Consider the following 144,179-nt stretch of genomic DNA (forward strand, 5'->3'; position numbering starts at 1 on the left):
GACTAGAAGATTAAATACATTGAGGTCTGGCATAAAGGCATGAGAATGGGCATGTGAAAATGAGCATCAAGTATGAAGACACTCATGTTACTGTCCATCAGAGAGCATCCACTAAACAATCAAGTAAACAAAATGATCAACCAGATGACATCAGCCTGTCCCACTGCTGGCACAACGGACACATGGACATAATGACAGGAGTTGAGGACTTTTGTGGAGTAAACTCGGACCCCACTTACCAAATGTACCACATGCCAGCAAAAAACAAAAAAAACAAAAACTAAATCTGAGTCCCTGATATGGTACCATTTCTTGGCCATTCACTGGCAAGATGACCACAGTAGACCTTTTCAACCCTGGAAGAGATAGGAATTTATTTTAGTAGAAATAGATACGGCCAGTACCAAGCTTTACGCTATCCAAGTTCTGCAGCTCCTTTGATGAATAGCCCTCTGATTTCCTTAAGCAAACCCAGAAATTCCTCAACTGGGTTGTGTAAAAGCCATCAGGAAGAGGCACCCACGGACAAAATTGGAGGCATTTGAGGCAATGGAATAAATAATGGGAGTAATATAATTCCATTTTGATTTAAATAATTATAAAAGTAAACAAAAGGGAGTGTTTTGGGTGGCTCAGTCAGTTAAGCATCTGACTCTTGATTTCAGTTCAGACCACGATCTCATGGTTTGTGGGATTGAGCCCTGTGTTGTCAGCGCAGAGCCTGCTTGGGATTCTCTCTCTCTTACTCTCTGCCCCTTCCACACCCTCAAAATAAATCAATAAACTTTAAAATTAAATAAAATAAATACTGCATAACAAATTAACTAGAAAATTAATTGATTAAAATAGTACTTGATAAGATATGAGACATTTACATAGTCTAAGATATTAGACATCCCCCTAAAAAACACTTATTAATGACAAAATAGGAAAAAAAACTTTATGGTAGAGAAGGCTGGATGTCACTCTTTTTTTTTTAAATTTTTTTTTTCAACGTTTATTTATTTTTGGGACAGAGAGAGACAGAGCATGAACGGGCGAGGGGCAGAGAGAGAGGGAGACACAGAATCGGAAACAGGCTCCAGGCTCTGAGCCATCAGCCCAGAGCCCGACGCGGGGCTCGAACTCACGGACCGCGAGATCGCGACCTGGCTGAAGTCGGACGCTTAACCAACTGCGCCACCCAGGCGCCCCTGGATGTCACTCTTTTGATCACTTGAGTGACTAAAGTGAACATCATGAGTAATGGGACAAATTGAAATCACATGCCACTTGACAGGATACAATGAAGAGAGAACATCACTACCAAAGATGTATAAGCTGAATCCCATCATTAGGAAATATTAAACACACTCAAATTGACTGCTATTTCACAAAATAAGTATCCCATAATTCTGAAAGCGTCAAAGCCATTGTTATGAACTGAGTTGTGTCCCTCACGATTCATATGGATTTTGAATTGAAGCCCTAACCTGAGATGTGACTATACTTAGAGATAGAGTCTTTAAGGAGGTAATTAGGGTTTATGAGGTCATAAGAGTGGTATCCTAATCTGATAGTACTGTTGTCTTTATAAGAAAAGGAAGAGAGAGAGGGAGAGAGAAGGAGTGAAATAGAGAGAGACAGAAAGAGAGAGAAGAAGAGATTTCTTGGTGTCCATGCAAAGAGGAAAAGCCATATAAGGACACAATGAGAAAATGGCTGTCTATAACCCTAGAAGAGAAGTCTTATCAAAAACCAACACTGACATCACCTTGATCTTGAACTTCCAGTCTCCAGAGCTGTGAGAAAATAAATGGCTGCCATTTAAGCCACTCTATGGTATTTTGTATGGCAACCCTAATAGACTAATACAGCACTAAAGTCAAGAAAATTAAGGAACAGGCTTTGATTTTCTAATCTGTACACATGAATCTTTCTTAAGCAAAAGAAGTTTTAAAATTATACCTGCTATATAATTGTCTCAAATGTCTTTATTTGAGTCAACATGTAGTTGACTCTTCAAATCCAATTCTACCTTTCTGCCATTATGTAGCAACAATTGAGTGCCTGAGCTCCACAAATGATTTCTGATTAGTATTAAACAATCATTGCAATCACAAAACACTTCTTACAGAGTGGTTTCTAACTTCAAGCTTAAACCAATCACAGCATAGCAATCCCCGGCAACAGAGCTGGATTTCTAAACTATTGGCCAAATTGAGGAAGAACATTCTTTCAAAGGTTGATGAAGAGACATTCTTTTTATCCCACTAAACATGAATGAGGAAGTAGCCATCATTCTAAAACTCCAAGAGGAATCAGTCTGAAAAGGAAGCTTCTACTCTGTATACCAGAGCGGAGCAATAGTAAGAATACAAATCCTTGAAGACATTGTTGAATTGCTGGATCAACCAGCCTTGACCTTCATTCTACTTCTGGACTTCCTTATGTGAACCGTTTTCATTAATGACTTAAGTCAATTTGACTTGAGTCTTCTATGTCGCAGATGAAAGCATCCTAATTGAAGCAGTAAGCAAGTAATTATTTTTTCAGTAAGTACATAATTAATAGCTACTATGACCCAGGCACCCTCTCATAAGCAGAGAATAAAGCAGAAACAATTGCTTTTTCCTCACAGAGCTTATTCTAGCCAGTTATGTTTATTTTGATTCTCCATCCTCTCTGTCTACTTTATCTATCATCACTTTACACATTGCTCTAATCTTCCATATGCATGCTGGAAGACTTATTTCAGTTTGTCTGCTTGAGTACTTAACGGATTTTGTACACCACGAATTATGCTCTTTATCACTCTATGAAAGAAGTTTCCTTTTCTACGGTTTTTAGTTTCTTCACAATTTTCTCGCCATGTGAATCAATTTTGTGTCATCAATCTCCGCTTTCTTCCTCATCCATCAAAATTTTATCTCCTATTTTCTATCTTTATGGGTTTTTTGTAATAAAGGGAATTTCTTTTTTATACTACTGATGATGCAAACAATATCTTAACAATGTCTTAAGTTGACTTCCTACAGTGTTTTTCACTGGAAGCATATTGTCTTCCTTGTAACTTCAACTGTTCTCCCTAACTTTCAACAGCAACAAAAAATTAAACTCTCCATTTAACAAAAAAATTGAATTCTTTATATAAACTTCATTTGTTATATATATGTTGTATACAATATGAATATATTTTTCCACTTTGCATAAAATTTCTGCAAAAAAAAGATAAGCACCAATTTTTTTTCGATGACTAAAAGTATGCTTTCTATTATCAAGGAAAACAGTCTCAAAGAAGATTAAAAAGTCCAGCCTGGTTAAAAAATCATTATGTACTTCCCTGGCATACAGAAAAAAGGACAAATGTAAACTCTTATGATCTTTTAAAAATGGTAAGTACCTGCAAACAAACTCTGAAAGAGCATAATGGCAGATAGGAATAGAATATCAACAAAATACACCCAGAATATGCCTTTATTTGGTTTTGTTCCAAGAAAAGTGATATTCCCTACTCCCCACCACTCTAGCTAGAAGAGGAACCAGATCTGAAAATCAGATAATCTGACTTCCTAATTTAATCCCTAATGAAGACAGAATTATAATATGGTAAGATAATTCATGGAGAGCAGAGGATACCTATCATCTATTAATACAATTTAATTGAAATAACATTTGTACTATTCTGTACATGCCTTTGCCTCTAAACTTCTTCACTTGCTGTACTACAGTGACTATAGTCGTAGTTAAAAGTTAATCTTCTCAATCCCCATTTTGTAATGAAAAAGAACATATAATTTAGAGGGCCCTCGCTTAGTCTGGGATTTAACACTTACTTTCAGTGTAACTTTTTAAAATGTATCTGAATTGCAAATTGTGAAATAAAATGGATTGTTACAGAGTTATATAATAAAAATCAATGAGAATAAATTTGAAAATATGTATTTAAACCATAGCAATATGTTCATAAATAAGAAATACATATTTAAACTTCCACTAAAGGAAAATAATTTTAAGAACACCTGTTAGCTTATTAATATAACTATTTGTGTTAACTGTTTGATAATTGCATCATCTCACATATAGCCCCCAACTTGGGTTTTCCCTCCCGAATGGATTATATTTTATCTACTTTGAACTGAGTTTTCTGTCTGCTGACCTACTCATCTAGTGGATAGAAACGACTGTAAATATGTTTGCTTCCTTTGTTGATATTTATGTTGCCTACATTTTTAGTATTGCAAAGGAACTATCATTTTCAATTGCTTCTTCTCAGATCATCTCTATCAACAACTGCGGGACTAATTATTTTAGAAGCACCAGCCGTTTCTGAAATCACTGAGGAGAATTACAGAAGCTCTGTTGGTGAGTTCCCACTTCTTACGCCCACCTTCTGTGATCATGCCGTGACTTTGACAATCCCCCTTGAGGGAATAGTTTTGTCAGCCTACAGAGTTAATCGAAACGCAGAACTAGGAAAGGGGTAGAGCCCAGTACCTTCCACTAATTGTCATCTTTATTCCGGTACCTACTGGGTTACTGATTCCCAAGTGACCCTGCACAACTTGTTGCAACCTGAGAGGATCCCCACAGTGGTGTTATTTCTGGGAACACTTGAGTTAAAAGCGATCTCTTCACAGAGCTGTGACCAAGGTAATATTTAATAGCATCCATAAAAGAAAAAACATAAATAGGTATTGTCTTGCTCTTCTCGGTATTAAAAAAAACACGCGGGGCGCCTGGGTGGCTCAGTCGGTTGAGCGACCGACTTCGGCTCAGGTCATGATCTCGCGGTTCGCGGGTTCGAGCCCCGCGTCGAGCTCTGTGCGGACAGCTCAGACCCTGGAGCCTGCTTCTGATTCTGTGTCTCCCTCTCTCTCTGCCCCTCCCCCACTCAGGCTCTGTCTCTCTCTGTCTCAGAAAGAAATAAACATTAAAAAAAAATTTTTTTAATATAAAAAATAAAAAAAATGCAACATTTTTATAAATACAAAGGAGTGTTTTGAAAATCATAAAATGAAAATGAGAATTTGTGATGATTTAAAATATTAAAGCATATACTTGTCCTGTAGATATCAGAATATATCGCTGCCACAAATATTATTTTTGATTATGAATTGCTTTGTAAACAAAATAGCACACAAGTGCTCCCACAATTTCTGAAAGCATAATACACATTAGAAGAATACGGGCAATTTTATTCCACATGATCCTAATATAAAACCTTTTTAAAAAGAAAACCTTAAACCTAAGTTTCTTGGTGCCAAAGCAATGACAGAATCATCTAGAAAAGATGAGATGCTGGCTGATAGGTGCAACTATTCCAAAATGTTCTGTTTTGTTTTGTTTTGTTTTCCTTTTGCAATATTCAAACTATAATACAATGGCACCACCTATTGATGGAATGGCAGAATTTAAGTCCTAAATTTCCAAACAACACAGGATCAGATATTTATGGGAATTATTAACCAAGGTATAGAACATAGGTCATTAACCACTGATAAGATGACATATATCAGCAATATCACTTGCTTTTTTTTTTTTTTTTTTACTTTCTGGCATTCTTTGGAATGGCACAACAGTTTTTGAAGGGCTAATCATCGCTGAAACATAAGAAAATATATCATTAATGTTAGTTTTCTTACCTATATTTAAAAGTAAATCTTAGAAGAAAAATATTGTAAGAATGATTTATTTCATCTAACACATCGTCACATTGAGTTGAATATTAGGAATCTTCGGAATACATTTTGGAGAATCTAGACTTTGTTTTCTGGAAAGATGTTGGATTGAATAATATCTAGTAAACACATTCAAAAATAAACTTTGTAATATGGGAAACATACTCTCAGGTGCATACCGATACTTGCAAGAAAGTAAGAGATATCCCCAAAGACTGAACCTGAAGAAGACCCCCAAAAGAAAAGCCATAAGCCAGTGAACTAAATATCCACCAGCTGTCCTAGAGGAATGTGTATCTGTTTTGGAGGAGTGGGGATTGCTTTCGAAGTTCTTGGTTTTGGAGCGCCTGAGTGGCTCAGTTGGTTGAGTGTCTGACTTTGGCCCAGGTCATGATCTTAGTTCATGAGTTCGAGCCCCACATCGGGCTCTCTGCTGACAGCTCAGAGCCTGGAGCCTGCTTGGGATTCTGTGTCTCCCTCTCTCCTCTCTCTCAAAAATAAACATTGAAAGAAAATTAAGAAAAGACTTTCAAAGTTCTTGGGTTTTAAGGCATCAAATCAAAAGACAATAACTTAAACTTCTGTGATAATGTTAGATGAAACTGAATCTTTCAAATGTCACCGTAAGTAAAAGGGCAGAATAGGGAAAAAATACACCCACCAACTCAGGAAAAAACTAAGTTTGTGTTGACATGAAATCTAGATGGATCAATAAAAAGTTGGGCTTGAGAATTTCCGATATTGGAGTTTTCCTCTGACAGGATGATGTTCTTATTTCTACTATCTATACGATCGAGGAAAGTTGCAGCTGAGAAAGCAAGATAAAATTTGTCTATGGCTGCATTACTGTACAATATCACTGGAATATCTGTATGAATCAAATTCAAACCCTCTTTGAAGGACAAATACTCTAGACTATACAGCCATATAAGGTTCTCACAAATAAAGCTTCACGGAAATATGCTTACAATCCAAAATCATAAAAGAACAAGGAAACATGTCATCATAAGTGAGTCAGAAAACACGATTCTAGAAGTTCTAGCAAGTTAGCCAGTCTGAAAAATAATCAGACATCTTGATTTGTATAAACTGAAAACAGACCTTTATATTTAAAAGTAAAGAAGTTGGTTAAAAGCAGGTAAGACAAAGCTAAACAGAGTTAATAGAAGACTGTATTTCACATATAAAATGTTGCAGAGAATGACAAATGAAAAATATGGAAGACAAGTTGAGACATAGAACCATAGAAATGGTTAAACCTAATGTGTACTTCTTCAGATTTCCAGAGGTGGACAATAAATAAGCAGAATGACTGAGAGAAAATACTAAAAATTAAATGGCTGCCATATTTTCCAGGTTGATGAAAAACATAAATCTCCGGTTTGAAAATGTACAACAAACACCAAGAAGGGTAGATAGAAAAGAACCATGCCTATGTAACGCAATGAAACACAGAAAGCCAAAGGTGAAGTACCCTCATGTGCAAACAGAGAGACAAGACAGGTTTTCTAAAAGAAATGATAATTATGTCAACTACAGACATCCCCAAAGAAACAATAAGCAGTAGACAATGGTAGAATGTTATCTTGAAGGAATGGGAGAAAATAACTCTCACATTTTTCATGTATTTTATTTTTTTATTTTTTATGGAAGTAGGGCTGGCACACCATGTTACATTAGTTTCGGTTGTACAACAGAGTGATTCAACAAGTCGATATATTATGCTGTGCTCACCACCACTGTAGCTACCAACACAATTACAATATCATTGACTATATTCCCTATGCTGTACCTTTTATCCCCTCCATTTATTCATTCCATAACTAGAACTCTGTATCTCCCACTCCCCTTCACCCATTCTACCCATCCCTTTACCCCTCTTCATCTCTGGCAACCTTGAAATTATTCACCATATTTACGAGTCTGTTTCTACTTTCTGTTTGTTTGTTTTGTTTTTTGGATTCCCCACATAAATAAAGTCATATGGTATTTGTCTTTCTCTGTCTGGCTTATTTCACTTAACCTAACATCCTCTAGATCCCCCATGTTATTTCAAATGGCAAGATCTCATCCTTTTTTATGGCTGAGTAATATTCCATTGTATGTATACACCATTTCTTTTTTATCCATTCATCTGTAGGTGGACACTTGGGTTGCTTTTATATCTTGGCTATTGTAAATAATGCTGCAATAAACAAAAAGATGCATATATCTTTTCAATTTAGTGTATTCATTTTCCTCAGGTGAACATCCAGTAGTGGAATGACTGGATCATATAGTAATTCTAGTTTTAATTTTTTGAGGAAGCTCTATATTGTTTTCCACAGTGGCTGTTCCAATTTACATTCCCACCGACAGTGCACAAGAGTTCCTTTTTTCCCACATCCTCACCAATGCTTGTTTTTTCTTCTCTCTTTGATTGTAGCCATTCTGACACGCATAAGGTGACAGCTCATTATGGTTTTGATCTGCATTTCCCTGATGATTTGTGATGTTCAGCAGCTTTTCATGTGTCTGCTTGTCATTCGTATGTCTTCTTTGGGAAAATATGTCTCAGGTCCTCTGTCCGTTTTTTAATTGGATTATTTGTTTCTCAGGTGTTGGATTGTATGAGGTCTTTACATATTTTGGATGTTAATCCCTTCCCAAATATATAATTTGCAAATATCTTCTCCCATGTGGTAGGTTGCCTTTCTGTTTTGTTGGTGGTTTCCTTTACTGTGCAAAAGGTTTTGTTTTGTGTCCTCCCAATAATTTACTTTTGCTCTTGCTTTCTTGCCTGAGGAGTTATCTCTGGGAAAATGTTGCCATAGCTCAAGTCAAAGACGTGACTAGCCATGTTTTCTTTTAGAAGCTTTTTTTAAATTATTATTTTTAGTTAACATACAGTGCGATATTGGTTTCGGGAGCAGAATTCAGTGATTCATCTCTGGCATACAACACCCAGTGCTCATCACAACAAGTGCCGTCCTTAATACCTATCCCCTACTTCACCCATCCCCCCACCTCCCTTCTGTAAACCATCAGTTTGTTCTCTATAGTTAAGAGTCTGTTTCTTGACTCGTCTCTCTTTGTTTCCTTTGTTCATTTGTTTTGTTTCTTAAATTCCACATATGAGTGAAATCATATGGTATTTATCTTTCTCTGATTGACTGATAATAATACTCTCTAGCTCCACGTTGCTGCAAAAGGCAAGATTTCATTCTCTTTTATGGCTGAATAATATTTCATTGTCTATATGTCTATGTGCATACACACATACATATATGCATATACATACATACATATATACATATACATACATATATATATGAGTGTCTTTATCATTCATCAGTCAATGGACATTTGGGATCTTTCCATTTTGTTTATTTTTTCAAAGAGCCACTCTTGATTTTATTGGTTTTTTTATTGTTTTAGTCTCTGTGTCATTTATTTCTGCTCTGATCTTCATTATTTCCTTCCTTCTTGTAACCTTGGGCTTTGTTTGCTCTTCTTTTTCTAATTCTAATTCTGTTCAGGTTAAAGTATTTATTTGATATCTTTCTTCTTTTTTGAAGTAAACCTATTTACCGCTATAGATTTCTCCCTTAGAATGGCTTTCTCTGTGTACTAAAGATTATGGACTGTTGTGTTTTCATTTTCATTTGTCTCCATGTATTTTTTAAATTTCGTCTTTGTTCATTGCCCTCTTGAATGTTTAGTAGCATGTTGTTGAGCCTCTACATGTTTGTGCTTTCTCCAGTTTTTTCTTGGGATTGTTTTCTCAGGTTATACTGTTGTGATGGAAAAGATGCATGACATGATTTCAATTTTTTTAATTTATTGTGACTTTTTTTTTACCTAATATGGAGATATCCTGGAGAATATTCCATGTGTGCATGAAAGGAATGTCTTTCTGTTTTTGATTGGAATATTCTGTATATATTTGTTAAGTCCATCTGATGCAATATGTCATTCAAAGACACTATTTCCTTGTTAATTTTTGTACCTGGATGTAATTTGTACTGTCCATTGATCTAAGTGGGGTGTTAAAGTCACCTACTATTATTGTACTGCAGTCAATTTCTTCCTTTATGCCCGTTGGTATTTGCCTTATATATTTAGGGACTCCAATATTGGGTACACACGTATTTTCAATTGTTAAAAACTCTTGTTCAACTAACCCCTTTATCATCATGAAATATCCTTTTTTGTCTCTTGTTACAGTCTGTTTTAAAGTCTCTTTTATCTGATATAAGTATTGCTATCCTGGCTTTTTTTTTTTTTTCACTTCTAGCTGCATGGTACATCTTTTTCTATCCCTTTACTTTCAGTCTATATGTGTCTTTTGGTCTGAACTGAGTCTCTTGTAGGCAACTATAGCTAGTCTTATTTTCGTCTGTTGCATTTCGGTTTTTTATATGTTCTGCTACTCTATGTCTTTTGATTGTAGCATTTCAAACATTTACATTTAAAGTAATTATTGACAGATATGTAATTATTACTATGGAGACAAAGTATGAGCTAGGAAGTTCCTGAGCACCCCACACCAGGGGTGGCCTAACAAGCAGTCTGGATTTGAAGTGATACAGACCTGGAGCCTTCCCAGTGCAATGGCTAGAGTTGTAGAACCAGGGGTGTTCTAGTGTGTGCCATGTTGGGACCGTATAGGTAGAATGATGTGGTCGAGGTGCCTGGGACTCACTGAGGCAGTGGGCTGGCTATAGTGTCTAGAAGCCTGCTCTTGTCCAGTCTACCAAGGTGGAGGGGGAACATAAACTGTGACATTCACCAGCTCCTCCAACCCAGAGAGAGTTCCAGCAGCTCCCCCAACACTTGGCATAATTCTAGCCCTAGTTCCTTTATATTGCTCTTTTAAGATACAGATTTTTTTTCTGTGCCCCAAGGCATCGAGGGCTACTGTGGGCTAGGGACCAAGTGCTCACCAAGGCAGCAGGTACAGCTATGGCATCCAGAACCCTGCTTCAGTTTGCACTCTGAAGGTGGGAAGGGGAGGAGCATACACCATGGTGTTTGCCAGCCCTTCCAACCTGGAGAGAGTACCAGCAGCTCTCCCACCACTGGGTGGAGTTCTAAGAATGACTCTTTTAAATACTAGTTCCTCTTTTACTGTGGCTTTTTTTTTTTTTTCTGTGCAGAGACAGGGCCAGGGTGGGTGAATCTGCACAAAGTCCCTCAGTACTGTCCCTCCCCACTGCAAATCCAAGTGTTAGAGGTAGGGATTCCCTTCATTACCATGTCTTTGTCTCTCTCCATGTTCTCTATGTGATCTATCTTATGTTGTGCAGAAGCTGTTTGGCCAGCCCTCAGTTCTTCTTTAAGAGGAACTATTCTATAAATAGTGTGGATTTGGTGTGTCTGTAGAGAAGGTGAGTTCAGGGTCTTTCTATGTTGCCATCTTGGACTGGAAACACACCCTCACACCATGTATTTTATTTTTATTTAGCAACATTTACATGGCACTTACCATGAGCCACCATTATTTAGGTGCTTACAAAGGTTCACCCATTTACAATTGTGTTCACAATTTTAAACAACTTTAAACTCTCATTTTACTGATGAGAAAATTGAGAGACAGTGAGGTAAAGTAACATTCTCAAAGTCACATGGCAAGGGCGAACCTAAAACTTGGCATTTTATACCTAGCTAAATTAGCACTTACAATTAATGACAAAATAAAGACATTTTTGCAAATATTTAGTGTCCACAAAAATCCTCTCTTTGGAAGAATTCAGAAAAGATATGTGGTAGGAAGTAAGAAGTTAAATCCAAAAAGAAATGGTAAACAAAGAAAGTGGTAACCATGCAAGTAAATCTAAATAAACTTTAACTAAATAAACTTAAACTTTAACTTATAAGTTTTACTTTAATTTATTTAAAGAAATAAACATAATTTAGAGATTACATAAACAAGTGAGAACTAAATATCAGATACTACCACTACTTATATTAACTCAGATCATTACTTATAGCTAAAAGTATAATTTTCCAGATACATATAGCAATTCCAAATGTGTGAACACCTAATATATAATAATACATAAAGCATTATCTGTCACAACAAGAAAATATTGACAAATCCTCCTGAACAGTGGGAAATTTAACATTTTCTCTAAATGTTTGAACAACTAGATTTTTTAAAAAGTTGTTTAGACTATAGATGGATACAACAATTAATTAGTCCCTTAATCTATTACTAACACACAGTATGATATACTAAAAAATCAGGGAGCAGATACTCCTCTCGTTCATGGATGAAACTTTTTTAAAAGTTGACCATGAGGGACGCCTGGGTGCCTTGGTCGGTTGGGCGTCCGACTTCAGCTCAGGTCATGATCTCACGGTCCGTGAGTTCGAGCCCTGCGTCGGGCTCTGTGCTGACAGCTCAGAGCCTGGAGCCTGTTTCAGATTCTGTGTCTCCCTCTCTCTCTCTGCTTCTCCCCTGTTCATGCTCTGTCTCTCTTTGTCTCAAAAATAAATAAACGTTAAAAAAAAAAAGTTTAAAAAAAAAAAAAGTTGACCATGGACTGAGCCTAAAAGCAAGTGTTACCAAATGCTACAGTATCAGGATCACAATATGTTGTTCACTAAGAAAAAATATAATTAAACTTGAAATTAATAACAAATAGATTAAGAAATACTTGAAGATTTAAAATTTACTTAGAAATAATAAATTGAGGGAGATAAATGAGAATGTTAACATATTTGAATTGAATGACGATTATGAAAATACCAAATATCAAAGCTTGGTTAATTCTTAGGAATTTTGTAGTACTATATACTGTATTAGAATGCATCAGATAGATTAAAAATAATGAAACTAACCATGTAACTCAAAAAAATTAGAGGGGCACCTGGGTGGCTCAGTCAGTTAAGAGTCTGACTTTGACTCATGTCATGATCTCACAGTTCGTGGGTTCGAGCCCTGCATCAGGCTCTGTGCTGAAAGCTCAGAGCCTGGAGCCTGCTTCAGATTCTGTGTCTCCTTCTCTCTCTGCCCCTCCCCCACTCCTCCCTCTCTCTCTCTCTCTCTCTCTCTCTCTCTCTCAAAAATAAACAAAACATTTAAAAAGTTTAAAATAGAAAAAAAAGAACAAAAAATAAACAGAAGATAATCATTTTGCAAGTCCTAATGAAGTAATTGATTCAGGCAAAGATTTTTAGTGGATGCCAAACCATTAGGTAAAAAGTTGACAGAAAATGGAATTGATACAGAGCAAAAGTCGAGCCCACAGATTCCTTGCTGGTGACACCTTCCACCATTAGTCAATGTTAGCAAAATTCAAAATTAGACAGCCTTTTGATGTGATGTAATAAGCAGCACATAGTATTATTCTTAAAATATACTTGCAAAAAAGCATCTTGCCATCTAAATAACATATTCAGATTCAACCAAATAAAATCTTTACACCAAAACTTCCAAGTAATAGGCAATACCAAAACCTACAGTGATACCAAATACCAAATGCCAAAACTATAAGTCAAACAATCCCTGAAGGAAACATGACATACATTTTAAAAATCAAATGTTCTAAAGGAAAATTGATCCATTCTCTTCAAAAAGCTAGTGTCATGAAAAAGAAAAGAGGGGAATGTTCTATATTAAATTCTCCTTTAGAGAAATACCTTATATTAGCACTGATTGGATCATGGTCTGAAGAATCTAGGTTTCAAAGGCATTGTATGAACTACTGGAGACATATGGATAACATTAAATAATATTAAATTATTTTATGGAATTATTAATTATGTTAGGTGTGATAATACTGTCGTGTTTATGTAGAAAAGTATCTTCATTTTAGAGATGCATACTGAAATAATTAGGAGTATATTGTTATGATATCTTTAATTTATATTCAAAATGTACCAAAACAGATGAAACCAGTGATTTAATTGTTAAATCTAGGAGATAGGTGCTTATAATTCCTTCTTTTTGTGTGTGTTTGAAATTTTTTATCATAACAGATTTCAAAAATAAAAACCAAAGAAAACAGAAGCAGCCTCAGGGATCTGCTTTTCTTTGCTAATGTGAACCAGACCTCCCTTCTTCTAGGTCCCAGCCTCACCTAAAGCTGCCACACATTCATCCTTCAGCAAGCATGACATCCCGCTGAACAGAAGCCCCACGAGTGATCACGACACTAATTCAATCTGATCATACACCTCTTCCTGCTCTGGTTTTATAATCAGCATTTCAATATGAACTTTGAGTCAGGCAAATTTGGACAGCTCCTACTTGAGACAACCAAGAAAGATGGGGAGACATTCTGAGATTAAAAGCAGATGGAACCAATTTTCCTATCCAGTTTTACCATTGCTGACTTGGTTTAAAACCTACAGAACATTTCTTTTCTGGCTGTCTCATTCTATCCAGTTTATGAGCTTTACCCAACAGAAATTGCCATTCTTCTTCCAGAATAGAGAAAAAGAATTAGATTATTATGTTGGTAAAAATTAAGCAGCTCAATTTCATATTCATTTATTTGGCCTCAGTCTATCCAAAAGATATTCAGGAAATGCTGTGAGGGACTCATAGGCAGGTGAGACTTAGATGGAAGTGTAAGTGACTGTAGGAGGGAAAGGTCTTGAGCATTAAAGGCAAACCTTGCTACAGAAATCCAGAAAAAAAAAATGGCTATCTATAGAATGAAACATGGGACAGGCTATGAATAACAACAGCTTTGTTTCTATCTTATTCACCCTCTGATTTCTTTTTCTTGCCTTGCTGACTATGACCTCCTTTACTATGTTGAATAAAAGTGATGACAGAAGGCATTTTTTCTTGTTGCCAATCTAAAAGGGAAGCTTTTCTAGTTTCTCCACTAAGTAAGATGTTGCCAAAGGCTTTATTATATTTGGTTCCTATAATGGGTGCTATCAGTTTCAACCAAGATTCTTTTCATGCAGCCAGTCAATACAACCATCCTCTCACTTTTGGAAATTACAGACAGTTAAAGTTTGCAGCTGCCTTTTTCCACAAAGAATTATCCTTGATCAAATTGGAGCCACTGGGGCAACCAGTGTCTACTGACTGACGTCAGATTACAAAGACTGACCACTTTGTAAGTATCATTGAGACATTGAAGAAACAAAATGACAGGCTCATACTTATTAATTGGCAGTCTAAGACAAAGTATGAGACTCAAAATTCTCCTTGGCAACATTAAAAATAGTTTTGGGAGTAAGAGAGTAAATAAACCTAAAGGCCAAATATAAAATTTATTTGTGAAAGTATCAGAAATTCAGAGGAGGCCAAATTCTCCTTGCCTAGGTTGGGGATCTCATAATAAAGTGGGATCCCAAGACTTGGAATGGGGATATCCAGCCTCACGTCCTCTCTATACACGCCTATTCACAGACAGCTTGGATATCTTCCCATTATGGCAGTTGGCTTTCCACAAAGTGGAAGAAGAGATCATGCAAAAACCGTAATACCTTTCATGACCTAGTTTTGGAAAATAGATACCATCACTTCCACAATACTGTGTGGGTCACACAGTTCAGTTCCATTTAGTGTGGGAGGAAACTATTTAAGGGTATGAATATCAAGAGGCATGAATCATGGTTGCCATAATGTAGGCCGAGTCCCAAAGACTACCTTTTGGCTTTAATAATTCAAGTCTCTCCCACACATGAATTCTCATAAAGTCTCATACCCTTGCAGCATCAGCTTGAATCCTATGGGTCTCATCATCTAAATTAGGTAAAGTATGTATGAGCTTCCTTGAATGTAATTTCCAAAGACTGGTGAACTAAGAGACAGTTTATCTGGCCTGACACCCATCAGAATTGTGGGGCAGGGATAGGATAACCAGAGTAGACTCTTCCATCAGAAACTGGTAAAGGAGGTCCACAGGAGTTGTGGGTCCATAGCATTTCTAAAATCTAGAATGACACATCAGACACACGTTGATATTTCCTCAATTAGGATTTAAGTCTTGGGAAAGACTCATTGTAGTTCTGAGTCTGTTCTCTGACCTTTTGGTTCTACCCTTCCTTGACCATAAAAGATATCTCATGTTTGCAACCCCAGCTGGGTTGTGTTCTCAGCCTTCTTCCTATATAAATTTGAGGAGTCAAAGATCAATTCTTATTTTTTATTGTCTCTTTTCCTTTTAGTTCAAATTGGCACTGTTTCCATAAGTATATTATCTCTTAAATTAGACGTTAGTGTTTTGTGGGCTTTTTTTAGTTTTTTACTTAAATTCCAGTTAGCTAACACACAGTGTAGTATTAGTTTCAGACGTACACGACAGTCATTCAACACTTCCATACCAGAGATGAGTCCACAACTATATGGTCAATTAATTCTCAACAAAGCAGGAATGAATATCTAATGGGAAAAAGTCTCTTCAATAAATGGAGTCAGAAAACCTGGGTAGCAACACGCAAAAGAATGAAACTAAACCCCTTCTTTACACCATACGCAAAAACTCTTCTGCTGTGGTTGGCTCACGTTGCCCCTGGTTTTCTGGATCCAGCGTGTGAAAGACCACAGTTCTGTTGACTCTGATTTCTTCAGGCTGAACAGTATTGGGATGGGGCTGGGGGGTGGGGTGGGGGAGGGAAGTCAGGTGAATAAAAGAACAACATATCTGGTCAGCAGGGCATAGGTACAATGGCATCATCCATCCTAGCTCTGTGACTGGGAGTCAGTTTGCCCCCCACTGCCTCTCAAATTTCTCTACAATAAAAGAATGTGCATGAAGTACTCAGCACAATGCCTGGCATGTCCTAAGTGCTAAATTAAACTGGGGCTATCTCAGTATCAATGTCCCAACTGAAGTTCTCCTTCCATGGTGGACTGCTGTTGTTTATGCATTTCCAGAGCACATTCTCCTTTAAGCTGACATTAATGCATACATTTTCCTTTGGAGACAGAGTCTCCTCCATGGTGTGCTGGTAAATATTTGACATCCTGGTCTCTAGGAATAAAAGATCCTAATTTGTAGCACTGGCAATTTCCATCCTGCGAATATCCCTGCTATGGTAGATTTCAAGCTACCAGCATCAGACAGTGCAGAAATTGGAAATTGTGGACACACTGGCTCTGGGGAGCTGCGTCATGCATTCTCCAGGACCCTAGCGGGGCTTCTTCCCATTGGTGCCACCCTGACCCTGGTCCTGACTGGTGGTGGAGGTCCCACTTTCACACTGGCTCACCCATATGGCCCGGAACATGGTGCTGACTATAGAGAAGAAACCTTAGATCCACATGGATCTCTCTGTAGGGCTACTTGGGTATCCTCATAACACAGCAGGTAACATCCCCTAAGAAAGCAAGGAAGAACTTCCATGACCTTGCCTTGGAAAGATTTCTCTTGTCAATGTGATGGAAGTACAGAAATGCAGGAATAGCACAGGGGAGAGAATCACTGAGGACAGTCTTGGAATCTGGCTACTACACATGACGTCATGTTAATTGGACCTGATAACTAAGAAATGGCAAGTATAGTTGACCCTTGAACAACACAGGGTTTCAGAGGTGCCGACCTCTCATACAGTTGAAAATTTTCATATAACTTTCAACTCTTCAAAACCCCAACCACTAAGAGCCTACTGTGGGCTGGAAGACTTGCCAATAATATAAGCAGTCAATTACCACATGTTTTGTATGTTCTATGTATTATATACTATATTCTTATGATAAAGCCAGCTAGAGAAAAGAAAACGTTATTAAGAAAACCATAAGGGAAAATGTACAGTACTGTAGTATATCTTAAAAATCCACATATTTAAGTAGACCTGTGTGGTTCAAACCTATGTTGTTCAAGGGCCAACTGTACTCTAGATGCCTGGTAAGACACGTGCTCCAGAGGGTAAGAGAGAAACGCTACAAAGATTCAGGGGCCCAGCAAATCAGTGATACATTTCTGGGTTCAGTGTTTTGAGCATTTCTGGACTTGCCTCCAAAATAAAGGGCAAGTTATGTACCTTGTACCTCTAACCACTAAGAAAGAAGAGCAATGCTTAGTAGCCTTCTTTATGCTTCAGAGGCGGTACATTCCACACTTGAGCACAATATTCTGTCTCGCTTAGCACGTGCCGCATGAATTCTTGAGTGGGGTCAAATGCAAAAAGATACCTGACTGCAAGGTCAGACTGCAATGAAAGCAACTCTTTCCCTTCCTCTATACAATCCTACAGACCTGGGGGCTCCCAAGATACCCTTTGGAGAGAAAGAAGCTGGACAAACCCCTAACAATCCCCGATAAGAAAGTTGCAGCACAGAACAAAGGCTATTTCCTCATTTGCCCCCAATCTCAGTGTGCTCCCTGCGGTCTTGCCAACTTCCTGGTTAACTCTCAGTTTGTCTCTGCGGTTATTTCCTCTGCCTGAAACATTTTTGCATTGTATATATTGGCTCACTCTTTCATTTCTCTGCTTACAGGCCACTTTATCATGAGTTGGGGAAGGACTATATAAAACTGCAACCCCTACTCTTCACCCAGCCCTCTATCTCCCTTCTCTGCTTTATTTTCTCGGGAGGATTTAATGTATCGTACTATATACTTCCCTTATCTGGCTTTTTTTGTATGTGGTCCACATTAGAATGTAAATTTGATGAGGGTAAGAATATTTGTCAATTTTTTAACTGCTGGATCCCCAATATATAGAGAAAAGAGCCGGTATAGTAGACAGTAAGTACTTATTAGACGGATAAATGGTAGACCCCCCAGTTTTAGTGAACATCTAACGAACAGCTTCATTTTAATGCTGGAGAGACACCAAGCATTATCTGTCATTCACTACGATAGGCAGGAGACTACCTCCATCCGAAGATATTCATGTCTTAATCCCTGGAACTTGTGCAGATTACATGGAAATGGGGAATTAGGTTGCAGATGAAATTGAAGTTGCTGAGTAACTGACCTTAAACTAAGGAAATCGTTCCAGAGCAGCCGAGTGGGCTCAGTGTAATCACAAGAGTCCTTAAAACTGGAAGAGGGACAAGAGGAGGAGCTTAGAGTGGTGTGATGTTAGAAGAACTCAACTAGCTTTTGCTGGCTTGAAAGATAGAAGAAGGGGGTAACAAGCCATGGAATGTAGGCAGCTTCTAGAACCTGGAAGAGGCAAGGAAAGGAACCCTTCCCAAAGCCTACCGAAAGAACAGCCCTGCTAACGCCTTGGCTTTATCCTGGTGAGACTCTTGTTAGACTTAGGATCTTCAGAAGTAAGATGACACATTTGTGTTGTTTAAGCCAGTAAATTCTCTGGTAACTTGTTATGATTGCAGTGGAAAACTAATACACTTCCTTCCTCTTCTCTTTTGATCTGCGTATTCTCTTACACTCTATTACCAAAAACACAGTTTAATACAGTGGCCATAGCTTCCTTTCAGGAGCAGAGTCAGCATCCTCAACTCCAGTTTCTATACAGCGGCTTCAGGAAACTTCGGCATTCAGAAGACAAACTCTTCCTTCTTTATTCCTGTTTCCATATCTGGAAACAAGCACACCTATAGGTCTGACCCCCCTTTGTGTTTCTGTTCTGTTTCTGATCCCAACAGAGATGCTAATCTTGTATTTAAGCATAGTTAAGTTTCATTACATTTTGAATGTCACCTACCTTCCTTAGTAAATCGCCAAGTTTCATCCATTCTATTTCTAAAACGGCCATGGGATTTACTGCTCAGTGAAATTGCCAATGGCACCATTCCACTTTATGCCCTAAGCATCTCATCATGGATTATTGCAGTAACTTCCTAACTGGTTCAGCCATTTCTCACTTGTAATCATTGTCCTCACTGCATACTGCCAGTTATAATCATAAGATATAAAGATGATGTTAGCACCACACTGTTGAAAAATCTTAACTAGCTCTTGTTATATTTAAAGTTCATAGCATTGAGGACTGAGTAGTATTAAGGCCACAGATCTAGAATCAAATCACCTGTGCTCTGAAATGAGTTTGTGCACAGGTTCTGGGTCAGAAAAATCTGGGTGTCCATGCTAGTTTTTCCATTCACTTCATGATTCAGGGCAAGATTTTTATCCACCTAAGAGATCATAGTTCTTATTCCAGAGTCATGAGGGTTCTGTACTGTAACACATGTAAATTGCTTAGTATAGGGACTGCCATAAAATGTGATCAATAAATATTAGCTGCTTAACTATGTAAGACAGTATGTTAAGATTCTGGCCCTTTACACTAGTCTCCTCAGACTGCCATAACAAAATTCCAGAGATTGGCTGACTTAAATAACAGAAACTAATTTTCTCGAAATTTTTGGAGGCTGCAAGTACAAAGATCAAAGTTCCATCAGGGTTGGTTAATGGTGACACCTCTCTTTCTGGCTTACAGACAGCCACTTTCTTACTGTGTCATCACATAGCCTCTTGCCGGATGCATGTGGGATCTCTGGTGTCTTCCTGCTTTTATTAGGACACCAGTTCCATTGGGTTAGGGCCCCATCTTTATGACCTCATTTACCTTAATTATGTCTCCAACATATGGATTTGAAGGGGACGCAAGTCAGTCTATGGCACCCTCCTTTATCTGACATTCCTGACTCAACTCTCTCTAGGGATACAAATGCCAGGCTCCTGCCATCATAGCATTGCATGCCAAAAAGGCACATCCTCCCTTTTTTCTCTGGTCAAAATTATACCCAGTTCAAATGCGTAAGTAACTCATCTTCCATGTTTGCTCCTATGGTCTTTTGGTCAAACCATTAACGTAGCTAACATATGAATGGTATTTTTCAATTACATATTTCTTTCACATACAACGTTTTCTGTTAAATCTCATAATCATTGTATGATGTAATTACTGTTAATGACCTTCTTTTATGAATGTGGCAACTTAGCCTCAAGGATGTTGTTTATTCATCCTATAAAATTGAGAACATTAAAAAATGCGCTTGTTTGTAGAGGATGGTACTATTCGTTGACCATGAACCATTGAAAGAGGAGCTGATTTTATGGAAAAAGATGTTTTATTTGACACACAGTGAGTTTGAGGTGTCTATGACACATCCAAGTGTGCAAATATTATGTACTCATTTAACATAGCCAGTCTTGGACTGATATATATTTTGGAATTTGATCTTCTCATTTCATAATGTTAGCACAAATAAGTGGTAAGGGACAAATAACCTCTTTTATTCTATGTGTTAGTGGAGAATAATGCTAAGTCATTTGTTTATTCTATATACATGCTCAACATTCTTTTTCTTCTCACTTTTTCCATATATTTTAATTTCTAAACAGTGTTTTTTCTTAAATCATAGAAGGGGACAGGATCTGAAATAAATGGCATCCTAAGAGATGATCTAAAGTTAGTCCTTTTAATTTATTGATGAAGAAGCACAGTATGGTTTAAATGATTCATCCAAGGCCATAGTTAGTAGTCACATAAGTAACATTCATATTTCCTTTTTTAAAGTTTGTACCTCTTAATCATATTCATAATCATAACATTCATATTTTCTCATTCCAATCAGAAGCCCGTTCCATTATACCAGTGATTCTCAACCTAAACTATGTGAGAAGATCAGTGAATAAAGTCATTCAAATGTCTTTTAGCCCTGAATACAATCCTCTCTCTTGAAGAGTTGCGGTGAACAACTGTTTTATTTTTCTATTTTTCATTTATTAATGTTTATTTATTTAATTATTTTGAGAGGAGGAGAATCCAGATGGAGAGAGGGAGATAAAGTATCCCAGGCGGGCTCCATCATGTCAGCACAGAGCCCCATGCGGGACTGGAACTCAGGAACCATGAGACCATGGCCTGAGCCGAAATCAAGAGTCAGCTGTTTAACTAACCGAGCCACTCAAGCACCCCATAACTGTCTAACTTTCCTTAACCCAGATTTTAATCATAGAATCCCCTTTCCACCATGCATTAATGCCAGTAGAAAATGCTTTGGGAAATGATGCAGTATGCCATACTTGGGAATGACAATGGTGGGCTTAAATGCTTGGTAGGAAAATCACCCTGCCGAGACGAGGTCAGGCTAAAGGAAAGGAAAGAATTTCATTTGTTTGATAGATTTATGCTGTTACTGGAAGACATAGGGCCCATAAGTAAAATAGCTTTCGTAGTGAATAAGTATGGGATTCTTTGAGCAACTCGCCTGGAATGTATTAACCACATTATAGTGTAGGTTTTTTCAACCTATGATTTCTCTTAGATCACCGGAATGCAAATACACTAAATGACGACTAAGAGGGATTCCAGTTGGAGAAATATTCTTTCCGTGGTGATCGCTAGGAACAAGGTAACGAAGTCATTGTGCTTCGTTTGACAGGGAAATTTGGGGAAAGACAGGAAACTAAGCCCAGGGTTAGGGGTTTGATAGAGTAATTCTGCTGCTGTGAACTAGTAAAGACTGCTAACGGGAATTAATCATGATGGAAATCTCAGCCTAGTTTTATGGCTGTGCCCTGACTTGAATTTGAACGAAAGAGAAATATTACTAATAAAATTTACATACGAGCAGAATGTTTCTGATTTTTCAGGACTTTCTTTTAGGACTAAAGATCATTCATGCAACCTGTGTACATCTTAACGATACACATCACTTTCACCAAAACCATAGACGGTCCTAAGAAAAAATATGTGTGAAAATAGGGAGCAATATAAATACTTCAACGTAAATGTACATAATTTTCAAGTTATTATAATAAGAGAAACTCATTATTATCCTGTGCCAGCTCTAAATGCAACAAACTTGACTGCTTCCAAAATGTATTATGTTTATGTATAAGTACTGAATAAGAAAATTTGAAACGAATATTAATTTGCATTTCTATTGCAGTTTAAGTAAGTTCACATTTTAGATGTTATAACTAATGAATTAAGCAACATAAATAATTTAACATCAAATATTTCTTGTTAAAAAGATGTCCTGCTAATTTAAAATTTTTAAACGCTGCAAATGAAGAATATAACCTAAAAGTGGAAAGGCCATATCAATGTGCTGAAGATTTTGTCAGCTCGTCGTAGCTGTAAACTTAGAAAAATCACAGATCAAGAAATATTCTGTTTTTAAAATTATGTTTTGAAAGTACAGCCTTTACCCCATATGTATAGAGAGTTAATCAAATGTATAACTACTATCTGTATATTAATGGAAAGAAAACAATTGTGGCCAACACCTCTGAACTTAGAGGTCTGCCACTTACACACTCTATGAACATAGACTCTTCTATGTCTTTCAGGAAGTGAAATAATCCTGTAAATTGTAAACCACCAAGCAAATAATAGATGTTTAACTGGACTTAATACTACTTCTCCTGATCCCTAATGTGCTAAAAGATAACGAATTGTTAAATTCCAGTAAAGGCAAATATCATTCCTTCAACGAATACTTACTGATATCCAGCAATGTTCAATGCTCCATACTAGGTGCTATGAGTAAGACAAGTTCTTGACTTCCATAAACTTATATCCCAGGAGAGTAATCGTTGTTTTTTTTTTTTTTTAATTTTTTTAATATTTATTTATGTTTGACAGAGAGAGTGTGGGCAGGGGAGGGGCAGAGAGAGAGGGAGACACAGAAACTGAAGCAGGCTGGAGGCTCTGAGCGGTCAGCACAGAGCCCCACGTGGGGCTCTAACCCATGAAACTGGGAGATCATGACCTGAGCCAAAGTCAGAGGCTTAACCAACTGAGCTACCCAGGTGCCCCTCAGAAGAGTAATTCTTTGCAAATACAAGGATGACAGTAACTGTCATGAGCAAGTTACACATGAGTTACCATGAAATTGCAGAAGCTAAAATTTGTACTTCAGATTTTAATGACCGGAGTCAACTTTATTACAAAATGGCATTCATACTGTGTCTTGAAGAATGAGTGAGATTTGGTTTGCAAAAATAGGGTAAAGAGAGTTCCAAAGGGAATAAAAATTAGGAGGGCTATAGATATGGCTCAGGCACTACAGCAAAGATTGTTGCAGTTCGGAATGAAGGATAAATTAGCAATGCTCTCTTATTTGCAACCTGTAGGGAACCCATCAGATTGGGCCTTTTGTTTTAAATTCAAAGTTTGGTCAATATGTTCTCTCCTTTTTAGGCGTCCTAAATACAGGTTTTTACACAAACCAAATTCAACCGCATGTTTGTCAACGATTAAACCTGGACTTCAGTTCAGGTGTTGTCCACTCACCGAACACTCTCAAAAAACGAGATGAGAATGCTCTACCGAACAGGCTGCTTTGAATCTGTTTCCCAATAAATAGCTTTCTAAGTCTGCGTTACACCCAGTAGAGGCATTTCTAACGCACATTACACACCACACCCTTCGCTTATGCATTTAATAGGTGGTTGGACTTTATAGGATTTATCGAGGCACACAGGCCGACAGCCTTCAAATTAGTGGTGGCTCTCTGTGAAGTCATAGATGTTTCCTCACGGAGACTCAACCATCGTCTTAGAGTTGTAGCTCTGTGTAACTAATATTACATATTTTAGGGGCTAGTCTACATTCCAAGCCCTAAGGCGTGGGCCGCAGGGCCTGCGGTGCGCCGAGGGAGGAGGGGTTCCTGGATGGTGAAAACAGGCCAACGCCCAGGGAACGCGGCGTCCCCGCCAGTACAAAAGTTACCACCCCACCTAAAGCGGGGGGCGAAGCTCAGGAAAACCGGCGGCCACCAGAGCGTGCCTAAGCGCTTCCTACCCCCCCACTTCCGCTTCCGGGGAGGCGACTCCCGGGTCCACCGGGCGGGGGCGGGGGCGGTAGCGAAAGGGAAGCCGGAAGTGGCCCGGCACTTCCGGCACGGGAAACTCTTTGCTGCCGCTCGGGCTGGCTTGACAGGCGCGGTCTCGGCTAGTAGCTCTCTCTCCTTTCGCCTTCCGCCCTCCGCCCGTCCGCCCTCCCAGCTCTTTTGCCGCTGCCGTCCCACAACTCCTGTCCCTGAAGGCGCCCCTTCCCCATGTTCCGGGGCGGGAGTCCTGAAAGCGAAGACCCGCTCGCCGGTACCCCATCATGTCCGAACTGACTAAAGAGCTGATGGAGCTGGTGTGGGGCACCAAGAGCAGCCCCGGTCTCTCTGACACCATCTTCTGCCGCTGGACACAAGGTACCCTGACGGGGCTCTGACTTCCAGCCGCTTCCTTTGCCCTGCGAGAGTCTAGCTGCGACGCCGCCGGCGCCACAGCTCCCCTGGCTTGCCCGGCACTCTGTCCCGATTCCCGTGCTCAGCTCGGACACTGGACTTTCTAGAAACGCCCTGCCTGTCTCGGGGTGGGGGGAGGGGGGAGTGGTTGAGTAGGAGAACGGTTGCAGCTGTCCCCTAAGGACCCGAAGCGCCTCTGCCACTCCCTGGGCTGCCCTCCGGCAGGATGAGAGAAGGATGGTGGTTGGGCTGCAGTGTGTGACACTGAGGGTGTGCCCCGTGCCCCGGTGTCAGTTTCGCAGCCAGTGTTGCGGCTTCCCGAATCCGTACCCACTGTCAAGGCTTCGTGTTATTGGCGTGTGGTTTAATTTTGGCCAGAGGGGAGTCCACAGGAAAGTCAAAGTGGCCAATTCCAGAAGGCAGCTTTGTTGTTTGTGTTTTAACTGTGTGGTCGGACGTAGTCCTCGGCGTAAAAATACCAGTGTTGCCTGCTGTCAGGTGCTCTTTTGACCCAAAGTATCCCCAGTTTTGAGATGGTTTAGTTATCTGTTACAGTTCAAAGGAATGTGGATCACAGCACTTCCCGTGCTGGTCTAATTATCCAGACAGGATTTTGAGTTATGTAAGAAGTTTTATTATTACGAACCCTAAGGAAATAAAAATGACCATTTATTGTATTCCTCCGCCGTGCCAGGCTCTGCGTTTGGCACTTTGTACTAGTAATTACCTGTAATTCTTAAGTTTTAATGATAAAACACAACTTTGCACGTTACTTAAGGTGACTTAAGAAAGACTGAAGTTAAGTGAGGTTACAAGCATAGTCTTTGGAGTCAGGAGGATTCGTGATGTAAGTATGTAAAACATAGGCCAGTAAATGGTAGCTCTTCATTTCTATTGTTAAATCATTTATTTACAGAATCGTGTTCTCAAAGGATTTGGGGGAATTTTAGCATAGTAAATCTAAGTTCCTAGTTCGCAGTGTGTATTTTGTAAGAAGAATTCAGGGTTGAAGGAAATCGCTTTCTCTCTCTTAGATACGCCTCTTTTAAGAGCTGGTAAAATTAGAATCGTAATGTATTACAGGTTATTACAGGTTATTTAGTCCATCACTCTTATTTTGCAGATGAGGAAAATGAGTCATGAAGCTAAATGACCAGGCCAGAGTCACACAAATGGATAGAAAGGGAGTGAATTACAAGTCTCCTGATTCCTCACACAGATTTGTTTTCACTGATAAGTTTTCAAACCTTAACATGGAATTGCTTTTGTACTTTTTACACATTTGATTACGTCACTGGAGTAGCATTTTCTGAAATCTTGGACACCTGCATTTGCAGATTTTAAAGCTTGCTTTCTACGTTGACTTCGTTTTATCCTAATAGCGAATAGCCCTGAAGTCTACAAGGCTGTGAAGCATTAAGAAAACTTTTACTTGCCGTGTAATCACCGTTAATTAAGCATGTACAACGTAGAATAAGATCGTGTCCGGCCTTGTTTATATTAATACTGTGATGAAGTTTCAAGGAGGATTGAAAGGCACTTCTACTGGTTAAGAGAGGGCTTTGGAACAGGTGTAGTTTGGTTCCAGGTTAAAGTTATTTCACTTCCTCAGGCCTCAGTCTCCTTCTCTGTAAAATGCAGATAATAGTAGTGTCAACCTTACAGGGTTGTTGTGAGGATTAAAGGCATATAAATACATTGAGGCACTTAGCACAATATCTGACATAGAGTGAACGCTCACACAATGGAAGTCCATTAACACTTGATTTAAAAATTGTTTCATTGTAGGCTAAGCCAAAGATCACTCTCTGGCCGTGAGCTGACAGTTACAAGAAATTATTGTTTATTTGATGAATAATCATGTTGTTTTTACTCTTCTTTCTTTTTTATTGAAGGATAGTTCATACATGATAACCACTATTTAAACTATAACTTTATAATGATACGAGAACGCTCAGCCAGCTTGTAGTCCTGTAGGAGTTCCTTAACGAGAATCATTCAGTCAATACCGTTTACATTTTTTTTTCTTTTTAGAGTGTGTTTATATCGTGGATAGATAATTCTTCATGGTCTTACACTGATCAAGATTTTCAGGCAGCCAACTATGTATTTTTAAGTTACCACTTTCGAATCAGAGGGAGGTTGTTATTGGTTTTGCTTTGTTAACTGTTACATTCATTTATTCGTTTAGAGGCAGAAGTCATTGCTGAGGATCGCTTTGGCGGTCATTTGGGATTTGAGCATAGGCACAGGACGCGGCTCTGCTGCACTTGCCTTACAGCATTTGTAACGTGACACCAACTTTGGCTCTAGTTCACAGTCTGTCACTGTGTTTTGACAACTGGAATCGTAACGAGGTTTTTGGAAGCACGTTAAAAGGGTGAGATGTTTAGGTAAATATTTGTAAAATTATGTTTAGGGATATTCCATTTATGAGACCATATCGATTGGTCACATTAAACGTTTTTGATGCGTTTAAAACAAGCTGCAGGGGTTGGTGCAGCCCAGAGTTGCTTTTTTTCTCTTCATTGATCTGCCAGTTACAGACTGTACATGACAGCAGTGAGCCACAGAAGTGGCACACGGTCGTTGTTTTATTTCACTTGGCAGTTTTAGATAATTCTCTTCTGCAATTCCTTTTTCTTAAAAAAAAAAAAAAGGGTTTTGTGGGTTTGTTTGTTTTTGCCAGTTTTTCTTTCAAAGACGTACTTTTAAGGTTTGCAATTATTTTCTAACTAGGAAATTGAGTCTCTCCTGCCGCCTTCCTTCCTGCTCTCTTGCCTGTGATAGTTTTTTAAGAAAAGTGTGTATTTTCTACCTCTTATTCAAAAGCACTGTCTGTCCTCCTTGCCTTCTTCCCGAAACACACTACAACAGTGTTCCAGGCAGCAGTGTTGCAGGTTAGACTTGGTGGGATGGGAAGGACAGCAGATAATGCGCATAGCATAAATTGAGCATAAGTGATAGTTAGAAGGTAAAGAACTAGGGATTGTGCAGTGGGGTAGTGTGGCTAGGCCTCATTTTAAGATGAGATTTGAGCAAACCTTGAAGCAACTGAGTGAACTGTGCAGTTATCTGAAGAAAGGGTGTTCCAGGCAGGGAGGATAGCCACTATAAAAGACTTAATGCAGAATATTCCTTGCTTTTTTGTTCAAGGAACAGGAAGGAGACTAGTTCGGCTAGAGAAGGAATGAGGGAAGGGGAGAGTAATAAACGATGATGTAAGACCTCATTTTCATCCAGTGGCCTAGAAAGCCTTAGAGGCCATGGTCAGAACTTTGATGTTTCTTCTGAATGAAATGAAAGGCCATTGAGAGGTTCAGAGCAGAGAGAGACGACATGACAAGTTTTTAAAGGACTGATCTAACTGCTGTGTTTGAGGGTAGACTGTAGTGGCTTGAGTGAGACAGCAAGATGAAATGATAGACAAAGGCAGTAATGCAGCGGGGAGGAAGTGGTGACTTGGACCAATGACAGTAGCACTGGAGATGATGGCAGGTGGTCGCAGTGACCAGCTCCCAGCAGAACCTAAGTCATTTAGTCATTAGACTTATTGGGAATATTTGTGGGGTTTTTTTGTTTTTCAGTATTGATTGTCTAGTTCAGTGTTTGGCAAACTTTTTTCTGTAGAAGAGTCACTGGCATTTATTATTTTTGTCTTAAAACTCATCTCTGCCATTGCAGCAACTGCAGCCCTAGATAATATAGGTGTGGCTGTGTTCCAAAACTGCATTTACAGAAACAGGTCAACCCCTGATCTAGATTATAAACTGTGAGAAACCATTTTTTCTTTTTTCCCCCCCTTTCCTCTAAGCTTTATTTTATTATTTCATCTATAAGATTAGCCAGAAAGGGAGAAACACAATTGCCATTTATACCAGTGCCTTGTTTTGGGGGTGAGGTGGGGAATGGAGCTGTGGTTGGTTCAAATTAGAGTTTGGACTTTGGGTATAGGACAATTTTTGTTATGCAATATGAAGAAAAAATAAAACTTAACAAATAACTTAGGAAAAGTTACGTATTAGGAAAAGTGAGGGATCGTTTTATTTTAAAGTATTTAAATATAAAGTATTTAAGTATTTATTTGAAGTACTTAAGTGTAAAATGTATTTACAAGTTAATACGTTTGTTATAATGTGATTTAACATTTTACCAAAATAATAAAGTGATATGCCAGTGTTATTAATTTTTCTTCTAAAGTAAGAATAATACTGTGAGATCCTATCATTTCAGAGGTGTTTGTTGGTGGAAGCCTTTTATTTCTCTCAAGAATAGTTACTCCTTTCTCCAACCTACCTGAATCATGTCATCTACAATGCATTTCTTTCAAATTTAAAATTTGTGAGCTTATATGAAAAAGTTAATTTCTTGGTACTTTGAATACATGTTTTTCAGTTTAAAGTATCTGTCATAATATCTTAAATTGTATTATACTTTACAGTTTTTGAAAGTCTTATTTAATCCTTGCAACAACCCTGAGAGATAGCAAAGGATAATTGTAGTTTCCTGATTTACATAGATGAGGAAACTAAGGCCCAGTTCAGTTTTGGCTCAACCATTATCATCGAGTTTGTAATGACAAACCAAGTTTTTTTCCTCCAGGCTTTTGTTTACATGGGGATCCAGAATTATGGGGACAGAAGTTGTAAAACTGGTTTAAATAATGTATATATGCATAGTAAGTCACATGAAAGTGAAAGGTTAGAAAATTGCAAAGAAGTTCATGGCTCAGGTTTAAATTAGAAGCTATAAAACAGATTTCATGTCTGTAATACTGTGGAATGTGATACAAAATTATATATTTAGGATCAGATGCTTTAGATGGCTAATTCTGGATCTAATCAGGAAAAACAACCATTTTGTGAAAAGTTAATTCCTTTTAAAAGTAGGAAGTAATTTAAATATGAGAATACAAAAGAGAGAACTCTATATCCTAAAAAATTTGAATTCAAGCACAACCTTATTATGAAAGGAGAAGCCTATTTAGCATAGTCCTGTTTTAGAATAGAATACTTAATTTACTTTTAGTTGACTGTATTTCCTTTTGTGCACTAATGGCCTTTGTTCATTATCTCTTAACACAGTCAAACGCATATACTGTAATTAAACAGAATTTGGTGGGCAGCAGGTCTGCCAAGAATTCTCTCCATGGGGTCTTTATATCTAACATACCAAACAACTCACTGTAATGCTTTCAGCTATAAGCCCCACCCATAGATCTTGACAACTGCATTACATTCGTAGTAATTTTAAGGAAGGTAAGAATTCAATACTGATTCATGTTTATTACGTACCCTGAAAGTTTGACAGAGCCTGGTTTCACCTTTGCCCTTAGGCCCAAGGCCAGGGTCCCTTCCCCTATTTCCATCCAGTAGGAGCAGAGCTGGGCTGAGTGGGGGCCTCTTGGCTTCAGCTCTTGTTCCTGGGTTGACCTCAGATGTAGTTGTCTTGACGTGATAACCAGCACCCTTAGGTCTCATTGTCCTTACTGAATTTGTCCTGTGCGTCGCACCTGTTTCTCCCCTCCATTTAGCCTGTCATCTGTTCTGTTTTTCCCAGGCTGCTGTGTACTGATGGAGAAAATTGTTGTCACCATCAATACAAATGCAGCGATCAAACATTAGCTGAGCCCTCAGTGTTTCTCTTAGTTCTTTATCCTGTCAGCTTTTGTTATGTCTGTTAGAATTAACCTGCTTCTCAATTCTCTCCATTTCCCCTCATTCTTATTCAGTAATTGTGAATAATTAAACTTAAAAATTTTAAGTTTTAATATTTTAATTTTTAGTAATTAAAAATCACTCTTATTCTCCCTCTTTGCCTGAACCAGTTAATTTAGAAGCCTGTCAAGATTCACTTCTTATAGGCCAGCGACTCTCAAGTTTTTGTTTTTTGTTTTTTTTAACTCAGGGCCCTATTATAATCTTAAAAGTTATTAAGATTTCAATATGAAAAATAAAATTAATGAGACCTGAGGCATCGTTTTACATTTCTGTAAGTATCTTGAATGTCTGGCTCATTAGAAGACTGCTGGCTCCTTGCATTTGCTTCTCTGTTCAGTCTTTTACAGTGTGTTAGGATATTGTTAGGAAGTGTATGCAGAAACCCAGCCTCACAAAGACTGCGACTGGTAAGGTAGGAGTTATAGTGGCCTTTCAGACAATTAAGGATATTTTTCTTTAGTACTACACCCAAACTTGGCAAGTGGTAGTTTCTTACAGGTTATTAGTGATCTGGAATCAGAAGCCACATCAATGAATTTTTTGTACTCTCTTAAATTGAAATCCATTGGTTTGCCTTGTACTTTGAATGGATCTTTACCCATGCATTCATTTCTAACAGCATGCATCCGTCATCTGGAAGTTACAGGTCCAGTGGTTTATACAGAGATGTTAACACATTTCATTATACAATATCAGAAGTCATATTTATTACTATAATCTCTGATCTCATTAGAAAAATCTCTAAGAAGTGAGATGCTGTCAAGTTCACAGTGGTGCATGCAGGTTTTCCAAAAATTTTAGTTATTGCTTGAAAGCCTGAAAACTTACCACTGGCAAAATTGCAGTCTGTTATTTTCCTTGAAGTATTAGGCTTCCTTCATTCACTTCTGAGAAAGGTCTGCCACATACCCAGGTCTGAATAATCATAGTTTGTCGATAGCTCTTCAAAATAAAAACAGTGCTCTACAAAAAAAGCAGTTCCAGCTTGCAATTCAGAAAATTACACAAGTGCTTTTTCTTGAGACAACGGTCGTTATCAAGGTATGTAGCAGAGGTGCTTTAGTTTCCATTTTGTCATGCAGAATATTTTTTAAAAGGACATTTTATTCAAGGTCAAGATTTAATAAAATTAGCATCAGTAAGGGCATTCTTTAAGTTAAATTGGCTTTTTCTGTGTCAAAGAGGGTGGTTTTGTTTACTAGGATGACTGCTAGTACAGCTTAACCACACTGCCTTCATGTGTGCTGAGGCACCAGCGGTAAAACCCTCCATTACTTTTGTACCATCACTGTGAATGTCAACACAGCATAAAGGGCAAATGATGTCTTAGTACCATTATGAGAATTATTTTAACCTCTTCTAGATCCCCTGAAAGGGTCTCAGATTTCCAAAGTTCTGTAGACCACACTTTGAGAACCTCTCTGTATCCACTCTCGCCACCCCCACAGCATAGCTCTGTGAGGACTTGGTGTCTTTAAACTTCCTCTTTCCCATATAATCGCCCCTTTCCTGTTTTTAAACTCCTGTCCTTCAGCCTATATAAATAATAATAAATAATGATTCTTTATCCAGCTGCCCTTCAAGATATCATCCTTTTTCCTTTTCTCTTGTTTAACAAATTGTTTGTATTTACTCTTTCTCCTTGTATTCTGAATCATACTTCAACCCCTTAAAATTTGGTTACTCTCTCCAGCGCTCTAGATTTCTTTTGTATTCCCAGTGATGCGGTTAATCCATTGTTTGAATGTTATGTGTTTTCTCAGCAGCATTTGTAACAAGTAACTACTCTTTGCTTCCTGGAGGACTTCAATGTGTTTTTCTCTTACCTTTCTAATCTTTTTGTCCATCTTCGCTGACTCAGCCTCTGCTTATTTTTTAATGTTCCCAACTCCATTGTCTTTGTTTCCACGTTCTCATTTACTATGACTGTCGTGTTGAAGATAATTCAAATTGCTGTCTTTAATCCTAACCCCTGCTCTGAGCTCCAAACCCACATTTCCCCCTCTTCTAAATAATGCCAAATGGTTATCTCAAAACCGAACTTGGAATACCTAGAAGCAAATTCCCCATTTTCTTTCCTTGCAACAGTTCAAAAAGCATTTATGGAACATTAACTATACAACATACTAGGAAAACAGTGGGCAACAGAACACGCCAGACACGTGTAAGGCCAATAATAAACAAGTAAACAATAATATCGTAATCACAGATTATGAAAAGTACTGGTTGTTCTGGAGGATGGTAGGAGAGACCTACCGTCTTAGATATTTAGACACACCTACTTAGATAGGTGTATCAGGGAGTATCTCTGAGGAGTCGACACCAACATGAGTCCTTAAGAAGGAGAAGGATTCAGCTTTATGAAGAGAGAAGGGGACATGCATGTAGTAGAAACAGCAAGCCCTAGGTCTCAAGTCAAGATGTTGCCATGTTGTAAGATCACTGTGGATGATGAAAATGAGAGTGAACTGAGGGAAGGTGGGTTTAATAGAACATGGTGTCTTATAAGGCCAGGGAAAGGAGTTTGAATTTCATTCTAATTGCCCCTGAAATGTATTGAAGCAGGCTGGGACAAAATCTGATTTCCAAATCTAAAATATTCCTGTGGCAAGTCTGTGGTGAACAAATAAAGATAGAGGCAGGACAGGTGGGGAGGAGTGGAGACATCTAGTTGGAAACTCTTAACAGTCCTCGAGGTGAGAGACAATCATGGCTTGATCTGGTCTACCGAGAGGGGATAGAAATGGACAGATAGAAGTCATGTTTTGGGGCCTTGAAACAAGAGAATCTTGCCTTCAAGTGGCAGAGAAAGGGTTAGCAAATGTTTCCAGTGTAGGGAACAGTATGTTCAAAGGGTAAGAAACCGGAGAGAATAGGGATATTTGAGGACCTGGAAGAAGCTCAGCCTGCCTGAAATCTGAGAGGAAGAGTGGCAAAGGATGAGAGAGGAGATTCAGGTGGAAAGCAGATCAGACAGGACCGTGGTAAGGAAATGAGATTCTGTCTATGTCTGGAGTTCTAATCTGGGCTCTAATTGAAAATTCCCTGAATACTACCAGTAATGGAAATCTTGGGAGTAGATGAATTACCCAAGGAGGATGTCTGGAATGAAAAAAATAGAGCTCCTAACGCCAAGACATGAGGAACATTACCATTTAAGAGGAACTGACCAAGGAGACTGAGAAGAAACAAAAAAGAAAAATTGAAACAAAATTGGACCAGTAAAGCTAAGGGGCAAAGCTTTTTCAGAAGTTGTTGGTGAGCAATTCAGATGACTCGGGAGTAAATAAGAAGAGACTTGAGGAACAGCCTGTACCGGTCATTGATGAACTTGGTGAGAATGAATTTGGTGCAGTCATAGGTTGAAAACCAAATTTTTGTGGGTTGAATAAATTGTGAGGTAAAGAGAGTGAGACAGTGCACATAGACAACTGGGTGGGCTTGGAGAGAGTGGTGATTGGAGTTTTTGGTGGATTTTTTTACTGGTCCAATGCATATTTTAAATTTGGACTTTTTAAAAACTTTTTTTAACGTTTATTTACTTTTGAGAGACAGAGACGGAGCATGAGTGGGGGACAGGCAGAGAGATTGGGACACAGAATCCAAAGCAGGCTTCAGCCTTTGAGCTGTCAGCACAGAGCGCGATATGGGGCTCAGACTCACAAACTGTAAGATCATGACCTGAGCCGGGGTCAGATGATTAACCAACTGAGCCACCCAGGTGCCCCAAGACTTCACTTTTTAGAGCAGTGTTACAGCACAATGGGGAAGCTACAGAGATTTCTCATATACCTCCTGCTCCCACAACATGCATAGCCTCCCTATTATCATTACCCCCAACCACAGTAGAATATTTGTTCTAGTTGACAAACCTACACTGACATATCATTGTCATCCATGGTCCATAGTTTACAGATCACTCTTGATGTTGTACATTCTTTGGGTTTGGACAAACATATAATGATTTTTATCCATTATTATGGTTTCATAGTGTTTTCAGTGCCCTAAATTATAAAATACAACAAATACTTTGTTGTCTGGATGTATCACAGTTCATTTAGCCACCCATTCATTTACTGAAGGACAGCTTGGTTGCTTCCATTAGCAGTTGCGAATAAAGGAACCGTAAACATCTGTGTGCCAGTTTTTGTGTCGCTAGAAGTTTTCAACTCGAGTAAATAAGGAGCTTTTGGTGGATTCTTAAGGAGGATTTTTTTGTTTTTAAATATGTGAGATCCAGGTTTAAGTACTGTTTTAAAGAGAGGGATTGAAAGGTTCGAAGAGAGGAGGTGGATGAAATGGGATCCTCGACAGTATTTCTAATCTCACTTGCTATCACCTCATGTCTCAAGCTAGAAACTTCAGCATCTGGGGGCGCCTGGGTGGCGCAGTCGGTTAAGCGTCCGACTTCAGCCAGGTCACGATCTCGCGGTCCGGGAGTTCTAGCCCCGCGTAGGGCTCTGGGCTGATGGCTCAGAGCCTGGAGCCTGTTTCTGATTCTGTGTCTCCCTCTCTCTCTGCCCCTCCCCCGTTCATGCTCTGTCTCTCTCTGTCCCAAAAAAATAAATAAACGTTAAAAAAAAAAAAAAAGAAACTTCAGCATCTGCTCTAATGTCTTTGTCCCACTTGCACATACACATCAAATCTTAACTTTTACCTTGGAAATACTGTTTAGATATAGTTCCTCCTGTCCTTACTAATGTCAGTTTTATTAGGTCCACACCATCTCTGTATGGCTGTTGAAACAGTCTTATCCCCATTCTATTCTTTTTAAAAAGAAACAAATCCAGTATGATCATATTTAATCAGTACTTGTCATGGTCTCACCCTTCCCAGTATTAACCTCTTGTCAGATTTCCCTCCTCCCATTTACCATCTCCTTTACCTACCCCCATACTACCTTTAAGCTACACTAAATTTCCCCCTGACCCATAAACTTGCCCTGCTCTTATCAAACCTTTGTCCTTTAATAAAGGTGTTTTCTTTACCTCAGAGTCATTCTCCACCCTTGTGTCTTGCAAGTTCCTATTCAAGATCAGCCTCAAAGTCACCTGTTACAACTTGACTCAGGCATGTAAATCATTCCTCTCTATATCCACAATGCTATCTTCATACTTCTGTTGTAACATTCACTTGTTCTTTATTATTTATTTGCTCCTATGTCCGTATTCACCTGTACTGTAGGCTCCTCCAGACTGGGGACTTTGTCATTCATGCATACATCCTAGATGCTTAGTATAGTGTCTTACGTTCATCAAATGTTTGTTGGATGAATGACTGAACTACAGGTGAAACCTTACACATTCTTAGCATGTTGGAATTGGAAACAATCATTTTAAAGATAAGTACACAGAGATCTACAGAGGCAAAATGATTTCCTGAAGGTGATACAAATACAATCCTCCATACTTCTGGCCCTGTGCTCTCTGTAATGAACTTGTACTAGTTGTTCCCAGTCAGTCTTGGTTGGATAGCACTGAAATTGAGATAGACCTAGTGTGGACACATACACTGTCTATGATGCCATTTAATTTTTAGCTTATAGAATGTGATTCAAAGATTGGAATGAAAAAGATTCTGTACAGAAAGGTCCTAAAAATTGTTTGAATTGTAGATAGTGTATCTAGTCTTTCTTCAAGTAAATGACTTAATTTAGTGGTCTTTTACTGAGGTCCACACTTTATTCCTTTATTCTACTGAGAGGGTTCCCTGGGGCAAAATGTGTGTGTGTGTGTGTGTGTGTGTGTGTGTGTGTGTGTGTGTGTGTGTGTGTGTGTGCGCGCGTGCGCGCACGTGTGTGTGTGGCACAGGGGTGGGAACATAGGCTCTGTATCTTTTTTCAAAGGATTCCTTGATACCCCAAAAAGTTAAGAACCACTGTGCCTAACTTGCAGATATTTTGCTTTTGTAATAAGTGGTCTTTCTCAAAGCAAAGTACATTAAAAATTCTTTGGGCTGCTGTTTGAATTACATTTTTAATCTTTGCTACTTGCTTTCATTTTTAGGGTTTGTGTTTAGTGAATCAGAGGGATCTGCATTAGAACAGTTTGAAGGTGGCCCCTGTGCTGTTATTGCACCTGTTCAGGTAACATAGACTACTTTACCGACTCCTTAGAGGGACATGTTCAAACGTTTCATACTTTATTTTTTGTTTTCTAATATCTGTGTCACAAGACATGATCAGTTATCTCTTAACTTTTTATTCTTGTAAAGTGCTATGAATATCCAGAATAAAAATGAGTTCAGAACATCAGCAGGTTATGCAGCAATAGCCTTTTGACAATCTTACATCAAAAAAACCAGAATGGGTGTTCCCTGACCTTCAGAAAATTAGGAATTAATGATAATGACATCTTTCTAATACAATGATCCTGTTGAGTAATAGCATTCTATACTAGGGATAGCTACATCATAGCAATATATTATTTTCATTTGTTCTTTCTGTAGAAGTGATTTTCCTAAGAAGTTGACGACGAGTGAATATTTTCATTCTCTAAAACTGTATACATTTTAAAAATAAGTTGTCTTTACAATTTTAGGCTATGGCTTCAGCTTTTAAAATAAAATTAGTAATAACAGACTTCAAACAGAATTTCCAAAATTAAAAAAAAAAGGTTTTTCTTTGCACAAGGTAATGTTAATCTGAATATACGTATACGATTTTGAATCTTGATATGTTCTATTGTTTGAATTTCAAGGGCCAGTTTGCCACAATCATTACATTTTAAAACCACAAATTGAATTTTTGGTTTACTATAATACTTACAATGTCTGACCAGCAGTGTAACTTCACAACTATTATAAAAGAAACTGGAATTGATTCTGTTTTTTAATCAACACATTTTGAAAGTACATATTTAATGTGATATTTTTTCATTGGACATAAGGAACACATTCCTGAACTGTTAGCTGCGAAGTAAACTGGTCTCTCAAGCCTTATACTACATATTATTAAATTAAAAATTTTTTTCTCTGAAGGAGGAAAAAAATCCTTTCATGACTGATTCCAAATTATACCCTTTATAAGTCATTATTTTATTTCTTTAAGGGCTAAAATTGATTTTGTTTGCGTTAGTAAAATTATTTAAAAATTAAGAAAAATTTGAATGTTTGAACATTGTCTGGGAGTTACTGAATATAAAGAATAAAAATTAACTGTGAATTAGTATTGGAGTTATCATGCCGTTATGCTGGGGACGGATTTTGGTTGCTAGCAAAATCTTACCATCTGAATTTGAAGATTGCTTGTTCTGTCTGTATTTAAATTAGATTATATTAACCCAGGGCCTCCTGGGCCATATTAGCACCCAGGGTTTTTACTAAAAGTCTACGAATGTAGTTAAGTGTAAGGTGTACCACAGGAGTTTCCTGTTTTATAAAATTCAGTATATTTCCATAATGATAGCTGTTTCTGCAAGGGATAATTGTAGTGTTCAAAACCCTCCTGTATCTTTGAGGTCATAATTTAGTTTCATAGTCACATAAATCTTGTCAATCATGAAGAATTTTGGGTTTTTAAAATACTTTTAGTGTAAAAGTCGAAACTAAACCATTTAGCCTAATGAAGGGAAATGAGCAAGTCTAGATAGTAAAACTTCTTTAAACTATAAAAATTAGAACATGGTCCTGTTGCCAGAATAGGCTTATTGTGGAACCAGATGGCTAATACAGGCGTAGACCATGTTATAGATAGCAGTTTACCAAGAATTTATCACATACCGTGATAAAGAAGGAACTACAAATCACTGGTAGAATAAAATGAAATTTAGTAAATGTCACTGATAAGACTGGTTGCCAGTTTGAGGGGGAAAATGAAGTTAGATCATCTGATACCATATACTAAATATGTTCTTGACATAATACTGAACCACAGAAAAACTAATGTATTGCCAACACCAAGAGAAAGATGGAAAAGATTTGGACCAAAAAAAGATTTGCAACGAATATTAGCAATAAGTGGATATTGTCTTTCTTCTACAAAGAATGTGTACAAATCAGTTAGAAAACCACTCAGTCTCCAGTGGTGAAATGATGTGTGTGCAGGCATAACAGGTGGACTGATGATGGATAACCAAAGAATCAGGACGTTCAACCTCACTAGGAATCCAAAAAAGTACAAAGAAAACTACAACTAGATTCTATTGCTGACCCTTCCTAATTTTTAAATATAAAATAATTACCAGGGCCTAGAAGGGTAGGATGGCGCTGGCACACTCATATTGCTATGTGGTACATTTGTACTTTGATTCAGGGAGGGAAATTTACATTAGAACCAGAAGTGTAAGAATGCATATTTTTTGATGAAATCATTGCACTTCTGTGCGTCTTTCTTAAAGAAATAATCCTTAATATGGAAAAGATTGTATTCAATAAGAAGTTTTTGTATTTACAGTAGTAAACAATTATAAGGCTAGTGTACAATAATGTTTAAATGTGAAGTAATGTTTGAGTAAATTTCGACAGCTCGATAGGTATGTAGTGATTAAGAATTATAGTTAGGAATCCTGTTGGAAAACAGAAAAATGGGAAATATCACATACCCATTATGCTTCTCACTTGTAATAAAAATTAAGACAGTTATGAAAGAAAGACTGGAAGGAAGTATATAAAAATACTGACAGTGATCACATCAGTGGTAAAACAGTGGGTATCCCACCTCACTTTTCCCAACTTTTGTAATGTAGTTATAGTCCTCCATTTTATGGTTGTTGCCGTTTTGGGAAAAAGTCAGAAACACTTGATTGTAGTAGTTTTAGATTTTACTTCTTTAAGATACTGCAGAATATTACTTCATTTTTTGTTAAAATACTTTCAAATGATCGCTTATTAGGTGCCAGGTACTGTGCTAAGTGTATTACATAGATTATTCTATATAATCCTCACTGCAGCCTTTTAAAGTTTATGCTATTATTATTTTTAGTAAAGTAGTGGAACCAGGATTCAGACCCAGATGTGTCTGACTAAAAGCAGTCCTCTTACCAATACACTACCACTTTCAAACAGTAAGTGAGAAGCGTCCAACTAACCTTTTTCTTGGATCTGCCCCCTGGAGATTCAGATCCAATAGGTGGAGCCTAAGGGTCTTCATTTTAAGTAAACAGGTCAGGTGACTGGGATGGAAATGGTCCTTGAACTACACTTTGAGAAGGAAACATTACACTGATCTTCTTTCTATCAAGTCATCAGTGTAACAGAGTCAGCTCACTTAAGAAAAGGTCAAGAGGTCAACTTGTTTTTTTTCTTTTGAATCTTAAAGCTTTTTGAATTAAACCAGGAAGTTAGGAACTCCTTAAAATGATGAGTCTTGTAGTGATATTCTCATATCACAAATCAGAACTAATAGAGCAGAACCAGTTTTGTGTTATGACATCTTTTCCCCCAAGGTGTCTAAGAGAAATGTAGACTGGTTCCTGTTTCTGGGGTCTTTATTTTGTGAATGAGCAGTAAGTTTCTTTACTTTTCCAGTTATGTGTCTATTATTTTGAGTCAGTTGTTCTATTTGCCGGAAAGTACATATTATGAAAGAAGAATTTTAGGGATCTAGAATCAAGTTTATAGTGGTATATTCTGAATAGTATGCTCAATTACTGTTGAATGTGAAGGGAGACTATCTGAAAATTTTATAACACTGTTCAGTAGACCATAAAGGAGATATACATTAGGGTTTTTTTCCCATTAAAAAAAAAGAATAAGGCTTGTTTATAATGGATTCTAATAATTATTGCTTTAATTGTATAAAGGCCTTTCTTTTGAAGAAGCTCCTGTTTTCTTCTGAGAAGTCTTCTTGGAGGGATTGCCCAGGTATGATAGTGGCTTTCTATAAACTTTTCCATCACCTTCTAATTTAGAGATGATCTAGGCAGCTTCCATTGGCAGTACTTGAACTGAAACCATTTATCTTAAAAAAACTATAAATGGAGTATTTTTTTCCTGAGTTTTATTTTTTCAGTGTTTCAGAAAATTTCATGAACAGTGACCTCAAATTTTAATGTGTATATTCCCAAGTTTGGGTTACCTGAGAGGCATAAGACAGGATAATAGACCTAAGGGAAAATAAACCCTTGGCCTCTCGCTAAAAAGTGGTGCATTTCTCTCAACTGTTAAATGATAGCACCCTGTAAGGGATGGTCATTTGTGTTTGTTTTATCTCACTTAGCTCTGAGGAGGAACTCAGAGTTATCTTTGCATTCCCGCAGCTTTTAGTATAGTGCCTCACACAATGCAGATACTGCAAAGAACCAAATTAAATCGCAGATGAAGCTGTCATAGCTTCTGCAGTATGATTAGGTCAGAGAGCTGTATGGTGCTAGCTGATAATAATAAAACGTTTGCATTCTGCTTGACGGTTTACCGTCTTCCCTTTAATACGTGAACACTCTTATGTGAACCTCACAGTAACTTCTGAAGAATGTAGGATATATTATATAATCCTAGTTTTGTGTATAAGGGCAGAAAAGTTTCATTCCAAACTATCCCCATAGAATCTACTGAATTTAAGAGTTAAAGTGTCCCCCATGTATTTTTTTTTATATTTTTTACTAGCTGAAATGCAAAATAAATTGTAGAGAAGAAACCAAGAGATACTATTTAATATTAACATCACTGCTTTACTGGTAAAATTTGAAGTATTTCTTGTACAGAAATATATGCACATTGATAAAATATATAGCATTGTCATAAACGTAAAGATGGTGGTGGTTAGAAAGTGAATGACGTAGTTCCTCCTTTAAAGAACTACTAGTCTATTAGAAATCTCCCCATAGTATAAAATTTTGCATAGCTCCTATACCCATCTCCCCCTGCTGTTCCTGAAAGTTTCAGGAACAGCACTACTTTTGGGGAGTGATACTGCTTGAAAAGAGGAGGTGGCTAAGGTTCCGGAAGAAATTGAACATTTGTGCTCCTGTCTATAAAAGTCTAATGCTCCAATCACTGCAATACAGCATCGGGAGCCTCTATATTATACAACATGACCATGATGGCGTCTGCTAATGTAATGAATTTGGTATTGTGTGTGCTGATGGTGTGTTATCTCCTAAGCCTTACCCCTGTGGGACAAGGAGATCAAAGACATTAGACTAATTCAGAAATGAGGAAAAAACTAGAAGTCTCAGCAGGCCCTCACATTGTGCCTGGCTCTGCAGTAGAGGGACCCTCACGGCTTCAGTGCTCCCTTCACAGCCCAAGGAAGGGGAGCGATCAGTATCGGGTTAGTGCAGGGAACTTCTCTCTCCTAAGGTTTAGTTCTTACTTTTTCAGGATTCTTTTTCTAATTAATGGCAATATTTAATAGTAATGACACTTTAGCCCTCAAGCACATTGTTGTTCCAAAATGTAAGACTATTTATGCTGGGGGAGGAATCCTCCATCCACTTAAAATGGTTGGTTTTCATTATTAAATTAAAACATTCTTACTGTTGTTACCCATGACAGGATTTTTTTTCTTCTATTCAAAGAAAACCATCATAACTGGTACTTTGGTTATTTTTAGAGGAAGAGCGGAAGGAACTCCTTTGTCATACCTTATGTGATATTTTAGAAAGTGCCTGTTGTGACAACTCTGGAGCATTCTGCCTGGTTTCCTGGTTAAGAGGAAAGACAACTGAGGAGCAGACTGCGGGCATTTCTGGGAGTCCTGCAGAATCTAGTTGCCAAGTGGAGCATTCTGGTAAGATCTATTTTTTACTTCCCGAAGGAGTTTCTTGTACCTTTGTTTTAGTAAAATTGTTGAAGTTTTTGAAGGAAAAAAAAAGGTGTAAAATCTCCTAACACATCTCGTTTTTAGTCCCTGCTTAATTCAGGAGCCTTAGTATTTTTCATTTCCCTTTCAATTCTTTGAGCTACCAGAGGGCAATGGGGCCTGTTTCCCTTGTTGTCACTTTTGGAGAAAAGAAAGGAAATGCATCTCTTAAACTTTTTAAGAACGTTTTAGTTAATGTCTGCTTGATGAAATTTTGAGCTTTAGAACTGTCATTTAGAAAATTTAAGGAACATAATCCTACATACTTTAGTTTTAGATGCCTTAGCATTGTGGGGTTTTTTTGGTAATGGAAAAAAAGGGGTTTTAGGGACATCAGAAAATTTCTTAAATACCTTTAGTTGTTTCTTAGAGCAAAGGTGGGGACATTGTTCTTTGTTACATATTGTTTCTTTTCCTCCTGAACTTTTTGGATATTACTCGATATAGTCTATATACGCATTATTTTAAGGTAGTTTTAAGTAAGGGTTTTAATTATTCCTTCATTTAAATTTTTCATTATTGAAGATTTCTCTTTAAATAATAGCTATTCTTATTCATAAAAATATGTACCCTGTGGATTTTAGCCTTTGAAAATTCTTATTTAATTGACCTTAAAACTGCCAGAATGAACTAGTAAAGTGGAAACTTCTGATAGTACTGAAGCTAAATAAAGAATTGCTTTTCTGTTTTTCTTTTCAGGAATTCTCTTGCTAGTATGTGACTTTTGATAATTGGTAGCTCCACGTGTTTATATTGAATAAGTGACTTTTTCTTCCTATGATGCATTCCAATAACTATCATCTCTGCAGAAACTGTTTTTAAAGAAATTATAAACGTGATTTATAGAGAGTAAATTTTGATTACTTGTGATGTACATCTTCATTTCCATGTAGGATGATCCCTCAGGGACTATTGTCTCCATGGGCTGAAATGACTCTGATGTGTCAGCATCTTCTTTCTCCTACTTTTGCAGTTACAGTTGCAAATTCTAACAGTAGGACATTTGCCAGGAACAGTTTTTAAAAATTTGAACCTTTGAATGACTTTTCCTGTTCAGTTCTTTCAAACTTAGCCTTTCAAAAAGAATTCAACATACTTTTTGAATTGATGATGACCGTAGAAGAAAACAAGTAGAAAATGTTCACAAGGACGATAGTAAAAAAATCTTAAGATTGGTTTTAAGATATTTTCCAGGCTTTACTGGGTTGCATGGAAGCATGTTTAATAGTTGCATTTAGGACATTAAAATTTTGACAGAGGAATAGTTGAACTAATTAAAAGTTGTTTTAGAGAATATCTGCTTAAAGCCAATCTATATATTAATATGCAAGAAAACAGTAATGTCTTTTCTTGTAACGTTTCTCGTTAGTATTTTAGGGGTATGCGATGTGCTTTCTATGGGATATACTGTACATTTCTGTAGTTACAGGTTAAATTGCTCTAGGTTAAATAGCCTCATAACGTATTAACTTTGGTACTTCAGTAACTAATTTAGGTGGGCATATTAGATTTAATTCCTCTTCAAAAAACATATTTTAGTAGTTTTCCAATTTCCCTTGCTTCATTTTAAGAGTGGACATGAAATAAAACCTTGTGTTAAATCTGTTTTTAGTACTGTAAAAATATGACAAGTTTTTTTAACTGAAAATTTGAGAATTTGCCATAGATGTTGACAAATGCAAAAAAACTTAAAGTTTATATTTCATATAACAAACTGTTTTACCTGTTCTTTCCTTTATTCCCAGCTATGTTCTTTTTCTTGTGTTTTATATTTTTCCACCATCCTGCCTGCTAAGCTTTTTATTTTGCTTGCCTCTTTTCTCTAAATTACTATCTTTATGTCTACTTTCATAGTGTATATCCAGTAAAATTATTTAAGTGATCAAGCACTGCAGAACAGTTAGTACAATTTGGAAAAGATTAGGCCGAATTTTTGTTTTATCCTGAGATTTTACATGTGAACTGTTTTCCCTCTTGTCAATATTACATTCTGCACAAACATTAATTTCATTGGCTTGTGTGGTGTGTGTAGTTTTGGCTTTTGGTAACGCACACTTGTTTGCAGTAGTGAATGCTCAGGTTCAATTTCAGTTTGTTTCCCCCACAAATCAAAAAATCACTGAAATTAACCTATTTGGACTTGTGAAGATTTTTAAAAACTGTTGGAAACATTTGAAAATTAAAATGATTTTGAAAGGATGGCCTCATGAGACATTTTAAATTATAAATCAAAAATCCTAATTTTGAACTCCTAATAAATCCATTTCTCTCATTCTCTAGTAAGAATTAATATTTAAAAGTACTAATATTTGCTTTATAAAATTTTTGTAAAATAGTGCATTGTGATAGAGTAGGCGTTTTGATTCATGTAATGAAATTTTTAAAGAGAGTATCTTTGTAGAGGGAGCCAAGACTGGCTTGATTCAGATCTCAGCTCTGTTGTTTGTTACATTTTGCTCCAGGGAGGCTCCTTCTTTGTGCCTCAGTTCCTTTTCTGTGAAATGGGGATAACAGGGTTGTTAGAGGATTCAATGACGTAACACCCGTAGCGCTTTTGGAGAGGGGCCTGACACTTAAAGTGCTGCAGAGACATTACCTTGGATTTAAATGCTGTCTTTTATTTACTTTGGTTTTTTTTTTTTAATTTAATAATTGTGCTGTGTTAATAATGATCATAATCTAAATAAGTTACTGAAAACTTCTCAACAGTTGTACAAGTAAATGAGGAAACAAACTTAAAGCTGTCTTTGAACCTGTGTAGTTTCAAAGTGCTATGCCTTTTTATAACATTTGTTTAACAATTAAACATTTAACCTAAAGATCTGATATTATGAAGGAGGAAGATTAGCTATTTTTCTTGGATCTATGAATTGAATATTTAAAAGTGCAGGACACATTCCAGTGATGTGTGAAGCACTCTGTCAGTAATTTTTCATATATTATAAACTATCCTAGTGTAACTGAATCGAAAGTAAAGGTTTATTATTTAATCCCCCTTTCACATCCTCAGTATCATACCCATTTTAGTTAGAATCATGGTAACTAAGAAGTTGAAATATAAATTTGTGTTACAGTAAAGTTGAAAATAAACTGAGAATTTTAAGGGAGTAAGGAAACAGGAAAATTTTGATTGCTTGAAAGTATTTACAGCCTGCTGTGTGTATCTTGTGTCATTTATTTGCCATGTGGAGTGCTGAAAAGTGTCTTTTATGTATAGCTGCCTTGGCTGTCGAAGAGCTTGGCTTTGAGCGATTTCATGCATTAATTCAGTAAGTAACATTGGAACATTTAAAATACTTACCTTGTGGACACATTGCCATTTTAAGTCTGTTCATACCATGGAAAGGTACTTAGATTTGTATACTTGAGGATTCGTTTGTTACCAGTGTTTTTGAAATAATAAGTTATAAAAGTTTACTTAAATTACTCTGATTCCTAAATTAGCTAACTACCAAAATACACTTTTTCATAATGTGAAAATCTTCTCCATCGTTAGAATGAAAAAACAAAAAAATCATTGTAGCATAATGTTTCTCTGACCTGAATGAATGCAAAGATTTCTAATAGGATAAATATTTGAATTATTATTTCTTATTTGCCAGATTCCTTCTAGGATTTTTGTTAAAAGTGCTCGTATTTTCATTAGAGCATTAAACGTGTTAATGTGAAAGGTAAGGATGGCCGCATTGATAGAATTACTGGTGGCATTTGCAATATGACATTAATTTCTCTTAAAAGAGGCCACAAATGTTCACCTTATCTTTGGTATTGAGATATTTATTAAATCATCTTCAGCCTTTACAGAGTCAAGTTTTCTTTTTTCTTGAACGCCTTTTGGAGAGGGCCACTCCATTCTTTAAATATGTATAATTATTGTGGAATTTATTGATGCCAGATAGGTCACCCAGGTGATGAAGCGTTTCCTTGCCACATAGGCATTCTTTTTAATGGTATATATTTAGGGACGTTTGTCAGCAATAGCTTTTGCTTTTATGGCTAAATACGTATTTGAAAATTTGAGGCACTTACAGAAATCTCATTTGTATGTTCACAGTTTAATGTATAAGGCGATTTAAAAATTTTCCCGTTTGTGAATGTCCTCATTCTCATCATAGTACTAATACTTAATTCTTTTTTCCCCCCAGAAAAAGATCATTCAGAAGTTTACCTGAATTAAAGGATGCTGTCCTGGACCAGTATTCAATGTGGGGAAACAAATTTGGAGTATTGCTTTTTTTGTATTCTGTGTTACTGACCAAGGTTTGTTTAAGAAGTTACCTCTTCTGGCTTTTATTAGTTTGAGTTTAGGACTGTTTCTCCTGCTGTGATGAGTAATTTTACTCTTGATACTGTTTGTAAATCAGTACTTTTTCTAAATCTGAGTAAAAATCTCTTATGCTACTAATTATCAAGTTCTCTGTCTTCACCACTCAGTACCTACGCACTTTGATACTTATTTTTACCCCTGATCTTCTTTGGTACAGGGGTAATCAATAATTTTCTAATTATGAAATGGACTCAGTTCTGAATTTTGTTTTCTTTCATCCTAGTATCTGGCATTTGACCCCTTCCTGCCTTCTAGAAGCTCTTTCTGACCCTCAGTCCCTCTCCTAACTTACAGATAAATCACGGTGCTAGTTCTCTTTTTGTACTATTTCATGAGGCCTCCCCCCCTTTTTTTTTTGATAGCTTCATTTTCTTCTTTACCTGTTATCTCCTGCTCTTTTCTCTCCCCCTCTACATTTTTATATTCTAAAAATTTTCGGTCCTTGTCAGTAGACATCCTTTTTCTTTTATGGGCATTTTATTTTCTCAACTTACTTTTATGTGGTTAATTCTGGTGTATATACATCCTATCCTGACCTTTTTCCCCAAGTGCCAATCTCCTGTCTCCAGCAGCATGTTAGTTGAGTATCCTGCTAGATTTACCATGTCTGATAGCAGATTTCTTTCATTGGACAGATGTTTATTGGGCATTGACTCTATGCTAGGGACTGGAATTAGAATAAGAGACACATTTTTTTTAATGGTTCCTCTTCAGTACTGTAAAAATAAATTGACACTTTTAATAATTCCATTATGGCAGTGGTTTTTGGTGTTTGTTACATGTACAAGGCACGGGGGGAAAATAGAAATGTCTCAGAAAATGTCTCAGTTTGGGGGTTCTGTTTCGGTAAATTCAAGGACAGATTTTATATGGTAGGGACCATGTGGTGGTTATAGGGTCTTGATGGATAAGGAAAAGTTTTCTAGATGGAAAAGCTGTGGGAAGATTTTCTAAGCCATGGAAACAGCAAGTAAAGGCATGTGGGTTCGGGGTATGACACCCAGAGAACGATAAGGAATTCAGCGTAGCTTGCAGCATATTATACACCAGAAAGGCAACTGTGGACGATGAGACGGCGCATCTATATAAAAAAAGCTCAGAATGTGAAGGCCCTTGTATGTTCCGTGCAAAAAATAATTGTGATTTCATCTGGCCAAAATTAGAACAAAAATTTTGAATACAGGAATAACAAGATCTTTTTGTTGATAAGATTCCTTAACTGGAGCTAAGAGTTGTGTGGAGAGAGTCTGTATATGGCGTAGAAGGCTGGAGTCAGGAAGGTGAGAAAAGTGGGCACTGAATAGCCGAACGTAAGCTAGAGCAGACGTAAGCTAGACTGTGGAAATGGAAAAGACAAGGAGCATGTTGAGAAGCATGTTCTAAATTTGGAAATTTAAAAACATCTTAGGAGCATGTTTAAGAGAAAGAACCAAAAGTATCTCGTAGTTGGTGAGATGTGCCGAGTGGCCGTGAGGGTGGCACCTAAGATGCCTGGGCTCGTAGGAGTTGAGCTTTGACTGTTCGTTATTTCCCCGGTGTTTTATACTCAAAACTTTTGATACCTCCTCCTCTCTTGCCCTCTACAGCCAATAACCCATCATGTCTAATTGTTCTTCTTTGTGCTGGTCTTTGAAATGATGTCCCCTCCCTCACCAGTGATGATGTCACTTGTTCATAGTACTCATTTTGGCTTTATCATGGGCTGCTGTGTGTTTTTTAAAAGGAAGCAAGTGTAAGACCTCATACTTGTTTGTATTCTCCTACAATATTTAGGCCGTCATTCAGTATTTGGATCGTTGATGAATGTCTTTAATCCTTAGAAATAGCCTGTAATTTGATAGAACCAGTGGTTAGAGTTAGGTGAGTAGCACAATGAAGGGCAGTTTATCTTGGCCTTTTCCAAGTTGATGAGGCTAAAATGCCCAGGTCTTGGACTTATCCAGACCTTTGACGATCTGGATGCCCTTGTGAGGAATCAAAAAATATCAGAAAATTGGTTTTTAAGAAAATAAGAAAATTCCTGCCCTCCTAGTTTTACATTGTATTTTGTCAGTACATTTAAATTACTGATGTTTGTGGGGCGCCTGGGTGGCGCAGTCGGTTAAGCGTCCGACTTCAGCCAGGTCACGATCTCGTGGTCCGTGAGTTCGAGCCCCGCGTCAGGCTCTGGGCTGATGGCTCGGAGCCTGGAGCCTGTTTCCGATTCTGTGTCTCCCTCTCTCTCTGCCCCTCCCCCGTTCATGCTCTGTCTCTCTCTCTGTCCCAAAAATTAAAAAAAAAAAAAAAATTACTGATGTTTGTGAGAATGCAAAATCAGAATTCTATTTTCTTTTATGCCAGTTACACCTTTTGTATATTTAAATTTCCTATGTTTTTTAAATGGCCCAAGCAAACACATCAGATGCCTTAGCGGGTGTATTATTTAGCCTGGAATTAAGTGAATATTAACTTTTGGATTAAATAATTTTCTCCTCCTTCCTCCTGAAACTTAAACATTATCTCTCATCATGCTGACATGAGATCTGTTACCCATGAGTCCGTCAGCACTTTTGATATACAGCCCATGAAAGAAAAGATATTCTTGGAGGAGCTACTTCTTACCATTAGCATCTCAAATGTCCCCACCCCACATCAAATCTGAGTAACTTTGGGGGAGAAAAGTTACTTAAATAATTGTGCTTTATTCTTTTATAGTAAAAAAATGATCAGTTTTTAAATTACCGTAATATTCAATTTTAGTTTTTAAAATAAGCCAATGAATTTCTTGATTCCTTTAGGGCATTGAAAACATAAAAAATGAAATTGAAGATTCAAATGAACCTTTGATAGATCCTGTATATGGACATGGCAGGTAATTAACTAAAATCTGTTATCTCCCTACCTACACGGACTTAGGTTTTTAGGAACTTGACTTTAAGATAAAACGCTCCTGAGTCAGATAATTTTGTCTGTCAGTGTTGACAGCATAAAGTATAGAAACTTGAGCAACCTTGTACTTTACGCATTGTTTGCTTTATATATGAAATGTTATTTTCCACTTCAGGTTTATGTATGCATTGCATCTATTATGGCAAAAATTTTCTTTTAAGATGACAACAGGGGTGTTTTAACAAATTCTGCTGTTATGTTTCACTTATGAAATTTTTTAATGGATGGAATTTACTTAGAAATAAGTACATCCTTAACTATTTGTAAATGCTTTCCTGTTTGGGGGAAATATTTTCTCCTTATTTTTCTCTGAAACATCCTCCCCCAACACACACCCGAGTTCTTAATATTTCTACTAAAATCAATGAAACAATGATAGTTAACCCACTGTATTACATAAGTCTTTCTCTTTAGATCTTTGCCTCAGAAGTTAAAAAAAAATCAGCCATCAAACAAAAAATAATAATTATGTTTATATTTATAGAGTATTATAAATATCAAGCAAATTATTAGTCTCATCTTTTTTTGTCCACTAAAAGGTGATGTGTTGGATAAAGTTAAGTGTAGTTGAACGTATAGCACAATAGATACCCATGTGGTGATACACGTAGTGATACATTTAGCAAAGCTGTTGTTCAGTTGAGTGTATAAAATAAAAATGTAAGGTTTGCTCTAACTTTGTTTCTTAACCGACATAATGTAATGTAAGTAGACATTACTTTATGCCTTACCATAGGGATCGTTTGATTTGAAAACTAGTTTATTCATATTTTAATTACTTTTAAATTTTTATTAATAGCCAAAGTTTAATTAACCTCCTACTGACTGGACATGCTGTTTCTAATGTATGGGATGGTGATAGAGAATGCTCAGGAATGAGTAAGTATATTTTTTGCTGTGTTGATCTCTTTTATGACCGCTGTTTCACTAGAGTACAGTTGATTGTTACTCATGTATTTAATGGCTCTGCATTACTTAGAGGTAAGATAAGTGCTTTATACATAAGAATCCTTACCTGTTTTCAAGGCACTGTCACTTAAAGAGTATGGAGTTTGGAGACAGACATACCTGGATTCAAATTCCAAGTGTAAGACTTCAGTCAAATTACTTCTCAAGCCTTTAAGTTTTTTCTAGTATAAAATTGGGATTGTAAGACTCACTTCATTAGAAAAGTAAATCTCTTATTATCGATAAATCTGGTACATATTTATCCAGTGGTATCTATAAGCCTCAGACACTATTGGATTTTCGTAAAATTGAGGAGAATTATAAGTATTGCAATTTTGTGAGGGTAATGGTTTTTCCTGTATTACATGTAATGTCCATAATTTCCTTTAAAATGCTGGGTAGATGGAATGTTACCTGAGAATTTTAAACCACCACCCCATCCACCACACCTCCATTTCTGGTCTCACTTTTGCCTCTGCTGTAGCTTTATATGTTCCCAGGGACGTTTAAGTGAAGCCACATTATTGTCCAGTGCATCCAGTTAAGAGCTGATAAATAATTCTGAGTAAAATTCCTTTCAGCTGATTACTGAGTCATTCTAAATTCAGTTATTTCCTTATTCAACTTATATTAACTGCTATGTACCTCTTTTTGGAGTATGTAGCGTAGGACAGGAAGCTTCTGTAGTTTCTATACTTTACAAGGAATTTTATTTCTTTCTTCTATCATGGGATCAAACTGTCACCAAATGATAGAAGCAAATATTATGAATGAGAAAAAATTTCTTTGTTTTTTCTATAATGAGATGAAACTGTCACCAAATGACAGAAGCAAATATTTTGCTTTTTACTCCCATTTAAATGAACGAATTTTGTTCTTAAATTTGAATTTTTCTTAAGTTTTAGAAACAGGGTATTGTTATTTAACAGAAACACGAAAGGATACAATATTAACATGGGCAATGTTAGTAAAGATTATAGAATTTCAAGTTTAAAAGCACAGTCGCGCAATCCATCCCTTCGTTTTACCATTTAAGGAATATAAGAACCACCTTCCCTCCATACATTGTATAAAATATTGCAAAATTAGGATGCCTTGATGGCCCAGCTGTTACATATATGATTTCGGCTCAGGTCATGATCTCAGTTTGTGAGTTCGAGCCCCACATTGGGTGAGGATGAACCCCACATCGGGTGAGTCTGAGCCCTCTTTGGGTAAAACACAAACCCCGAGTGAGTCCCGCCTCTCTCTCTCTCTCTCTCTCTCTCTCTCTCTCTCTCTCTCTCCCTCTCCCTCTCCCTCTCCCTCTCCCTCTCCCTGCCCCTCACTCACTTGCCCCCCTCTCTTAAAAAAAAAAAAATACTGCAAAATTATTCATTTAATATTTAGTTAGAATGAGAACCTAGTCTTGCTGATTTCTGGTAAAGGACAAAAAATTTATGAACAAACAAACTACACGGGTTGCCTTGCTCTGTTGTTTGTAAGTGAGCCTGTCCTGTTCTTGAACCTGCACTTCTGATTCAACACTGAAGGCATTTAATCCTGCCAGTTAAAAGTATGTCATTCTTTCTTGAGTAATATGCACTCACCCACATGACTTCTCCACACCCCTCTTTTTCCCTTCCCCCTGCGGTTTCCGGGGCCTGAAGTATCTTCCATCATCTCAGATGATCAGAGAAGGAAGGTTCCTGCTCCCCTTTGGTTGAGGGGTCTCAGCCTCGCAGCCCCTGTCCTCGGTGCTCCTACTGGGCTGTGGCGCATAACTCTGTCACCTGGACTTGGGTGTGTTCCTCTGGATCTTGATACTGGTTATCTTGGTCCTCCTCTCTCCTTCTGCAAATTCTCCTGCGCCCCCTCCTACTCCCAGAGCCAGACTTTGCTTTCTGTCTCCCTAGGCCTTTCCTCACCTACCCTCCCATAGGCTTTTTTTCTTGCCATAAATTCATTACTTTCTTTATAGAATATTAGTCACTTACACAACTTTTGGTTCTTGATGTGTACAAATTCATTGTTTTCTGTTTCTTGAAATAGTAGTTTCCCTTGGGGCGCCTGGGTGGCGCAGTCGGTTGAGCGTCCGACTTCAGCCAGGTCACGATCTCGCGGTCCGTGAGTTCGAGCCCCGCGTCAGGCTCTGGGCTGATGGCTCAGAGCCTGGAGCCTGTTTCCGATTCTGTGTCTCCCTCTCTCTCTGCCCCTCCCCCGTTCATGCTGTGTCTCTCTCTGTCCCAAAAAATGAATAAACGTTGAAAAAAAAAATTTATTAAAGAAATAGTAGTTTCCCAAACTATTGTTTTGCTCTGAATTTTTTTCAGTATAGTTTAAGTATCAAAACTAAGCAATGACTTTGAAGTAATTATCTTGGAAAGGAAAATAGGTCATATTGTTTTCATTTTCCCTTAATTGTTAGCAGTACTGACTTGATCTGTTTTCAGTGACCAAACTTAAAAATCTATACATTATTCAGCATTTATTGGATGTTTTTCTGATGTGACAACCTGCAAGAAAGTTGCAATATAGGTAATATATGAAGAAAAATTGTAAGTTACTAGTTTTAAAATCCTTAGGCAAGCTACTTTACTTCTAGCTTCTGTTTCCTTGGTTATAAAATATGGAGGTTTAATGCCCTCCTCAAAGAGATGTTGTGACAATTAAGATCAAATTTCTAAATTGCCTTAACTGGCCCACGAGGAGAACTCAGCCTTCCCTCAAAAGCACACACACCTAGTTTGGGGAAACAAGAACGTGCATGTAAATGACTATAATGCAGTGTGAAATGAAGCATGTTGAAAGAAACTGTGGCACAGCTTCAGAGGAGGGAGAGAACTTTTCCTACCATGTTTACGTTCCTACCATGTTACACAGGGAGACTTTAAGTAGGAGGTAACATTTTCACGGTGGCAGCTGGAATGAGTGACAGGGCATTTTGAGGAAAATAGCAGGTTGTGTTTGGGGCCTGGGAGGCAGACAACACTGAGGAGACCCCAGGTTCTTAATCCTGACTACACATTACCACTTGAGGAACTTAAAAATAAGTCAGTGCCCAGGCCCCCGCCAAGAGTAAATAAATAAATTAGAGATTCTTCATGGTAGAGATGGGACATGGTACTTTTAAAATTACCCCAGAATCATTCTGATGTGCAGCCACATTTGAGGACCACTGGAGGAGAGCACGGCACCTGTGAGAGAGACCAGTATGAGGAATGATCGTAAACGTGGGGCTGAAGAAGACCTCAGGGTTCTTGATACTAAGAAGTTGACATTTTAGTCGGCAAGCATTAGGAAAAGAGTCATTGAAGGCATTTGGAAGGAAGAAAAAAAGAGCAACCAGTATTTGTGTGCTTTGTGCTAAGCAGTATGTTTTAGATATGTGTTTTCTTAACTTTGATGGAAAGATACAAAAATTGAACCTTAGATAATTTAGTAATTTGCCCGATGGCAAACAGCAGAGGCATCAGGTGCTTCTGACCACATCCACAGCCTGGGCTCATTCCACCATGTCACCTTCTGCTGTAACCCTGCGCCTCCGTGACAGAGACTATAGGCACGTAGAACCCACAGCATCCAACTGATTAGATGTGCGAGGGTAATGTACAAAGGACCGGTAGGTTTTCAAATAAAGCTTCTTGAAGAAATGAACACATGAAGGAACATCATGGCCAATTGACTTGAAAGTCACTTGGTGTATTTTGGTGTCAGAAAAAAATCTCTGGCCTCAAGTATTTGGCTTTCTTTGAAGAGCAGGTATAGCTATCGATAATTAAATGCTTATTAAGCAGCAGTGGGGAACGTTTATTTAACCGTGCTTAGTACTTAATGACTTCATTCTTGTAAGTGTTCTATGAAGATCATAGAGTACAGGAAACTATGGCCTAGAGTGGTTAAGAATCTTGCTTCGTTTCACACTAGCAGAGCTGAGATTTGAATGACAGTAGTCTGATTCCATGTAACCAGCATACATAATCATTACGATAAACCACCTCTTAAACTACATTTAACAGAATCTTCAGTGCGATAATAAGTATATAAGATGATGTGGTAGGAGTTCATCTTGTTACATTCATACCCTGAGAGGTAATTATTTGCCTTATTTATTGAAAGAAACAGATTTTGAGAATTTAATCCAAAGATTTTCTTTTTTTAATAAATGTTTTTAACATTTATTTGTTTTGACAGAGACAGAATGTGAGTGGGGGAAGGGCAGGGAGAGAGAGAGAGGGAGACACAGAATCTGAAGCAGGCTTCACGCTCTGAGCTGTCAGCACAGATCCCAATGTGAGAACCATGAGATCATGACCTGAGCCCAAGTCGGACGCTTAACTGACTGAGCCACCCTGGTGCCCTTAATCCAAAGATTCTTGTCCGTGATACAGAGTTAGTGAATGAGCCACATGCTATATTTCTCATTCAAGGAGAATGAGGACTAAGACCAGGCTATGAATTGAGCAATTAGCTAGGTCTTTGCTTTAAAAGAGCAATTGAGGGGCGCCTGGGTGGCGCAGTCGGTTGAGCGTCCGACTTCAGCCAGGTCACGATCTCGCGGTCCGTGAGTTCGAGCCCCGCGTCGGGCTCTGGGCTGATGGCTCAGAGCCTGGAGCCTGTTTCCGATTCTGTGTCTCCCTCTCTCTCTGCCCCTCCCCCGTTCATGCTCTGTCTCTCTCTGTCCCAAAAATAAATAAAAAACGTTGAAAAAATAAAAATAAAAAAAAAAATAAAAGAGCAATTGAAGGGGTGCCTGGGTGGCTCAGTCTTAACTGCGTATGCCTTCGGCTCAGGTCACGATCTCATGGTTTGTAGATTTGAGCCCCGCATCAGGCGCTTTGCTGTCAGTGCAGAGCCTGCTTCGGATCCTCTGTCCCCTTCTCTCTCTGCCCCTCCCCCTCTCATTCTCTCTCTGTCTCTCGCTCTCAAAAAATAAGTAAACATTGAAAAAAAAACTTGAGCTATCGAGCTAGAAACCAGATCATAGGGAGTACATATTTTAGCAACATAAGCAAGGTAGTTTTGCTGGCGAAAGAGGAAAAGAGAGGAATTGATTCCCATGTGGAGAGATGGTGCATTTAGGTTTTGTTTTAAGGAATGGAAGTCACTTAAGTTGTTCATTGGCCCAGGAAAGGGAACCACCTTTAATCAAAGTAAATGGGGTCAGGGACAACAGTAACATTGGAACGATACACAGTTCTTCTAAAGCAGAAAGAAAGAATGTGCTAAGAAAAGAAGGCGGCATTTGAGGTGTTAAAGATTTAAATTGGGAGAATTTTTGAGATTTTGAAGTCTGCTGAGAATGAGTGGACAGGGGTAAAGGTAGAGGTATATAAAGGAGAGAAAGGGTTTGAATCCACTGCTTTAAGAAGGAATAAAAAAAATGGATGATGGGAGAAATTTTTAAGTGTGGAGTCAGCAGTAAGAGTAGGGATGAGTTTACATAGAGGGAGTTAGAGTGGGTCCAACCAGTAAAGCTGATAGGCTTTTTTCCCCGCAGTAATCATCAATCCAGCAGTTGATGAGAAAATGAGTGTTCTGTATTATCCAGGAAAGGCCAAGAAGGCTCACTGAAAGATAAATAGGGCAGTTTTTTTGCCTTTATTTATTGAGGATATCAATGCTTGATCTGTCCTATATTATATAACATATAATAAACATTTTTGCCAGTTTGTCTTTTGCTTTAGTTTATGGTGAACATGTATATTGTTGTCATTTGTGGCTGTTACAAAGAAATACTGCAGTGAACAGGTTTGTATATAAATCTTTCTGTACAATCCTATTCCTATAGGATTTCTAAAAGTAGAACGTGTGCTAAAAATTTAGGCATCTTAATTTTTGTTAGCAATAGCTTTATCAAGATAGAATTCACATACCTGTGGTACTTTTTTTTTTTTTTAATGTTTATTTATTTTGAAAGAGCATGCATGAGCGTGAGCGGGGGAGGGGCAGAGAGAGATTGAGAATTCCAAGCAGGCTCCTCTCTGTCTGCAGAGCCCAATGCAGGGCTCCATCTCAGGAACCAAGAGATCATGACTTGAGCCAAAATCAAGGGTTCGATGCTTAACCAACTGAGCCATCCAGGCGCCCCATGTGATACTGTTTGTCCAGTTCCATGGTTTTTAATATGTTCTTAGAGTTATTCAGCCATCACCACATCAATTTTAGAACATTTTTATCAGCCCAAAAAGAACCCTTTTATCTTTTGCAGTCAGTTCCCATAATCCCTTTGCCACTCAGCTCCAGGCCTCCTTTAATTTATTTTCTGTCCACAAATTTGCTGAAACTGGGGATTTCTTATAAATAGAATAACCTATAGGGGCTCCTGGGTGGCTCATTCTGTTAAATGTCCGACTTCGGCTCAGGTCATGATCTCGCAGTTCATGAGTTCGAGCCCCACTGTGCTGACAGCTCGGAGCCTGGAGTCTGCTTTGGATTCCGTGTCTCCCTGTCTCTCGGCCCCTACCTCTCTCATGCTCTGTCTCTCTTTCAAAAAATAAATAAACATTTAAAAAATTAAAAATAGAATCCTACAGTATCTGATCATCTGTGACTGGCTTCTTTCACTTGGCATGTTTTCAAGTTTCATCCATGTTTTAGCCATATACCAGCTATTCATTCCTTTTTATTGGTGAATAATATTCCATTGTGTGGATAGGCCATATTTTATGTATTCATTTATCGATTGATGGACACCCAGCTTGTTTCCACTTGGCTGTCCTGAATAATGTGGTTAGGAGCATTTATGTACAAGTTTTTGTGTGGCTATATGTTTTTCTTTTTTCTTTGTTACATACCTAGGGTTAAAATCCTAGGTAATATGATAACTCATATACTTAATCTTAGAAGAACACCTGTTAAACTGATAGATAATGCCAAGTTACCTTGTACAGTCTGCTTTACTAACTGCTAATGTGTCCACTTTGCTTCTAATATTGTAGGGGAGTTCCTGTTTTTCTGCATCCTGGCCACCTCTCAGAACCATCCATCTTTAATATTATGTCATCTTACTGATAGTTGATAGCCTCTTTTAATTCACATTTGTCTCATTCCTCCTGAGCCTGTGCTTTATTGTCTTTTTGTGTGTTTGTTAGCTTTTAATATTTCCTCTTCTGGGAATTGCCTCTTTCTAGCTTTTGGAATTTTGTGGGGAAGGACTTATTTTCTTTTATTCACAATTTCTAGGAGCTCTATAAATTCTTTGTGTGTTAAAAATGTGTTGTAAATATTTTCTCTCAGCCTTTTCTGTCTTTTAATTTTGTTAGTGGTATCTTTTATCATACCCAAGGTTTTCATTCTTAGGAAGATAAATCATTTCATCTTTTCTGTTACGGCTTCTGTTTTGTTTTTTAATTTTTTTCTTGAATCAGTTTTGTATTTCTCCCATCCCAAGATTAAACTAATATTCCCTAGTATTTTCTTCAACTGCTTTTGTAGGCTTTTTTTCTTTTAATAATGTTTAGCTCTTTTGACTATTTGGATTATTTATTTATGAGTGGTGTGAGAGAGGGATCTGTTTTCTTTTTCCCAAAGAATTGCTTACTGTGCTTGCTAACTTGTCATTTCTCCACAGATGTGAAATACCCACTTGATCAAAGAACAGATTTTTCCATGTGTATGAGACTTTTTTTGTACTCCTCTATTCCACTAATCGGTTTGTGAGTTCTCTTGCCAAAACTACATTATTGCGTAGTTTTATAATGTTTTTGACATTTGTCAGCAAATGTTTCCTGCTGTTAAACTTTTTCAAAATGATTATAGCCATTTTTATGTTATCCAGTCCAACTGAACTTGTTTTCAGCTTTGTAAGTTTCAGTTTTTAAGAAATTTGTTAGAATTCGATTCAGGTTATATTAAATTTGTAGATTATTTTGAAGAAGTGACATCTTTACAATAGTAATCTTCCCATTTAGATTGTTATTTTTGTATCTTTAAATGACAGTGTATATTGTTGATCACAGTTCCCAAATCCAAGTACTTTATTCTACCTCAACCATTAAAACTATCTTTTGCTTCTGCAATAGAACACAGTAGCACTAGTCACCTAATATCACTTTTGCCCGCCCCCTTAGTCCTTCCCAGTGGCTGGTGTAGCATTTTACAAGCTAAATCAGATCATGATAGTTTCTCACAACCACTCAGTGACCAGCTTTCCCGTGCACTTAAACTCCTTAAGGAAGGCTATCAAATCCTTTTGTGGTCTGGCCCCTCTTGACCTGCCATCTTTCTTTAGCTTGCACTACTGCTTGTATTTTGAGCCGAGCTTCTCTTTGACTTGGTTTGCCTGTGTATCAGTTTTCTGGTGGTCTCTTTTCTGTCTTAAAGGCCTTCTGCTGTATTTGTGTACTGTTATTGAATGTATTGTACATTTATTATGTTCATTTGATAATTATTTTAATGTTTTCTTCATTTTATGGAATTGAGGTGGAGTCAGCTCTTATAAATCAGAAACACAGAGCTTGCTTGCTTGTTTTTTTTTTTTTTAATAGAAATCAATATCCCAGTCTATCCAGGCTATAATTAAATAGTTCGCTGAAAGTTGACGAACTCATGATACATAATCACTAAGAGAACCTGAAGATTAAGATCATTTTGAAATTTTAGTATTTTTTAAGTAATAAGAATTGTAATTAAGTGGCTAGGTGATATACAAATTTGAAGTGTCTGGTTTTTCAGAATTTGTGTAAGAAAAGAGCACAAGTGCTTATTTTCTCTAAATTTTTTTACTTGTAAAAATACATGTAATTTGTTGGAGCTAAGTTGCCAGGTAAAATACAGGACTCCCAGTTAAACTGGAATTTCAGACAAAGAGTAAACCGTTTTTAGTGTAAGTATGTGACATTCAATATTTGGAATATAGTTTTACCAAAGAAATTGTTTTTTTTTGTATGAAATTTAAATTTTAACTGAGCATCTTGTTTCTTGTTTTTTTTGGGTTTTTTGGGGTTTTTTTGCTAAATTTGGCAACCCTAGCTACGTGTGAACCTTGTAGCAACCTGACTTCTTAGGAATAAAACAAACAGTAACTGGGTTTGAAAAGCTCTTCACTTTCAAAAATAGATTTCACAAAGTTCATAGCTCAAATTGTGTATATGTGTGCAATTTATGTCTCAGTAGATAGCCAAGTCTTTCTCAGTATTTTATCACCTTTTAGTTTAGCTGTTCTAACATCCTTGGAAATAAATAATTTTTAATTTTTCTCACTGCAAACTTTTTTCTTTACTTAAGCACTCTGCATAACTTGATCCAAGCTTATTTTTCAACTGTCATGAACCTGTGCTTGAACAAAATTAATGCTACTTGTTTTTTATTTCTCTGTTCATACTATGCCTTTTGCCAAAGACTTATGTCCCTTCCACATGTGCCTGTCTAGTCCTTCACTGCCTACCTCAAGTGCTGTTGTCCCTCCAGGGGGAGCTCCCTGAGTCTCACAGTCCAGAGTGATCTGTCCTGGCCTCTGAGCATTTCGTTTTCATGGCACTTAACGCATTCTACTCTGTCACCTACTGTTTTGAGGGAGGGGGAGAGGATTTTTTTTAATTGTTGTAAGAACATTCAGCATGAGATCTACCTTCATAATGAATTTTTAACTTAAGATACCGTTTTAACTGTAAGTGTGAAGTTGCACAGCAGATATCTAGAACCTTCTCATCTTACATGGCTGCAACTTTATCTGGTGGGTAGCAACTCCCCATTCCCTCCTCCTCCCAGCTCCTAGCAACCGTCATTCCACCCTGCCTCTATGAATCTGATGATTTTATTTTTTTTCAATATATGAAGTTTATTGTCAAATTGGTCTCCATACAACACCCAGTGCTCATCCCAAAAGGTGCCCTCCTCAATACCTATCACCCACCCTCCCCTCCCTCCCACCTCCCATCAACCCTCAGTTTGTTCTCAGTTTTTAACAGTCTCTTATGCTTGAATCTGATGATTTTAGATAGCCATCTAAGTGGAATCATGCAGCATTTCTCCTTCTGTGACTTGTGTATTTCACCAAGCATAGTGTCCTCAAGGGTCGTTCCTGTTGCCACATATGCTAGGATTTCCTTCTTTTTTAAGCCTGAGTCATACTCCATTCCATGTATGTACCACAGTATGTTGCTCCATTCATTAGTTGCTGGACTTTGAAGTTGTTTGAACATGTTGGTTGTTGTGAATAGTGCTGCAGTGAGTGAGGGAGCACAGATATCTCTTTGAGATTTTCGAAAGATTATCTCAAAAGATTTTCATTTCTTTTGGATTGAACACCCAGAAGTAGAATTGCTCTATCACATGGTAGTTGTACTTTTAATTTTTTGAGGAACTTCCACACTCTTTTCCATAGCTGCTATACCATTTTACATTGCCACCAGAAGTGTACAAGGGTTCCAATTTCTATATATCCTCACCAACAGCTTTTGATTTGCTTGTTTTTGATAATGGCCATGCTGACAGGTGTGAGGTAACTCTTTGTAGTTTTGATTTGCATCTCTCTGATGATTAGTGATGTTGAGCATCTTTTCATGTTGGCCATTTTTATGTATTCTTTGGAGAAATGTCTATTCATGTTCTCTGCCCAATTTTTAATTGGGTGATTTGGATTTTTCCAACTGAGTTGTAGGAGTTCCCTATATATTTTGGTTATTAATCCCTTACCTTTACATGGTTTGCAAAGAAGGTCTTGTCTTCATCTCTGTATTCCTGCTGGTAGCTTTGTATTCCTGCACTATGCAGCATTGTTTCTTTTCACTACTTGGCACTCAGGGTATGTTTCTTAAACAAGTGCAGTGCAGTCATCTGGTTTCCAAGTCAGCATCAAATTTAAAAGGCCCAAACAGGACTTTTGTAGATGGGCTGATGGTGGTGAGAAGTGACACTTGAAGTGGAAGAGAAAAGGGTAGAATGGCAAACCAAGGAATATAAAAGTGTGTGTGTGGGGGGGGGGGGGTCTCACTGACTGAAGCAGATGGGGTTGATAAGGACTCTGATCATGATTAATATGAAATACAAAGCTAAGAAAACAAAGTTAGAAAATTCTCAAATATAATGACACAATTATTAGGATTTTCTGCAAATGTAAATTGACTTCTTTGAGACTTACTGAGACAAGTCTTATATAAGTAAACTCCGTAAGTTGTAATATGTGAGGTGAGTATATCCTCACTATATTTACAACTTTGTACACTAATAAATATTCTTAAGGATGCACATTAGCTACTACAGATAAAAAATTTAAATATTTAGTCTAAGGAAATAGGAGTAGTTTTTAAATATTATCATCCAAACTGCATGCCTAAACTTGTGATTACTGACCTAATCTGAATAATTCATTCCCCAACAATTACGAACAGCTGGTTCGCCATAGCTAGTAGCATTAAGTTACAAATATATTCTTTGAGACATTTGTTTAAAATTATAAGGAAATCGATGATGCAATATCTAATCATAACACTAGGTGGTGATATCTGATTTTTAGAAATTAAAGTGTGAAAATGTTTCTCAACATACATATTCTTCTTTGAACTTGAAAATAAATCTAAGAAGGAAGAGGAAGGGAAAATTTGTAAGACCATAGAGTACCATTTCTGCTTATTTGGGTCACTCACCCCCACTCCCTTTTTTTCCTTTGAATGCTATAACTCAGTGATTCAGGTGTTTTTTGTTTTCATGCTCTTTCTACTTTTAAAAATGATTGAAGATCCCAAAGAGCTTTTTCTTGTATGGGTTATAACCAAATAATGATCAATATTTTTCTTAGAAATTAAGACTTAGAAATTTAAAAGATGTATTAATTCATTTTAAAATGACAATAATACATCCTTTACTTCTCAATATAAATGTTTTCCAAAATAAGAAGAAAATCAGTAAGAAGAGTGACATTGTTTTAAAGTTTGCAAGTTCCTTCAATGGTGAGGTTATTAGTAGACATTCTCATATCTGTTTATAGATCTAGTCTGTTGAGATATGACATGTCATTTGGCCTCTGGAAAACTTCACTTTATACTCATGAAAGTTTAAGAGCAAAAAAAAAAAAAAAAAACAAAAAACAGGCAATTAATGTCCTATTATGAAAATCATATAGTCTCTAAAGGGTCTTGTGGATCCCTAGGAATCATAAATGACAATTTGGGAACTATTGCTATACCCTCCTGGTACCTGTAAGAAACTAGTGAAAAATATAATTATATGTATATTCTCTTAATTTTGAATTTCCAAATCCAAAAGTTTCAACAACCAGTTCTTGGCTTACACTGTCTGAATGTTGTACTTAAGGATACATGGTATGACTAAGAATTGATATTATTACATTAATTAATAAGAAAAACACTATATCTTAACAGAAAAGTGGATAAAACATGACCAGATGGTGAAAAGGAAGCAAAGCTATGTGTGTGTGTGCGTGTGTGTGTGTGTGTGTGTGTGTGTGTGTAGTATTTACAGTGGACATAATTTTGAACCAGAAAAAATGCTTTGTAGAAACATTTATGGATCCAAATACTATTATAGTTCCACTTAATGTACCTTAACTGAAAGCTATAGTCTGTAAAAGATAAGATCATCACCACAGTTACATCTTTGTTGTGAAATAATCACTTGTCTTCATTTTCTGGGCTTTGTCAGTTCTTTCTTAACCACATCCATGACATCACCTCTCATCTCTATGCTGATGATGCCCAAAGCTCTGTATCATCCCCTGACCCCTCTTCCTTGTGTTCCTGAGCCTTAGTTGTGTATCCGTCTGTAGCTAGAAGTCCTGAGGTTTCCTCCCTTCCAGCTTGTCTAAAACCAAACTCATGTTCTCTCTTGATACCACTTTCAGAACCTGCTTTTTCTTAACTCTATCGGTTAGTCACCATTTGTCAGGTTCCCCAGGCTAGAAACCTTGAAGGAAGGTTTGGCATATTCTTCACCCCCTAAATACATTGATTTTCTTTATTGTTGATAATTCTTTCTTGTTTCCTCTGCCTTGAATTTTCTTCGTATCATCTTCTTGGCCTGGAAAAAATTCCTACATATGCTTCGAGGTTCAACTCACATGTTGTCAGTTCTGTACACCTTCCGTAATACAATAAACAGATGTTCTTTTATCACTTTTAAGATGCATTGTGTATGTGTGTGTGTAAACAGTGAAGACACAAGTTTTTTCTTCTATCTCTCTTGATAAATTTAGCCTTTGTAAGGCAGATAACTTGTTCTATTTGTCTTTATTTCTGGAGTCTTAAGCACACTGTGTTTATTTATAGGAGTCAGGAATGGAATCAAATTCCCATGTTTTAAGTATTCTACAAGTAGGTTTACTGATAATGATAAATTTTATGGATTAAGATTAGCATATTCATTTGTTTTTCTAAGTCAAAACAATGGATATTATTGAGTATCTCTTTTTTCTTTTTGTCCGTAACTCCTTGGTTTTCAGAGAGAAAAATGTCCTCATTTTAAACATTAACATTGAAAATAAAGTTCATAAAGACATTTAATGTACATCTGAAGTATCACATCACCCACACAAACATGATCTAATGGCATTTGATAATAGTAATACGATGATTTGATGGAACTCTTAACAGTAAATACGTGCTAGGTTTTAAAGTATAGTTTGGGGAATAAAAGTTTTGATGTAAAATATGTATATAGGGTACATCTATATTTACATATAGGTACTTTTCAGATTTATATATGCTAATGCAGTGCTAACTTCTTTTTTGTAGAACTTCTTGGTATACATGAACAAGCAGCAGTAGGATTCTTAACATTAATGGAAGCTTTAAGATACTGTAAGGTAAGTTGATTCTGAAGGTGTTTTCAATGCTTTTTATTCACATGTCCAATGTCGTGGATGGTATTTTCTCCTAGATGACATTTAACTTGCTAGTACATACTCTCCACTTCTTTCCTGATCTCCTTTCCTAAACTGACAGGCGTATGAAGGATAGAGTTAAGCTGGCTGATGATGCCGAGTTTCCTGTTTTCAAGGACAGAGGGCGGAACCCAGTAAAAAAAAAAAACAATGTATAAAAATAAATCTATTATTGCATATACATTTATTTTTTGGTAAACCAAGGGAAAAGGATGTATTGTTGCTTCCTCATAATGGTATGCTTTGCTGAAACAACTGGCAATACTTAGGAGGCAAAGAAAAAGAATTTGCTAGATGCCTGAAGTTTCAAGTTTTGTCTATTCCATCTGAAAAATGATTTCACACTTAAAAACAAAATTCCAAGCATTTCATAGCATTAAATTCTTTAGCACATGGGCTAAGGTTAGGAACTGCCATGAACTTCTCATTTATTGATCAATAGGTCATGGCTTTTCTGCATACTCTAAAATAACTATTGGATGTTCTGAAATAACTATTGGATAGTTTTAAATGGGGTTCAAATCATTAATGATTTGCACTTAATGAGGTGTCCTGATTTTGGAAAGGGAGAAGTGGATCTCATTTTCTTTTCCATTTTAGAATTGTGGTTCCATAGCAGTAGCTCTGGTGATAGTGATTTAGGAAAATGACGGTGTCTTGCCCTCTTGCCTTCTTACTTTCTTTTAAGCAGAAGTGTTCCTCTTTCATGACAACACTTGGAAAGGAGTGGTATGGTATGATAATGAATTAGGTTCCATCCTGCCCGGATCTCTTAGTAGACATATTGTTACACAGTAGCAGCTGTTTTATTATTTTCGGTGACTTTAACTTACAAGCTAAAGCTATTCTGAAGTAGCCTGGCAACCAGAGCATCAAGCTGCATCCCGTTCTCCCAGGAAACACACACAAACATTCATAGATCCTAAAAAGTGTGTGTGTGCTGGCAAGTGTGCACATGGGTACACGCACAAAAATGGTAACTGTATGGAGGTGATGAATATGTTAATTAGCTTGATGGTGGTGATCTTTTCACAGCGTATGCATATATAAAAACATCAAGTTGCACGCTTTTAATGTGTACCATTTTCACACGTCAAAGACACTTCAGTAAAGCCTTTTTTTTTTTAAAGCATGTGTGTGGGTTTTGCAGGAGGATAGGGTGTGGAGATGATATACTGCGAAATTGTCACCATGTGGCCTGTAACGCCCTGATCCACATCCCGTCTGTCCCCGTGGAGGCGTACTGCCCTCTCCACGCCCTGAACCAGATCCTGTCTGGCCCTCTGGAGGCGCACTGCCCTCTCTGTTGCTGTGCACTCGTCCTGGTTTCCTGCCGGTTTCTGAACACACCCAAGCCCTTTCCTGCCTAATAGGACTTCGTGCTTGCCATCGTTTCTGCCAGGAATTCTCCAGATCTTGAGTGCATGGCTCCCTGTCCCCTGCAGGTCCTACTTAAAATGTTGCCTCCAAGACCCTTTCTTCGGCCATTGCCTCAGTGACCCTTTTTCGTAATAGCATAGGAATAATCTCTCTATAATCTTGTCTGTTAACTTATTTATTTTTTTGATCTTGAATTTGCTTTTCTCTGTTCATCACCAGTGGACTATAGACCCTTTGAAGCCAGTGATGTTGTATTTCTGGGTACATACTTGGTGGTCAGTGAACATTTGTTGAATGAGTGAATTACCAATTTCAGAATTGTGAGCTTTTCTCAATCATGCTCTTTGCTTTTCTTTAGCTGTCAGGAAGAGCAGGCAGAGCAATGCTCATTTTCCTCCTATGATCTTAGTGGGGAATCAGGAATGGCCATGTGTTCTCCTAATGCATATGGCTCTAGTGTTCTAGCAGTAACTTTTTCTGTTTGCTTTTTGTTTGTTTTCAAGAGAGAGCAAGAGGTAGGGGAAAATGGCATGCGAGCCGGGTGGGGGTAGAGAGAGAGGGAGAGAATGAATCTTAAGCAGACTCCGTGCTCAGTGCAGAGCCCAACATGGGGCTCAGTCCCACAACCCCGAGATCGTGATCTGAGCTAAAATCAAGAGTCAGACACCTACCCATATGAGCCGACCAGGCACCCCTAAAGATTATTATAATTGCAGGACACAACACAATGGTACTCAGACAGGTGAAAGGCAGAACTCTCTGTTACTTACACCTCCAAACAAGAGAGGGCTCCCAGACAGCGCCACAGACGGGATGACACCCGGGGACAGGGCAACAGCAAGGTGCCACTACAGAGGGCAGCCTGTGTATGGGCGTTGGGATGGAGTTGGCTAGGTTTCATAGGCTCCCTAGGGGTTGGATAGTTTCAGTCAGCTCTGAGGCTGAGGGCTGTCTCTGCTTGTCTGACAGCTGGCTCCAGGGCACTTAGGGCCGTACGAAGTGGCCTGGAGTGTGGGAGACCTGTAAGGGAAGTGGTCCGGATGGTGTGACAAAGTTTTTTGAAGAACTAAATTACACTGTGGTGTACATAATTGTAAATGGCCTTCTGAAAACCTGTATACGTTTACTTTTTACCAAACATTTAGAGAAATGGCATTAAGGAAATCATTGTGTTTGTATTAGTTTTGTGCATCTGAACATTTCCCTGTGCTTTACCATCATAGCAAATTGCTCTTTAGAAATTAACATTTTCATGTCATTTTGATCATATGTGTTCATTAACACAGATGAAACCGTGTCGGTACATATGCACACAGTGCAGAGGGTGACTCTGCTTTGGTCTGTGCCCCCCCCTTTTTTTTAAATAAACTCAAATACCATAAAACTCACCATTTTAAAGTGTGCAGTTCAGAAGGTCGTGCACCCGTCACCATTTACTGAATTTCAGAATGTTTTTCTTCTTCTGACAAGATCTTCTAACCCCGCTAGCGGTCGCTTCCCCAATCCTCCCCAGCCCCTGGCAGCTCTATTTCTCTGTGGTTTTGCCTGTTCTGGACATTTCATCTCAATGGAATCCTACAATAGGTGGCCTTTAGTGTCTGGCTTCTTTGACTTGGCACAATGTTTTCAGTGTTGATTCTTGTTTTACCTACTAGCACTTTGTTCCTTTTTATGACCAAATATTCTATTGTATTTATATATCAATTGTGTTTATCTGTTCATCAGCTGGTGGGCGTTTGGGTTGTTCCTGCTTTTGTGCTACTATGAATAACTCTGCTAAGAACATTCCGTATAAGTTTTTTGTGAACGTGTTTTTGTCTCTCTTGGATGTGTACCCAGGAATGAAATTGCTTGTCGTACAGTAATTATATGCTTGTTGAGGAACTGTCAGACTCTTTTTCCAAAGTGGCTGCACTATTTATGCACTCTTTACTTATTTATATTATTATGAAACACTTAATGAGTTCATTTGTTTACCTTTTGATTCTACTGTATATAATCCTCACTTTTTTACTTCTACCTTATTTAAATACACACACACACACATACTCAGTTTCTAAAATAGAAATTAAATAATGTCTATACTTTTCACCCCAAGAGGTAGCGTGATGTAAGGGAAAGCTACCATATTAGGAGTCAGAAATCCTGAGTTTTAATTCCAGCTCTGTTAACTGTTTGAATTCAGACGAGGCATGGATCCTGGATACTTCCTGTTTCCTGATGTAAAATTGAAGGACTTGCACTGAGCACCTCTAAAATCCCGTCTACTCTGAACCTGTGATTAGAGCTTCTCCTTTGTCTTTGTCCTTTGCCCTTATTCTCTTTTACCCCCAAATCATCACCCTTCCTGTTCTCCTGGTTCACCATTGCCATCAGCACATCCAGTCCACCCTGCCCATCATAGGACAGACATACCGGTGTTTCTATCCGTGAATACAAAAGAGTCCCTCTCCCCTACTTCCCCATGATGAGTATAAATGCCAAAGGACCGTAGTGGTGGTTGAAAGCAGGGCACCCTGTTGACTGATGAGGGAAGAATTGCCCTGACTGCTGCAAGTAGCTGCTCAGAATGTCCCCCTTTCTGGGGAGTCTGTGTGAGAAAAGAAAATTCAGCAAATTTGAATGGTAAGGTTGTTTTTAAGTTGTAGTCTCTGTCCTCATAGGGGTATAGAATTGATCGACGTGAACATGATGCGATTTCCCAAGTCTGTTTTTTGTTGAATTTTAAACTTTCTCCATCACCCACAGAAATGATACTCTCAAATTTCAGATACTATGGTTTTTATAGATTAAATATATAATCTAGAAGGTAGGCTGTAACTTTTTGTACATCTTAAGGAGACTTCATATTTTAAAACTTTGAACTTCCAACCATGAAGAGTGACAGGGGTCTTTCATATTCTTAAATATTTTGGAGTATATATTTTGCTTTAGAGGGATTATTATATTGCCCTACATTCTTTGAAGACAAGATGTTCTTAAGGATCTTCCCCTTTATTTATTCATAAATATATTTGTTAATTTACAGTTGTTCCCCTGATAAAGTAATTATCAAGTTTATAGTTGTAGGGTTTGACAATCAAGCTGATATTCTTAAAGTGGTCATTCTGTCTAGCAACTTTAGTAAAACCTGAGAATGATTCTTAGTGCTAAACTATTTTTTTTTTACCTGTGTTAAAAGTGTATTATTGTTATCCTGATGGTAAAGATGCAATATAAACTTAGCCCTGACAGTATTTATAACATTGATTTTTTTACACTCAGCATTTGACCTTTATGGGTAAGGCATTCTGGCACAGCACATTTTTCCATTTGCTTCAAATATTCATAGGCAAATATTCAACAGGCACTGTCAGATTTTCATTTGTTTGTTTATTTTGCTACATTTGTTCTAGGTTGGTTCTTACTTGAAATCTCCAAAATTCCCTATTTGGATTGTTGGCAGTGAAACTCACCTCACCGTATTTTTTGCCAAGGTATGCTTATAGCAGGATTTTTTTTTTTTTTTTTTTTTTTTTAAGTATGACATCAGGCAAACAAGTAATATAAGTCCATATTTAGTTTGGATCTTTGTGCAAACTTCAGTGTATTCCCACTAACAGGGGGATTATTCCAAAATCTAAAAAAATGATACTGAAGAAAATATTGTTACACTGCTCTAGTTTTGCAATTATTTCAGTAAAATCTGTCATGATTTAATTATAATTTCTTTACCTTTTGTGACTTGAGAGCTTTGGCTTTTGAGATTTTCCAGAAATCACTCTGTTATGGTGAAAATAACTGAATTTAAAAGTTTTAGGTTGCTCTTTTGTAAAGAGGATAAGAATCTAATTTACGTAATATAAAATAATTTTAGTTACAACATCTAGGAAAACATTATTAAATACATGAATAGTTCAGTGGTATAGAAATTCTCTTTTAAGATGTAATATTTCCTATAATTTTAATGTATATGGGGTTGCAATATTGAAATAGATTAAATGTATTTGAATATGTTTATTTTAAAATTCTTAAACCTGTTTCTAAATCTCAGCCTTTAACTATAGTATTTCTATGTCCACAGTGGAGTGGTTAAGAGCTTTGGAGTCAGACAGACTTCATTTGAATCCCAGCCTTGCCACTTCTGAACGTCGTTCAGCCTCTTTTTCCCATGTCTTTAAAATAGTGATTTCTGATAATACCTAACTCTTAGAATTGTCATCAGGCTTAAATATAAGATATTTAGCAGCACCTAGAGCAAGTTAGGTGCCCAGGAAATATTGGCGGTTGCCATCATCACTGCCATTTTCATTATTCTGTATTCCTTAAACATGGGGGTGCCTAGATGCAGTTGCTGATGTTGGAAAGGGAGAAAATATATAATTGTGTATTTTGAGGTTTCTTATTTCTAGTGGACTTTCCTGATTACCCCCATATACTTTTTTAGGTTGTAGTTGTTAGTGTAATTTTATTTGTGTCTGAAAGAAGACGAATTGTATAAATTGTACCAAAAACTTAGTTTTGTGGATTCTATTTCCTCATTTATTACTGTATTACTTTTTTTTAAAAGTTTTTTTATGTTTATTTACTTTTGAGAGAGAGAGAGAGCACAAACGAGGCGGGGAGGGGTAGTGCAGAGAGAGAGGGAGACACAGAATCCAAAGCAGGCTCCAGGCTCTGAGCTATCAGCACAGAGCCCTGTGCGGGGCTTGAACTCATGAACTGCAAGATCGTGACTTGAGCCGAAGTTGGACGCTCAACCAACTGAGCCGCCCAGGCGCCCCTTATTACAGTATTACTTTTAATGTGCTGCCAAATTCTAGATAATGGATTTAGAGCAAGATCCATACTTAACTTTTCTTAAACAGAAAAAGCTATGAAATACAACTAAAAGTACAGGCTTTTATAGAACTACAGTACTAAGAGTACTGACAGGTTACATTGAGTCTGAGAGCTTTTTCTGTTTATTTCCCTCCTAAAGTAGAGAAGAAGTTACAAGCACAGTGTAAATGACAGAAACTGAACAACTTTTAATTCCAGAGGAAGGATTTCACCATTTGACTAATTTTTGTGTAAAGTGTTCTGAATTTCCAGAATAGAAAATCAGTTCCAATTTACTTGCAAAAATGTACTTTCAAGCCAGTTATTATTTTTATCTCCAGCTCTGTTTTTTAGCATAGGAAAAGTAATAAATCCTATGAAACAGTAAAAGTTTCAGATATAAAAGATAATGAGATGAAAATATTTTAAATCTTAAATTTTATGTTTGATATTCAAGAAGTGATTTTTGTTGTCAACAGAAGAGATTTTACAGGAGGTAAAATAGAAGGAATAATGTCAACCGAGCTACATAAATATGCAGGCATTTTGTATTTAAGCATCTAAATGTTAGGTCTGTTGAGAAGAGTCCTGAAAGTGAATGATACCTACATTTCTATGAAACATACACTTCTTACCCATCTGCTTGGTATTTTCTATCATCCCATAGTGTTTGGTCCATTGTGCAATTGCTCGTATCAGGCAGTGCACAGTTCTTGCTTCCCAAGCCTGTTTCTGTGTCTTCCGTGGTCAGCAGTGAGCCGTTGTGGGCAGGGGCTTTCTCAGTCATCTTACTCGTAGGCCTCAGCCACGTGCCACAAAATGTCGAGTTAGAGACTTGAGGATAGAGAGAAACAGAAAGCCCTGCCACATCAGTTGTAGGCCTGGCAAAACAAGCTCCATGTACACCTCCTGAGTCAGACAAGGTGTTTGAATCTGTCTTCATTTATTTGCATCCCCGGAAGCTACTCATAATCCTGATAGGAGAATGCACACCCGCATGAAGTGATTGGAGAGAATTTTATAGCAAGATTTTAGGTTCTTCAGCTATAATAGGTCTTAAAAATCACCTATATCAAGCACCTCACTTCTCCTTTAGAAGTCTTGAATTTTATACTACTTCTTTTGATACCTACCTTTGTATCTTTGGATCTGATATATAGTCTGGCACATGGTGCAGGAGATTCATTACTTCAGTGAATAAAGCTTTTGCATGAATTTTCCACACTTGTTCCAGTGATATTTATATCTTCTAAAAATACTTTTTCATGACTCATTCTGAAGCTTCTTAAAAGTATGGGTAATTCCTTTTCACTGTGTTTAAGAAAAAATTTTTTTAACATTTATTCATTTCTGAGAGAAAGAGAGCGCAAGCAGAGGAAGAGCAGAGAGAGGGAGATACAGAATAAAAGCAGGCTCCAGGCTCTGAGCTGTCAGTACAGAGCCTGACCTGGGGCTCAAACCCACGGAACCAGGAGATTATGGCCTAAGCCAGAAGTAGGACGCCTAACTGACTGAGCCACCCAGGCGCCCCTACTTTTCAGTGTATTTTAAAACAACTGAACTTAGGTTGCTTGAACATGTTTTTTTTTAAAAAGAGTTGCAAGTAAAGAATTTTTCCCTTTGAAATAAAAGCTGGAAGATTACAGAAGTAGGAAATGAGGCCACTAATACTTGATTACACTTATTAGATCCAGTTTAAAAACATTTTTTAGGGCGCCTGGGTGGCTCAGTTGGTTAAGCAGCGACTTCAGCTCAGGTCATGATCTCACGGTTCATGGGTTCAAGCCCCACTGACAGCTGTCAGGCTCAGAGCCTGGCGCCTGCTTCGGATTCCATGTCTCCCTCTCTCTCTGCCCCTCCCTCTCTCGTGGTCTATTTCTGTCTCCCAAAAATAAACGTTACAAAAAATTTAAAAAATAAAATAAATTTTTAAATACAGTAATATTTATATAGAAACAAATATTTCTATATAGTACTTGCCATATAGAAAATACTGTAAATTCTGTCTTTTATAAGATCTATGATTTGATCATTCTTTCTTAGATATTTCTATATTTGAACAGGTAATTTTGGCTTTGTTTTTGTTACTCAAAAAGTAATTTAGGGTTTGTTATTTATTTTTGAGTTTGGGTTTGTTTTGGGGGGGGTCATTCACTTTATGTTCTATGGCCTATAACAACAGCTTAATGTAAATGTTGGTGTCTTTTTCCGTAAAACTCATAGGATTGTATGGATGTGTATTTCACATGCTGGCTTCTTTGTGCTGATTATGATTAAGTAAAAAAGTGTGTTTTAAGGTCACAATCTTCAAAGTAATCTGTAATTTAGCATTTGAAAATGCCTTTGAAAAGCAGTATAATTCTTGAGGTGACACACCAGAGGTAGTAAGAGTTGCAGCAGTCATCATTCGTGTGTATACTCCTTGGTCAGATATTTACTGGGCATATAGTATGTGCCCAGCGTCGCGCCAGGTGCTGCAGACAGTGGTGAGCAAAAATAGATGTGCTCCTGTTCTTCCAGAGGTGTACATTCTAATGTGTGTGTGGGGGGGGGGGCGGGCATTAATCAAAGAATCACACTTAATAGAATTATAACAGTTACAACTATGATGAGGGCTGACAAAGCACAGGTATATAAACTGTAAGAATTTATCTTAGAATTGGAAATTAGGAACGTTTCCTTGAAGAACTGATGTGTCTCTCAGATGAGCACTCTGAGGCCTTAGTAAGATTAGACTATGGGAAGAGGAGAAAAGAGCTTTCCCTGGACAGGAGATAGTCGGAGTACAAGACTATGGTGGGAACCAACTGAAGAAGAAGAGCGGGAGCACGGAGAATTTGAGGGGCAAGGGCTAGGATGAGGCTGCAAAAGTAGGTCTTTGACTTAGGAAGACCGTTCAAAGAGTAATGACAACCACTAGACTTGTTAAAAGTAGGTGGTGGGAATAGTTGTGGGGGGGCGGGGTAGGAAGGAAAGAAACAGGATTAAATTTGCATCTTGGAAAGATGACTGTGGCTAATTGGGGAAAAGACACATAACCTAGGGAGTGGGTAGGGAGGACGTCTGTGGTATTTCCAGTAAGCAGGGAATGTGGTTTGGCCAGGGTCAAGACGGTAGACGTGGATGGAGGTGCATAAATTTGAGAGAGCCATTCCTGAGTTAAACTGACAGGCTTGGTGACAGATTGGATTGGATAGATGAAGGGGGGTGGAGAAAGCTAATGAGATGAGTGTTCTTAATGATTAATCTTAGAGCCTCAGAAAGAGCCCAGCAGCTTTGCATTGTTGAATGCACCCACTCGTGGTTAAAGCAATTTATTTTTTGTTGGGCCAGTTGACCCAGTCAAGAGGAAAGACGGATACTGCAGTTTGCGGTATCTCAGTGAGACGGCCCAACCAGATAACCCCACAGTGAGGTGTACAAGTCCTGCCCACATGGACAGTGCTTGAAATGCTTACATGGAAAACAGAAATCAGAGCAATAGGGAGAAAGGAACTCAAGATAAATTAGAGAAGAAGAAAAAAAAAAAAAAAGAATGGAGTTGGTGTAGGACAGTGTAGGGATCAAAAAAAAAATTTCAAAAAACCAAAAACTGTCAAAGAAGTTACTATATCCATGAAACTCTGGAGGCTGTGAGAAAAGAATATTTGAAGGACTAATAAGGAACTGAAAGACAAATTGGAGAAATCTCTCTCCTAGATCGTTGGCAGTAGCTTCCTAACTGATGACTCTGTCGTTGCCCTTCGAGGAGCTGTAGGATCTTCTCAGTTCAGCAACTAAAATGACCCTGTTAAAATGTAAGTTACTTCATGTTACGCTTGTGCTCAAAACCCTACATAGGCTCCCCTGTGCTCAGCGTAAAGGCCAAAGTCCTTAGAATAACTTAGTGGCCCCACCTCACCTCAGCTGATTCCCTGTTGCCCCTCTAATCGCATTTCCTACTGCTCCCCTCCTGTCGTGCTTGGCCTCCTCACCGAGCTTTGCTGTGGCTCCGAAATGCAGCGAGCCCTTTGCACTTGCTGTTGCCTTCGCCTCAGCTGCCTGTGTGAAGGATTCTCTTCTTCCTCCAGGTCGGTATTCACATGTCGTCTCCTTAGGAAGGCCTGCCCTGGCTCTCTGGCCCTTGCTCTTCCCCCCTTGTTCTCACGTAAACAATTTAGTGGCTTTCAGTACGTTCAGAGCGTTGTACAACCACTGCCTATAACTAGGTCCAAAACATTTCCATTGCTCCAAGATAAAATGGCATATCCATTAAGCATGGACTCCCATTCGTTCTCTCCAGAGCCCCAGGAGCCACCCATTTGCTTTCAGTCGCTGAGAATTTACCTATATGGGATATTTCGTGTGGATGGAATCATACATGTGGCCTTCTGTTGGGGATCCTCCCACTGAGTGTAATGTTTTTGAAGTGCAACCTCCTTGTAGCCTGTATCCTCACTGCTTCCATCCCGTGGCTAAATGACACTCTGTTCTCTGCAGACAACAGACTTTGACTCTCGTGGATGATGCTGCAGTGAAGGTTCCTCTACAGGAACTTGTTTGAATCCCTGTTTTCAGTTCTGTTTGGTAAATACCTAGAACCGGAATGACTGGATCATATTGTAATTCTCTGGTTAGCATTTTGGGAAACTGCCTGTTTCCACAGCAGCTACACCATTTTGCATCCCAGCCAGCAGCGTACGAGGTCCCAAGTTCTTGTACGTCTTTGCCAACACATGTTATTTTCCTCTTTATTATTATTATAACCGTCCTAGTGAGTGTCGAGTAGTCATTGTGACTTTGATTTGCATTTCCCTAATTAGTGACTAATAATGTTGATCTTTTTTTAAATAGACTTTTTGGCTTTTTGTATATATTCTTTGGAGAAATGTCTGTTCAAGTCCTTTGCCTGTTTTTGAATTGGGTTGTTGGTCTTTTCATTGAATTGCAAGAGTTCTTAATATTTTCTGGTTTTAGGCACATACTATATATTTTACTTGTTTGTTTTATATATTATCTATCTTTCTCACTAGTAAGCTCTCTGAAGGCAGGAGTTTTGTCTGTTTTATCTCCTGCTGTTTTCCAGTGCCTAGAACAGGGCCAGAACAGTGTTGGTGCTCAGTAAACTTTTGTTGAACAAATGATTGCATGCAGAAAACACTGAAGATCTGTCTCACCAAAAATTGTGATACAGCTGTGTTGGGATTTGAACACGAAGGGAGATGGGGACATAGGAATGCTAAGTTGTCTTTGATCATAAGAATTCAACATATCCGTAAGCTTGTAAATCAAGAAATAACGGTTAGTGTATGCATTAACTATATGGAGACTAAAACAGAAGAACTTGCTTCTGCTCTCCTAGCTGATCAACTTAAATACACACACCTACGCAGATTCTTTCTCCAGATTAGTGAATAAAAACAGCTTTGATGAGTATTTATAAATAAGCATCGTCACATATCCTCTATCATATTTAAAATTTATGTTCATAGTTTGAGGATGAGTGAGAAAATTGTTCCTGTTGAGTGAGATAACTTCTTAACTGTCTGTTTTGGTTTTTCCTTTTGAGATGAATAGCTTACTTTTAGGACTCTTACATATATTAATTTATTTTAAAAGAGGTGTACAATTTGTCATTATAAATTTGAGTGCCAAACTATTTACTTAATAAAGTTATCCCTTCGTATTTGAGATGTCCAGTGGCCCAGAATTTAACTTTTTTTTAATTTTATCGGAGCCCTTTTCCTGACCCGTGGAGAGAGTCATTCAACACATTTTGTGGGATTGGAAGAGATTTTTCACAATTCAATTTTATTTAAAAATCAATGGTAAAAATAAATTTAATAATTGACTTTTATGAGCAGGTTGTTAAAACTTCAGATTGATTATAGTTATCTTTTTAATATCATTTAAGTTTTTAAATTTATCTCCCACATTTTATAAGTCATCGTACTCTTCCATTTGACATAGAAAAAGTGACCTTTCTTATCTATGTCTGTGAAACAACAAAAATGATATTGTATTATTTGATGTATCTTAGAGAATGTGGTTGCAAAACATACATGGAAGCAATCCTGTGTAAGTGGGAGTTTTATACTAAGAGGGAAGAGCACATAGCCTGACTGCAGGGATCTTACAGGAACCTAGTCACCAAGCAGCACGAGTCCCACAGAACCCTGGGAAAACGGGATGTGGGTGAGCTAAATGCAGTAGGTAAAGGGACTTCTTCAAAGAAGGAAACTTAATTTCCGTTAAGTAGGGTGGAGAATTCTCCAAACAAGTCATCTGAGCCATAACAGAATAAAATTTTCCGTACATTGTGAGGAAGCAGGCCTTGTAGGTATGGATAATATGTTAAAAATCATCATACCAGTGTACTTTTTTTTTTTTTTTAAATTCTAGTGCCATGGTACTTTTGATAAGCTTAAAACTTGCAAACTTACCGAACAGGTAAAAGAAAAGACTTTGCACATGCTTCAAGAATTTAGAACCTGTATTTAATTTTTTAAAAAAAGAGCTCTTATTATTAAAACAAGGCTATGTACCATTTGTTTTATAATATGTTAAATAGTCTTTTAGGAGTCAATTCTTTTCATTCTGAAACATATAATTTAAATGCCCAAATACTACCTGACACAGTCAGTATTTGAGCATTTCTCCTCCCATCTTTTCCTTCTCTCCAACCATCATTTTTCCCTTTGATTCTTTTTCTTTTTTATATTTTGGCTTTAAGATTAAATTTTTGGGATCATTTTCATAATTTCCTCTTGAATTGCAATTATGAAGTTAGTTTTCAAAGCAAATTTGAAAGCAAGGGTTTTACATTTGAAAATACGATACTTTTAATTTTATTAAAATTTTGTGTATAAAATAGTAGACAAAATAAGTTTGTCTCTTTTTATTGTGCATTTCAACCTCGGTGTGGGATGATAGCTGCTGGTTCAATATAAAAATAGCTGGAACCTACCTATAACATCTAGTTTCATCTTTGGAAGATCAGTGACTAATTTCCTTGGTAATCCATTTCATACTTTCTTTTGAAGTTGGAGAGATGAGTTTTACATCCCTTTCTGTCCTCTTTTGTGGTTATAAGAAGGTCTCTTTGTATGTGCAGAGTATCACCTTTGACCTTTCCTGTGATAAAGCAGTTTTCCTTTTAGTAAGAACACATGAAAACACATTACTGTTTCAGCTCAGAATATATAAAGAAACTGAATTTAATGCGAAGGAGAAACAAAACATGTAACTGTTCCTCCATGAGCTGACTGCTCTTACTGTAGTATCTGTTACTGGGAGACTGTTTAGAATTCTTTTTATAGAGTTAGCTCCTTTTGTGTGTTTGTTCTTTGGTGTAACATTAGGACAACTACTACAGTTGAGTGTTAGATTTCTTGTTTTAGGTATTTAAAAATTGGACAGCTCTACTTCACCAATAATACATTTCTCTACATGTAAAAAAACATAATTTTAAGGGAAAATAGTAAAACAACGCTTTATAGACTCTGTTATAAAGAAATTCACCTCTGTGTATCTTTCATTGTTGAGTCAAAGTCCTGGAACTTGGAATGCAGTTAATTCACAGTTGGGCATTCTGTAACACATAAAATGTTATAGTTGGGGTTTTGTTATATATATTAAAGCAGTTTCGTCATCCCATCCATGTATCCGTTTTTGGTTTTTTTTGGTTTTTTTGCTTTTTAAGATTTTTAAGTAATCTCCACCCAGTGTGGGACTGAAACTCAAAAAAAAAAAAAAAAAAACAAAAAACAAAAACCAGAGATCAAGTCACATGCCAGCGAGGCACCCCACCCTATCCATTTATCTTAAGTAACTTTGTGAATTTGTGCTTAGGTTTCAATGCCCTGCCTTCTCTACTGCAGAAAGAAAATGGATTTAAGACCTACTTATTTTTATAGTTAAGGTCATAACTTGTCATGTGACTTTTAACAACTATCTTCAAACATAAGAATAGCATCTGTTATTTCAACAACTTGGAAAGTTTGGGTAGAAGTCTACATGAATTAACAATCTTTAGTTATGTGAATTATTGAAAAACTATGTATCTTTAACCACAAACTGTTTCCTGGCTGCTTAACAAACATGCTTTGGAGCTAGCCCTCATCAGCTAATCTGTAGGGTTATGCCAGCGATTGTGCCATCATGATAAAGCTTCTGTTTTGTACCTGATTTTTGTCAGAACTCTTTGAAAATGCATCATAAATATTTTTACCTCCTAAAAGTGACCATTAAATTGCTCTTATGTTCTCTTTCCTACTACTCTGAATGCCCTTATGCAGCTGTTCCTGTGTCTGTTTTTTATAATTTTTAGGAATTTCCTTTTTATCTCAGTCATGTCAACTTGCTGACTGAAAGCAGTCCCTCTTTCCCTTTCAATTAGTTTCTAATAATTTTTTTTATTACAGTAGAACCCAAATAGTTGTCCAAATAAGATAAAATATCATTGATAGAAAGGCCTAAAGGAGTTTGGTCATCAGTTAAGTCTATGTTTTGTTTTGTTTTTTTAATTTTTTTTAATGTTTATTTTTGAGAGAGAGAGAGAGACAGAGCGCGAGCAGCAGGGGACAGGGGGATAGAGAGAGAGGGAGACACAGAATCCAAAGCAGGCTCCAGGCTCCGAGCTGTCAGCACAGAGCCCGATGCAGGGCTCACACTCACGAACCGGGAGATCATGACCTGAGCCGAAGTCAGACACTCAACCAACTGAGCCACCCATGCGCCCCAAAGTCTATGGGTTTTAATTAGAATCAGCATTGATACACCTCTAGGTGTTTATTTATAATTGATGAAAATAATTATAATAAACAGACTTGATAGAATGGAGCAAAAGGTCTTATATCATGTATTTATGTATGATGGTGTTAACAAGTTTATGATTTTGTTTATGTTTCTTTTATTTATGTTACCCTCTGCCTAGAATGTGATTAAAATCCTGCTCATTATTCATGGTCCAGGCTTGAAATCTTCAGTGTTGGGACTCCTGTTTCTCTTTCTCCCTTGTTGCTCCTGTAATTTCTTCCAGCTTTCTACCTTCTTGTGATCACTGATACTACCTGAGATTTATCTGTTTTCCCACGGGACCCAATATAGCTACATTACCTATATTGCACTAAGTACTGTTGAAATGCAAAGATTAATAAAGAACGCATTGTAGTAGTTTTCTCTTTACATTTACTGAGCATTGCCTGTGCCAGGTATTACGCTAACCGTCTTACATATATTCGTGTAATCCTCAGTTCACCCCTGTGAGGTAAGTACCATTTTTTGTCAACATTTTATAGTCTGGGGCCAGTGAAAAATAACAACTCTAAAGTTAAATGCTAGTGAGCACCAAAGCCAGGATTCAAACTCAAATCTTCTGACTCCTTAGCTTTCAACGACTTCTGTCCCTTAGGTACACAAAAAGCAAATAATTATACAAGAGTGGAATAGAGACTGGAAGAGGGGAGAGGTACAGAGGCTATGATACATGAATTAAAGGACATAAGTTTTTGACTTAATATGAAATGAGGGCTATGTTCTAGGTTTGGAGAAAAGATTAAGCAGAAACACAAGAGATGAGGGAGGTGACGACAGTCCATGCTATTTTGGGGAATAGTAATGGGTTCAGGATGGCCGAACCAGACTAGTTGCTCTGGAAGATTAAGAAGGAAGTAAAGGCTGGGATCAGATACAGGACCGGCTGGAATAATCATTTATTTCCACACCATCTTTGGTATACTATGTTTGCATGCTTATCTTGATATGAAAGGCTTAACCTGAATACCCAAGGCATGAATGTAAGGCATGTTCATGGAAGTAGAACAACTTTCATAATGAAGATTAAGAACGTTTCTCTAAAGTTGTGATAAAAGTGAAGAATATTAGAACTTTGAGTACTGTGACCCCTTTATACAGTTCATATTATCAAAATTGTTAGTGGGTAGACACGAAGGGAAAGACAAGAGGAAAAGGTAGCCACCTATGAATAGGAAAAGCAAATACACGTGGGGCACGAGCAAAGTGAAACCCTGGGCGGAATATTAGGTTTTAATTCCTCATGCCAGCTCCCTGAAGCAAAGACCCTGCAATTTAAGTGATTTTCTCAGTATTCGGGAAGGAGTGCCGTCTACCCCAGGTAGGAGGGATGTCTGCCACTGGAATTGTTCAAATTTGCCTGCGTGTGTTGGTGATAAAAAGCATTACGACGGCGTCCGTTTTGTTACATTTAAGTCCTCTCCAGACCGTGCACCCTGTATTTGCATATACTGGGTACACCACTCCCACCATGCCCCTTGTCCCCAAACACACACAAAAGCTAATTTCTTTACTTTTACATGTCGGCTGCAGGTGCGTTCCATGTGCCTTCTTCATTCTAAGATCTGGACTGAAGGAGCAGCCCGTAGGATTGTGCACTTCTCTTGGCACAGGGAGAACAGAGACACTTGGCAAAAACGCAGGTGGCGCTTAAAGCTTCTTCTGGGAGCTGGCGTGATGTCACTTCTGCTTTCATTTCTCTGGCCAAACCTGATGTCCGTGAGGGTAGGAAGTAGACCCCTAGCAGAGAGGTACTTTGTGTCCTCTAGCCACAGGCAGTGATAAATAATCCTCTTGCAAGGCCCGGAGGGGCAAGATGTCCTCAAGAAGAGGACCCCTTCTACCACCATAAATCAGTTACTCTTGTGTCCAGGTGATTTAACAGTTTAAATTGATTCAATTGGTATAGAGTCTTTACTTAGAAATCAGGAGGAACTTTTTAACAACGTATTTGATTTTTATCCAGCTGATCAGTGAATATTAACTTCAACCATTTAAATAAGTGAGGGAGTCAGTTTTCTTGAATTATGGAGGTATCATGTGCCTAGAGAGTAATGGCTTATGTTAGCTGTTTTCTTAATGAAAATCAGTAATTAAAAGGCTAACAAGCTCTTCTCTGCGCAGTTCTTCACATAAGCAACAGAACACTGAACATGATTCTGGTTGCATAGAGTAGATGCCTTAGGTCTTAGAGGTGAATTCTCCGGCAGAAACCAATTGAGAAAGGTTGGAAGGATTTTTAAGATGAGTTGTAGAGTTACGATTGAAAGGGAGAAAAAGAAGCCCCTTGACTAGTGTTAATAATAGTAACGACGATGATCATACCTATTGGAGACTTCCTCCTACTGCCTTTTCAACTTGCACGTTTAAAGTTTGTTTGGTTTTTTTTGGAGAAAGAGCCTTGAAGGGCTTTTCTTATGTTTCCTTCCCTTACTTCGCTGCCAGTGCAGCACAAAGCAGTGCTGCACAGCCGTGGGCTGCTGTGGAGATAGCCAAGGGCTTTTGCACATTTGGGGGGAAATAATGGAAGAGTAAAGAAAAAAGACCACTGTCCTAGCTACTTTCAGCTGACGTGGCATTACCTGAATTGTTTCTAACATTGGCACTGAAAACTGTTACATATTTAATAGCATTTGGTAATTGATTTAAAATGTTTCATAGTAACCCCCAAAATATTTTCAGAAGTACAATGAGTTTAAGAGTGCATATGAAACATAAAGTGATTTTAAAGCAAACATTACTTACAGTTTAAAGGTATGTTCTATACCAGTTAACTTTTTTTCTTTTGAAGGGATCTTCATAGCACTATAAAATGTTGTCTGGGAGCTAAATTGTACTTTATATGTGTGATCATTCCTGAAGTTAGGTAAAACTCTCAGAAGTTCTTTGATTACTTATGACAAGAGATTGCTCTTGATAATGATGAAAGCCATAATGAATAAACTTTAAAGACCTTTTCAGTAATGAGCTACTTAGACACCTAGCCAATGAACTGAACATAGGCCTGCCTTATATTTCACTGGCTGTTTAGAAGGATAGCTAATGTTACATTTTAAAAGGTTTATGGTGAACACCAAATAATTATAGTAACAGTGTAGGCAGAACTACGTGAAAAGAGATATTTGTTTCATGACTATAGGATATTAGATAGTCCCTTAACAGCTTGCCTTTTTCCCCCTTCTCTTCAATAGCACTTTGCCAATTAAGGCAAGTTGGTTGAGGACAGATCATTTTAAAAGCTATATTGTGTAGCAATCCCAGTTGCCCAGTAAATTGGCTAAATAGAAATTGTTCTAAAATTCCTCTGCTCTGATAAAAGCATGCAATTATATTTGACCAATATGGAGAACTACTTTTAGAGTAAAAATAATTTTGATGGTAAATCAGAGTTTAAATAACTAAAACAATATTTAAATATTTGACTGTTAGGTTTTCTATCTTTTCCCAATGAGGGGTACCTAAAAGAGTTTCAGATGCAGTACAATTCGGTATTTTGTCCTACTTAATGCATTTAGGGGCGAAGGAAAAAATGTCTACAGGTATACTTGCTGATTTGGATAACTTGGAATTACATCATTGGAATCTATTTATAACTCATTGGTTTTCTGGCGGAGGGGGGTGTATGTTTGACTTTTGTTTTGCAGTGTAATTTTCTTAAGACAGTTTTAATACTGTTCACCAAAATAAGCATATAGTAGCACATTTTTCTCCCTCCCACTAGGTGGTCACCTTAAATGTACAGACTGCCTCTTTCTTTACCATTTAACAGGGTGGACAGTGTTCAAAACATTATGGAGATGTGGATAGTTATATGCAAAGAATATACTAAATATGTAATCTAAAAGCTATTGCTATATTAAGTCTTGGAAATGGAAATCTGAAGGGTAATGTTCTCTTATTATTCCTCATACTTAGACACAGTTATTTATTACATTGGAGTTCCATTTTACTTCATCCTTTATGTTCAGTGAGAAAAACACATCCGTTGTATCCCTCGCTAAAATATTTTGCCTTAAGATGGTAAAGGAGCCTTCGTCAGTTGAATAGAATTCTTCATTTGCCAAACTTGCTATGCAAATATGAAATACATTTGACATTAATATATTACCAAATTTACGACCTGGATCATTCTGTTACAGATGTTTAAACTAGAACCTTGTTCAGATGTATTTAAGTTAAAGAAATTGGTTAAAATTAGTGTTGGAATTTGTCACTTTAAACCAAATTAGAAAGTTAAAGAGAGTTCAGCATGAAACACTTGAATGGGAATAGGTGGTTTTGTAACTTTTCCAGATTTCATCTATAAACATTTAAACATTCTGTAAATTTAAGCACGTGTTAACTAAGAGATGGCTTTCTATAATAATCTAAAAATCATTGTAAATACTCAAAATAAGCAAGCCAGTAATCAGTTCAGAAGACCATACTGGCTTTGATTTGTGGATGAAAACATTTGGAATGTTTTCATTAGAATTCACTTTTTTTTGCTTTGGCCTTTGTTTTCTTTTACTTTTTCTCTTCTCCCTTTGGCATAAACACATCTTAAAATGAGTGGTATGATTAAGAACAATTAATTTCTAAGGAGTTTAGCAAATTAGCTATTAGTGTATCACTATTAGTATATCACAGCCCGTGCCACTGGGCCGTGTTTTGGGAGGAGAAAAAGAATTTGTGTTTAGGTGGTTGACACATCGGCTGTTTGCTCATATACAGGGTTTTGAGCTACTTGGTTCAACTTAGAAACTTCAAACAGTGAACAGTCTAAATTCCTTTTTTGCCATCCTCTCCTGTGACATGTTTGAAGTAACCGCCTGTCATCCGTTCCAGTGCCTCATCTCGTAGGCTCTGCAACCCTGTCTCGTCTAGTGCCCGCGTCCGGCTTCCACTGGCCTGTTCGCAGCACTAAGTGTTCCATGTGTGCTAAGCATTGTGGGAACACCATGTGCTCTACCTGGATACGTAACCATCACCTCCTAACTCCTGATGTTCATTCTTCCACCACAGCTGACTTTCCTTGCTGACTACTGCTCTTCTCACAGTTCTAGTCCCCCAGCCATGGCTCTTAATTCCTCCCAGCAAGGGCTCCCTACCCTCTTTTCTCTTTGAGATGAGAGCCAGAATTATCTTCTTTATGAAACCCATTAAGGTACTAAGACTTCTTTATACCCCCAGATGTGTTGGAAAGAAGGCATATTTAATAAGCGTCAGTGCATTTGAGGAAATAATACATCATGGGTTAGCAAACTGGCCCACAGGGCAAATCAAGCCATGAGCTATTTTTGTAAAATATTTACTGGAACATATCCATGCTCATTTGTTTATGTATTAACTGTGCTGTCTTGCTGCTGAGATCACATGGCCTGCAAGACCTGGAATATGTACTCTCTGGCCCATTAGAGAAAAAGTATACCACCAGCCCCTGTTCTAAGTGAACATTTGTTAAACCAGAGGACGCTGGGAGTTGTGCCCAAGCTTCAGATGATCTTCTGTATCAGGCCAGCATATATATAGCCCATTCAAACAAGAATAATACGTTTTCTGAAGCCTACGTGGTTTGTATGTTCATAACCAAAGGCAGGAGATAAGGCAGCACGCTTTTCATTAAGCCTGTTTTAAATCTTTTTGACATTAGCATAGTATATTTTTCATTTGTAGCGCTTGGAACTTAGAGATAAGGTATCAGGTAGTTCGCTTCTAATTCTTTTATGCTTCTGCATTTTCTGATATCTTGAATGCAGAGGATTGGATGTAAACTTTTGTCTGTGGCTGAAACCAGAATCCTCCTTGTTAGTGTAACTAAACAGTAGTAATTTCCCAAAACTTCACTTATTAAGAGTATTAAAATAATGCTTCAGATGTATTCTCTGCCACCTCTTCTCTGAAAAGTTTACGTATTGACCAAGAAAAAGAGTATTTCCTTTCCCTCTGTTTAGATCATACTTATATTTAGAAAATCCAAAGTCCTGTTTTAACCCTCGTTTTAAGTTTTTCCTCATCACTTACTAGTAACAAAGGTTGAAATGCAGCAGATGGTTAAGAGAAACTTAAGGACTGTATCCTCATCTTGGGCCCATACAAGTTTATGTTTGGATAAAATCTCATCTGGAGCTGTACTTTCTCCTTAGCCAGAATTTCAGTGATGAATCCCCGGATTCCAGCAGCCGTTCCAAAGGGAAGAATTGAAAAAGAAAAGAAGGGTTAGAAATAGTTAAGCATGGCACAAAAAGAGACACTCAGATTAATGGAACAGAATAGAGAACCCAGAAGTGGACCTACAAACATGTGGCCAACTAATCTTTGACAAAGCAGGAAAGAATATCCAATGGAATAAAGACAGTCTCTTCAGCAAGTGGTGCTGGGAAAACTGGACGGTGACATGCAGAAGAATGAACGTGGACCACTGTCTTAGACCATACACAAAAATAATCTCAAAATGGATGAAAGACCTCAATGTAAGACAGGAAACTATCAAAATCCTCCAGGAGAAAGCAAGCAAAAACCTCTCTGATCTCGGCCGCAGCAACTTCTTACTCAGCACATCTCCAGAGGCAAGAGAAACAAAAGCAAAAATGAACTAATGGGACCTCGTCAAAATAAAAAGCTTCTGCACAGCAAAGGAAACAGCAAAATTAAAAGGCATCCGACAGAATGGGAGAAGATATTTGCAGAAGACATATCAGATAAAGGGTTAGTATCCAAATCTATAAAGAACTTCTCAAACTCAACACCCAGAAAACAAATAATCCAGTGAAAAAATGGGCAAAAGACATGAATAGACATTTCTCCAAAGAAGACATCCAGATGGTTAACAGACACTTGAAAAAATGCTCCACATCACTCATCATCCAGGAAATACAAATCAAAACCACAATGAGATACCACCTCACACCTGTCAGAATGGCTAACATTAACAACTCAGGCAACAACAGATGTTGGTGAGAATGCAGAGAGAGAGATCTCTTTTGCATTGTTGGTGGGAATTCAAGCTGGTGCAGCCACTCTGGAAAACAGTATGGAGGTTCCTCAAAAAATTAAAAATAGAACTACCCTATGACCCAGCAATTACACTATTAGGCATTTATCCAAGGGATACAGGGATGCTGTTTTGAAGGGACACATGCACCCCAATGTTTATAGCAGCACTATCAACAATAGCCAAAGTATGGAAAAAACCCAAATGTCCATCGATGGATGAATGGATAAAGATGATGTGGTATATATATACAATGGAGTATTAATCCAAAAGAATGAAATCTTGCCATTTGCAACTATGTGGGTGGAACTCGAGGGTATTATGCTAAGCAAAATTAGAGAAAGACAAATATCATGACTTCACTCATATGAGGACTTTAAGACACAGAACAGATGAACACAAGGGAAGGGAAGCAAAAATAAAAACGGGGGGACAAAACATAAGAGACTCTTAAATATGGAGAACAAATAGGGTTACTGGAGGGATTGTGGGAGGGGGGATGGGCTAAATGGGTAAGGGGCATTAAGGAAACTTAATCCCTGAAATCATTGTTGCACTATATGCTAAAAAATGTAGATGTAAATTAAGAAAATGAAATTTAAAAAAATTTTAAAAAGAAAAAAATAAACTTAAAAAAATAGTTAAGGAAACTAAAGCTTACAGTGAAATACATGCAGCGACTTTTACACTTACGGTTTGGATGTGATAAAAGCAGCTAGGGAATAATAATAATAATAGCCCCAGTGTTAGTAATTGCTCCCTAAATCTGAGAGCTGACACTGGGATCCTAGCTTCAGTACAAAGTTAATTATAGTTCTAAGGCTTTACCGGTGATACATTATAAAAAGGAAAGCGTTTTTAAGAAATAATGTTCTGAATAGGCTAAATAAACATAACACAAGAGTCTGTCAGTATCAACCAGAATTACAAGTGCATTCTTCCTCTGACCCAGCAATCCTACTCCGTGCTGTCTCCTACAGATAAAACTGCACATGTGTGAAATTACATGCGCTGCTTTGTTTGGTAGAGCACTGTTTCTCAAAGTGAAAGATTAAACACTATCCAAGTATCCAGCAATGAAGGACTGAATCATGAAATCGGAAAGGATTGAAAGTTAGGCCAGATGAAAACATGCGACTTGACATGCAGATCATCTGCAAAGTAGTATTGAAACTGCAGGCAGGGGCGCCTGGGTGGCGCAGTCGGTTGAGCGTCCGACTTCAGCCAGGTCACGATCTCGCGGTCCGTGAGTTCGAGCCCCGCGTCAGGCTCTGGGCTGATGGCTCAGAGCCTGGAGCCTGTTTCCGATTCTGTGTCTCCCTCTCTCTCTGCCCCTCCCCCGTTCATGCTCTGTCTCTCTCTGTCCCAAAAATAAATAAATGTTGAAAAAAAAAAAAATTAAAAAAAAAAAAAAAAACTGCAGGCAAAGGGCTAGTAAGTGGGAAAGAACAAATTTGACTGTGTTATAAAATAGCATTTTTTTTTTTTACTTTAATTCCTGAAAAATGTGTAATTGTTTTAATTCCTATTCCCATTTGACTTATGTTCCCATATAAACGGAGGCACCTAGTCTCATAAGAACTACTCTAATTGATTCTTACACTTTGTTCCTTCATCTTTGGGGTGAAGCGACAGGGGTGGGGAGTGATTAGGACAAAAGATAATTAGTACATTTCCTACAAAAATGTGTTTCCAAAGAGGAACAGCATTTCAAATTGTATATCCCATAACTTCTTAAAGAGGATTCAAGAAGGTAAATTGAGGTAGTTAGAAACTTGTTCCCTGAGGAGGTTTGGGTCAGTGAACACAATTATAGACAGGCTCAGACCAACACTATGTATAGAGGACAACTGGGGCCCAGATTCTACATTTCTGTCAGTCAAGTAGAATTTTCTAACAGTTTATATGGAGTAAAGTTTTGTGAAGAGTCCAAGATAACACTCAATTTTGTGGTTATTTTTGATAAATTGTAATATGGCTTACTATGTAAAGAAATTAGGTATGATAGACAATTCGTTTCATGGGAAAAAGAAATCTGCCTTCTAGATGTTTCCTTTGAGTTAAGAAAAATTAAAATCCTGGACATGCAAAACTTGATTGTTGATCTGTGGCCAGGTATTGATGTAAAATGCTTACTAAACTAATAAAGTTCAAATGCATTTCTATGTAATTGCTGTCATAGATCTTGATTTAATTTTTAAATATTTGAAAACTAGAGTATATTTTAAGTTCTGTTTATTTTTATTTGAACAATGATGAGTAGATCATTGCTTTTTGCAGATTCTCTTTTATAGTAATGACTCATCTCTGTAATACTAAACTTTTCAAGAGCTTTTATATAAAGCGTCAGTGTCACGATCACAACAATTCCCTATGGCTGAAGCACTTGTCCTGTTTTTCAAATTTCAAATGTACAGTGAAGGCCCAGAGAGCTTGTGACTTACCTAGTCACATACATCTGATAGAAATATAACTCCAAGTCTTCTGACTCCCGATGTCCTGTGTCCTCACCCTAGCCTTGTATTTGTCCTGTTTATTTTTAAGGTCATGATATTATTGTAGCTGGTTGATAGCGTGCTTTCTGTCTTTTCAGGACATGGCTTTAGTTGCTCCTGAGGCACCTTCAGAACAAGCCAGGAGAGTTTTTCAAACCTATGATCCAGAAGGTAAAAGATTTTATTATTTTATTAACACTGACTCTGTGTTTTCTTTCTTTACAGATTTGAAATATATTAATACCTGAGTTTTATCCAAAAGTGTTTTTAGATTGTTGAAGGAAATGTAGATTGCATTTCTTGAAAATTTTAAAAGGGAAGTGTCAAAATGGGAACAAATAAGGATACTTTAGTGATTGTCAAATCCTCACATAGCATAATAGAAGGTCTGCAGGTTTCTTGGGGGTAACAAAGTTATGGTTACTTGAATCTTGACCTCTGTCAGTGTTAAACGGGAAAATACCACCTTCTGAACAAGGTTTTTGAAAAGGTATTCCTTTATTATTCAAACTAATATTAAGTAAGTCTTCCAGAGTGTTAATTAAAAATTGAAATAAAATTGACAAATAATATTCTGTAAGTTTAAGGTATACCAAGTGTTGCTTTTATAATTTATATATTACAAAATGATTACTACAGTAGCATTAACTGACACCTCCGTCATGTCACATAGTTATAATTTTTCTTTGGTGAGAACAATTAAGATCTAGTCTTGTAGCATAGTATAGAATTTTGTACTATAATCACTATGCTGTGCATTAGCTCTCCCGAACTCATTTATCTACTAGTGGCAGGTAACGTCTTAAACATCTCCCCAATTAATCTACCCTGCCCAGCCCCTGTAACCACCATTCTACTGTTTCACAAATCAATCTTTGTGAGGCATTTGTCTTTTATCTGTCTCATTTACTTCACTTAGTATAATGCTGTCAAGGTCCACCCATATTATTATAGAACGTAGGATTTCCTACGTTGTCATGGCTAATCAATATTCCATTGTTTATGCATATATAAACCACATCTTCTTTATCCATCTATGGACACTTAGGGTGTTTCCATATCTTGGCTATTGTGAATAATGCTGCAGTGACTTGGGTTGTGCAGATATCTCCTCAAATTACTGATTTCGCTGCCTTCAGACAATACCTACCAGTAGGATTGCTGGATCATATGGTAGTTCTGTTTTTAGTTTTTTGAGGAACTCCATACTATTTTTTAATGGGTTACTGTTTTATATTTTCACCAACAGTGTATAGAGGTGCTGTTCTCTCCACATACTCACCAACATTTATCTCATCTCTTTGATAAAAGCCATCTTAACAAGTGTGAGATGATACCTCATTGTAGTTTTGAATTTCACTGTCCTTATTGAACATCTTTTCATATGCCTGTTGTCTGTTTGTATGTTGTCTTTAGAACAATGTCTGTTCAGACCCATGGCCCATTTTTAGTTGGGTTATTTTCTTTTTTGCTATTAAATTCCTTGAATTCTTAATGTTGTGGGTATTAGCCCTTATCAGATAGATGGTTTGCAAAGATCTTCTCCTGTTCTATAGGTTGCCTTTTCAATTTATTGCCTTTGCTCTGCAGAGGCTTTTTAATTTAATATAGCCCCACTTGTTTTAGTTTTTATTGCTTGTGTTTTGGTGTCTTACCCAAGAAATCACTGGCAAGACCAGTGATGAGGATCTTTTTTCCTATGTTTTCTTACAGGAGTTTTACAGTTTCAGATCTTACATTTAAGTCTCTGATCCATTTCAAGTTAATTTTGTGTGGTGTAAGGGATCTGGTTTCATTTCATATCCATTTCATGTGGCTATCCAGTTTTTCCAAAACCATCTATTGAAGAGACTATCCTTTCTTCACTGTATGTTTCTGGCACCCTTGTGAAAAATTAGTCAACCATATATGCATGGGTTCACATCTGGGCTCTCCATTCTGTTAAACTGGTCTATGTGCCTGTTTTTATGCCAGAGCCATACTCCTTTGATTATTGTAGCTGTGTAATGCAGGTTGAAATCGAGTGGCATGATGCCTCCAGCTTTATTTCTCTTTCCCAGGATTGCTTTGGCTACGTGGGGTCTTCTGTGGTTCCAAAGTAATTTTTCCGTCTGAAAAATTCCATTGGAATGTTGATAAGGATTGCATGAAACCTATAGATTGCTTTGGATACTATGGACATTTTCACGCTACTCTGCCAATCCAAGTATATAGGGTATCTTTCCATTATTTGTTAGTCTTCAGTCTCTCATCAGTGTCTCAGTTTTTGGTGTATAAATCTTACATCTCTGTGGTTAAACTTATTTCTAAGTATTTCATTGTTTTCATTGCTGTTGTAAGTGGGATTGCTTTCTTAATTTTTCTTTCAGATAGTCCATTGATGTATAGAAATGCAACTGATGTTAGTATGTTGATTTTGTATCCTGCAAATTTACTGAAATAATTCATTAGTTCTAGCAGTGGTTTAATGGAGTTTTTAGGGTTTTATATTTATGCTAATATATTTATATCATATATATATAATATAAATATGATAATGTCATCTGTCATTCCCACCAACAGTGCATAAATGTTCCCTTTTCTCTACATCCTTGCCAACACTTGTTATTTCTTGTCTTTTTGGTAATAGCCATTCAAAAAGTGTGAAGTGATATCTCATGGTAGTTTTGATTTGCATTTCCCTGATGACTAGTGGTACCTTTCATGTACCTGTTGGCCATCTTTATATCCACTTTAGAGAAATGTCTATCCAGATCCTCTACCCATATTTTAAAAATATTGCATGGGTTTTTTGCTGTTGAGTTGTATGAGTTCTTTATGTATTTTGGATAATAACCCCTTATCAGATACATCATTTGCAAATATTGTCTCCTATTTGGTAGGTTGACTTTTCATTTCGTTGATTATTTCATTCACTGTGTAGCTTTTTAGTTTTATGTACATTTGATTTTGTTGCCTTTCCTTTGGGGTTAAATTCAAAAAGTCATAGCCAAGACGTGTCTTGAAGCTTACCACTTAGAAAACATAAAACTTTTATTAGAAAACCTGATATTATATTCTAGTATTGAATGGGTTAAATTTTTATGTATGGTATAAGATAGTGGTCCAGTTCTGTTCTTTTGCATGTAGCTTTCCACATTTCCCAATACCATTCATAGAAGAGGCTATCCTTTCCTCCTTGTATGTCTTGATTCCTTTGTTATTAATTGACCGTTTATAGTTTCAGGTCTCTGTTCCATTGAATTATGTGTCTTTTTTTATGCCAGTATCATACTGTTTTGATTACTATAACTTTGTAATGTACTTTACAGTCAAGAAGTGTGATGTGTCCAGCTTTCTCCTTTCTCAAGATTTCTTTGAGTGTTTGGGATCTTTGTGTTTCCGCAGAAATTTTAGAATTGTTGATTCTAGTTCTGTGTACTATGCCATTGGTATTTTGATAGGGATTGCATTGAATCTGTAGATTGCTTTGGGTAGTGTAGACATTTTAACAATATTAATTCTTCCAGTCCATAAACACAGAATAGCCTTCTTTTTATTTGTGTTTTCAGTTTCATTAATGTGTTCCAGTTTTCAGTTACAGCTCTTTCACCTCCTTTTAAATTTATTCCTATTTTATTCTTTTTACATAATAGTACATGGAATTATTTTCTTAATTTCTCTTTCTGATAGTTCATTATAAGTGTACAGACGTACAACAGGTTTTTATATTCTGCAACCTCACTGAATTTGTTTAACCACTTTTTTAGTGGAGTGTTTAGGGGATTTTTTTGTGGGTTTTTTTTTTTTAATATAGTGTCATGTCCTCTGTAGACAGTGACAGGTTTAGTTCATCCTTCCCAATTTGGATGCCCTTTTTTTCTCTTGCCTAATTGCTTGGCTAGAACTTCTCATACTGTGTTGAATGAAAGTGGCAAGGGTAGATATCCTTGTCTTGTCTGATCTTAGAGGAAAAGGCTTCAGCTTCTCACTATTAAGTGTGATAATAGCTGTGGGCTAGTCAAACATGGCCTTTATTATGTTGAGGTAGTTCCGTTTATATCCACTATGTGGAGAGTTTTAATCATGAATGGATGTTCATTTTTGGCGACTCTTGAGATGATCATATGATTTTTTATCTTTCATTCTGTTAATATGGTATGTCATATTGGTTGATTCGTGTATTTTAAATTATCCTTGCATCCTTGGAATAAACCCCACTTGATGGTTGTATCTGGTACCTTTTATGTATTGTTTAATATTTGCTAATATTTTGTTGGAGATTTTTGCATCTGTGTTAATCAGGGATATTGGCCTGCAATTTTCCTTTCTTGTGCCATTTTTGTCTAGTTTGGATATCAGGATAATCCTGGCTTCATGAAAGGAGTTAGGGAGTATTCCTGCCTCTTCTACTTCTGGAAGAGTTTGAGAAGAATTGGTATGTATTCTTTCAACATATTTAGAATTCACCAGTGAAGCTGTCGGGTCCTGGACTTGTGTCTGTTGACCGGATTTTTGATTACTGATTCAATCTCTTTACTCACAGTTGATCTGTTTTATGTTTGTAGCAATTTATCCATTTTTTCTTGTCCAGTTGTCCAGTTATTTAGTATATAAATGTTAATAGTAGTCTCCTCTGATCATTTGTATTTCTATGATCGTGGCATCAGATGTCACATCTTCTATTCTGATTTTATTCGAGTCTTTTTTTTTCCTTGATGTGTCTTATTAAAGGTTTCTCAATTCTCTTTTCAAAAAATCAGCTCTTAGTTTCATTCACCTTTTCTGTTTCATTTCTATTTCATTTATTTCCACTCTGATCCTTGTTCTTTTTTCCCTTCCATTAATTTGGGGCTTCATTTATCTTTTTCTTTCTAGTTCCTTGAGGTGTTGGACATAAACAATTCTCTATTACACTTCCAATAGAGGATTTTGAATTTCACTGTATATTCACATTTACCAATGAATTTTATACTTATTTATGTTCTCATGTTACTAATTCAGCATCCTTTCATTTCAGCTTGAAAAAAAAACAGTATTTCTTATAGGGCAGGCTCATGGTGATAAATTCCTCAGCTTTTGTTTGTCTGGGAATATGTTTATCTCTGTCTCCTTTGTGAATGACAGTTTTGCTGGGTAAAGTATTCTTTAACAGTTTTTTCTTTTGAGCACTTTGAATGTAGCATCCCAAACTCTCTTGACCTGTAAGGTTTCTGCTGAGAAACCTGCCAATAGGCTTGAGATTCCATTATGTGAGAGGAGTCTTTTTTTTTTTTTTTTTTCTGTTGCTGCTTTCAAAATTCTCTGTCTTTGAATTTAGTGAGTTTGATTACAATAATATGTCTTAGTGAAGATGTCTTTGGATCTTAGACCTTCATGTTACCTGAATGGCTATCTCTCCAGAATTGGGAAGTTTTCATTTCTTTCCCCCTCTCTTCCTTCTGGAACTTCTGTAATGCATATATTGATTTTCTTGTTGATGCCCAACAGTGTAATGCATTTAGGATTTCTCAGTCTTTTTCATTCTAATTTCTTCATTTTCCTTTGACTTGATAATATCCAGAGACCTATCCATCTTTCTTCTGCCTGATTGAGCCTGTTCAAGCTACTTGTTGCTTTTTTCATTCCATTTCTTATATCCTTAAGCTCCAAAATTTCATTTCTTTGATTTATACTTCTTTGTTGAACTTCTTTTTGTTCTCATGTTGTTTTCCTAAATTCATTGAGTTTTCTGAATTCTCTTGAATTCTTTTTCAGGTAACTTACAGATACTCATTTCTATGGGGTCAGTTACTGGAAAATTACACTGTTTTGGTGGTTTTATCTTTTCTTGCTTCTTCATGTTTCTGATGGCTTTGCATTTATGTCTGTGCACTTGAAGTTGTAAGTCACCTTTTCCCACCTTTTTGGACTGGCTTCATTGGTGGAAGACTTTAACCTGGAGGTGGCTGCTATGGCACCCCCTAGGTGGGATACAGCATCGTGGATTTTTGAGACCGCACAGTGGTACAGACTGTGTACATCTTCATTGGCTGAGTTTGACATTGACCATAGCGTGGGGATCTTCTGTGGCTAAGACTGCACAGTTTCCTACAGGTAGCAGTGGCTAGTAGTGCTGTTGTGGTCCTCAGAGGCGAGGCTGTGGCTGCTGGAATATTTCTGTTCTAACCTTTTGCCTGTGGGAGGAAGTTCTTGCTGAGGGTATTCTCTGCTCTTTGTCTTGCCTGCTGGCACTCAGAGCATTATTAACATCAGGGTCCAAGGATCAGGCACGTGTAGAACTATCACAGTGCCTAGATCCTGGGCCACAGATGCACTTGCATCTGTGGTACTGGTGTCTGGGGTCCATGTGTGTGCAGATATCCCACAGAACTGGGCTTTAGGGGCTCACTCAGGTGACTAGGTAGTGTTGGGTCACACAGTAGTGGCACAGGCCCTGTGATGACACGATGCAGTAGCAGCATAACCTGCATAGAGTCAGCAAAAGTCCCAACTTGGGCTCCAGGAAGCAGTCACAGGTCAGCAGCACAATGTCAGTGGTGGTCTGTTGAAGCTGCATGTCAGGTCCTGGGGAACTGGGCTCAGAGCAATGGCAGCACAGCCCTGGAAGTGATGTTCAAAGCTGTGATCCAGGACATGGGGTATGGCTCAGGGCACTAGTACCCCTTGCCAGCAATGATGTGTCCATTGGCACCCTGGTAGTGGTGGGATAAAGCCGCAATCTTGGGGGGTGGGGCGGTAGGCAGAGGTAGGACACAGACCTATGGCACCTCTGATCTCACATATGGTGAAGTGCTCTATTGCCCCCCTCTGAGGGAGTGAGACAGCGGTGTTGAAGAGCTCACTGCAGCAGCAGCTCCAGCCTCTGGAAGTAGACACAAAGTGAGGGGGGTTGTGGGTAGCTCCTTCGACTGGAATCAACGTTGCTGAAGGCGGGCGAAGCAAAGTCTGCAGATGTCACCATGGTGAGGCGTGCTGGGGTTCTCTTCTTTTCCATTATGCCATGTAGTGAACTTCCTCAGAGGGGATCCTCCCTGGTGGCACTCTGATCTTGACTAGGAGACGGAGTGACCCAGGGAATATGTTTGCTGTACTTCTGGATGCGGCCATCCTCCATTATTCTGAACCCCACAGGGTTGTTGCTGCTGCTGCTTCTCTGTACTCTAGAGCTTTGCCTGAGGTGTTTTCTTAAGTTTATGGTTACCTACTTACTGCTTTTGTTGTTTTTTGTGGGGAGTGGAAGGAGATATGCCTCGGGGCCTCCTCGCACACCATCTTGCTGACATCATTCCACTCCATATAATTGATTGTGCTGGGAAAAGATGCAGAAGGATAAGACAAATTATCCTTATGAGTCTGAGTCTAACATTTCTAGCAAAGAAAGTTTTAAAAGTTCACATATATATCACTAGAGCGTCCACTGTATCACAATAGGTGGGTTAATTTGATCAATTTTGCATTTGTATATAACTAAAACCAAGTCATACCTGAAATGCCATTGTAAATTACGATACAGGAAAATCTACATTGTGGAATCAATAAGTCCTTTTGAACTCCTGAATGGATTCAGTTTTTTTTTTTTCTAGCTTTAGGCTAGTTGCTTTTGGGTCTGATGAGTCTTTTTTCCTATCCATCAAATGAAAATAACCACATCTATTTTTTAGAATCATCATGAAGATTAAATGAGTAATGTTGTGGAAAAAACCTTGTCCAGTACTTAACACACAGTATCCACTTTATAAATGTGAGATCCTTTCTCTCTATACATCGAATGGTGCTTGTAGTAGTGACTTGACTCTGATTTAGCTTCTTCCACTCTGCCTTTTTTCTAACTTAAGAAACATGCTAGTTTATTTTCTCTTGGACTTAATAATCATCACTTTTCAAAAACATATCATTCTAAATCTTCAGATGAAAAGTACAACCAACTGACCTCTGTATATTTACCCACCACTGGATGAAATAAGCTTTACTTGGCTCAGTTTAATGAATAATCTCAAATTCAGAAATGAAAATAAACACCAATAGGTGTGCTCAGACCCAAAAATGAATCAGGTATCAGACCTATATAAAGTGTTACATATGGTCTTTAAAGCAAGTTCATAGTTTCGTGGGTTTTTTTGTATCCTTTTGTGGGGGAAGTGTTTGGATATGTGCACTGTATTCAGGTTCATGTTTTATACAAGTTTTAAAAATAACAAAACTTTAAAAAGTAGATGTTTTGGAGGTAAATTGATGTGACCAAAGATATGGGATAAAAGAAAAATCTCGGAGTGCCTCGAGGTATCAGAAAATGACTTTCTCTCTCAGTTGCTTGCACAGGGAACAAGATCTGCACACCAGGGTGCCCACAGGATTTGCTGCTCAGCCACAACATTAGGGCACATGCAGTCCACATAGGGGTCACCCCAGGAACTCCTGGTTCTCCTGAACAGGAGGGCACTACACCACAGGACCACTCCTTTCAAGACCTGGAATTTTAAGTGACCTACCAACTACATAGAAACAGAGACTCAGACAAAATGAGGAGACAGCGGACTGCGTTCCAAATGAAAGAACAGACAAAACTACAGAAAAAGATCTAAACAAAATGGAGGTAAGCAATCTACCTGATAAAGAGTTCAAAGTAACGGTCATAAAGATACTAACAGGACTTTAGAGAAGAGTGGATGAAATCCATGAGAACTTCCTCAAAGAGGAAGTAAATATTTAAAGGAGTAAATATTTAGTGCTTCTAGAATGTATTTGAACTTAAACAATCATCAACTTAATATGGACTGCCACACACATAGGATGTTGTATATGAACCCTCTGATAACCCAAAGATACCCAAAGGGAAAGCAGTTCAAACCTAACACTAAAGAGAACCATCAGACCACCAGAAAAAAAAGGAACAGAAAACTACAGAAACAACCAAAGAACAATTAACAAAATGGCACCATACCTATAAAAATTAACATAAATGGACTAAATGCTCCAACCAAAAGCTATAGGGTGACTGAATGGATAAAGGACAATATCCATCTATATGCTGCCTACAAGAAACTCCTTCAGAAAACACATACAGACTGAAAATGAAGAATTGGAAAAGGTATTTCATACAAATGAAGTTAAAACAAACAAACAAACTAGGTACCAATACTTACAGCAGACAAAATAGACTTTAAAACAAAGGCCGTAACAAGACAAAGGACATTAAATAATGATAAAGCAATCGATCCATCCAAGAAGAAGACATGGGATTTGTAAATATCTGTGCACCCAATATAACAAAACCTAATTATATAAAGCAAATATTAACAGACATCAAGGGCAAAATTGACAATATAACAATAATAGGAGGAGACTTTAATACCCCACTCACATCAGTGGCTAGATCATCCACACAGAAAATCAAGGAAATAGTGACATTGAATAACATGTTCAACCAGGTGGACTTAACAGATATGTGTAGAACACTCTACCCCAAAACAGCAGAACACACATTCTTTTCAAGTGCACATGGAACATTCTCCAAGATAGATCATATGATAGGCCACAGAACAAGTCTCAATAAATTTAAGAACACTGAAGTCGAATGAACCATCATTTCCTACCACAGCAAGTAATTAGAAATCAGTTACAAGAAAAAAACAAATAGGAGAAACCCAAACACCTAGAGGCCAAAATGAAATCCAAGAGGAAATCAAGAAATACTTGTCGACAAACGAAAACACAATGGTCCACAATCTTTGGAATGAAGGAAAAGCAATTCTAAGAAGGAAGTATATCTCAATACAGGCCTACTTGAAGAAACAAGAAATATCTTGAATAAATAATCTAAACTTATACCTAAAGGAACTAAAAAAGAGGAATAAAGGCTTAAGTTAGTAGAAGGAAGGATATTATGAAGATCAGAGCAGAAATAAATGGAATAGACAACAAACAACAACAGTGGAACAGATCAATGAAAGCAAGACTGAGTTGTTTGAAAAGATAAACAAAACTCATAAACCTTTACTTAAGCCAATAAAGAGAAAGGGCCCAAACAAAACCAGAAATGAGAAGTTATGAGACCACAGAAATACAAATAATTACAAGTGATTATTATTTAAAAATTGGCAAATTAACCTAGAAGAAACAAATTCCTAAAAATGTACAACCTTCTTCTGAGAACGGTCCCATTACTGTAAACAGCATTGAGTCACTAATTAAAACACTTGGAACAAGGGGCGCCTGCCTGGGTGGGTCAGTTGGTCTGTCTGACTCTTGATTTCAGCTCAGGTCATGATCCTAGGGTTGTGGGGTTAGGCCCCGTGTCAGGCTCCACAGCCTGCTTGGGATTTTCTCTCTCCCTCTGTCCCTCCCCCACTTGCACACACTTTCTCCCTCTCTCAAAAAATAAAAATAAATTAAAAAAAAATTTTTTTTAAAAAACAAAAGAACCATTTATGTGAGAAGCATAAATGCAAGACAGTGGCTTCGCTGGTGAATTCTACCAAACACTTAAAGAAGACTTACTACTTACCATTCTCATACTATTCCAAAATGAAAAAGAGGAAGGAATGCTTTTAAATTAATTTATGGGACTAGTATTACTCTGATACTAAACAACTCAAAAAAAAAATAAAAACAAAAACGAGAATTTAAGATGCAAAAATCCTCAACAGAATATTAGCAACCAAATTGAAAAATACATTAAAAGGATCATTTACCACAATCAAGTGGGATTTGTTGCAAGCACGGTTTAATACACACAACAGAATACATGATTGTCTCAACAGATGGCAGAAAAAGCATTTGGCAAAATTCGACATCCATTCGTGATAAAATTCTCAACAAAGTGGATATAGAAGGAACATACCTTGACATAATAAAGGCCATATATGACAAACCCACTGCTGACCTACTCAGTGGTGAAAAGCTGAAAGGTTTTCCCTAGGATCAGGAACAAGACAAGGATGCCCACTCTCGCCACTTTTATTCAACATAGTACTGGAAGTCACAGTTGCAGCAGTTGGACAAGAAAAAGATAACGGGCATCCAAATTAGTAGAGAAGAAGTAAGACATTCACTGTTTTCAGATGACATACTACTTTATGGAGAAAATCATGACGACTCCACCAAAAAACTAGATCTAATTAATAAATTCAGGAAAGTTACAGTATATGAAAGCAATACACAGAAATCTGTTGTGTCTCTATACACTAATAATGAAATCACAAGAAGGAAAGGGAACCAGCCCATTTACAAGTACGTCAAATAGAATAACATACCTCGATATAGTTTTAACCAAGGAGGCGAAAGACCTGTACTCTGAAAACTGCAAGACACTGATGAAAGAAATTGAAGACAACACAAACAAATGGAAAGATGTACCATGCTCTTTGATTGGAAGAATACTGTTAAAATTGTTCGTATTACCAAAGTGATCTACAGATTCACTGAAATTCCCATCAAAATACCAACAGTGGCTTTGACAGAACTTGAACAGAAATCCTAAAATGGGTGTGGAACCCCAAAAGGCCCCAAATAGCCAACGCAAGCTTGAAAATGATGAACAGAGTTGGAGGTATCACAATTCCAGGTCTCAAGATGTACTACAAAGCTATGATAATCAAAACGATTATGGTATGGCACACAGATCAATATAACAGGACAGAGAGCCCAGAAATAAACCCATGGTATATGGTCATTTGATCTATGACAGAAGAGGCAAGAATATACAAGGAAAAGACAGTCTCTCCAATAAATGGTGCTAGAAAAACTGGACCACTTTCTTACACCCTACATAAAAACAAACTCAAAATAGATTAAAGGCTTAATGTCAGACCTGAAACTATAAACTCCCCCCAAAAAATTTTTTTTAATTAGAAATTTTTAAAAAAACACATATAGGCAGTAATTTGGAAATCAACCTCAGCAATATTTTTTCTGGATTTGTCTCCTCAAGGGAAACAAATTAAAATCTGTTGGGACTACCATCAAACTAGAAAATTTTTACACAGCAAAGGAAACCAACAAAACAAAGAGGCAAGCACCAAATGAGAGAAGATATTTGCAAGTCATATATCTAATAAGGGGTTATTATCTAAAATATTAAAAGAACTCCTACAACTCAACACCCACCCCCAAAAAAATCCCAATTTTAAAATGAGCAGAACACCTCTATACACATCTTCCCAAAGAAGACCTATAGGGGGCCAAGAGACAACATGAAAATATGCTCAATGTTACATTAGTTGAAATGTATATGTGGTAAATGCAAATGAAAATCATGATAAGATATCCCCTCTAGTAGCAAAAACACAAGAAAAAAGTGTTGCCAAGGATGTGGAGAAAAATGGAAAAAAAGGAATCCTCATACACTGTTGGTGGTGCATACAGGTTCATACACGCTGGCACATCGTGGACAACAGTAGTGAATTTCCTCAAAATATTAAAAATACAAGTACCACACGATCTAGTAATTCCATTCCTGGATATTTACCAGAAGATAAGGAAAACATTGATTTGGAAAGATATATGCCCCCGTATGTTTACTGCAGCATTATTTATAGTAGCCAAGATACAGAGACAACCTAAGGGTCTATAGAAGAACAGATAAAAATGTGGTATATACACATAGGAATATCAGCCGTAAAAAAGAATGAAATCTTGTTATTAACAACATGGATGGACCTACAGGGCATAAGGCTAAGGGAAATAAGCCAGAGAGAGAAAAACACCATATGATTTTACTTATGTGTAGAATCTAAAAAACAAATGAACAAGCCAGCAATATAACAATGATGACAAAGACAAGAGAAACAGACTCAGGGGGGAACAAACTGATGGTTGCTGAAGAAGAGGAGGTTGGGGGGATGGGAAGAGGGTCATGAGGTAGTAACTTCAGTTCTAAAATTTAAGCCACAGGGATGAAAAGTACAGCATAGGGAATACAGTCAATAAATATTGTAATACACTTCTCATGGTAAACATTTTGTATCCTATAGAATTATTGAATCACTGTTTAATGCCTGAAACTAATTTGATAGTATATATCAACTACAATTAAAAATTAAAAGTAAAATGTCTTTCTAAACTGCTAAAGACACTTCTGTTGGTATCAGACAGCCTGGATTCAAATCCTACCTCTGTTACTCAGCTGTGTGATTTTGGGAAAGTTCCTAACCTCAGTTTTCTCCTCCCTAAAATGGACTTATATCTAGTTTACATGGTTATTCAGTTACTCTGTAAATTGACCATGTTGTTAAAAAAAAAAAAAAAAAAAAGTGGCATAGAGCTTATTCAGTTTCCTTCAAAGCACTGAATTCTACATAAATGGTATTTGAAATGACAGACACAAGTTTGTGCATTACACACCATGGGATTTGTTTTATTTTCTCTTACTCTCTTTCTTTTCCCTTGTATAATTAATTTTTTTTTACATTTTATTTTTTTGAGTGAGTGAGAAAGAGAGAGTACGAGTGGGGGAAGCACAGAGAGAGAGGGAGACACAGAAGCTGAAGCAGGCTCCAGACTCTGAGCTGTCAGCACAGAGCCCAATGTGGGGCTCAAACTCAAATGATGAGATCGTGACCTGAACCAAAGTCAAATGCTTCACCGACTGAGCCACCCAGGCGCCCCTCCCTGGTATAATTATATTTCAGGAGGCAACCTTGTTTGGGCCAGGGCTCTATTTTTTGATATAAAAAGAGCCCTTTAAATGCTATTTTTTTTAAGTTGATGAGATAGATTGCCATCTTTTGTCTGATTTTAGTGTGCTGCATTTGTGTAACCTTTGAGAATAATTTTACTTGGAGACTGTTTACTATTCATCAGTCCTTAGACATTCCCCAGAAATTGCCTTTTGTTCAGTCTTCTCTATTCCTCTGAAATGATACCATTTTCTTCTCTGTTCCTTTGTTGCTTCCCCTTTTCCCCCTTTTGTCACTGCAACGCTTTACCTTGTGGTCGCACACTTATCACTCTGTTTTAGGTGCCCAGCCATAGTTTTTCCATATCCCACCACCATGTTTGTTTTGTAGCTTTTCTATCATTTGTAATAAAAGGGTTCTGCAGGAGAAGCCATAAAGTACTCCCTTCTTTCTGAACTTAATATGTTTACAAAGTATTTATGGTTGAACCAAGGTGCCTGGATGGAGTACTTTGTTGAAACATGAAGTTAGGACTAGGTTGAATAATTAAATGTGACAAATGTTCTTGAGCGCAAGTTGTGTCAAGCACTGTGCTAGCTCTGGGGTTAGGGAATCGCTGCAGTGCAGGAGCTCCTATCTATCAGGGAGCCAGATGAACAAACCAGTAGTAACACTAAGGTGAAGAGGCCAAGGAACACTGAAACAGGAAAATGTCGTAACTTAGCCTAATGACAAAAGTACTTTTTTCTATGTGTTATATTAAATTGCAGCTATATGTTAGTAAATTTTTTTTTAATTTATGCTCAAGTTCGTTAGCCTACAGTATAGTCTTGGCTTCATTAGTAGAATCCAGTCTCTTACGTATAACACCCAGTGCTCATCCCAACAAGTTCCCTCCTTATTGTCCGTGGCACATTTAGCCCATCCCTCACCCAACACCCTCCAGCAACCCTGTTTGTTCTCTGTATTTAAGCGTCTCTTATGGTTTGCCTCCCTCTCTGTTTTTGTCTTATTTTTCCTACCCTTCGCCTATTTCATCTGTTGAGTTTCTCAAATTCCACATATGAGTGAAGTCATAAGATGTCTTTCTCTAATTTCATTTAGCATAATACCCTCCGGTTCCATCCATGTTGTTGCAAGATTTCATTGTTTTTATCACTGAGTAATACTCCATTGTATATATATACCACATCTTTATCCATTCATCCATCGATGGACATTTGGGCTCTTTCCTTACTCTGGCTATTGTTGATAGTGCTGCTATAAACATTGGGGTGCATGTGCCCCTTTAATCAGCACTCCTGTAACCTTTGGATAAATTTCTAGTAGTGCAATCGTTGGGTCATAGGGTAATTCTATTTTTAATTTTTTTGAGGAACCTCCATATTCCAGAGTGGCTGCACCAGCTTGCATTCCCACCAACAGTGCAAAAGAGATCCCCTTTCTCCACATCCTCGCCAGCATCTGTTGTTTCCTGATTTGTTAACTTTAACTGTTCTAACCAATGTGAGGTGGTATCTCAATGTGCTTTTGATTTGTATTTCCCTGATGATGAGCGACGTTGAGCATCTTTTCGTGTGTCTGCCATCTGCATGTCTTTTTTGGAAAAGTGTCTCTGCATGTTTTCTGCCCATTTCTTCACTGGATCATTTATTTCTTGGGTGTCAAGTTTGGCAAGTTCTTTACAGATTTTGGATACTAAGCCTTTATCCAGTATGTCATCTGCAAACATCTTTTCCCATTCTGTCACTTGCTTTTTAGTTTTGTTGATTGCTTCCTTTGCTATACAGAAGCTTTTTATCTTGATGAGGTCCCTATAGTTCATTTTTGCTTTTGTTTCCCTTGCCTCTGGAGACTTCTTGAGTCAGAAGTTGCTGAGGCCAAGATCAAAGAGGTTTTTGCCTGCTTTCTCCTCAAGGATTTTGATGGCTTCCTGTCTCACATTTAGGTCTTTCACCCATTTTGAGTTTATTTTTGTGTATGTGTAAGAAAGAGGTCCAGGTTCATTCTTCTGCATGTGGCTGTCCAGTTCTCCCAGAACCATTTGCTTAAAAAGATGGTCTTTTTTTCCATTGGATACTCTTTCCTGCTTTGTTGAAGATTAGTTGGCCATACGTTTGTGGGTCCATTTCTGGGTTCTCTCTTCTGTTCCATTGGTCTGTGTGTCTGTTGTGCCAATACCATACTGTCTTGATGATTACAGCTATGTAATACAGGCTGAAGTCTGAGATTGTGTTGCCTCCAGCTTTGGTTTTCTTTTTCAACATTACTTTGGCTATTGGGGATCTTTTGTGGTTCCATACAAATGTTAGGATTATTTGTTATAGCTCTGTGAAGAATGCTGGTGCTATTTTGATTGGGATTGCATTGAATGTATAGATTGCTTTGGGTAGTATTGACATTTTAACAATATGTGTTCTTCCTATCCATGAGCATGGAATGTTTTTCCGTGTCTTTGTGTCTTCTTCCATTTATTTCATAAGCTTTCTGTAGTTTTCAGTGTACAAATCTTTTATCTCTTTGGTTAGGTAAAAGGTATTTTATGGTTTTTGATGCAATTGTAAATGGGATCAACTCCCTGATATTTCTTTCTGTTGTTTCATTGTTGTACAGAAATGCGACCGATTTCTGTACGTTAATTTTATATCCCGCGACTTTGCTGAATTCCTGTATCAGCTCTAGGAGTTTTTTGGTGGAGTTTTTTCGGGTTTTCTGCATAGAGTATCATGCCATCTGCAAAGAGTGAAAGTTTGACTTCTTTGTCGATTTGGATGCCTTTTATTTCGTTTTGTTGTCTGATTGCTGAGGCTAGGATTTCCAACACTATTAAACAGTGGTAAGAGTAGACATCCCTGTCATGTTCCTGATCCCGGGGAAAGCTTTCAGTTTTTCCCCATGGAGGATGATATTAGCTGTGGACCTTCCATATGTGGCTTTTATGATGTTAAGGTATGTTCCTTCTATCCTGACTTTGAGAATTTTTATTAAGAAAGATGCTGTAGGGGCGCCTGGGTGGCTGTTGGTTGAGCGTCCGACTTCGGCTCAGGTTATGATCTCACAGTCTGTGATTTCGATACCTGCATCGGGCTCTGTGCTGATGGCTCAGAGCTGGAGCCTGCTTCAGATTCTGTGTCTCCTTCTCTCTCTGCCCCTTCCCTGCTCATGCTCTGTCTCTGTCTCAAAAATAAATTAAAAAACATGAAGAAAAAAAAAAAAGGATGCTGTATTTTGTCAAGTGCTTTTTCTGCATCTATTAACAGGATCACATGGTTCTTCTCATTTCTTCTATTGTGATATATCACATTGATTGATTTGCAAATATTGAACCAGCTCTGCAGCCCAGAAATGAATCCCACTTAATTTTTGGTGAATAATTCTTTTAATATACTGTTGAATTTGATTTTCTAGTATCTTGTTGAGAATTTTTGCATCCCTGTTCATCAGGGATATTGGCCTGTAATATCTGTAGTTTGGGATATTAGTTTGGGGTGTTTAGTTTGGGAATCAAGGTAATGCTGCCTTCATAGAATGAGTCTGGGAGCTTTTCCCTTTTTGCAACAGTTTGAGAAGAATAGGTAATAACGCTGCTTCCAGTACAATTCCCCTGGGAAGCCATCTGGCGCAGGACTCTTACTCATTGGGAGATTTTTGATCACCGATTTGATTTCTTGGCTTGTCGTGAGTCTGGTAAAATTTTCTATTTCGTCCCATTTGAGTTTGATAGTATGTGAGTGTCTAGGAATTTGTCCATTTCTTCCAGATTATCCACTTTGTTGGCATATAATTTTTCATAGTATTCTTTAATAATTGTATTTTTGTGGTGTTGGTTGTGATCTCTTTCATTTGTGATTTTATCTATTTGGGTTCTCTTTTTCTTGAGAAGTCTGGCTAGGGGGTTTTATCAATTTTGTTTACTCTTTTAAAAAAACAGCTCTTAGATTCATTAATCTGTTCTACTGGTTCTTTTGGGTTCTGTATGGTTTATTTCAACTCTAATCTTTATTATTTCTCTTCTTCTGCCGGCTTTGGTCTTTCTTTGCTACTGCCTTTCTAGCTCCTTTAAGTGTAAAGTTAGGTTGTGTATTGGGGACCTTTGTTGCTTCTTGAGATAGGTGTGAATTGCAATGTATTTTCCTCTTAGAACTGCCTTTGCTGCATACCAAAGGGTTTAGACTGTCAAAATGTTTTCATCTTCATTTGCCTCTATATATTTTTTTAATTTCTTCTTTAATTTCCTGGTTGACCCGTTCATTCTTTATTAGAATGTTCTTTTTTTTTTAAAGTTTTTATTTATTTATCCTCAGAGAGACAGAGACAGCATGAGCAGGGGAGGGGCAGAGAGAGAGAGAGAGAGAGAGAGAGAGAGAGAGAATCCTAAGCAGGCTTCATGCTTCCAGCACAGAGCCCAATATGGGGCTTGAACTCATGAACCATGAGATCATGACATGAGCCAAAATCAAGAGTTGGACGTTTAATCAGCTGAGCCACCCAGATGCCCCTAGTAGGATGTTCTTTAACCTCCATGCATTTGAGGGCTTTCCACATTTTTCTGTAGTTGATTTCAAGTTTCATAGTGTTGTGACCTGAAAATAGGTGTGGTATAATAATCTCAGTCTTTTCATTCTTTTTGAGGGATGTTTTGTGATCCAGCATGTCATCTATTTTGGAGAATGTTCCATGTGCACTCGAGAGGAATGTGTATTCTGCTTTTGGATGAAAAGTTCTGAATATATCTGTTAAGTCCATCTGTGGTCCAATGGTCATTCAGTGCTGTTGTTTCCTTATTGATTTTCCGCCTAGATGATTGTTGTAAGTGGAGTATTAAAGTCCCCTATAATTATGGTATTATTATCTGTACATTTGTTTACATTTGTAATTAATTGATTTATATATTGGGTACTTTCACGTTTACAATTGTTAGCTCTTCTTGATGGATAGACCCTTTAATTATGATATAATGTTTCATCTCTTATTACATTATAGTCTTGGTTTGAAAATCTAGTTTGTCTGATATAAGTATGGCTACTCTGGCTTTCTTTTGCCATCCATTAGCATGATAGATGGTTCTCCATCCCCTCACTTTCTTTTTTTTTTTTTTTTTTTTTTAATTTTTTTTTTTCAACGTTTATTTATTTTTGGGACAGAGAGAGACAGAGCATGAACGGGGGAGGGGCAGAGAGAGAGGGAGACACAGAATCGGAAACAGGCTCCAGACTCTGAGCCATCAGCCCAGAGCCCGACGCGGGGCTCGAACTCACGGACCGCGAGATCGTGACCTGGCTGAAGTTGGACGCTTAACCGACTGCGCCACCCAGGCGCCCCTCCCCTCACTTTCAATCTGCAGGTGTCCTCAGGTGTAAAATGAGGCTCTTGTAGGCAGAATATAGATGGATCTTTTTTTTCTTTTTTTTTTTTTTAATCCAGTCTGATACCCTGTCTTCTGACACTGTTTCAGTGGACAGGACTGGTACTAACCTTATGAATCTACCCTAGTAGGTTAAGGCCCATTGGTCCCTATCTGCTTTCAGAATTCTCTTTTCATCTTTGTATTTTGCCAGTTTCTCTATGTCATGGTGTTGACCTGTTTTTGTTGATTTTGAAGGGAGTTCTGTGTGACTCTTGGATGCCTGTTCCCTTCCTCAGATTGGGGAAGTTCTCAGCTATAATATGTTCAAATAAACCTTCTGCCCCTTTCTCTTGCTCTTCTTCTTCTGGAACTCCTATGATATGGATATTATTTTGTTTCCTGGAATCACTTAGCTCTCTAATTTTCCTCTTGTGATCTAGTAATTTCCTTTCCCTGTTTTTTTCAGCTTCATCCTTTTCCATAATTTTATCTTATTTCACCTATTCTCTCCTCTGCTTCTTCCATCCTTGCTGTCAATGTGGCTAGTTTATTTTGCATCTAATTTATAGCATTTCTTAATTGATCATAACTAGTTATGTCTTTGATCTTTGCAGCAATAGATTGCCTGCTGTCTTCTATGTTTTTTTCCCAACCCCAGCTGATAGCCTTAAGACTGCTATTCTCAATTCTTGTTCAGATATATTGTTTATATCTGTTTTGGGCAATTCTCTGGCTATCATTTCTTCTCGGATTTTCTTTTAATGAGAACTCTTCCATTTTGGGATTTTGGCCAGGTTTTTGTCTTTTACATGTTTTAAAAGCTTGTTATGTGTCCTGCACCTGTGAGTACTACTATATTAAAAAGGGGTAATACATTGTCCAGGGCCTGGCTTTTCAGGAAGTGTTTTTCGAGTGTGTTGCACGTATTCTGTTGTATTTTGGCTGCTCAGTCCTCTGCAAAGCTGTCCCTTGCTTATAGTGGTGGAGTGCTTGGACCCTCTGCCAGGTGTGCTTTGATTTGTTCGTTGAAGTAACCCTGGAAAAAAGGAAAGGGAGGGGGAGCCTGATCCCAAACAAAGAGAAAAATGAAAGTGGGGGGAAAAAAGACCAAGCTGAGAAGCTAAAAAAAAAAAAAAAAAAAAAAAAAAAAGTGCTTGGCTTAATCCATAGAGAGTGAAAAGAAAATAAAGGAGATATATGAAAGGTGTAAAAAGAATAGAGTGAAAACGCCTGATTAAACAAACATAAATATAAATATAAAACAAAAATAATAATAGTTGTCTGTTGGTGCCAGGGATCAGTGGCTGTGCTGGTTTGGAGGAGAGGCCGTCTGGTTTCTGTCAGTGTCAGTAGATAAGCAGTTACCAGGCACGGCGGGGCAGGATTTGGTGTAAGCAGGTCCTGCCACCACTAGGGGCCGCTGTCCTTTCTGGCCTATTCCCTGAAGCCCCACCGTGTTGGTGATGGGGAGAAAATTTGGTCTCCCACCGCAGTCTCCCTTCCCTGGACCAAGTGTGTCAAACCACACTGTAGTGGCGGCCCTCACAGAGCGGGCACTCAGCCTGTCCTGCTCCACTGTCTCCCCAGCCTCCTAGGCCTCAGCCGGGATACAAAACCTGATGTCTGAAAGGATCCCGCACCCTTGGTTCCAGGTAGCACCACTCCGTCCTGCTGATGAAAGGCCTTTGGCTGGCGCCTGCAGGGTCTTTTGCCCTTAGAGAGGCAATAAACCCTCCTCCCACATTCCTGGAGGAAGGAGACTATTCTTTCCCCTGTGCCCCTGAGATCCCTACTACACCCTCCCCCCTCCCCCCCCCCCCCCCCCCCCCCCCCGCCCTGGCTGGCTCCCCTCCCCACAGGCATGCACACGGGGGCATTTCCTGTCTGGAGAAAGCCGCCCACTTTTGAAACCTCCATTCTTCAGTTCCTAAGTCTGTTTGCAAAATAGAAACTGTCACTCTCCGTATTTCTTGTTCCCCAGTCTGTGGTCCGGAGAGGTTTTCCTGTTGTACTAACTCAATACTGCAGTTTCACAGTCTGTCTTTCCCTTTTGTGTCTCCACAGAAGGGGTTCCCTCCTCTCCATACCTACATCCTTTTATCTCCCCCAGTTCACATACAGGCACCTCCTCCTGCCAAGCTGTCTCCCTCTCATTGTCGAATTCCTTGTGCCACTCCACAGATTGATGTCCTGAGTGTGCCAAGTGATCTGACCTCATCCCCCCACTTCTCCACCTTCTTAACTCCTCCCCTTACATTTTTAATAAGATTAGGTAAAGTATAATACAACACAACAGGGGCGCCTGGGTGGCGCAGTTGGTTAAGCGTCCGACTTCAGCCAGGTCATGATCTCGCGGTCCGGGAGTTCGAGCCCCACGTCAGGCTCTGGGCTGATGGCTCAGAGCCTGGAGCCTGCTTCCGATTCTGTGTCTCCCTCTCTCTCTGCCCCTCCCCCGTTCATGCTCTGTCTCTCTCTGTCCCAAAAATAAATAAACGTTGAAAAAAAAATTAAAAAAAAAAAAATACAACACAACATTTAGTAAAAATAATTATTTGACTAAATAAATGGCGTTAAACATCTTTAAATCTCAGTTTTATTTTCTATTCCCAAGAAACTTGACTCTCTTACACCTACAGTGGTTTGAATATGTATGGTCCTAAGGGCCGTCGTGTTCTGCCCAACCCTAACCCCCATCTCCTCACAAGCAATCTCCTGTCTTCTCTGTTAATTCCTGATATTTGCTTTCCATCTGCAGCATCAGATGGGCAAGTCTGTTGTCTTTCAGAACAGAAATCATGATTGGTGCAAATGTTTTTTAGCTTAGGAAATTACTCACTGAACTATCGTTCTTCTGCATCACTGATTTTTTACATTGAGTTATTCCTCTGCTCAGCCTTTAGGAACTTGATGCTTTTTACAAGCTTTTGATAAAAATAATTTATTTTTTATTGACTTATTGATTTACTAGATAGATAGCATGAGTGAGGCAGAGAAAGAATTCCAAGCAGGCTCCGGGCTGTTAGTGCAGAGCCCTACATGGGACTTGAACTCACGAACGGTGAGATCATGACCTGAGCTGAGATCAAGAGTCTGACGCTTAACAGACAGAACCACCCAGGCACCCCCCCCCCTCAAATTCTAATTTTTAAACACACAGCTTTTCCCCCTTCAAGTCCTTTCAAACACAGTTTAATCATATTCAAGTATTTACATGGTAACTGCTTAGGATCACAACTGGTACACTCTCTTGTGTTCTCCCACCTCCTGGTCCCCCTTCTTCTGAGCTTTAAAACCAATGGAAGTCCATTTTATGTTTATCTGCTTAATTTAGCGATGCATTCAAGCTCTAGGGTGTTTCTTAGGTTTGTTTAGTCAGCAAATGGTACTCACATTCCCTCTGCTGTCTTGAGATCTTATCAGTGTCTCTATTTCCATATTCTTCAAGGAATTCGTTGCCTAAATACTAGATGATTTAAGTTTCATTTGCTTTCAGACTTAAGAATTTCTTAAAGAATTTGTCTGATTTTTGATTTGATATGATTAAAGAATAAAGTAACATCAAAAGTAACGTTTTAAAAAGGTAAGCAATTTCCAAATCGCCTCTTCTCATCCTGAGTATAGTAAAAGTCTTTGAAAATTACATTACCATCTAACTTTAAAGTACTGTATGTACAAATGTAGAATACTGGCTTGCTGGTGACTGTTATTCTCCAGAATGTCTGTTTAAGATACTCGTAGGTATCTTAAAAATATGTTGGAATGTTTATGCTTGAGGTTAATCACAGTTGAGCCAAAAAGGTTGTTTGTTTTCCTGGTTGTTCTTTGCATAGATTATACAGTCAGTTAGCCAAGGTTCTAGTTATGGCAAGAAGAGAGAAAACTGCCCACCATTCAGTGCTCATGGAGAACACTGTAATACAGAGGGTTTCTCTCAAGTGGACATACATGATAGCTGGAAAACAGGGAAACCGATACAGAGAAACGTTCTTGTCAGCGAGTGGCCAAAGCCTATTTTACATTTCGAGTGCTGGTTTTAGCTCTGACTTAGCTAAGCAGATTGCTTTTCAAACTCATCAGTGTTAGGCTTACAGAGCTCGAGTCCTTTCACAAGTACCTTGAAACGAGTTTACTCTGTATACCTCAAATTATTGATAACTTGACAATTTGGAATTAAACCTTCACTTTTTAAAACTGTACTTTTTAAATTATCCTAAATGATTCTTTGCCTTGAGTCCAGGCCAGTTTTGCTTCAAATGGGTAAGCATCTACTTGAGAGGTTTAAGACTTTAAAGTCTTCATTTCCTTTCTGATAGAGACAGAGTATATGCCACATCGTGAAAGAACAGCTACATTTTATTCTGTAGAATTACGGAAGCATGGCTTTTGTACATCTTGTTCTCCATGAAAAGACTTTGTTTTTAACTTATCTAATTCCTGAAAAGGATATTGTGTTGGAAGTTGATTTAAAGCTGAAACAGTCTTCAAGAATGAGTAAATGGGTAGAGAAACTCAGGCACTGCACATTTAAGGCAATGAACTTGCTTGTTAAAACTGTGATTTCAAATTGACCTACACGCTTTCTTTGTGTGTCATGTTCCATTGCCTCATCTGAATTTGGGCCATTTCCCAATGCTGTTCCCTCAACAAGCCCAAGAAAAGGAGTATTTTCCACAAACTAGTCTTCATCAACCATTTGATTCTATTCTGAATTTCAACTTTTGAATTTTTCCCATTAAATCTATGGCTTTTATTTAAATCAAGTCTGTTACAGGGATAGCTCTCGGTCTTATATTGTCAAATACCTAAATAACAGCTCATAATTAACATTCTTTCAAAAAGCTAAATGACGTTATAACTAAAGGAATTTGTTGGTAAAGACTGATTTTCATTGGATTTCTTAAAGGGAATATAAAAGTTCACATTGTTTTATTCAAAGACATACCTAATTATTAAATAATTACCATAACTTTAAATAGAGAAAGAAACTTCTTTTCATTGAAATTTGTAAGCCTGTTTAAGAAGTCATTTGGCTTTAAAGTCTCCTTGGAATTCTCAGGTAGAAGGCATGTGGAATTTTTTTATTAGAAGCTCACCTTAAAATGAATCTTTGCCTCTGTGCCCAAGAAAACTAAAAGAAGAGAGTGTCTGGTAACAATAACCACAATTGCCTCTTACATGGTTTTTCTCATAGCAGGTCTTGGCAAAACTCTTATTCCAAAATGTTTTTGCTAATTTTTTCCCCAGATAATGGATTCATACCTGAATCACTTCTAGAAGATGTGATGAAAGCATTGGACCTCGTTTCAGATCCTGAATAGTAAGCTAAATAGGAAGTGTTATTTATGTGACTCAGACTCCATCGCTTTTAAAACATTAGAAGTTGAAGTAGGTGAACTAGTCCAATAAATGGTATAATCCTAATTACTCTGTGTGTGCTAAACTGATTTCCAAGTGGAGACCATCTTGTTTATATCACTGTAATTTGCAAAAGAAAACTGAATTCAGGCAATTTTGGTTACTGACAATTCTTAGGGAAAGGAGGGAAAAAGTTTTGTGGTGTTTTTTTTCCCGTATTCTTACATAGGTGGCTGTATATCATCTACCTAATTTTCCTTTTTTCATCAGAATACATAACATACCTTGAATTGTGAAGTTAGTACACTTGAGTTAGATTGTTTTTCTAGAAGTAGCTGACAGATTGGACTGAGTTCTTCATTCTGTATATTGGTCCAGTCACATTTATAATATGTGATGGCCTATAAACTAACAGGACCCTATTAAGGATTAATGAATTAAACATATTAAATATGACCTTGTCTATTTGTTTCATGTCCTAACCTGCTGCCCTTACTCAGACATTCAAATGTCTTACCCTTTGCATACTATATATAATAAGGTATAATTAACCTGGCATTTATAACTTGGGAGAGAAGGTGGAAAATGAAAATTTTCTAAAAAGACCATTTTCACTTTTAAAACTTTGCCTTCTTTCTGGTTACATATAACACCTTTCACCAGCCTTGGCTACACCTGCATGTTAAGGGCCAAGCAAAGCAGCCTTCAATCCAGGCTGCTCCTGGAACGATATGGTCCTTGCCCCTGCTCTAAGTCACTGCACTTGAGCTCTTTGAGAATTATCCTACCTCTTTACCCTTCAGCTTACATTGACTAAGAATTTCAAGGTTCCCTCTCATTTGGTTCTTAAAGGTAAGATTTTTAGAGATGTTTCTGATGATCTGATGTAGCACTGCCTTTCGATGTTGTTCTTTTTTCTCTTTGAGCTTGAATGCAGACATACCTATGAAGCAAAGAGAATTTGCCTTTGGGAGGTTATAAGCCTGAGTTTATAAGCCGAGGTTTTTAAATTACTTTACCTAATAAGGAACAATATTCCAAAGTCATCATCGTAATTTAAATTCTAAATAGTAACAGATCACTCTGGTTTAAAAATAACCAAGTTTTGGCAAATTAGATGTCATTCCTGTGTATTTGTCATTAAGGGTCTAAAAAGAACAGTTCTTATGATTTTTGGCAGTCAGATGTGTTACAGTGCTAGTAATTTAACCATGAAAGAAGAAAAGTGAGCTTTTTTTCCTTTGGTATCCACTGTTTTCCTTTTTTTTCTTCTTCTTCTTCCTATAGTATAAATCTCATGAAGAATAAATTAGATCCAGAAGGATTAGGAATCATATTATTGGGTCCATTCCTCCAAGAATTTTTTCCTGATCAGGTAACATTGTTGAAGAAATTCACTTACGGTTTTGTTCCATTGGGATGAGCGTTTTTTTATTGTTTCAGTACAGTAATGCAACACTTGCGGGGTGGGGTAGTGGAAAAATGGACGCACATCAGTATATACATACCATGATACTGTTCTTCTAGAGGAAGCATAACATTCAGAAGTATGTGGAGTAAAAAGACAAAGATGCTCTTTATCCACTTGCACCCCTATTTTCCTTCTCTCAGGTCACTGTTGTTCATAGATGGTCTGCATCATTTTACAATTTTTAAATACATTTAAATAAAGATAAAGAGGTTCATATGTAGTGGAAACTGCTGAGGTCCAGGACAATTTTAGTTGAGTGAAAGAAGAACCTTTGAGTGGAGTTGTTTCCTATTAGGACATGTGTTCCATCCGCATCGTTGACAAAGCCAGTTGTACAGCCTCTGCCTGTGTCTTCTTCATGCTTCCTATCCCAGTGAAGGATTTTACTGCTAAACCAAATACTTGAGTCAGGTGTATGGGGATCATTTCATCAGATACCAGCCTGGCTTAAGTTAAAGATTATTGTTTCAATAGAAATGCCAGTTTCTCTTTCACGTGTCTTACAAAGGAGACATACTGTCAAGAAGCAAAATTAGAACAAAATAATGGAGGGAAAATGTCAAGATAGAATTGTTAATTTGATATTTCAGGTTTAAATTATCTTTAACAGAGTAGACGATATTACTGACATTCACCCTCGGTAATTAAAAAAGAAAAAGGAACCCACATTTTCTAAATCTGGATCGCCTACCATGAGTAAAGAAAGTGGGGTGAACTTCAAAAAGTAACTTTATCACAAGATCTCTATTAGACTTCTCAAAATTTGGGTAAATGCTTCATGAAAAAAAATTTTTCTTTTTCCGGACATGACTAGAATGTCCACTGGGTTGTGATGGCCAATCTGTTCACACTCCCAACTACCAGCGTTTTCTGAAAGTTCTTTTCTGGAACCTAATACTCTGTTTTAGACAGGTTAATAAATGTTCAGTAAGTTATAGCACTTTATAGCATTAAATTAAAAATTGCACTAAATTTAGGGCAGGATTTTGAAAATCCTGGCGAAATGTAAATGAAGGGGGATAGTTACCATGTCTTTTGGAAATATACATCTTAGATGTAATTAATTACATGATAGGACTTACAAGTATTCTAAGAACTCATTAGTTCAAGAACATTTTTTAATTGTAGTATTCCTTGAGCTATTTAAAGATAAATTTAGTCCCCTTGCCTTTCAAAATGTAATCTTCCAGAGCTTGTCAGAAATGCAGATTCTTGGGTTCATCCCCAGCCCTAGGGAATCAGAAGCCCTCCAGAGGATTCTAATGGTGCCATTGTTTAAGACCTGCTGCTTCAGAGGAAGACTTGTCACATCCCCACCTAGTCACATTCATTTATACTGCTTTGTACCCAACACATCAATATGGTAACACTCAGTAAAGTTGTAAAACTGGGCTCAGAAGGACAGCCAGGAAAACATTTCTCTAACTTCTGTAATCTCTACAAATGCTTAAAGTAGGCAGTAGGGAAGAGCCTTTCTTTGCCTCAAGGAGAGGCAGATTGGAGGGGAGGGCAGGTGGAATACAGGTAAGCATTTCAAGGCAATTTGTTAATAATAATAGCAGAAGCAGCTACCATTTTTTGAGCTCACAACTGTGCATGAGGTACTGTCTTATAAATTAGGTGCTATTTTCACCCATTTTGGCCATGAGGAAGTTGAGGATTAGAGAATTTCAGAAAAATGCTTGAGGTCAGTTAGACCGTGGCTGATTGAGGAGTCCAGAGTAGGTACTTTGCCACCATGTCACCCTACCTTCTGCTGGTATTTCAGTATTTTCTCCCAATTGTTAGGTGGAACTAAAGAATATAGATTGTGTAGCCAGGACAGTGAAATACTTTCTAAGTTAAAGTACATTAACTCTGAAAAATAAGCAGCCAAATTATCTAAGTAACTAATTATATTGACTGATGTAAACAATTAAGAAAATGATCAAGTTATTTTTCTATTTCTTGTAAAGCATTTTGAGTGGGATAGAATTTTTGGTAGAAAACTTAAAAAATGAATGTGCAAAGAGCTGAGCACACCAGGTCTTTCATGGGAAATGACTAATATGTCTGTCCTAACAGAGAATTCAGAAAAGTGAATAGCCAGAGATTCAGCTGAAAAGATAGACTAGGTCCTGTATTTTAGGATGCTTCATTGCAAAGCACAGCCTGAATTGACTGAAGTCAGGGGAAAGGTCAGAGCTGCGGGGAGTAGCTTAGACAAACTCAAGAACTGAAGTAGCGAGCCTCCAGGAAGGCAGTCGGGCCCTCTGCCATCCTTGCCAGCATTCCTAGCATCTCTCTTCTCTACATTCCAAAACGAACAAATTCTAAGGCAGACTGCAGGACCAGCTTCTGTCCCATGTGCATCCTTGTATCCAATACGGCAAGGAAAACAAGGCCACAAGCCCTGTGGGAAATCACTGGAGCCAGGTGCGCTTGGTGGGGCCAGGCCACTGATGGCCTTGAATGCACCAGTTCAGAGAATTGAACTTGATCTTTAGCTGAGAACCCAGGATAAGGCAGCTGAGCTAACATCATCAGACATTCCTGAAAGTTTAGTATAATAGCAAGTTATAGGATTTCCTTTCTTTATTGGATGCCGTTATAGGTTCTGAACGCTATAGTTTTGCTTTTCATTTCCCACAAGGCTCTTTTCGCTATTTAAAAATTGACAGTATTTAGATGAAGTGGGTGGTGTGGAAACCCCTAATTTGATATTGTGAGCCAAATGAGAAGTACTGATGTCTAGCTGTTGATTGCAGGTTGACAAAAAGTGACGTTACTGTTCTTAGGTAGTTATTGAGAGGAACAAATTATTTACAACCAGAAAAAAAAAAAGGCAGAGATAATATTTTACAAAACATATGGGTGTTTTGGAGTCTTATCCTTTAAGAAAATATACACTAATGCATGGCACACAGTTAAAAATATAAACTAGTATAGAAGAGCTTATAATAAAAATAAATACTTTCCCACTTTGCAACCTCTTCCCCAGAAGCAACTAGTTCAGCTCTTAGGTTTTCTGGTAGATGACGTCTAGTAAGTTTCTTGCTGTATCAAACAATTCGCCAAAGAGTAGGGATTTAAGCAACTTGTGTTTTCGTTTCAACTGCTAATTAGGAATTGCTGAATATCAAAGTATAATTTAAAGTTTTAATAGTCTTTTATTTATAATAGGGTTCCAGTGGTCCAGAGTCGTTTACTGTCTATCACTACAATGGATTGAAGCAGTCAAATTATAATGAAAAGGTATGATAATTCACATAGTAATTTGTCTTCACCTGAGTTGGTAAATATATTCAGTATATGTTAGTCATTGAGATCCTCATTGGAGTTTTGGAACAATAGTTTCACTGTGACAAAACAGCTAACTTGATCTGCATATGTTTTATTGCTCTCTGCTATAGAGATATTACCAAACCAAGTTTCACCCAATGATAGTTACTGATCTGTTTAAATTAAGAAAGGGGTAATGGTAAGATTTTTGATTGAGGAAAATATTTTTAAGTATTTAATAACATAATAGCTACCATTTATTGAGCATTTACCTGGAATTCTATTAAATACTTTATCTGAAGTTTCCCACCCTCCCTGTGGAGTAAGTATTGTTTGTGTATCCATCCCCATGTTACAGAGGAGGAAGTGGAAGCCCAGAGAGGTAAGCAGCTTGTCAAGGTCAAGCAGCCAGGAAATGGCAGAGCTAGGATTGCACTTGAGGTAGTTTACCCCGGAGCCTGCATTTGAACGTGCTCCACTTTGCTGCTTTCCTTTGTAAATCATTGACAACTGCACACAGGTGATTCACTTCCACATGTACTCTGGTTCTACCTGGTTTAAGTCAAACGTTTGGGTAATTAGCTTTGTTTGCACATAAAATATATAGGGAATATTTGCATTTATTCAATTAGCTACTATTAGAAGGAATAAGGCCTAACATACCTTTTTAATTTGAAATACCCATGCTGGTTTCATAAGTAAATTGAGGATGGCTATACACAATCGTAGTGTACATCAAATCTAAAACTGAGACTGAAAGTTACTTTTTCATGACGAAATATGAGTGCAAAGATTTTTTTCACAAGATAAATTAGAACAGAGCATCCAAGTTTTTTTTTTTTTTTTTTGCTATAGATGTTGATGAGTGCTTCCTCTAGATTTTGAAGTTTTACATAACCTTGTAATAGGAGGTATTGTATGGTCATTAATTAGTTATTTGCCTACACAGTCCCTGCAAGGTAAGTCAAGTATTATTCATATTTTACAGATGAGGCATCAATGACAGGGAAATTAAGTGACTCACCAAGTCATTGGCAGAGCAGGGATTGGAACTGAGTTCCTGATTCCCAATAATGTCCTTGGTCTACTCGGCCATGCTACCTGTATATAGTAAGTTCTCAAATCATGCTCATGACAAGCATCTCACTAACACAAAGATCCGAAATCAAGTATTAATGGGACAACAGGATGTAAGTACTAGAAAGCAAAGCATGTATGTTGTTAAGTTGTATACATATATGAAACAGAAATACGATGAGCAGTACTACTTCCCACAGGGTAGGGTCCTACCAAAAATATCTGAGGCAATAAACAAACATTAGAATGCTGGCACTGTAGGAGGGAGTATGATCCAGCCACCACAGGCTGGCTGAGGCCACAGAGGTAGGTCCTAGTACTTTGCCCAAGAAGGTCTGCTCCAATGCCAGAAGCAAGTGAAGTTCCTTATGAAAAATAGGTCCTATTTTATCTGATAATTGTAGTAAAACTACAACTCACACTTTTCAAGTTTCTTTCATCAAAAGTAGAAATAGATTCACCAAAATAAAGATGCAAATGTGTTTTTACAGAAACTTGTTTCTTTGGGCTGCTTAGTCCAACAGCTTACAGCTTTTACATTGGACGAACATAATTACAATCATGTGTATCCAACACTGAATATATAAAAATACTTATACGTACTTTGGAAGAAGGCGGTCTGTATCTGTTCCTTTTAGTTTCTCTTCACGAAATGAAATTGACTAACTCATTTAATGTACACGGTGAGCCCATTTAATGAGTTCGGGTATTAGTATATTATTTCATAGAGAGTTCTAAAAGTTCATTGTAAATTAAAGTTTCTTCCAGTAGCCAACTGCCCATGTGTACTTTATATGATCATTACCACTGTATATAAAATACCTGGTTAGTTTTATCTGTCAAGCATTTTCTACTAAGCAAATTGCATTGACACACATTCAAGTTGCCTCCAGTTCTGGAACCCTAACACTTTTAAATTCAGAATATATACCTTTGTTTCTGTTACAGTGCCTTCGTTATATAAATAAACATTTCTTCCAAGTGGTGTATGTTAATTAAAGGATGATTATCGTAAACAACCTGCATGTGCTTCAGGATTCACATAGACTTTTTGTTTCCTTTAAATCATGAGCTAAAAATCAACTGATAAGCTCTCAGTTACAATGCCTATCACCCTCGTTTCCAAATATATTTTCCCATTAGTCAGCAGGCATTCTTGCTCATAATTTCTATCAAAGTAAAATTCAAGTTCCAGATGAAACAATATGCAATACCTTGTTTGTCAGCATATCCCTCCTAAGAATTTGCTAAGAATAGTGATTGACCTTTGTGGCTTGATTTTGTTCAACAGGTCATGTATGTTGAAGGGACTGCAGTGGTTATGGGTTTTGAAGATCCCATGCTACAGACAGATGACACTCCTATTAAACGCTGTCTCCAAACCAAATGGCCATACATTGAGTTACTGTGGACCACAGATCGCTCTCCTTCACTGAACTAACTTGCCTACGGATGTAGAAGAAAGTTCGTAATAGCAGATGTTGAAAGAGGGATGCAGGACAGGCGGTTGGCTACATTAAGCTATACACTGGTATCATCAACTGTAAATAACAATTAAAAACACATGTTCAGTGTTTAAGATAGTTTAAATTATTTGTTTTAAAGCTTTATGTTAAAGGTTACCCTATTTTAACTCTTTATGTGAAATTTACTAGCAAAATTAAGCTTTAATCAAAGTTCATCACTTTTACAGTCGGATAATTGGTCATTTATCAAATTAAAAACATCCTAATACTATATAGTATTTGTATATTGAGCAGAGTTACTCTTTATAAACTTCTACTTTGGGTTTTTATTTCATTCAGACACAGTTTATTATTTCAGTGATCCTGGCTTGCACTCTTTCAGCCTCCACATGGAAAGGCAGAAGAGTTCAATCTTATTTCTTTTCTAAAATCTGGTTTCCATTAGAAATACTGATAAATTATCAACCTGGATTCTTTGCCAATTGGCTTAGCTCTGGCATGTTTATAAAAAGTAGAAACTATAAGGAAACATTACCATTTATTCACTGATATATAGAGAACATATCTCAAAAAAATGATAGGTAAGAGAATCTGTTTGATAGTCTTAACACTGTTAACTGTATTGCCAAATACACTTTTCCAAATTTGTCCCAGCAGCCTGTAAGCCAGCTTTCTTGTATATTTATGTGATAAATGCATGAGAACATCTGTTATTACATTAGTATATTGCATTATTTATTATTATGCTGGTGGATGGTCTAAATAAACACTTTTTTTTAACTGTAGCTTTGCATTTTTTACATTAGCTACTCAGAAGACACTAATACTTCACAGTGTTTCTGCCCAGCAGAAAGTTCTTGAGCTTTCTATGTATGATGTACTCAACAACAAATGCCTTGAAAAGTGAGACCAAACCGTATGCTGACCTAAGAGCTCTATAACTTAGCCAGCCCGGAGTGCTAGAACCTGAGTAGACAAAGCTTCAGAAGACCTATCCTGTCTAGAGAAATTTACTTCAGGTTTGTTGCCTAGCAATTTGAAATGTGAATAGCCAGAAATTGTTTCTTTCCTTCACTTGGGAAGTATTTCTCAAGAGAACTACATTTTATCTTCACTGTTTAGCTGAAGGTGTATTTCCTCTGTGAATTTACTTGGGGTTTTATTTAATTGTCATAGATGTTAACTATTCTAATATAAGTAGACTTTAGCATAAGAAAAAAGTGGCACACGATTTTATGTATGACTTTTGGTGATATTATGTTCAGGACTGTGATTCTAGCTACTAAAATTACAGCTGTACAATGTCTTTTTGGCTGTTGTTAATCTTGGCTACTTCCAAATGTATATAAAACAAACTCAGGTCCTAAATTCCATAGGATTATGTAAAAGCACAGATTTTCTCAGAAACATTGAGCCTCCAAAATAGCGTATACTTTTTACTATTGCTACCTAACCAACCATCCCCAAACTTCATGTCATTAAACAATCATTTTACAAATTCTGGGTCTGAACAGTTTAAACAGAGCACAGAGGAGAGAGCTTGTCTCCTTCTCAATCTACAGGTGCAGCTGGGAGACTGGAAGGGTCTTTCCTCACATGACTGGAAAAAAAAAAAAAACTGTGGATCCGTTTTCTTTATACATGCCTGTGGGACACTTACCAAGATAGACTATATGCTGACCATAAAGCAGTCAAGAAAAATCTCTAAAACTTTAGAAATTAAGCAGTACACTTCTGAATAACCCAAGGGTCAAACTTATAGATGTAACTAAAGCAATGCTTGGACATGAACAGCTTTAAATACATTAGAAAAGTAGAACGCTTGGAAATTGGAAAGGTAAACTTTCATCTCAAACCCAAAGTACACCAAAGAAAGTAAACAAGATTTTTTGAAAAGGGTATTCGCATGCAAAGGAACGAATTTGTACTCCTACCTCACACTATGTGCAAAAAATAAAATCATAAGTCTAATTGTAAAGCCAAAAACTATAAAATTCCCAGAAGGAACAGGAATAAGTCTTGGTGACCTTGAACTCAAAGCAATGGTTTCTTAAAATACCAAATAAAAAACAGGTATTTTTAAATGGGCAAATGATTTGAAGAGACATATCTCCAAAGATGATACACAGATGCCCATACAGCCATACTGTAAACACATTAAAAGATTCTCAACGTGGGGCGCCTGGGTGGCGCAGTCGGTTAAGCGTCCGACTTCAGCCAGGTCACGATCTCGCGGTCCGTGAGTTCGAGCCCCGCGTCGGGCTCTGGGCTGATGGCTCGGAGCCTGGAGCCTGTTTCCGATTCTGTGTCTCCCTCTCTCTCTGCCCCTCCCCCGTTCATGCTCTGTCTCTCTCTGTCCCAAAAATAAATAAACGTTGAAAAAAAAAAAATTTTTAATAAAAGATTCTCAACGTAGTCATAAGGTAAATCAAAACCACAAATTACCATTTCACACGCAGTAGAATATGTAAAATCAAAGAGATAATAAAGTCTTGGCAAAGATGTAGAGAAAGTGGGTCCCTTGTGGGTGGAGATATGAATGATGAAATCACTTTAAAAAAATAAGGTGTACAGTTTCTCAAAAAGCTAAATACAGAGTTAGCATATGATTCGGCAATTCAATCCTAGCTACATATATTTACACAAAAACTTTTACGTAGGTATTCATAGTGATGTTATTCATACTAGCCAAAATTGGCAACAGCCTAAATGTCCTTCAAATAATGGAAGGATAAATAAATGTATTATGTACATACAATTAGTATTATTTGACAATACAAAAGAATTACTGACACATGCTACAACATAGATGAACCTTGAAAATATTAAAATAAGTTAAAGAAGACTGTCACAAATGACCACATATATGATTCCATTTATGTGAAATGTCCAGAATGGGCAAGCCATGGAGAGAGCAAGGGGATTACCAGTCACCAGGGGTTGAGGATAAATGGAGTAGGGAAACAAGTGGAGAAAAACTGCTAATGGAGTTTCTTTTGGGGATGATAAGTGGGATAGATAGTGGTAAGGTTATGTAATTGTGAATATACTAAAAAATACTGAATGGTGATAAAGACGAAAGGAGAAAATTGAAATAGCTCATCTAGAACAAGAAAAAAACAAATCTAGACATTGGCTCACTAACAAAAACTGATAAAATTGTAAACCTAGCAAGACTGATGAAGAAAAAATGAAAAATAAATTAAGATTAGAATGAAAAAGCAAACATAACTATAAATTCTCTAGGTGGTAAACTGAAGGGGATTATGAAGCACCTTACACCAATAATTTCAAAAATTTAGATGAAATGGGCTAATTTGAAAAAACAGAACTGACATGAGAAGAAAACTTCACATCCATGAAAGGAGTTTGATCAGTATGTTAAAGCTGTCTCTCAAGGCAAACTATTGGCCTAGAGGACTTCACTAGCAATGCTTCCAAACATTGAGAAAAAGAATACAGATTGTAGACAAGTACTCCTGGGAAATAGACAAAAGAGTAACTATTGGTTTTATGAAGCCAAAATGACCCTGAGAGGACCCCAGAACCTGAAAAAGACATCACAAGAAAGACTACAACCAAATATTTTCCATGATCATGGACACAAAAATCCTATACAAATATGAAACCCAGGAGTAAATTCACAGGTGTATGTGTACACGTGCTCATATGCAATACATAGTATTGTAGAAGTATTAAGTTCATTTCAGACTTTAAAAAATCAGTATTTTTTCTAATGTTAACAGATATAAAAGAGAAACCCATATGATTATCTCAAAAGAGAAAAAGCATTTGATACAAAAAACTATTCGTGATTTTAAAATAATCTCAGGAGAGGGAAGATGGCAAAGGACAAGGCCTGAGCTCACCACTTCCCATTGACACAGTGAAGAAACGACTACATGTATTGCAACACACTGCAAATGACCTGAAGACTGGCAGAACAGATCTTCCACAACTAAAGTCATCAAGAGAAAGCCGTGTTGAAAAGAAAATGAAGAGCAGAGACATGGTAAGGAACCAAACCATCAGGGTGGCTACCCACCACTGGAGAGATACCATGAGCAAGACGAAACAAGGGGGTCAAGCCCCACACTGGGAATCCTCATCCCTGGAGACCTGCACCACAAAGATTAGCCCCTATAATGTCTGACTTTGAAAATCAGCAGGACTTAGCTCCAAGAGAGCTAGAGGGCAATAGGAACCCAGTTCTCTAAAGAGCCAGCATGCTGTGTAACACCACAAGACCCAATGCAAGCAAAGTTTGAAAACTGCCTAGGTTAAATGTAAAGGAGATTTACTGACTAGTTTTAGGATGTATGCTATAGGGGCAAGTATTTGCAGGAGCTTTCTCCAGGAACAGCAGTGCTGGCACATGCCATTTTCTGGGCCCCCCTTCAGCCTAGATAGCCAGATGCCTGTGAGGCCACTTCTGACACTTCCCATCTACCTTACTAGCACAGCTTGCCCCACCACAACATTCCCCTGTGGACCAGCCCCATGCAACCCACCTGCCTGCCCCTGCAAGCCCTTTTGAAATCACTTTCTGCGTTGGGGATGGGACCGAGCTAACCCCAAAATCACTGCACCTGCCGTACCTGCAACCAGGCCCTCAGCAAGATGCACTGTAGGTAAATTCTGCCTAGCAGTACACCCACAGCAGCTGTAGCAGGGCTTCTCAACCAGCCATGCAGGGGACAAACACTACCTACCAATGAGTGCATAGCACTCATGGCTCAGTCACAACAGAGGAGCCCACACAGCCCACAGGAGACCCCTGGGAGTGCCTGGTTTTGGTGACCAGGGAGGATTGCACTATAGGGAACCAGAGGATACCTTCTCCATAAGAACAATACTTTGAAGATGAAAAGACATAGCCGACCTACCTAATAAATGCAAACCAACAGAGTCAGACAAAATGAGGAAACAGAGGCCTATCTCCCAAATGAAACAACAAGATAAAACCATAGAGAAAGAACTAAACAAAATGGAGATCAACAATCTACCTGATGAAGAGTTCAAAGTAATGGTCATAAAGATTACTCACTGGACTTGAGAGAACAGTACATAAACTCAGAACTTCAACCAAGAGATAAAAAAATACAAAAGAACCAGTCAGAACTGAAGAATACAGAAGCTGAAATGAAAAATACACTAGAGGTAATCAACAGCAGATTAGAGGATGCAGAAGAATGGGTCAGCTAGCTGAAAGACACTAATGGAAAGCAATCAAGTTCAATAGTTAAAAGTACCTAAATAAAATAATGAAGATAGGTTAAGGGACCTCTGGGACAACATCAAGCATTGCAACATTTTATTATAGAGATCCCAGAAAAGGAGAGAGACAAGGGGGCAGAAAACTTATTTAAAGAAATAATAGCTAAAAACTTCTACAATTTGGACAAACAGACAAGATCCAGTACACACAGAGATCCCCAAATAAGATAAACCCAATTATTATGTGTCCTCACCAAGACACATAATAATCAAAATGGCAAAACTTAAAGATAGACAAATCTTTAAAGCAACAAAAGGAACATATAAAGGAAATCCCACAGGGCTATCAGTTAATCTATCAGCAGAAACTTTTCAGGCCAGAATGGAGTGGCATGATCTATTAAAAATGTTGGGAGGAAAAAACATAAAATCAAGAATACTTTACCTGGCAAGGTCATCATCCACAATTGAAGGAGACATCAAGAGCTTCTCAGACAAGCAAAAGATAAAGGGGTTTATCAATACTAAACCAGTCTTGTGAGAAATATTAAAGGGACTCCTTTTGTTTTTTAAGTTTATTTATTTATTTTGAGAGAGAGAAAGAGCACATGAGCAAGTGGGGAAGGGACAGAGATAGAGGGAGAGAGAGAGAATCCCAAGTAGGCTCCACACTGTCAGCACAGAACTCAACGTGAGGCTTGATCTCACAACTATGAGATCATGACCTGAGCCAAAATAGTCAGACACTTAACCAAATGAGTTACCCAGGTACCCCAAAGGGACTTCTTTAAGTAGAAAAAGAACAGGCTGTAACTGGAAGAAAATTATAAAGGGAAAAAATTTCACTGGTAAAAGCAAAGACACAGGGAAAGTAGTAGATCGGCTACTTACAAAGCTAACATAAAGGTTAAAACACCAGAGTATTATACACAAAAAGATGTGAAATGTGACATTATACACATAAAACACAGAGGTGGGAAAACAGTGCTTTCAGAATGGGTTCAAACTTAAGCAACCATCAACTTAATGCAGACTACTGTGTACATAAGACACTACATATGAATCTCATGGCAACTACAAACCAAAAACTTATAATCCATATAGAAAAAAATAAAGAGAAAGCAATCCAAACTAACACCAGAGAAAGTCATCAAATAACAATGGAAGACAGCCACAGAAGAAGAGGGGAACAGAGAAGAACTACAAAAACAACCAGAAAGCAATAGACATAAAATGGCAATAAGTACATACCTATCAATAATTACTTTAAAATGAACTAAACGCTCCCATCAAAAGACATAGGATGACTGAGTGGGTAAAAGAACAAAGACCCATCTATATGCTGCCTCCAGTAGACTCAGTTCAGACCTAAAGACACATACAGACTGAAAGTGAAGGTATGGAAAAAAATATTGCATACAAATGAAGAGTGGGGGCAGGGGGGGAAACAACCTGGGTAGCAATACTTACAGCAGACAAAATAGACTTTAAAACAAAAAGTGTAACAAGATTTTTAAAAATGCAGTGCATAATGATAAAAGGATTAATCCAACAATAGGACATAACAATTGTGAATACCTATGCATCCAACATAGGAGCACCTAATTATATAAAGCAAATATTAACAGACATAAAGGGGAAAATTGACATTAATACAATAATAGTAAGGAACCTTAATATCTCACATCAATGGATACATCATCCACACTGAAAGTAAAGAACCAGTAGTTTTGAATGATAAATTAGGTCAGACGGACTTAACAGATATATACAGAACATTCTATCCAAAACAGCGGAAAAATATTCTTTTCAAGAGCACATGGAACATTCTCCAGGAAAGATCACACATTATGCCACAAACATGTCTCAATAAATTTAATAAGACTGAAACTATATCAAGCATCTTTTCTAACCACAATGGTATGAAACTAGAAAATCAATTTCAAGAACTAAAACAAACGCAAACAAATGGAGGCTAGACAATATGCTACTAAATAACCAACAGTTCAAATAAGACATCAAAGAAAAAAATCAAAAAATATCTAGAGAGAAATTAAAATGTAAACACTACAGGTCAAAATGTTTGGTATGCAGCAAAAGCAGTTCTAAGAGAGAAGTATATACCAATACAGGACTGTGTCTAAAGAAAACAAAAATCTCAAAAAAAGCAAGTCTAAAAAAAAAAAAGTTTAGTCTTATACTGAAAGGAACTAGAAAAAGAATGAAAGAATAAATCCCTAAATTAGTAGAAGGAAGGAAATAATAAAGATCAGAGCAGAAATAGAAACTAAAAAAATAATAGAAAATATCAATGAAACTATGATCAGATTCTTAGAAATGACAAAAAAAGTCATAAACCTTTAATCATACTACTCAAGATAAATAGAGAAATCAAATAAAATCAGAAGTAAAAGTTACAACTGACATGAAAGAATACAAAATATTATAAGAGACTATTATGAAAAATTACCCTCCAACAAATTGGACAACCTAGGAGAAGTGGAAAAATTCCTACAAATGTACAAACTTCCAAGACTAAATCAAGAAAAAACAGAAAATCTAAATAGACTACTAGTAACGAAGTTAAATCGGAAAGAAAGGAAAGGAGAAAGGAAAGAAAGAAGGGAGGGAGGAAGGAAGGAAGGGAGGGAGGGAGGGAGGGAGGGAGAGAGAGAGAGAAGAAAGAAAGAGAAAGAAAGAAAGAAAAAGAAAGAAAGAAAGAAAAAGGAAAGAAAGAAAGAAAAAGAAAGAAGGAAGGGAGGAAGGAAGGAAGGGAGAGAGGAAGAAAGAAAGAAAGAAAGAAAGAGAGAGAAAGAAAGAAAAAGAAAAAGAAAGAAAAAAGAAAAGAAAAAAGAAAAGAAAGAAAAAGAAAGAAAGAGAAAGAAGAAAGAAGGAAGAAGGAAGGAAGGAAGGGAGAGAGGAAGAAAGAAAAAGAAAGAAAGAAAGAAAGAAAGAAAGAAAGAAAGAAAGAAAGAGAGAGAGAAAGAAGGAAAGAGAAAGAAAGAAAGAAAGAAAGAAAGAAAGAAAGAAAGAAAGAAAGAAAGAAAAAAGAAAAGAAAGAAGAAGGAAGGAAGAAGGAAGGGAGGGAGGGAGGGAGGGAGGGAGGGAGGGAGGGAGGGAGGAAGGAAGGAAGGAAGGAAGGAAGGAAGGAAGGAAGGAAGGAAGGAAGGAAGGAAGAGAAATTTCCCCCCAATCAAAGTGCAGGACCAGATGACTTCACTGGTGAGTTCTACCATACATTTACAGAAGATTTAATACCTGTGCTTCTCAAACTATTCCAAAAAGAGTTAATTCCTGTGCTTCTCAAAACTATTCCAAAAAAAATGCCAGAGTAAGAAATGCTTCCAATCAATCTGTGAAGCCAGGATTATCCTGATACCAAAACCAGACATTACAAAAGAAGAAAATTACAGACCAATATTCCTGATGAACATGGATGCAAAAGTCCTCAGCAAAATATTGCAAATCAAAGTAAAAAATACATTAAAAGGATCATTCATCACAACCAAATGAAATTGATTCCAGTGATTCAGTATTTGCAAATTAAACAAGATAAGTCATGTTGAGAAAATGAAGGATAAAAATCATAGGATCATCTCAATAGATGCAGAAGAAGCTTTTGACAAATCTCAACATCTATTCATTATAGAAATTTTCAACAAAGTAGGCACAGGAGAAACATACCCCAACATAATAAAGGCCATATATGACAGGCCCATAGCTTATGTTATACTCAATGGTGAAAAGCTAAAAGCTTTTCCTCTAAGATTAGCCGCAAGACAAGGATGTCCACTCTCTCCACTTTTATTCAACATAGTACTGGAAGTTCTAGCCACAGCAATCAGACAAGAAAAAGAAACAAAAGTCATCCAAACTGGCAGGGAAGAAGTAAAACTCATTATTTGCAGATGACATGATACTTTAAGTAGAAAACCCTAAAGACTCTACCAAAAACTATTAGAACTGATAAAAAGAAAATCACAGCCCCAAAATGGTATGACTTAGATTAAGACCCAAGTCAATAAACTGGAGCTTAATGCCTAATCTAACTGCAGTTTTTACCCCCTCCAGAAACATTCTCTTAACTGTTAAGTGAGGACTTTTCTGATCATTATCAATGTGTTGATAGGTCACATGGGCCCTCTCCATCCCCAAAGGAAGATGAAATGGTATGCATAATAAGATCTCCTGACTTACCCCATAAGGGAAGTTGATCTTGCCTGAAACAATCCTTCCTTGTATTTTACTAATAACTTTCTTGGCTCACCCTCCTTCCTATAAAAACCTTCTAATTTATACAACTCCTCAGTCCCCCTCTGTGTACTAGATGGGATGCTGCCTGATTCATAAGTCATTTAATAAAGACAATTAGATCTTTAAAATTTACTTGGTTGAATTTTTGTTCTTTAACAGATTTGGTGGCAGCAACGGGATCTGAAGTGAACTCCAGCAGCATTCAGGGACTACAAGAAACACAGACATGATACCTGAGAAGCTTTTCAGTTCACTTTCTTGCCATTTTTGAGGGCTGTGGGAAAGTGCCTCTCAATTGCGAGCTCCAGTCACTTTTGCATTTTGACCTCCCAAAGGAGTTGGATTTCCTTTACAGGACAGGTCAGCTTGAGAGGGCAGATGGTAATGCCTGGAGCCCACATGAACTGGCAGTTTTGCACAGAGCCCAACTGAACCGTCAGAAGGGTCTGCTAGAGCTAAGCCTCTAGCCTTTCGGACCACATTCCCCAGGTGGAAAACCTCAGTAAGTTTCGATGGGAACTGGTGGGTACACAAAGGGCCTTGTGTCCTGGACACAGTAATATCTCTCGATTACTTTTGACACATTAAGGTGCGCACATTCATTTGCCTTGTTTCATGTAGATAAAAGCTATGGCTAACAGGGATCTTGGAGACCAAAAAGCTGCAAAAATTGGTGGGCACAGGTCAAATATCTAAAGGACAGGAGGAGGGTGCTCACGACCTCAAGAAGACTCCCATAATGGAAAAAATTGGCAACAGCATGAGTTAGATTGACACTCTGTCACCCACCAACTTCAAGAAACTTCTGTGTAATGAAGTACACTGTAAATCATGCACAGTCTCCACCCCTAAGGCACATCCCTTCTTCTAGGTATTAGTTTGGTTCTGAGACACCCAAAGTCTTAGTTAATGGAATCCTTAAATTCTCAACAGTCAAAAGCACCGCTTTCCAGTACACCTAAGAACTTCAGTCCCGGAAATTGCAGATACCTAGCAAAAATGGCAGTATCTTACTAAGCTTATTTCATGTCCTGAGGAACTTGGCTTGGTGACCATCAGGAGGGGGGCCCCAAAATTAGGCCAGACAGAAATGTGGGTTAACTTCATTTGAAGCTAGGGTCCTACCAAACTGCAGCTAGCCCTCAGGGGAATTACAACCTAGAAATACAATGGCCATTATGAGAATCGTTCTAATTAGATAATATCACTTAAGAAGTGCACTTGAAAACAAGGGTTCCCTAGTGGAATGGGATACCTATTTAATTGGCATGCAGAAGCCTCCTGAAGGTTTCAAATTTCCCAAGTAGTTTCACTGAAATTCATTCCAAAAAAGCTGATGAAAAGGAGTTGAAAAGATACCTACACCAAAGGACTACAAGACTGATGTAACTCCTACTGTTTCCCTCTATCATTTAGTTGAGTACTCATCCTAGTAATCCTCTGTCTGAACGGCCTTTCCCCTCTGAAGAGACCAGTAAACAGTTACTTTTTAAAAATAAATTTACAAAATAATCAAATGGGAAAAAAATAAAAAATAAAAAAATAATAAAAAATAAAAATGAATAAAAATAAAAAAAAATTTACCCAAGGCTATAGGTGATCCTGTATCTTTCAGGTATCTTTTACTCCTTAGTCAAAGGCTAAAGCTAAAATCCACAGTTAACGTATTTTTTTAAACACAGGGAGAATCTTTAAGAGTTTTTGTAAATAGGTTACCTGCTAAGCCCAGCAAAGGGGGGTGGGGAATAAAATTTCACATCGTCTCTTCCTTTCCAAATCCAGACCTATTGGTTATTGATCCTTTCTCCCTGCCAAAAATCTATTGCCTTCTTGCTTGTCTTGTTTTACATCCTAAGAACATGGATTGGCTTTCTGCCTGCCTGATACATGAAGGTTGTTGGTTCATTCACCACCATCAAGTGGGATTTATTCCCAAGATCCAAGTGTAGTTCAATATTTGCAAATCAATCAATGTGATATATCACATCAATAAGAGAAAGGACAAAAACCACACAATTATTTCAATAGATGCAGAAAAAGCATTTGACCCAAAGTGCAACATTCATTCATGATAAAATCCCTCAAAAAAAGGAGATTTAGAGGAATCATACCTCAACATTAAAAAGGCCATATATACAAAGAACTCATAGTAAACATCATACTCAATGAGGAAAAACTGAGAGCCTTCCCCCTAAGTTCAAGAAAAAGACAAGGATGTCCACTCTCAGCACTTTTATTCAACATAGTACTGAAAGTCCTAGGCACAGCAATTAGGCAGTAAAAAGAAATAAAAGGCATCCAGATTGGTAAGGAAGAAGTAAAATTTTCACTATTCGCAGATGACATCATACTAAATAGAAAATCCTAAAGATGCCATGAAAAAACTACTAGAACTGATAAATTCCGTACAGGTGCAGGACATAAAATCAGTGTACAGAAACCTGTTGTATTTCTATACACTAATAATGAAGCAGAAAGAGAAATTAGTTAAACAATCCCATTTGCAACTGCACCAAAAATAGTAAGATATCTAGGAATAAACCTAGTAGCCAAAGAGTTGAAAGACCTGTGCCCTGATAACTATAAAGCATTGATAAAAGAATGTGACGATGACACAAAGAAATGGAAAGACATGCTCATGGAGTGGCAGAAAAATACTGTTAAAATGTCTATGCTACCCAAAGCAATATACATATTTAATGCAATCCCTATCAAAACACCAACAGCACTTTTCACAGAACTAGAACAAAAAAATCCTAAAATTTTTATGGAACCACAAAAGATCCCAAATAGCCAAAGCAATTTTGGAAAAGCAAAGCAAAGCTGGAGGTATCATAATTCCAGACTTCCAAGTTATATTACAAAGCTGTAGTGACTAAAACATTATGGTACTGGCACAAAAATAGACACATAAATCAACAGGACAGAATAGAAAATGCAGAAATAAACCCACAATTATATGGACAATTAACCTTTGATAAAGAAGGAAAGAACATCCAATGGGAAACAGCACAGTCACTTCAACAAATGATGTTGGGAAAACTGGTCAGCTACATGCAAATGAAGGAAATTGGACCACTTTCTTTCACCATACACAAAAACAAATTCAAAATGGATTAAAGACCTACATGTGAGACCTGAATCCATAAAATTTCTAGAGGAGAGAACAGGGAATAACTTTTCTGACATCAGACATGGCAACAGTTTCCTAGACATTTGTCCTGAGTCAAAGAAATAAAAACAAAAATAAACTAATGAGATTACATCAAAATAAAAAGCTTCTGCACAGCAAAGGAAATAATAAAACTAAATTGCAAAAAGCAATCTACTGAATGGGGAAACATATTTGCAAATAACATTTATGATGTAGGATTAGTATCCAAAATATACAGAGAACTTATACAACTCAATACCCAAAACACAAATAATCCAATTTAAAATGGGCAGAAGACCCGAACAGACATTTCTCAAAATAAAGACATCTAGATGGCCAATAGACACATGAAAAGATGCTCATAATCACTCATAATCAGGGAAATGCAAATCAAAATTACAATGAGATACCACCTCACAGCTGTCAAATGGCTAAAATCAAAAACACAAAAAACAAGTGGTGGTGACTATAAAGGACACTATTGGTGGTAAAGCAAATTGGTGCAGTCACCAGTGGAAAACAGTATGGAGGTTCCTTAAAAGTTAAAAATAGGACTACCCTTTGATCCAGTAACCATAGTACTGGGTATTTACCCCCAAAATACAGAAACACTAATTCAAAGGGATACGTGCACCTCTAAGTTTATTGCAGTATTATTTACAATAGCCAAATTATGAAAGCAGCCCATGTGTCCATTGATAGATGAATGGATAAAGAAAATGTGGCATATATATGCAATGGAGTATTATTCAACCATAAAAGAATAAAACCTTGCCATTTGCAACAACATGGATGGAACAAGACAGTATAATGGTTAGCAAAATATGTCAGAGACAGAAATACATATGATCTCACTCATATGTGGAATTTAAGAAACAAAACAAATGAGCAAAGGAAAAAAAAGAGAGAAAGAGAGACAACAAGAAAAAGACTCATAATTATACAGAAAACAACTGATGGTTACCAGAGTAGAGGTGGGGAGGGGAATTGAGGGAAACTGGGGATGGGGTTTAAGGAGCTCATTTGTTGTGATGAGTACTGGGTGATGTATAGACTTGTTGAATCGCTTTATTGTACACCTGGAACTACATAACACTATGTCAACTATACTGAAATTAAAATAAAATGAAGTTTCAAAAGATTATAAAAATGAAGAAGCAGCCTACTAAAAGGAAATTATTTGCAAATGATACATCCAATAAGGGGCTAATAGCCAAAATACCTAAATACAACCCAACACCAAAAACCATAAATAATCTGATTTAGAAATGAACAAATGATCTCAATAGACATTTTTCCAAAGAAGACGTACAGATGGCCAATAGACACATGAAAAACTGCCCAACATCACCAATTAGGGAAATGCAAATCAAAACCACAATGAGCTATCACCTCCCACCAGTCAGGAGACTATCAAAATGCCAAGAAATAAGAAGTGTTGACAACACTTGTTGTTGTGCACTCTAGTGCACTGTTAGTGGAAATGTAAATTGGTGCAGCTGCTGTGGAAAACAGCACGGAGCTTCCTCAAAAAGACTAAACACACAAGTACCATATGATCCAGTTACTCTACTTCTGGGTATTGACCCCAAAACATGGAAAACACTGACTTGGAAAGATATATGCACCCCTATGTTTATTACAACATTATTTACAATAGCCAACATATGGAAGCAACCTAAGAGTCCATCAGTAGAAGAATGGATAAAGAAGGTGTAGTATACACACACGCAGTGTGATATTACTCGGTCGTGAAAAAGTAAAATCTTGCCATTTATGACAACATGGACAGACATAGAGTATACTATGCTAATTGAAGGAAGTCAGACGGAGAAAGACAAATACCATGTGATTCACTTATATATGAAATCTAAAAAAAACAGACAGACAAAAGAACAAAAATAGAAATGGACTAATAAATATAAAGAACTGGTAGTTGCCAGAGTGGAGGAAAGTAGGGAGGTAAGTGAAATAGGTAAAGGGGATTAAAAGGTACAAAATTCTAGTTATAAATAATTCACAGGTATGAAAAGTACAGCAAAGGGAATACAGTCAATAACACTGTAATAATTTTGTTAGGTGACAGATGGTAGCTACACTTATCATGGTGTACTTTCATAATGTGTGTAACTGTTACTTTCATAAAGTATGTAATTGTTGAATCACTATGTTGTACACCTGAAACTAATGTATGTCAACTACAATTAAAAGTAAAATTAAATTAATAAAAACTAAAAATCTCAGTCAACTTAGAAATGAAGTTTTAAATATAAGGGATGTTTACAAAAGACATTCTTAATGGTGAAATGTTAACCACTTTCTCCACCAAATTTAGGAGAATCACTACTTTCCATTATGTGTCTTCTGTATAGCATTGCCCTGTCTAGGTCCTAGCCAGGACAGTAAGACAACAAAAAGAAATAACATGTACGACCATTGGAAAGTATTATGATTAATAATACACAAAAGAGGGGCGCCTGGGTGGCGCAGTCCGTTAAGCGTCCGACTTCAGCCAGGTCACGATCTCGGAGTCCGTGAGTTCGAGCCCCGCGTCAGGCTCTGGGCTGATGGCTCAGAGCCTGGAGCCTGTTTCCGATTCTGTGTCTCCCTCTCTCTCTGCCCCTCCCCCATTCATGCTCTGTCTCTCTCTGTCCCAAAAATAAATAAACGTTGAAAAAAAATAATAATAATACACAAAAGAATCTATGCAAACATTTAGAATTCATAAGTTAATTCAGCCACTTGCTGAGTTTAAACTCAATATACAAAAACAATTATATTTTTATAGACATGATTCGGCAATTGGAAAATATCATTATCCTTTCCAGTGACATTAAAAGACATCAAATATCTAGGAAGAAATCCAAAGAACAACATGAAAGTCTCTACACTGAAAACTGGGAAGCACTGCTAAGAGACAAAGGCATAAATAAATACAGGAATATATCATAATCATAGATTTGTATACATAATATTGTTAAGAGTTGATTCCTCTAAAACTGAGATTTAAGTTCAATGAAATCATAAGTGTGAATCAATAAATGTAAAATATCATATTAATAGAATGAAAGAAAAACTCAAATGATTATCCAATAGACACAGAAAAATCATTGAACAAAATTCAATATCCATTCACAATGAAAATTCTTGACAAATAAAATAAAGAAGGGACAGAATTCAACACAATAAAGACCTTTATGACAAACTCACCTCATGCCTGTTAGAATGAATAGCAGTAAATGTCAAGATATAAATACTGATGATGATATAGAGAAAAAAAGAACAATTCCGCACTGTTCGTGGGATTGTCAATTGGCGCAGCCACTATGAGAGAATATGGAGAGTTCTCAAGAAATTAAAAACAGGTCTACCATATGATCCAGCAACTCCACTTTTGGGAATATATCTGAAGGAAATGTAAATACTATATCAAAAACATACATGTACCCTCACATTAACAGCAGTTTTATTCACAATAACCAAGATACAGAAGCAACCTAAGGATCCATCAATGGATGAATGGATAAAGAAAAGTGGCATATATACATTGGAATATTATTCAGCCATAAAAATAAGGACGTCCTGCCATTTGCAACAACATGGATGGACCTTGACGACACTATGCTAAGTGAAATGTTAGACATGGGGCACCTGGGTAGTCAGTTGGTTAAGCATCCAACTCTTGATTTTGGCTTAGGTCTCACTGGTCATGGGTTCAAGCCCCACATTGGACTCTGCACTGACAGAGCGGAGCCTGCTTGGGATTCTCTCTCTCACCTCTCTCTCTGCCCCTCCCCCCACTTGTGTGTGCTCTCTCTCAAAATAAATTAATTTTTTTTAATGTCAGAGAAATATAAATACTATATAATCTCATTTATATGTGGACTCTCAAACACATACACACACCCACACACTCATAGAAAAAGTGAACAGATCTGTGGTTACCAGAGTTGGGGGGCGGGTAGAATTGGAGGAAGGTGGTCAAAAGGTATAAACTTCCACGTATAAGTATGGAAGATGTAATGCACATCATAATGACTCTAGCTAACACTACTGATGGTATATGTCAGTATATGTGAAAACTGAGAATTCTCTTTACAACAGGAAAAAAAAAGGTTTTTTTTTTCTTTTTGTATATTTATATGAGATGGATGTCAACTAAACTCATTGTGTTATTCACTTAAAAATATATGTAAGTCAAGTCATTATTCTGTACAACTGAACTTCTACAGTACAGTATGTCAATAATAGCCCAATAAAACTGGGGGAGTGGGGAATAAGCAAAACTGATCTATGATGACAGAAATCAGAAGAGTGGTTACTTTTTCAGTTGGCATTGACAAGGAAAGGGAATGAGGGAAACTATCAGGGTACAGAAGTAGTCCATCTTTATGTGGGCAAAGATTATTGGTGTATATTCATGTGCATAAGACCACAGCACTCCATGTTGAAGGTTGAGGTACTTTTCTGTACGGAAGTTACACCTCATCTAAAACTAAAAATGAAAATATGGCTGGTAAAAATCTTATGACCTTGAATAGGGAAAGGTGACATATATTAGACACATTAAGACAGGGCAGGTGCAGTTGACTTTGAGTTTTTCCATTATGACTTCATGATCGACAGTAAATTCTCCTGTTAGTGGGTCCCTGCTCCTACCACTTTTGCTTTCTAGTGTACCTATTTACAGCTTCACAGTTGCTTGTCAATTTTTGTTCTTCGAACACGGATTTTCTTTATGTATTATTTCCTTCAGTAGATCTTTACTGAGCAATTACTATGTACGAGGCACTTCCTTAAGTACCTGGCATACCTCAGTAAATAAAAATTCCTGTCATTGCAGATCTTATTTTCTATCAGGGAGACAACTAGCAACATACATAGTCAATTATACGGACTGTTATGTGATGAATTGATGGGAAAAAAATTGACCAGGATGAAGCAGATTGGATGTGGGAGTGTGAGGGATGGGATGTAGTAGAAAGAGAATTAAACATCGAGGAGGTGGACTCATGTATACCACTCCAGTCATAAAATGCTCCAAGACTCACTAATTCAGTATTTCAGCAGTGTCACCAAGGAGCCAAGTTCTTCTAGACTTCTCTGTCTCCTAATACCTGCTTTGCACTCAGGTTGGCAATCATTACAGTTGCCAGTTGTCTGCCATAGCTCCAAGCCACATGTCCAGTTGTGGCAACTTCCATCAAAGAAAGACAAAGAGTTGGGGTGCCTGGGGGGCTCAGTCGGTTAAGCGTCCAGTTCGGCTCAGGTTATGATCTCACAGTTTGTGGGTTCGAGCCCCACATTGGGCTCTGTGCTGACAGCTCAGAGCCCGGAGCCTGCTTCAGATTCTGTGTCTCCCTCTCTCTCTCTGCCCCTCCCCCACTCATGCTGTCTCTATTAGAAATAAATAAACATTTAAAAAATTAAAAAAAAAGAGAGAGGAGAGAAAATCTTTCTCCTCCTAGGAAAGGGAAGGCTTTCCTAGAAACCTCCCAGTTGATTTCCTTTTATGTTTCATTGGCCATAACTGGGCAATATGCTCAAACCTAAATCAATCACACAAGGAGAATTGAGACCTGTCAAAGGTCTAGACTATCAGGATTTACACTAAACTGTCACTTAGGTCATCAATTCTGAGGAATGGGCACCTGAAGCAAATAGAATTTGGTTAGCGAAGAGGAAACAGGGAATTGGGATGGAGAATGGAATTGAAGTAAGCAATCTATATAGTGATACCCTCTGCTAGATTCCCTAAGTAAAATGTGTTCTTCTGCTTGGAGACTGATATTTGAGATACTCTCAGAAATATAATTTTCATCAGGCTATGTTGATGGCTTTAAAAATACATATGAATACTTACTGGGTACAGAGTTTCTGTTTAGAGTGATGCAAACTTTTGGAAATAGTGGTACTGATTGCACAGCATTGTTAAAGTAATTAATGCCACTAAACTGTACACTTAAAATTGATTGAAATACCTAATTTTATGTTATGTATACATTTTGTCACAAGAAAATTCATATGCAAATTTAGCCTAGCTTTCAGGGCTGAAATGTGGCTAGTGGGAATCAACACATTAAATTATATCCTTACACAGTAATTGACAGCACTTTTTGATAAGAGAAATGTGAAAGGACTAAAACATAAATATGTGGAGAGAGGATAATCAGGAGAAACAGAAAAACACACACACAAATAGCAAAAAAAGAAAAAGAAAAGAAGGTGATTAAGGGAGTTCAGTTCTAGATGGTGACCCAGGAGACTCCTTCACTCACCCCCTCCTAAGGACACACATCATGTACCACTACATATAGAAATCCGGAAACTAGCTGAGCAACTCCAACCCTTCAAGTGAACACCACTGAACAAAACAATGAAACAAGCAGGAGATGAGACACAGTCTTGCCATAAGCCCCAACCCCAGTAGAGCAACTTGCAATCAACCGGGAATTCACAACTCCTAACTTCAACTGAGGACTGAAGAGACCGAACCCCATCTGGTACCCCAGCTTTCAAGACTTCCATCTGAGAGATGGGCTCCCAAAACATCTAGCTTTGTAGATTAATAGGGCTTTGGTTCATGAGACCCATAAGGCTATAATGAATTAAGAGACAGTTTTCAAAGGGCTCACAAAATCAGAATCACAAAAATGGCAATAATAAGTCTATACCTATCAATAATTACTTAAATGTAAATGAAATTAACAATCTAATCAAGAGACAGAGTGGCTGAATGGATAAAAACAAAGCAAAGCCCAACTATATGCTGTCTACAAGAGACTCATCTCAGCTTTGAGGACACACACAGATTGACGGGGAAAGAATGGAAAGAGATATTCCATGCAAATGAAATCAAAATAAAGAGATATTATACATTTATCAGACACAACAGACTTTCAGTCAAAGACTATAACAAGAGACATAAAAAGGTCAATATATAAAAAGAGGGGTAATCCAACAAGAGGATATAACATTTATAAATATGTATGCACCAACGTATGAGGAGAACCTAAATATATTAAGAAAAAATACTAACAAATATGAAATGGGAAATGTACAGCAACACAATAATAGTAGGAACTTCAGTACTCTATCTTCAACAGTGGATAGATTACCTAGATAAAAATCAGTAAGAAAACATTGGACTGAATCTACACGTTAGACCAGATGGACTTACACAAAATTTCCAGAACATTCCACCCCAAAGCAACAGAATGCACATTCCTCCGAAACACAATGGAACATAGTCCAGCATAGATCATGTGTTAGACCACAAAACAAGTGTTAATAAATTTATGAGGATTAAAATCATATAGGGGCACCTGGGTGGCTCAGCTGGTTAAGTGTCCAACTTTGGCTCAGATCATGATCTCGCGGTTCATAGGTTCAAGGCCCCCATCAGGCTCCATGCTGACAGCTCAGAGCCTGAAGCCTGCTTCCGATTCTATGTTTCCCTCTCTCTCTGCCCCTCCCCCACTCATACTGTCTCTCTCTCTCTCTCTCTCTCAAAAATAAAACATTAGAAAACATTTTTCACATAAAAAAATAAAACCCTGTAAAGCATCTTTTCTGACCACAATGGCATGAAACTAGAAAGCAATTACAAGGAGAAAATAGGAAAATTTAAGAAATACATGGAGATTAAACAACATGCTACTGAACAGGCCAAAGAAGAAATCAAAGGAGAATTCAGAAAATCTCTGAAGACAAATGAAAATGGAAATACAACATTCAAAAACTTATGGGATGAGGGAATTTTATACCAATCAACACTTAACATGAAGAAACAAGAACAGTCTCAAATAAACGACCTAACTTTATACCTCAAGAAAGTGAAAAAAGAAGAACTAAGCCCAGATTTAGAAAAAGGAAGAAAAGAACAAAGGTCAGGTGGGAAGTAAATGAAATAGACACAAACAGAAAACAGAAAAGATTGGTGAAACTAACAGCTGAGTTTTTTTAAATATTTTTTAAGTGACAATTAGACTCACCAAGACAAAAAGAGAGAGGACTCATGAAATCAGAAATGAACATGAAGAAGTTACAGTGGATGCCACAGAAATATAAAGGATCACAAGAGATTATTATGAACAATTATGTCAAAACACCTTTAAGAAATGGGTAAATTCCTGGAGACACACAACCTATCAAAATTGAATCATGAATAAAAAATATATTCAGATTAACTACTGTAAGGAGATTGAACTGGTAACTAGAAACCTCCCAACAAAGAAAAGTCCAGGACCAGATGGCTTCACTGGTGAATTTGGCCACATGTTTAAAAAAGTAACACCAATCCATCTCATACTGTTCCAAAATCAGAAAAGGCAGAAAACCTTGCAAACTCATTTTACAAGGCCAGTATTACTTTGATACCAAAGCCAGATAAGGACACTCAAAAAAAAAAAAAAAAAAAGCAAACTATAGACCAAAATCCCAGATGAACAAAGAGGCAAAAATGCTCAACACAATGTTAGCAAACCAAAGTCAAGAATTTACTGTAAGGATCACATACCATGCCTGTGTGGGATTTATCCCTAGGATGCAAGAATGATTCATGAAATACAAATCAATAAATGTGATACACTATATTAACAGAATGAAAGAAAAAATTAATATTAAATTATCCATGATACCCAAAGCACTATATAGATTCAATACTTCTCAGAATTCTAATGACATTTCTCACAGAAATAGTACAAACAATCTCAAAATGTGTAATGAACCACAAAAGACCCCAAAAAGCCAAAGAAATCATGAGAAATCAGAAAAAAAAGACAGAGGCATCACATTTCCTGATTTCAAACTAGTATCATGGCAGGTGGTTCTGGAATGAAAATAGACACAAAGACCAATGGAACAGAATAGAGACAGAAACCCCCACCTATATAATCAACTAATATTTGATAAGGGACATCTGGAAGGGAAAGGATAGTCTTTTCAACAAATGATCATGGGAAAATTGGATAAATACATGCAGAAAAATTAAATCGGACCCCTGTATTACTCCACCAACAAAAATTAACTCAAAATTGATTAAAGACTTAAACATAACATTCCAAAATCATGAAACTCCTAGAAGAAAACATAGGGAAGAAGTTCCTTGACATTGGTCTTAGTAATGATTTTTTGGATACTTCTCCAAAAGCACAAACACAAAATAAAATCTACATATGGGACTCTATTAAACTTAAAACCTCTTGCATTGCAAGAGGAACCATCATCAAATGAAAAGACAACCTACAGAATGGGAGAGAATATTGGCAAGCCCATCAGATAATGATTGAATATCCAAAATTTACTTTAAAAGAAAACCTCCTACAAGTCAATAAAAAAACAAAACAATTGGATTTAAAAATGGGCACAGAAACTGAATAGACATTTTTCCAAAGAAGACATCCAAATGGTCAACAGGTCCATGAAAAGGTACTCAACATCAGTAATCATTAGTGAAATGAAAGTTAAAACCACAGTATCACCTCACACCTATATGAATGGTTATCATCCAGACGATGAGGGATAATAAAATTGGCAAAGGTGCAGAAGAGGGAATCCTTGTGCACTGTTGGTGGGATCGTGTCCCAATTCAGCCACTATGGAGAACAGTATGGAGGTTCCTCAAAACCTTAAAAACAGAAATGCCAGAAATCCTACTTCAGGGTGCATCTCCAAAGGAAATGAAAACATGTTATCGAAGAGATGTGTGTACCCCCATGTTCACTGTAGCATTATTCACAACAGCCAAGATATGTAAACAACCTAAAAGTCCATGATTGGATGAATGGAGAAAGATGTGGTATACATTTACAATGGAATACTATTCATCCAGGAAAAAAAGGAAAACCTTGCCATTTGTGACAACATGGATGGACCTGGAGGGTATTATGCTGAGTGAAATAAGTCAGATACAAAGGTTGTATTATCTCACTTATATGTGCATCAAAAAGAAATGAACTCATAGACTCGGAGAACATACTGGGAGTTGCCAGAGGCAGGGATGGGGGTGGGGTGAGAGGTGCTTGAAGTGGATGAGGACGGTCAAAAGGTACAAACTCCTAGTTACAAGATAACTAAGTCCTGGGATCTAATGTTCAGCATGGTGAATATAACCAACAATATTTGAATTTGAATACTATATATTTGAATATTGCCAAGAAGGTAGATCTTCAACGTTCTCATCATAAGAATAAAACTCTGTAACTATGTTCGGTGATGGATGCTCCAGCAAACTTACCGTGATAATCACTTTGCAATACGGTATACGTATATCAAATCATTAAATTTTACGGCTTGGACTAATACAATGTTATAGATCAACTCTATCTCAAATGAAAAAGGATGTTAGTGATAGGGACGTATAATACTCATAGACAAACTAAACAAAAGAGACAGGTAAAGGCTAAGGAAACCAACATATTCCTCTTCTCTCAAAATCAACCACTGGGGCGCCTGGGTGGCTCAGTCTGTTGAGCGTCCGACTTCGGCTCAGGTCATGATCTCATAGCCCGTGAGTTCGAGCCCCGCGTCGGGCTCTGTGCTGACAGCTCGGAGCCTGGAGCCTGCTTCGGATTCTGGGTCTCCCTCTCTCTCTGCCCCTAACTCACTCGCATTCTGTCTCTGTCTCCCTCAAAAATAAATAAACATTAAAAAACTTTTTTTAAAAATCAAACACTAATTGCTAAATAAGTAACACGAGATACCATTGATATTTTAGACTCATCCCAGTCCATTCCAGGAAGATGGACAGTAGAGCAGAAAGAACACTGGACTTGAGATGGTAAAATCTAGCTGCTAGACCAGGCAGCGTGCTGGCTATTTAACGGTTGATTCTAATTCCTCTGCTGTAAAATGGGAATAATTATGCCCGCCTCACACATTTCTACCAAAGTTAAAGGAATTAAGCTGTGATTGTTCTCCACTCTAATTTACACTCAATAGTAGCCAGTTGAAAACATCTTCTCTTGTTTTATTCCTTAGCATAGAGATTCTTGGTAACCATCAGAAAAAAGAGGCCAACTACAGAAAAAAGCCACACTGTGGGTCAAGTTCAGCATTCGCTCCTACAGTGTGTCAAGTATGACCTTCTCAAAGTCTTTCAGTTATAATTACAGATACCACTGTTATGGTGTCCCTGCATCAGCCACTGGACTTGTCCTAAGACTTTTCAACAACACTAGGATAGAAGTTTTCCCATCTTAAAGCGTACTACCTAAAGTTAAGACATGAAGTTACTGCCCATAATCACATGATCAAAACGTAGCAAGGTTCAGACGCTAGGCTGGTCTTGTCTCTCCCTCGTACCCTTCCCCTGAATGCCAGTAAGCCATGGT

At 37.5% G+C, this 144,179-nt stretch overlaps 1 protein-coding gene across 7 annotated transcripts; it reads left to right on the forward strand.

The window, feature by feature from the left end:
- Positions 1–24,343: 24,343 nt before the first annotated feature.
- MINDY3 (MINDY lysine 48 deubiquitinase 3) lies at positions 24,344–121,527 on the forward strand. Of its 7 annotated transcripts, XM_025930552.2 has the most exons (15): positions 24,349–24,687; positions 36,449–36,528; positions 40,184–40,244; positions 41,935–42,111; positions 45,401–45,452; positions 46,329–46,443; positions 49,288–49,361; positions 50,238–50,317; positions 64,057–64,127; positions 68,981–69,061; positions 88,745–88,817; positions 112,836–112,908; positions 114,234–114,321; positions 117,580–117,651; positions 120,047–121,527. In XM_025930552.2, the coding sequence occupies exons 1-15, from the start codon at positions 24,594–24,596 to the stop codon at positions 120,194–120,196; spliced, it is 1,341 nt and encodes a 446-aa protein (XP_025786337.1). In that variant the 5' UTR covers positions 24,349–24,593; the 3' UTR covers positions 120,197–121,527. The 7 variants fall into 7 exon arrangements, with proteins under 7 accessions (XP_086570977.1, XP_086570979.1, XP_086570982.1 ...); XM_086714852.1 differs by lacking the exon at positions 68,981–69,061 and having other exon boundaries at positions 24,348–24,687; XM_086714854.1 differs by lacking the exons at positions 36,449–36,528; positions 40,184–40,244 and having other exon boundaries at positions 24,348–24,687.
- The last annotated feature ends 22,652 nt before the right edge of the window (positions 121,528–144,179 follow it).

The sequence above is a fragment of the Puma concolor genome, chromosome B4 (genome assembly GCF_028749965.1).
Source record: "Puma concolor isolate L17-30 chromosome B4, mPumCon1.1.hap2, whole genome shotgun sequence".
NCBI classification, from domain to species: Eukaryota; Metazoa; Chordata; class Mammalia; order Carnivora; family Felidae; genus Puma; species Puma concolor.

Coding starts and splice junctions, on each gene's coding strand:
- MINDY3 (XM_086714851.1), top strand. CDS start 24,594: ATGTCCGAACTGACTAAAGAGCTGATGGAGCTGGTGTGGGGCACCAAG. Junction 45,453..46,328: donor CGATTTCATGCATTAATTCA/GTAAGTAACATT, acceptor TTTTCCCCCCAG/AAAAAGATCATTCAGAAGTT. Junction 69,062..88,744: donor TCACCGTATTTTTTGCCAAG/GTATGCTTATAG, acceptor CTGTCTTTTCAG/GACATGGCTTTAGTTGCTCC.